The 104,484-nt window shown below is 40.8% G+C and overlaps 7 protein-coding genes across 12 annotated transcripts in view; 3 read left to right on the top strand and 4 right to left on the bottom strand.

Annotated features, from left to right (window-relative positions):
• si:dkey-175g6.2 (uncharacterized) overlaps positions 1-924 on the top strand; it is a 5,961-nt gene extending 5,037 nt beyond the window's left edge. For both annotated transcript variants that reach the window (XM_050041433.1, XM_050041435.1), the window contains exon 2: positions 1-924. This exon is cut by the window's left edge and continues 2,734 nt beyond it. The gene's annotated coding sequence lies outside the window, so the exon portion shown is untranslated.
• An 11,892-nt stretch (positions 925-12,816) lies between these two features.
• LOC126387998 (uncharacterized) lies at positions 12,817-17,039 on the top strand. 2 transcript variants are annotated; one of them, XM_050040871.1, is made up of 6 exons: positions 12,817-12,968; positions 13,139-13,265; positions 13,433-13,589; positions 13,715-13,788; positions 16,359-16,589; positions 16,718-17,039. In XM_050040871.1, exons 1-6 carry the CDS (start codon positions 12,928-12,930, stop codon positions 16,760-16,762), a joined length of 675 nt encoding a protein of 224 aa, XP_049896828.1. In that variant the 5' UTR covers positions 12,817-12,927; the 3' UTR covers positions 16,763-17,039. The 2 variants fall into 2 exon arrangements, with proteins under 2 accessions (XP_049896828.1, XP_049896827.1); XM_050040870.1 differs by having other exon boundaries at positions 13,139-13,280.
• A 5,864-nt stretch (positions 17,040-22,903) lies between these two features.
• slc25a1a (solute carrier family 25 member 1a) lies at positions 22,904-31,783 on the top strand. Its single transcript, XM_050040431.1, has 9 exons — positions 22,904-23,264; positions 23,819-23,926; positions 24,029-24,128; positions 25,499-25,637; positions 25,729-25,813; positions 25,992-26,096; positions 26,220-26,335; positions 26,408-26,481; positions 26,573-31,783. Exons 1-9 carry the CDS (start codon positions 23,018-23,020, stop codon positions 26,685-26,687), a joined length of 1,089 nt encoding a protein of 362 aa, XP_049896388.1. The 5' UTR covers positions 22,904-23,017; the 3' UTR covers positions 26,688-31,783.
• Positions 31,784-31,843: 60 nt separating this feature from the next.
• On the bottom strand, positions 31,844-38,705 carry nle1 (notchless homolog 1 (Drosophila)). The gene is made up of 13 exons (XM_050040429.1): positions 38,573-38,705; positions 37,629-37,786; positions 37,027-37,247; positions 36,778-36,857; positions 36,601-36,677; positions 36,415-36,512; positions 35,674-35,866; positions 35,414-35,549; positions 35,249-35,295; positions 34,960-35,162; positions 34,247-34,406; positions 34,093-34,163; positions 31,844-32,787 (listed from the first exon to the last, which is right to left on the bottom strand). The coding sequence occupies exons 2-13, from the start codon at positions 37,764-37,766 to the stop codon at positions 32,775-32,777; spliced, it is 1,437 nt and encodes a 478-aa protein (XP_049896386.1). The 5' UTR covers positions 37,767-37,786; positions 38,573-38,705; the 3' UTR covers positions 31,844-32,774.
• An 813-nt stretch (positions 38,706-39,518) lies between these two features.
• On the bottom strand, positions 39,519-53,862 carry inpp5kb (inositol polyphosphate-5-phosphatase Kb). Of its 4 annotated transcripts, XM_050040785.1 has the most exons (14): positions 53,731-53,862; positions 51,209-51,260; positions 46,921-47,025; positions 46,668-46,776; positions 46,194-46,310; positions 44,146-44,321; positions 43,906-44,017; positions 43,698-43,807; positions 43,576-43,602; positions 42,496-42,721; positions 42,236-42,373; positions 42,074-42,157; positions 41,883-41,987; positions 39,519-40,468 (listed from the first exon to the last, which is right to left on the bottom strand). In XM_050040785.1, exons 2-14 carry the CDS (start codon positions 51,250-51,252, stop codon positions 40,403-40,405), a joined length of 1,419 nt encoding a protein of 472 aa, XP_049896742.1. In that variant the 5' UTR covers positions 51,253-51,260; positions 53,731-53,862; the 3' UTR covers positions 39,519-40,402. The 4 variants fall into 4 exon arrangements, with proteins under 4 accessions (XP_049896742.1, XP_049896743.1, XP_049896739.1 ...); XM_050040786.1 differs by lacking the exon at positions 43,576-43,602; XM_050040782.1 differs by lacking the exons at positions 51,209-51,260; positions 53,731-53,862 and adding an exon at positions 48,021-48,735.
• Positions 53,863-56,501: 2,639 nt separating this feature from the next.
• pitpnab (phosphatidylinositol transfer protein, alpha b) lies at positions 56,502-85,701 on the bottom strand. Its single transcript, XM_050040787.1, has 12 exons — positions 85,516-85,701; positions 78,269-78,299; positions 71,069-71,214; positions 69,575-69,666; positions 67,900-67,907; positions 67,545-67,619; positions 66,911-66,994; positions 66,710-66,787; positions 65,038-65,148; positions 64,483-64,605; positions 64,214-64,296; positions 56,502-62,332 (listed from the first exon to the last, which is right to left on the bottom strand). The coding sequence occupies exons 1-11, from the start codon at positions 85,530-85,532 to the stop codon at positions 64,249-64,251; spliced, it is 813 nt and encodes a 270-aa protein (XP_049896744.1). The 5' UTR covers positions 85,533-85,701; the 3' UTR covers positions 56,502-62,332; positions 64,214-64,248.
• A 5,133-nt stretch (positions 85,702-90,834) lies between these two features.
• slc43a2b (solute carrier family 43 member 2b) lies at positions 90,835-103,482 on the bottom strand. The gene is made up of 14 exons (XM_050041055.1): positions 103,390-103,482; positions 102,198-102,490; positions 99,692-99,986; positions 99,475-99,530; positions 99,289-99,365; positions 96,834-96,926; positions 96,444-96,577; positions 95,738-95,934; positions 95,495-95,638; positions 94,582-94,714; positions 94,279-94,411; positions 92,817-92,890; positions 92,565-92,688; positions 90,835-92,470 (listed from the first exon to the last, which is right to left on the bottom strand). The coding sequence occupies exons 2-14, from the start codon at positions 102,355-102,357 to the stop codon at positions 92,309-92,311; spliced, it is 1,782 nt and encodes a 593-aa protein (XP_049897012.1). The 5' UTR covers positions 102,358-102,490; positions 103,390-103,482; the 3' UTR covers positions 90,835-92,308.
• Positions 103,483-104,484: the final 1,002 nt, after the last annotated feature.

The raw sequence follows: 104,484 nt of genomic DNA, 5'->3' as shown, positions 1-104,484 counted from the left end.
GCAGCTGCAATTTGCAAAGGTGCCAAATACACACATTTCAGTTTTTCTTTTCAAACTCAAGATTCAGATTTTTGCCTTACAAGCAGCATGGTTCTATAAGGGAAATATCATAATGCATAATATTATCATCGCAACCGATCCCAGTGTAGAAACCCTGTGGACTCCAAAAGCACAAACTTAAACACTAAACACTTCCAACCTGGTGGACGAAGGGTTTTCAATCATTTTGGGATCTAGAGGTTATTGTGTCTACATATTTATGGCCACCATAACACCATCACTGCCGCCATACAGCACTCCTCGACCTTGTAGGAGTCCTTCATGATTTCTCTCATTGTTCATCTCAAATTCACGTCTTCACCCACCTATTTATTTTTTCACACGTTGTTCTTTTGCCATTTTTCCGGGATCATCAATTATCTCTATTTTCCTTTCTTTCCAAAAAAAAAAATACTTGAAATCACACTTATCTGTTCTGCAGCCTTTTTAAACAGATTTCCACAAAGAGGCTACAAACATTTTGTTCATTTTCAGAAGAAATTCATTGAAAAGTTTCAGGCCGGGGAGTCAGGGATTGTGCTTAAACCGTTAAATGCACGTCTTTCTACTTGCATCTTAAAAAATGAACAAAAAAAAAAGAACAAAAAAAAAGATAAAAAATAAAACAGTATAGGGAATTCAAGATGGTTGTTTTCTCTGAATAAACTGTGAACATAAAAAAAAAAGAAATCTCAAAGGAGGAGGGCCACTGTGTCCACAGTGAAGCCATCTGTCTTGTAAAAGGAGAGTGTTGTTGTTGATGTCACCTTTAGCATTGTAAGATGTACAGTGTGAAATAAATATGCCCGTGCAATGTGTAAATAACAGCATGATGATTACTAGTTTTGCTATATGATAAAAAATAAAAGCAATTATTTTATTAAAGTTCAGTTTTTTAATGGCTTTTTGGCGAGTGCTATGTTGTACTTATACAGCAGCAACTATAGCAAGAACACTTGATTCATGAGTAACGAACCCAAACACACAAAACAGGAAGACAATCAGTTGGAGATCAGCGACAGCACGACTCATACATAACACAGTTGCATCAGTGTGGAGGCAAATAAAGAAAAACATATGGAGGGGGTTTAGTGTGTTTCCAGACAATCACAATGAACATGAGAAAAAAAGAGCAAAAATGTAAATGAAAAAAGGGGAGGAATAACTGAAGAACGGAAAAATTCAGAAGGAGGGAGGGAAATGGTAACTGCAGTGATTGATGAGTCACATGATTGGTGGATGAGTCATCCATCTGTACACTTACTGCGCAGGACCACACACTCACACACACACACATACATACATACACACACACACACACACTCACATGCACATTCTCTTTGAGCTGTATAGTAATTTAGCTGCTGGCATTCAAGATAAAGATTGAGTCATGTTCGCTCCTGCCTCGAGCCAGCCAATCGGCCACTGGAAAGGTGTTTGGTAGATAGGTTTTTTGCCATATCTTGTTTCCACACCTCCTCCTCACTCTAAATTCACACAGGCAATATGCCCTTCTGCTATAATTCCTTGAAGTGCTTCTGGCTGCCACTTGTTTGGCATCAAAACAAACCTGATGTATGCTGCCAGTGGTACAAACACTGACAGTGATTAGCAGGCTGTCAATATGGTCTAATCGCATGTTATCTCGCCAGCTTGCTCACCAGTTGATTAGAACGCTACCTTTCATGGTTTTATCTTGGCTTGTTGAGTGATTCTTGGACAGCATGTTATGAATGCAGGTTTTTGATTACTGCTTGTACCTTCTGTGGGACAAAGAAGGAGATATAAGCAGACAGCTGCTGACAAGAAAGTAAGTGACACTGTCTGTAACATTTATCTGTCCAGCAGTGTAATAATATAACGTGCTGTGGTTGCAGTTTTGTGAAGCAGGCATATTCAAAGTCTGGACCATGGACTATTTGTGGCCTGCGGATCACTTTCAAGTGGCTTGGAGCTTCTCTCTCAAAATGGCCCACCACAGAAGATTGGTTAATCTCATCATTCACCTGATGATGGCAGGATTATCATACAGCTTGTCGACATGCACCAAGCAGGAACTACGCTGGCAGAACTAATGTGTTTTCATAAACAGATGGTAAACAAGCAAACGAAAGGTTACAAAGCAGCAGACATTTTCTGGTTGGTAGCAGACATGGTCACAGCAAAGAAGCATGAAGTCAGCAGCGAGGGCCTTCACTTTAGGGAGTGATGGAAAGTTGAATACATTTTCACTGAAAGATGAAACAGGTGCACTTTTCTTATCTGTAGTGATTCTTATTTAAAGTGTGGTATAAGGCATATAGGGTAATATGTTTATAACATTATTTAATCTGTTGGACACCCCTGTTATTAAGAAAAGGCAAAGGATTTGTTTGACAACGCGTGTTGTTTAAACAACAAAACTACTTGGTTAGGTTTAGGAAAAGATCCTTGTTTGGGTTAAAATAAGTATGTTTGTTACATAACTTCATGTTACATAGCCAATGGGACATGAGCTAGTTATGTTACATAAGTTATAAGAGCTAAATGTTGACTTTTCGCTTCACAAGAGACATGAACAGCGGGCTCTAGGGTCAAAGTCCTGTGTTAGTTTGACCCAATCACCACCCCATACCCACACTTTGTGGGTCTTTATTGGATGTCACCTGACTTCCTCCTTTGCTATTATCATAATTACTACAGCCACTAGAGGTCGCTGCCTAATAATAAATGTAAATATGGGTTGTAGTAATTGTTACAATTGTGTCAGGCCCCAAGAAAATGCACCGGGCTTTGAGGGCATTTTTGTGCAGTGACCAAACCGTTGAGTTACAACCTATGGGTCTGTTACGTCAGATGCTATTTGGTTTTGAGCGTCACAACCCCCACAAAATGACTAATTTCACTATGGGAATTTAATCCATTTGGTCTGATAACATTTTGATAAGAGTCGCATTATTAAATCTTTTTATCCCCATTCAAGTTAGTGGAGGGCTAAACTAGCTGCTCGGCTTGCAAGTCGGTAGTGCGCTTGTTCTGCGAGCACAACAATGCGCAAAATCTATGAAATTTTATACCCAGGAAGTCGAACTTTTTTGGCTTCAACCACCTCCAACCTTGTACCCAGCTCTCTCATGGCTTGTACAAACAGCCTATGTGGTCATATATTGAGAGAAAACAGTCTTGATGATCAATACCCCTCTCATGTCTGTCAGCAGGCAAGCTTAGCAAAATCACAGAATGATGAATAATAATAAATTCCTCAGCATCTAATTTCCCCTCATTTATTTCTCTTTAAGGGGATCGCCACACATTTTACATCACAGTCTGTTTGCAGGTGTTGGGGAGTACATCTGAATTGTGAAAAGTTATATAAAGCATTTTGTGGCTCCAGAGGGAGCTGTGCAGAGTCTGGTAAATTGCCTCATGCAGCTTGAGTCAGTGTTGATTGGGGCCAAGGACTAAATATCTAAAAGGTGGATATATATCTGGCTGTTTAGCTGCTAAATGCCCACCAGCTAGCTGCTAACTTTGTCTGTCTGCCGTCAGTTGCTGAACAGGTAGTGTGCAGTGGGTTGAAAACAGCAAAATCCTAACCAAAATCATCTATCTTAATTGAATTCAATTAAAAAGAGCATATATATGAAGAGACATTCTGTGCTGTAAGGCAAGTCATCAGACATTTCAATAAAGTTTTCTCAGTAATCGTTCTATATGTTACACGAATGTCTCAAAAGTGATGGGTTAATGGTAATGTGGGACGTTTAATGACAGGTACAGCCCTTAGCCTGCATTACAGTAATGACTCATACATGACACAGACACACCTGCATAAAATCTGTGTGATATAACACATAATGTAACAGTTATTTCTGTTGTTCTCCCTCGCACAGTCTCCTTGAGGATGTGGCTGAGCAGGTCCGCTGTGATAATGCACAAAGTCCACGCAGAGGATGCTCACACACTGTTGCTCATGAAAAGGAGCCTTTCATAAAGTCCTCCGTCACACCTTGTTGCCAAGCCGTGGACAAAAAAGAGCATTGTTGAGAAGCTGCTGTTTACATTCCCACATTCATATTCTTGCAACATACTACACAATCAAGATTTTAAAATTTCCCAGTGGGACACAATGGGATAATTGTGTGTCAAGCTTTAGATCACATTACGTCCTTATAGTAATCATTTATATTTTGCCTGGTGGGTGCGCTATAATTAAAATGCAATTTGAATTTTTCAAAAGGCTCCAACTCTCACAGGCACAAGATTTGGTATACATCCAGCTCCTGGCACAAAAGAGTCTGACAGCAAAGCAATTCATCAGTAATGGCCCCAAGAAGCCCGTGCATTTACAGAAGCAGAAACACCAGGAAAAATGTCAGCCATTAGTAGTGTGAATATTGAATTAATACAGCTATAAGACCTTCAAAATCTGATTAAATAATGATCATGAATGTCTACAGCAGTGGGACTGTGGCTCAACCTTTAACTTTAAATGTCAGTGTGGTATTATCTAAACACAATTTACGATGCATATCTATGCATACAAAGTATAGAGTTACACTACGTCTACAGCACACTAGAAGTGCAGCTCTGGTTCTGTAAGAGTTGGTGCAATAGGGTGGTACAGGCATGGTGATTTTTTTTTGTGCAGGCCAATGCAAAAGTTAACACAGCCAAAAAAACAGAGGGAATTTTCCATTAGATTTTGGATTATTGCAGAAAATAAGCTCCGTGGCAGACAAGCGTTTATGATACTTTCACGTTTTGTTCAGCAAGATTATCTTCACAAATTAACACAATTTTATGATTTTGGAAGCACAAATACAATCATCAGAAGTAACAAGCAAATGTAAGGCTGTAAAAGAACTACACCGCAGTTGCATGACTTAATGTCTCCACCACAACAAGACTGTAAAGCTGTGTTTGGCATGACGACATTCCTTTTTTAAGACACGTAAAAGCTTCAAAATTCACAAGTGGGGTATTTACTGACATGTTTTATGTTGTAGAGCAAAACTTGAGAACTTGTGTCAACCTCAGATCTTATTTCGGGCATCTAACCAAGAACTCATTCAAAAGCCATAAACTGTATACAAAGATGGACTCGATCGTCTCCAGGTGACTGCAGTACAGGTCATATAAACCCCGCCCCCTCCATGTTAGCAGATGAGACATGAGACAAATTAAAAACTCAAAGTACCAAATAGATTTTTCCCAAAGATGGTTTCTGTCATTTTAGGTTATTTTTATAACACTGCTGTACGCTCAAGTGTTCGTTATTCTGATAGGTTTGGTTTTATTAGTTATTTGATACTATAAAAAGGGGATTTGACATCATGATTGACAGGTATGTGTGCCAATCTGTGCGCTCGAGATGGGTGTTTGGGTGGGAGCTCAACAACATGGACTTGCTACTGTGCAGACTCTGGCTCAAAATGACGTCACCAGCAAAAGATTGCAGCGGCTGTATCTGGGATATTTCTGCTTCATTTTTGTACATTAAGTGCAGATGTGTCATCCATCTTCTTTATATATAGCCTATGTCAAAAACCCATTGAGTGTAAGACCAGGGAAGCAGGGATGCTTTTATTGTGTTTTTATGTTCACTAAATGGTGTATTTCTATGCCGTTTTGATGCTGTCTTTTCTTTGCTGATTGTGTCTGTGCGTGTCGGCTCTGTGTTGGGTTGTGTAGCATAATTATGCTGTTATTTTGGGCAGGACTTTTTTAAAAGAAAGTGATTTTAAGATTACTCGGGTTAGACTAAGATTAAAGTTTGAAAAAACAGACAGTTGACAGTGTATATGCTGTGTATGGCCATCACACTTTTCTTGGTTAGTTTTAACATCATGGTTCTTCTTTTTTGTTTTAATCCATTTCTGCTGATTGTGATATGACTTTGGAGTTAAAGACCACCAAGGCATGCCAGAATGCCTTTTCTGATGCAGTGAACTCTAGTACTATATATCTGACAAATCATTACTCAGCAATGTTGTCGCTATTGGCGATGAACTTTAAAAGAATATTTCACCTGCAAAGTTACCATTTGAATATTAGTGACTCACCGCATATTACCTTGAATTTGTGAAGAAACCTGTGTTTTTTTCCACAGTGAATAGTGAACGGTCCACAGTGAATAGTGAACGGTCAATATTTTTCAGGAATTTAAGTCATTGGGAACCACGGCTTACAACAACAAAACTATCAAAACATCCGTTTACAAACTGTCATACAACTCATGCAGCATAATCCCAGTCTAACTGCCGTGCTATATCAGTTTCAACACACTGAAAAAAAGTTGTGTTTTTTTTCTATCTTCACCTGAATATTTTCTTGAAAAACAATGCTGCAGATGACTAGAACTGGGAGGTATTAGCAGAAAACCACAGCAGACAGAAATTTCTATTTGGGAGCTTACTGTAAATAAAAATGCTTCCAGATATTGATGAGAGATTTTTTCCCCCCTTAAGACAACAGAGGAGCCATTTGTTAACAGTTATGTATATTTATAACAGTCTATGGTGCCTGTAAGCAGTTCAAAAGTGTCAGAGACTACAAGACCCATAAGGCTTTGAGCCAAGTGTTGGCTCTTTGATTGGCTAGAGCCCCTGAAATGTGAGTGATGTACATCCCTTCAACACAGGCCCTCGCTGGCTATCAAGGCCATAGCAACAGCATTGGAAGCTCCTATTGGCTCAGGTGAGGTGTCAATAAAAAGTCCAGGAGTTTGCCTACATTTTGATATCCATGCGATCAGTTTGTTTACATGCAGAATGGTAGAAATTATGGATAACGTGGAGAAATATGATCATAGGCAGTGTTTGAGAACTGTAGGAGGACGGTTTCTTTCAGGATAATATTGAATTGTTGATTAAAATGTGCTCGACAGTTTGTTTTTTGTCTGACAGAGGCATTTTTTTAACCTGCTGTGATGGTTGTATCTTGAAATTGTTAATCAATTCAACCAGTAAATTGAGCTGCATAGCTTTTGAACGATAGGTCGCATTTGTAAACCAATAAAACAACAGCAAATACAGCAGTTGTTTACATATCATTATCATCAAATAAAACCTTACGAGGGATTTCTTGATCATTTAAACAGCAGGGTTAATTCATTTGATTGATTGATTTATACGTGAAATGTAAAGTGGCATTGTCTCTGGTACAATAAGGTATTTATTTTAATAATTTTTATACATACTGTACTTGTTTTTTTACACAGCTCTATGTAGTTTTTACCTGTTGGAGGGCTGCGGAGCCATGCCCAAAGAAATACAAATAGACCAGCCACATGAAGTTAGCTTTGAGCAGGGTGGCACAGGAGCTCAGCAGCAAGCATGCAGGCCGGGAGTGGAACTGCCGATTTGGTCCATGTGAACGATGAATCACTCGCAAGTTGCGAGGCAGCCAGGGCACAGGGAGGGACTGCCTACCGCTTGACGAATCACTCGGTGAACGAATCACTCGGTAAACCACGTAACCCCGATCCCTGAGTGATTCAAATCATTTCCTGTCAGTGATACACTTTCATAGGGACCGTTTTCTCCAAGCTAATGGCTGATGTAGCCAGGAGTCAAACCACATGAACACAATCACACACCTTCCCACTGTTATAACAGACTTAGCTTCCAGACAAACAAACTTAAAATATTAGGCTGGCCAGTAATGAGACTCACCAGTGTCTGTCTCACCAGACGCAGCAGCAGCTCAGCCGTTTATCAGTTCAGTGAGTCGTACTATGCAGTACACAGTCAGGGCTCCTCCTGCCAAGCACTGAACGATTCGGTGAACGAATCTTTTGAACAAATCTTTCTATTGAACTGATTCTAGTGATTCAGTAACATCTAAAGAACTGCTTTGCCCATCACTAGCAGAGATCTAACATTTTAGTGCCAGTATCACAAAATTACTCAAAATGCTATCTAACCTAGAAATACAGAGGACCACACTTTAAAGCACATGCAGCAGATTTTATGCCATGCATCTGTACTGTGATTTTAGGTTGTTCAGCAAAAAGTTAATGGCGCATAAATAACTATACATGATTTCATGAAAGGCGCTCCAACAGTCGAGATGCTTTAACTTACCCATATAATGCGGCTCCTGACCTCAAACTGCTTTTCAGATCAAATATGAACCACATCACTGTGGCTCTCTCCCCGTTATGTTTGTTAAATTTGTTGTCTGTTAAACTACTATTGTTGAGCATGATCTTTGCCACATAATATGCCTCATCATCCTTGCTTTCACCAGCCATTAGGACAACAGAGGCAGAGCAGCGAAGGCCTCTCCCTTGAAAATGCATCCTTTGTTTATGATCTCTGCAACCCTTGTCTTTTTGCTCCCTCCTTTCATCTCTTCCTCCCCATCCTTTATCCCGCTCCCTACACTCATTCCCATCTTCTAGCTTTTTTCCTTCAATTATCCATGTCCCCTGCCCCCCCCCCACACCCCGCCACCCCCAGTCCTCCTTAATGCTCCCTAACACCCAATCTTCCTCTCCTTTTCTTCTTTACCCTCTCTTCATTTCTTGTTTTGTATGCAAGCCCCAAGGGAGAGAAATGAATGAAAAGCACTCTCTCTGCACCACTGTCACAAAAGACTGGTGAGTCATCGCCACTTATGTTCCTGTCTCCCTCCTCCCACAAAAAAACACACATATACAGGAAAAACACTCAAATTACTCCTTACCTGCCATGCACTTACAGGAAGACACATACAGATTGCGCTCGCACACCAACACACACACACACACGCACACACGATTATTTCACAACTCTTCAACACGACCCTGAAATTACAGCCAAGGTCACAAAATTTAGTTGACAGTTGTGGCTGAAAATGGCAGTCAATCATGTGTGCTGCCTATCATGTCTTGCATGTGGAGTTTGTATGGTGGAAACTCATGTCAGTGAAGAAGTTAACATGTACGAATGGAGACCTGAATAGAGAGCCCCTCATGCAGGAGACACTCCTGGACTGTAGGAGACAAAATGAAATAGCCAGTAGACAAAATGGACAGAAGAGAAAAAAGACAGAAATTCCCTGTGGCAGTGATGTGGCTTTGGTCTTGTTTGTCCACTGACAGTTTATGAGCCACAAAGCAAATGCTCTGCCTCCATCTGCTGGAAGAATGAGTCACTTACAATGCTGTCATGTTGCTGTCGATAGCACAAGATGGCAGTCGTGGAAGAACACAATGGGCCTCATCACATACTCAGAAAGGTTTGGTGCATTTGGAGTTGACCTCTCTTATTTTTTTTTCTCTTAACAGAAAATTGAGAAAAAAAATATAAGAAAAAATTCAAAAGAAAAATTCAAATCTGCTCTTACCCAGCTGTATTGAATGGTGAAACGTGCAAAGACTCTGGCACATGCACAAGAATTGGAGAGGTGCCACGAAAAAAGGCTGTAAGATTAAGAAACAGTGCAATGTGAAATGGACACACTGTTAGATAAACTTAAACAAAGTGAACATGATTTTAACATGAGTGTCAGCACTGGTGTTACAGGAAAATCAAACCCAGCGATGACAAAACATTTGTGATGGTGTAAATGCCGTGTCAGCAGCAGTGATGGAGAAAGTATTCAGACCCTTTACTTAAGTTAAATTACTAATACCACACTGTGTCACTTGGCAATTATGAATCTGTGCGAACAAAGATTACATGTGGAGTTCCTCAAGGGTCCATTCTTGGGCCTCTTCTGTTCAACATCTATATGCTCCCTCTTGCTCAGATTATGGAATATCATAACATCTCCTACCATACTTATGCAGATGACACACAACTTTACATAACAGTGTCACCAGATGACTACAGTCCCCTATATCTACTAAATAAGTGCACTGACGAAATCAATACGTGGATGTGCCAGTATTTTCTACAACTAAACACAGAAAAAACTGAGATAGTTGTTTTTGGCTCCAAAGAACAAAGATCAATAGTCAGTGCTCACCTTGACGCCATGACACTAAAACCTAAAAATCAAGCCAGAAGTCTTGGTGTAGTTCTGGACTCAGACCTAAATTTCAATAGTCACATTAAGACAATTACTAAATCAGCCTACTACCACCTTAAAAACAGCAAGAATAAAAAAATTTCTTTCTAAACAAGATACAGAAAAACTTGTTCATGCTTTCATTTTCAGCAGGCTGGACTATTGTAACGGTGTCTTTACAGGCCTGAGTAAAAAATCAATCAGACAACGGCAGCTCATCCAGAACGCTGCTGCCAGAGTCCTCACCAACACCAAGAGAGTGGAGCACATCACACCAGTGCTTAAATCACTGCACTGGCTTCCTGTGTGTCAAAGGATAGACTTTAAAATCTTGTTACTTGTCTATAAAGCACTAAATGGTCTCGGGCCTAAATACATCTCTGATATACTTGTACGTTATGAAGCAGCCAGACCCCTCAGATCATCTGGAACAGGTTTACTCAGTGTTCCCAGGATCAAAACCAAACAAGGTGAAGCAGCCTTTAGTTTCTATGCTCCCCGCCTGTGGAACAAACTTCCAGAATATCTGAGGTCGGCTGAAACTGTCAACTCATTTAAATCAGGGCTTAAAACATTACTATTTACTGCAGCTTACCAGTGAACTAGATATGTAACTTATTGTTAGGATAATCAGTAGCTATTGCTTTTATATTTGTCTGCTGTTGCTTTTGCTTTATGTTTGCTTTTTAAATGCATTTTCTGCACTGTTTTTCTTGCTTTTAGCTTTTGTTTTTAATGATCTATTGTTCCTTTAATGTTTTATCTTAACGTATTTCTCTTGTAAAGCACATTGAATTGCCTTGTGTATGAATGGTGCTATATAAATAAAATTGCCTTGCCTTGCCTTGCCATTGAAAATGTTACTAAAGTAAAAGTAAGTACAATAAGGGAGTATTTAAGTATTACAAGCAAAAGTAGTACCCGTACAGAAAATTCAAATAAATTTCCATCCATCCATTTTCATCCACTTATCTGGGGACGGGTCACTGGGGCAGCAGGCTGAGAAAAGTACTCCAGACGTCCCTCTCCCAGCAACGCTTTCCAGCTCTTCCTTGGGATCGTGAGGTATTCCCAGGCCAGATGAGATATACAATCCCTCCAGCGTGTTCTGGGTCATATCACTTAGATGTGCCTGGAACACCTCTAACGGGAGGCACCAAGGAGGCATCCTGATCAGATGCCTGAACCACCTCAACTGACCCCTTTCGACAAGAAGGAGCAGCTTCCTCTGGATGACTGAGCTCCTCACCCTGTCTCTAAGGCTGAGCCCAGCAACCCTCCAAAGAAAATTCATTTTGGCCACTTGTATACACCATCTCATTCTTTCGGTCACAACCCAAAGCTCATGACTATAGGTGAGGGTTGGGACAGAGATGAGCTGGTAAATTGAAAGCTTTGCCTTCTGGCTCAGCTCCCTTTTCAACACAACAGTGTGGCGCTACACCCACATCACAGTTGATGCTGCGCCACACCGCCTAGCCATCTCATGCTCCATTATACCCTCATTCGTAAACAAGACCCCGAGATACCTCAACTCCTTTACTTGGGGTAGTCGCTGTCTCCCAACCAGGAGAGGGCAATCCCGCTGTTTTCTGGCAGAGAACCATGGCCTCAGTCTTGGAGGTGCTGACTCTCATCTGAGCTGCTTCACACTCGGCTGCAAACCCAGTGTATGCTAGAGGTGATGAAGCCAATAGAACCACATCATCTGCAAATGCAGAGATACAATTCCGAGGTCCCCAAACTGGATCCCTTCCTCCCCTGGCTGCGCATTGAGATCCTGTCCATGAGTATCGCAAACAGGCTCAGTGACAAGGGACAACCATGGCAGAGTCCAACACCCACTGTAAACATGTTTTAAATAAATTTTAAAAATCAAAATGATTAAACTAATTATAAGGAAAAGCAGCAAATCCTCATATTTGAGAAACTGAAACTATTAAATGTATTTTCATGAAAAAATAGTTGCCAATTAATTTTCTAATCAATCGACATCGCTGCATTTAGATATTTTTTTGTCATGTTTTTTTTTTTTTTAAACCAGTCTGCAACAACTAGGCTGCAACTATCATCTTTGTTATCATAAACTGATGATATTTTCTCATTGAATCAACTAATTTTTGGCCTATAAAATTCATGAAATGTCCATCACATTATATTAAGGATATACTACCCAGGATTTTCCTAAAAAACAACTTATACTGAGGTAATCCTTCTCAATCATCACCTATGACCCAATAGAATAGCAACCAGGTGCTGGACCATATGCAGCAGGCATCCAAGAGACACAGGACTGGGAAAAAACCAAGAAGAAGCAAATATATTGAAGCGAATCTCCAAACGAGAACGAATCTGGGATTGACATTTTGCTTAGAAAATGAAAAAAACAAATAATCAATTATCAATTCTTTAGCTCTAAACCAGCCAACAATGAGAAAACATACAATGCACATAACACAGGAAACAGAAAATGTATAGAGAGACAGAGATCAGATGGTCATTTATTGACTTGTCCTGAATTTCAAGTAACATTTTGAGTGACAAAATAAATATATTTGTATTAGGGGTGCTTGTTCTTGTAAGACACTTACTAGGTTTTGAATTCGCAGAATTTGTATTCAGTGTTATTCTTAGCAGCCTTGCTTATGTCAAAACAGAGTCCACCACAGAGACATTAGAGCCCTCACCTGATTACTCTTTACAGAAACCTTCTTGTGAGCCATTCAGACACATCAAATATTGAAAGCCTGGAGTTTCCGTTTCACACACCGAGAGGGAGGGGAGACGGCAGAGAGGCAGACAGAGGGTAGGACACACAGGGGCAGAGGAAGAAAGGGAAAAGTCAAAGAACGGTGGGATTAAGAGGAAATAAAACATCAGGCACCCTGGGAGGGAGACACATGAGCAGGGATGGAGGAAGAGAAGGAGGAACAGGGAGAGAGCACCCAAAGGTAAGGCAAGGAGAGTGTGAATGTTTATGCCTAATCAGGTGCTCGCCTTGAGTGTAACAGTAGAGGCTGCACGGGTGTAATCAGCTGAAGATTGATGGACTGATAACCTTCTAGTCAGGCAGTTAGGAGGGCATGTTTTCTTATTCTGCTCCTTCTCTCTTAAACTTCAGTGGGACGACGTCTACCCAGGCTGACACAGTGACTCAGAGCTGCAGTGAGGAGTGCGGCGAGGCCCAAAACCTCCAGCAGCCAGAGGAGGGCGATGACCAGGCTGACAGTGGAGCCTGTGATGGAGAGGTAGAGCCCAGTCAGGTCAGATGTGACAGGAAAAATAAAACTATTACTATTCATAATATGTACTGTAAAAGCTCATCCAGCATAGTTAACTCAACAAATAGAAAACTGTAATGTAAAACTTTTGCACAACATTTTGGTGTGTCCCTTGGTTGGTGTGATTGGAGAAGGTCGGGGAGGATCCATGTATCAGTGACACAGAGACATTACCACAGGAGTCTCTGACAACCACAAACACACAGGACGATGCCGACTGCCTCCCATTGTCCCCCCTGCCAACAGAGGAAGAGAGTCATCAAATGTCATCTCATCCCTCCAACACACAGAGTAAGTCACACACACACATACATGATGGATATATGGGACCTTAAGTTGTGTCTGTAACCAGTACATGCTCAGGTGAGGCCATTCACTAAAAAGCTGTGTCACCATTTATGTTTGTGTCCTCACAGATCGGCCGTCTGAACCCTGCTGGTATTGCCTGAGGTCTCTTGACTCGGAGTATCGTCCTGAAACTCCTCAACAGGTTCAAACATTTTCTGACTAAACACACAGGAAAGTGGAAAAAGTTGTTCCTCTAAATAGCTATGTAAACTAATTTTCTTAATTTTGCAAACACAAGTCGACAACCTCTTAAACTCCTACTTGAAATTCAAAGCTGTAGCCATGAAGTCAACACTGGAGGGGAAACCCCAAGAAAAACCCCCTCAAATTCTGAAAACCTGTTTCCCTTTGTATTATTTATCATAAGCAAGTACATAATATGCTATACTAATGTGCAATAAATTAAAGCAACAACTGTCTACAATTACACATGCAGCACAACATAAATTAGCGACACATTAATCTAACTTCTGATGGGCAATCTGACAAATATAATAAGACATTAAAAATATTTAAACACTCCTGTGAGCACCATATTTGGTCACTGGCTGAATCTGTGGCTAATTAACTGCAGATAACTTAACTATAGCAGTTAACATTAATGATGGTAGATTGGCACTCGTATATCAGCTCATTTTCTCCAAAAACCATTTGTTTCCACTCCATGCTACAGACACTTTTTAACAATATATTATTATCACTATTACTTTTTTGACAAATAACATACACAACATACAGCAACACACAGCACGGTACACATACATATCTGGGGGTCACATAGTCATGGCTAAGCCTCCCACCAATTTAGACTTGTTGGCATGTTAACTGATTCCTCCAAAGCAAGGACCATAACATACACACATATACAATACATAAACAAACCCACTCCACAAATGTAATACATGACAAGCATACACATACACACAAATGTGCATTAAAAAGGAGTTCGTACAGAAGTGGGTGAGCAGGCAAACGCAAATAACAAAGTAATGTTGTATAGAGTAAAGTTAATAGTTATAATGATTGCAATAGTAATAAAGGGAAATATTCATATAAACATAATACATAATTCTTCATCAGCATATTAATGTGGTCCTGAATAGGCCGAAACTGATCCACTGGGCACAGGGCCAGCACTTATAATCAGCCCCGTTTCACCAAAAAATATTTGTTGACACTTGTTAACAAAGGGTTATTTATTTCCATAATTACAGACCCAACACAAAATTACATTTTGATGTTAACATTATTAAGTGAAGTGTTTTTAGAACCTGTAGGGATGAAAATGTTTATTCATGATTATGATTATGTAATGATTATTTAGGATGGCGATGAGTAGTTACCTGTTGTAGCATGGCAAATTCTTTTTTATCAATATATTGGCGGAGACATTTTGAGCATATTTGAATATCAGAGGGTAAGCGTCTCTTGCCCACTATATATTATAGTTACTCTTTTCCACTCTCTTGATGCAATCAAAAATAACATTAGTGCAAAGAAATGTTGCCATTTTAAGGAAATATAGAACAAAAAGCATCCTGATCTCACAAGGAATTAATATAGTCCTTTCTGAAATTAACCTTGGGCTTTTTAATCTGTTACCTAATGAGATCAGAGGAAATAGTGTGGTTAAAAACAAAAACTTTCAGTCATACAAATTCATAGTAACAAAAGAGTGTATGTGTGTATCAACTGCAGTTAAAATGCTTCAAAGGGACCATACTTTTACACAGCAAAGGCTCAGTGAGAAGAAGACAAGTGTACCAGACAGAGTTTGTATGAAATAAATTATTCATATTTCAGACATGCAATACCATGTGTGGCTGAAATATATCATGCACACGTTCATACATTTATTAATATTTTTCAGAGGTCATTTTTCCATTACGAGGGCTTAGAGCCAAATGGGTAGGTGCCATGTTGGGCCAATATGAGGATGAAAGCTCTCAGAGAGATTTTGTCAGTGCCAAAAAGAAACAACTGAGACCCATAGGTTGTGATTACAGGAAACCTGAAAGGTGTGACAACAAAAGTTGGGTTTTGATCTGTGCCAAGAAGATGTAAGCTCACCATAGTAAAGGAGTTTAATAAAATTCGCTGCATTTGACTGTAAAGATGAATATAAAAATGTACATTGCAAAGACTAATTAAAGTCCATCAGGCTCAAACTAGAGATCAGTGAGAGAGTGAGAAGGGGGTTATTGACTGAGTTCAGTATAAGTGGGTGGTGTGTGAGAGGGAAATCATCTCTTGGAGTTCAAAAGTCTGATGGCTTGAGGGATGAAGCTGTTGCAAAACCTGGCTGTTCTGCTCCTGATGCTGCGGTACCTCTTTACAGAGGCCAGCAGGGAGAACAGTCCATGGTGGGGGTGTGTGGCGTCCTTGGTGATGTTGAGTTCACGTGTCAGGCAGCGTTTGTGTTCAGTGTCCTGGATGGAGGGAAAAAAGGCTAAAGGAGAGGGACTGGGCCTCTTGTAAAAATGCAAGTTCCTACTTTCTTTTAGGATGGTTGATAGTGACCGAGGCTTATCAATTCACCCGATGGCTCAGGTGTGATAAGGCAACTTTGACAGTGAGAGACCCAACACTGCAGCAACTTGCGGCTTTGCCAAGTTTATTTTCTGTTGCCTTTTTTTCTTAGTTGTACAACACAAACCAGTGTTTGTCCCTGAGGTCCAGATCCCTACAATCTGCTGCTATGCTGTGTTGCAGGAAGACTCTGATCCTGTGTCACCAGCGCCCTCTAGCGGTCAGAAAGTGAGCTACCAGACAGACCCTCGGCCTCACTTTGGTGTAGCTTGGTCCTCCCGCTCCACGTGTCGCCCCCTGTGGGGCAGTGAGGGGCCCTGCCGGGGGCAAAGGAACCATGAAGCGCCTGATCAGACACACACCTGCCCTCACTGCCATCTGGGGCTGCCCCCTGACACACTGCGCTGGCACGAGGTTGGCATAAACACAGACACAGACATAAATAGAGACACGTAAGCTCACAGTCTCCACAAAACATACCACAGTCTTTTGTCACTCTGTTTACCCCAGAGCCTCTGACTGTTTTGTTTCTCTCTGCACAGGCCAAGTGTCTACTGTTTGAAGGGCTGAGGAGCTTAAAGAAATAAAAGGAGTCATCATCAAACAAAAATGTTGCTTGTACTTAAAAATGTTGCCGTCTCCTCTCTGTATTAGTGCTCTCAGGAAATACTTTGCACCTAAAAGTCATGTGCAATATCTCTTTTCTGCTCGTAAACAACTGTCTGTTTACACCTAAGCTTAGCCATGTCCATCCCTTATTTCATTTTGACTTTTTTGTCATTTCTGTGATATGTTCAATGATGTGTCAGTACAAATAACATGCATGTGTATAAAATCAGACTGTCTTTTTATATATGAAATTAAATACTCTTTCTCTCTATTGCAACTGGAGCCTCTCTTTGCAGAAACAGAGAATAAAAAGAGGAACATTTTCAAAGGAAAAGGACAATATTGGCAAAAAAACAAGTCCTCAAAAACAGTTATCAGTGATTCCACATATTTACTTTAAAGGTCCAGTGTGTAGGATCTTGGGGGATATATTGGCCCTTTATATCTACATGGGGAGCAGGTCTTCCTCACTGCTAGTCGCCACTAAATTCCCCTAAATCCTACACGCTGGACCTTAAAGCTAATGCCATCAGAAATGTGACTGATGTGACTAATGGCTTTGTTAATAGATAAGTCATTTGCGAATGCTTTGTAGATTATTTATAGAACACATTTAGGGTTGCCAGGCCGAGATAAAACCCTCTGGCAGGTGTTCGTCATTCTTGAAATCCAATACATAACTATCTGTGGCAGTGGGGAAAAAAGAAACAAAAATGGAGGAGGCACTTGTGCCATTGCAAAATAGAAAAGACAGCACTCTGTAGGAGAGCTTTGATGGAGAAGACAGTTTAAGAGGAGTTGGGTGAAGATCTCAGTGATGCAGGTCGTGCCTGTAGCTCAGTGAGCAGTTGGGGGTCACTTCTTGATGTGTGCTTGCGCCACGTGTTTGGATTTCTTCCTAAGTGATCGTAGGAGTGCAGACCTGGTTTGCCACCACTAGCACAATGTCATGCGTTCTCCCTCTCTCTGGTGCTCCCACTATTACACTTCAGTGGTCGGCTGTCTAGATTCAGGCAGTCTGAATACTACTCTGATTTTGCCAATGTCCGCTGTTTGGGGGTCCAGCTGAAGAAGGTGGAGGTGTGTGTCTTTTTCAAGTAGGTCCTTGGGACCCCGGTGACTGGAGCAAAGAATCGGCGAACTATTTTCTGAGCTTACCAGATAAAGGAGAGTGTTTCCATGGAGGTCCACTGTGTATGATTTAGTAGTGTCTAGCGGTGAGGTTGCAGAACTGAAATCTCTCCTTTGTGCCAAGAGTGTAGGAGAACTACAGTGGCCGACACATAAACACAAATGGCCTTATCTAGAGCCAGTGTTTGGATTGTCCATCTTAGGCGACTGCAGGACAACCTGGTGGACAACGTGGAAGTGAATTGGCTCTGAATGTAGATATAAATGACTCATACTAAGGAAATGAAAACAGAATTATTATTTTCAGGTGATTATACAAGAATGAAAACATAGTTATGAATATTATATACTATTACTGCCAATAGATGCCCCTAAATTCTACATACTGGACCTTTAAGGCCCATCTAAAACAAATCTAGGATTATACAATTCAGTACCCCAATTAATCCCCCATTAGACTTCAGCTGACATCTCCCCAAACTGAACATTTCACTGACACAGGTGCATCACCAAAATGCCAGTGATAAAGAAAGAAGTAAGATCTCATCAGCTGAGCACACTTAAAAAATGTGATCCAATTCTGATTCCTGATCCTTTAATGGTCAAGGTCTGGAGCTGCTTTCCACCTACATTCTCAGAAAAGGTGGTCCTACCCTCTCTTCTTCGGACTTGAAAGGGTTCTTTACTTGTGATGTACAAGTCCATCTTTACTCCAGCATGCTCCTCATTCTCACCATCTGCTAGGCCTAACCAGCCTGAGCCAGCGTTATTCCTGCACTCCAGCACAGACAGCAAGGATGGCGAGATGTCAACCCCCCTGCAAACATTTTCACTGCACTGCACTTTGAATGAGCCCCATGAACAGGTAAGCAAAAAATAAATAGATTAGTGTTATTTGCTGAATTGCCAGGTGGGACTCAGCCATTAGTCCAGTGGACTTTCCCCAAAGAAAACTCCTTAACTGCTTACACAGGTGGCTGAAGTGTGATGGCACTGAAGGCTATCATTGAAAAATCATAGATGTCATCTCTGGGGAGCTGAGTGTAAGGACACATGCCAGTGAAGTGTTCCTCTTGGCAAGATAATAGTGTAGGTGCTGTGAGGTCTGTGTAAGAGTCCTGGATGTGAGCACATGCTTACAGAGCAAAAAGTGAAGAAAAAATAAGGTGCCACTGGTGAAAATGAAACCCCCTCAGGTTTCCTTTGTTCATTTCTGTCTCTGCTTCATCTTCTCTGTCAAGGTGGTGTGTGGTGTCTCATGGACAACTTGTTGATCAGTTGACCAAATCATCAACACTGAGAGGCTCACATTGAAACTGCTGCCTGAGATTTCCCTGACAGAAAACACCATGACAGCTTTCTACTACCCCCACGAAAACTGGAGCGCCAAGCCTCTCCTGTCACATGCTGCTTCGGTATAGACAAAGTGTTGAGGTGAGCAGGCATCATAGAGCGATGAGACACGATGAGAGATGGTGTTAAAAGGAATGTTTAACCAGAGACACATTATGCGACATACAGTTTATTATTTTAGGAGGTTCTGGTGTGATTTGCTGACATATGGAAAGTAAAAAGTTAAAAGTAGTTCTCAGTAAATGAGGCGATGGGGGGAGAACCCAAACGCAGACAATCAAGGCAGACAGAGATCATTTATACAGTCCAATAATTTCCTGTCAAAGTGAATGTATAGGCTCACAGGCAGGTACAGCTAAAGGGTCAGAGTAGAGGTCAGGTTCAGGTTCCAGTGGGTCAAAAGGCAACAAGCAACGTTGACTATCTGGCAATGAAGGGGCAAAAAGAGCAGGGCTGATGATTTAAAGTGGAAACAGGCGAGCAGGTGGGCAGGGAAGGTCAGGTGACTGGGGCTGCTTCATTAGTTGTTCAACATGCTCCTGTTGACTCACCCTCGGTCCTTGGGGTGAATCCTTGCCGCCATCATTAGTGCCGTTTCATTTGTCTGAACAACTGAGTTGACATTGGTGAGATCGACCCTTGGAGTGCTGAGAGAGCAACGATGGTCATTTCAGAGGTTGTTACACCAAAATACCTTCATGGTCAAGTGGCAGTACTGTACATGAAACTCCAGTTGCTTACCACTAAAGAAGCAGAGGATGAATAAATTGAAAAAGTCGTGTCACCAATTCAGTATCTGGCCAAAGTTCACCTCTTCTGCTCCTGAGTTATGACGTTGAATAATGGCTAGAAAAGCGTTTTTGCAGAACATTATGATGTCACTGTGAAGTTGTCCTTTTACCAAAAACATAAACCCTTGAGCCATGACTATCTTTATTCTAAACATTCTCTGTAAATGCACAGAAAATTGCTGCGTTGCAAGATGTCATAAACTTGTAGCAGTAATAGTAATAATATCATGATTCACATCACGAACAAAAATGTCTAAATCAGAAAGTGATGAAGCTGATTACCAAGTGCTGACATATTCGATAATCCACAGAAGATGCCTTCACCGCTTTGAAATTAGCCTCCAGGTATTTCTGATGATTTGTAATGAGCAGTACAGCCCTCAGCCTACACTTGGTATTCGAGCATGAGGGAAGGTGCGTTCCATTTAAATTCCCCAGTCCTCCCCTCAATACCGAGGGCTGAGGCAAAGTGAATGAGATAGAGTGCTACTACTAATGAAACGCAGCATGGGATGAGTGGAAAAGTCTGGGGGCATCTGGTGGACAGGTGGAGAATGGCAATGAAGGGGTTTGCGCAAGTGGGAGATGTGGGATGTCAGTGTAGTGTCTGTAACATTTATCTTAACTGTCTGCTGTAACTGACCCTGGACCTGAGCAACTGTCTGCAACCAGTCACTGAATGAGGAGCTGCTGGAGCTGAATAAGGTGTGTGAGCATCTGGAGAAGGATATACTGCCTGAACCTGCACACACACTGAGATATATGGGCCTATACTGTGACGGCCTCCCTCTGTATCTCTAGTTCTGTCCAGTTGTTTGTCTTCCAGGAGAGCCAAGAGGTCTGTCACCGCTCTTTGGCCAGACCTGGAGAGAGAGACACCTAAGGATACAAATTGGCTGCCAGCCTAGGAGTCTTCCCCTTCTTGCTGAGCTGTCAAGACGCCTTCCACATGGCCTTCTCTGTTGCTTAGTTTGTTTTTGTTACTTTGCTTTACTCCAACCATCAATACGTCACTCATTCACACACGATTTACACTACTGACGCTGAGTTTTTATGCTTAGTCTAATAAACACCTTTTGTCACCTTCCATTAGTGTGTGGAGTCTCTCCTTTGTTGCAAATCCTGAGGCTGGCGAGCAGAAGACCAGCTGGAGGAAGTACTGTCTTCCTACCAGCTTCTCCCTACTGAACTGGATTTGTTCGCTAAAGTCTGATCACACATGTTCGTGTGCTTGTAGACAATTTGTCGCCGAAAATACAATAAAAAGAATGAAGCATGAAATTCATCATTTTTTACAACCAATTAACCAAAAGAAGAACAATTGGTCGTTGTAGTTTGGAGTTTTGACACTGACTGGCTCTCTCTCAGTGTGTCTATGTTTTCCTCAGAGGGGTGGGGGTTGTGGGTGGAAACACTGACCTAGTTTCATTGTGAAGGGTGATCGGGGGAGGCAGTGTGTGTGTGCTCTGGCATGTCCAGAGCACTATTTAAGGGAACAAGGATTAGAGGGCAGCAGCAATAAACTCTTAATTTGTGTGGGTCGTGATACATGAGACTATTGCATGGTTTTAATCTTATTCATTTGATATCTTCTAATTATTATTGTTATTACATTACATGGCTCTCAGAGTTTAAGTATTAGTGTAAATCTCTGTATAATGATGCCACAGTGTCTTTCTATTATTACATACTTGTACACACGATACATACCTCTGCATACTTCAATTTTTGATGTGAATATAATGTATGATCCAATGCACTGTATCCTTAACTTGCACTTCTAATGTGCCGTGTATTATTAGGCATTATATTAAGCATATATTTGGCATATATGACCCTAGGTTTAGTCTCTTTACAAAGATTTTTGTATATTGTTATATAATTTATAAATGATTGTATTTTGTATTTATTGTTTGATTCATTTAGGTGTGAGGGGGACATATTAAGGTCCAGCAGTGACTGTGTTGAAACAAGGAACCAATCAGGCCATCTAATTCTATGGGATGAATGCGCTGTGCAATTGGTACAAAGGTGAGAAAACCTACTGACTGCGAAACAAAATCTGATGTCCCTGTTTTTTGCCCAGTCTTCCTTTTTCCATCCAATGCATTGATGCATTCTCCTCCTATTTCCTTCCATTCTCCATGTACCCAACTTTTGGATTTGGCCTTTAAGGTGACGACCCCAGATGAGACACGCACCCAACTGGATGTGCCGAATGTGCATATTAAGGCAGTACAGGAGGAAGTGCACATTAATAATCCTCCAGGACTGTAACATGCTCATGTTTAACCCAAACAATGTGTAATGTGACTGCAGTTGGTTCAGATCCAGGTCGGAACACGTTCTCACCACAAACGAACCGCACCAGAGTTCATTTGTAATCAGATGGAGACCACCTCTTCAAGAAGGTCCCAGTCTGGTTGTTTTGGTGTGAACCCAAGTGCAATTGCTGTGTTCACACCTGCTCAAACAAATGTCACTCCGGGGTGAATAAACTTGAGCTCAACTGAACCTAACCAAACAAGGCAGGTATGAAAGCATCCTAATTTATGGTGGAGCGAGGGTCATGCATTTTCTGCCAGTCATTCAGGAAAGCTCATGGAAAAATATTGAAGCAAAAAAAATCAAAGTCACACCCCTCCTGTGATAAGTAACACTCCCTAAATGATGTAATGTTGTGGATTACCAAAGCACTTCACAGCGAGGGTCAGACTAGACATTACCCGAGCAGCATCCTCCACGTTATTGGTGGCCAAAAGTCATGCATGATCACGTGACTGACTAATGACATTAGGCAGCATGGTGAGCCAATGGCCTGCCCCATCACCTGACCGCTATTTGAATATTGATGCTCCCCCTGCCGCCACCCTCCAGTGTTGTTGTTGTCTGACATTGTCCGAGTCGTGGGACCGTCGCTACGGTAGGAGATTTCCATAACCGGACTAGACGATCGAAATGTCTTCGTTGCTCAAGCCTTTTTCAGTGTGTGAAGGACCGTGCGAGAGCTGCGGTGTGAGGAGAGGATGCCCGAGCTCAGCTCCTCATCGGCAGCCTTCATCGCAGCGTCTGGCAGCCGCAGCTGCCGCGGCGGGGCTGGGCTCTCTGCCGACCCACCAGCGGTCGTACGCGGCGAGGAGAAACCTGGCGGCTGCTGCAATCGGAGGGAGGAAAATCACCCATCCTGGAAAGGCCATCCTTGCAGGTTGATTTTGCAGATATTCATCCAGCCCCGCAGATTTCCCCCCTCATAGTCGCCTATTGCTCTCTGCACAGCACAGTCTAATCTCAATCTGTCGCCCATTAAGGCTATCCATGCAGAACTGGGTCAAAACGCACTTGGCCAGCAGTGATGCTACAGCATTTGCATGATGTAGTAGTATGGTGTCTTTTCTGCATTTATTCTTTACTGCATTCACATTTTATTCCTTTTAATGAATCTAAAACCATCTATAAATATCCTATAAGGTTGATGCTGTAATGATTAGAGGCAGATATACATTCAGTAGACCTCAGCTTTTCTTACAGCTCGGAGGAGGCACTGCTGTGTAATCACACCACATTAGCATTTAATTAAAACACAGATATATGCCTGACATGATCAAGCATCAGCACCACTCTGAATTTAATCTATCGCAGGTTTTTAAAGTGGTATAGAAATGATGGCCAGCTCCTCCTGCTCGCAGAACATTCAGGAACAATTCTGCACAATGAGTCAACAAATCCTCACAGCCATGTTTCTCTGCTTCCTATACCCAGGTGGCATTGCAGGAGGAATAGAGATCTGTATCACATTCCCCACAGAGTATGTCAAGACCCAGCTGCAGCTAGATGAGAGAGCCAACCCGCCGCGATACAGAGGGATTGGTAGGTCACTGGGACATGTATGACTGCTGCCTGGCTGCACGATGGTGTGCTAGTCTTCTGCTGGGTTACTCACTCCTGGATGCTCTGTGTGTGTGTGTCCAGGTGACTGTGTGAAGTTGACTGTGCAGGATCACGGGCTCAGAGGGTTGTATCGCGGTCTCAGCTCCCTGCTTTATGGATCAATACCCAAGTCTGCAGTGAGGTAAAGATGCACAGTAGCTTTTAATGTACAGATTTTTTGCACTTCTTATTTTACTAAAGAGAACGGAGCTGCAGTTTGCTTCATGCATCCTTTTGGTTTATGCATCACAGATCAGTAGGGTTGTAAACTTGAAATTAATTTAACATCTGAGTGACATCAAAGCAGTGACACAGCATTTCTTGGTACTGAAGTTAAAGGCAGCCAAAATGTTGTATTTTCTTAAATTACTGACTAATTGTCAGAGGTGTGGACTGGAGTGACATGTCTTCAAACCGAGTCAGACTCGAATCACAAATCTGAGACTTTAGACCAACAAAATCATTAAAGAATTGCACCTCAGCTTGAACTTAAACACCAGTGACTTGGGAATTAACTTGGACGTGAGCCTTTTGACTTGAAAATACTTCCCCCCGACATTTCGCCTCTCGTCCAAGAGGCTTCTTTAGTTCAGGTCGCAACCCTTTCAGAGTCGTTGAGGTCACATGTGTGTCGTTGACCCACCCGGCAACTATGTGTCGTTTGGGTTTGATGAGTCCAGGTGTGAATGAGTGTTAAGTCATCTGGGGAGGGATCCCAAGGCTGCATTCCTCAACGACTCTGTAAGGGTTCACAACAACACAGAGTTCAAAGTCTGCAGCTCCACTCTAGTCTGTTAGAACTAAAGAAGCCTCTTGGATGAGAGGTGAAATGTCCTCAAGAAACTCAAGCAAACCCAGTTGCCTATGTTATAGCTCTTAAAATTATCATGACCTGGATGGCTGAGAATCTAATCTTCACTGACAAAGGATGAGTCCTAACGACGTCTAACAAACTACACATTTTAAAAACAATTATGAGTTTTGTAAATTTAATATATTATTACTTACTTGTTGAAATGGTATTACATTTGGTAAAGAGAGCATTATGACTAGCTTAGGGCGCCAAACTTCACTTGGGACATGAATGCAAAGACTAGAGACTTGCAAAACAATGACTTGGTCCCACCTCTTTTAAATGTTTGGTCTGGGCATCACAATTTCCAAGATCTCATTAAATTATATTTTGTTTTGTCCAACCAACTGTCCAAAATGTAAAGAATGTACTAAACTTTGATTTCAAAACAAGAGAGAGAAGGTAATTCTCAAGTTTAAGAATATGGAACCATCAAATGCTTACAAAATCCAATCAAAAGTCAGTCAACTACCCAATTAATCGACTATGTTACTGCTACTTACAAACTTAGTAGAGTTGGCTCACTGACCATTAAGAAAATTCTAATTTGGTCAATGAACAAACTATTGATAACAGTGGAATCCATCACACAACTGTTCGTCTGTTGATGTTTATTTTGACCTTTGTTCTTGAATGCATCACCTTCCTATTTTTCACAGGTTTGGCACGTTTGAGATGCTCAGCAACCCAATGCGAGATGCCACAGGTCGCTTAGACAACACGCGAAGCCTCTTGTGTGGTTTAGGAGCAGGTATAACGGAGGCAGTCATCGTCGTCTGCCCCATGGAGACGCTCAAGGTCGGTGGAGCTGGATTTCTTTGACTACAGGAAGCTTTTGTCAGCAATGATCTGCATAAACTGACATGGTGGTTCTTCCCATGTCCTCCAGGTGAAGTTGATCCATGATCAGTGTTCCCTCAGACCTCGCTACAGGGGCTTCTTCCATGGAGTCAGTGAGATAATCAGAGAACAGGGTAAGAGAGCAGGGTGGGTCAACATGACACAAACAGTTTGGAGTATGTGCAACATCTTTTGTTGAGTTGTCACTTTGGCCCTGCTCCTTTTTATTGGCTACCGGTAATGATAACTGAGTCTGTAACTATCAATATGGATGGTTTGACCTCTATAAAGAAACATGTGTGACTCATTTAGGTGTGAGGGGGACGTATCAAGGTCTGACAGCGACTGTGCTGAAACAAGGAACCAATCAGGCCATCCGATTCTATGTGATGAATGCGCTGCGCAATTGGTACAAAGGTGAGAAAGCTTACTGGCTGCAAAACAAAATATGATGTCCCTGTTTTCCATCCAATGCATTGTACATTCTCCTCCTATTTCCTTTATTCTCCGTGTAACCAACTTTTGGATTTGGCCTCTAAGGCGATGACCCCAGGCGAGACATGCACCCAATTGTCACAGCAATGTTTGGAGCGACGGCGGGAGCAGCAAGTGTTTTTGGAAATACACCTCTGGATGTGGTGAAGACCAGGATGCAGGTAGGAAACACCCTGTGACCATTTTATTACTGTCATCAAGTTTGCCCTTTTTAACACACACTGTTTCTGCAGGGTTTGGAGGCCCACCGCTACAAAAACACAGTGGACTGCGCCTTCCAGATCTTGAAGCAGGAAGGACCACAGGCGTGAGTAACCCTGATCCAGATAAATGCTGTGAACTGTTTAGTTTTCACTACTGTAGACAAACCATCTGACCTCATCTCATCTTATCCCCAGGTTCTACAAAGGAACAGTTCCTCGGCTTGGCCGCGTATGCCTGGATGTTGCCATAGTCTTTGTCATCTATGAGGAGGTGTACAAACTACTCAACAACGTGTGGAAGACTCAGTAGACCGGCTGGACGGTTACAGAGATTCAGACAGAAGCACAGATCAGTGCCTCATGCTACGCACAACTGAACACCTCTATCCTAGTTCATACTTGCTCTCAGCATTTACCCTGAGCAGATGACACTTCATCATGACAAGTTTGCAACCTTTTACATAAAATAAACGCAGGATGTATTCCAAAAAACAATGATTAACAAAAAGGACGGAGAGTGGCTGATAGCACAAACAGCTCAGTTTTGCATTTCTCCTTAAGGCCCATTTATGCTCCCTTTACGTCCGAAAATGTATATGTCCGTTTCAAACGATGTTACCATCACTGCCCACGTACTTCCATGTGTCCTTTACGTTGGCATGGATGTTAACCAATATATCCACCAGGGGGCAGCCCAGAGTCAAAAGTTTGACAACAACAAACTCAAAAACAAACATGGCGACTGTGGAGGAGATATTGATAATGTACCTCTTGCATAAAAGACAAAGCCTCTAGTACTGCCGATGAGAGAAATTGACGACAAGCATCATTTCCAGTACTTCAGGATGGCAGCAACACTGCCCCCACGGTTTCCGGTGGTACTGCTCCGTTCGGCCCGTATCCGTGAGCTTTATGGAAACGTGCAGAAATACGGACATATTGAACGCGGAGCATGGACAGAAGGCTCTGTCCATATCCGGATCCGTATTTAACGTTGAGCATAAATGGGCCTTTATTCTCTCCAGTGGTCAAACTTAGAATTTTATTTTGAAGAACAAGACAAGGCAAAGTCAAATGAAGTAATGAAATGACCAAATGTGTGGACTTGCTTTCTTGAGTCTTATTTAACATGTAGAGAGTGTACGTAGAAAAGAAACACACATTATTATTAACCAAAGTTTCTTGTTAGAGGGCCGAGGAAAAGAAAACAAAAGTTAGGTTTAAAAAAGGGATATTACGTAATCTTTTAGCTTTCCATGACTGTTGTTACGGTACATGTTGTGGAGTGAACACTTTGTACTGAAACCATAAACGTGTCTTTTGATTCACTGAGAACTTACTATACTGAGCGAAGAACAGAGCAGCTACTGGACACAAACCAGCTCTCTGCAGTACTTTCAGATGTCTGTGCAGTACTTCAACACATCTCTGTGTTGTGATTGCTTATCTGACTGTGCTTGTGGTGTCATCACACTAGAACATTTGCAGTATTTCCTCGCTGTACCTTGGTGATGAACTTTAGATACTGTTCATTGTGCATTTCATGGCCCGCTGCTGGCAACTGCTGAGTATGGCTGCATGGATCTCGATGTGGCATCTGTCCTGTTATGCGCTGACAGTGGCTCGCAGGCTTGTCAAGGCTACGCAAAGTGGTCTGGAGTCAGTACCTTGCTTGCAAATTTCCTTCAGAGTGTTACGAACTGACACAAGTAGTCGTTAAGCACACGCAACAGGAGACAAATCCATATGTAGCACAATCTTCACATGCAGTCTTAAGATAAGGTGTGAGTTACTGATAGAAGTTAGTGAGCTCATTGTTACATTTTCAACATCAGACAGGTAACTAAGGTGTTCAGAAGGTGGCTGAGTTCTCTGATGCTGCATGTGAAGGCTTTATTTGGGAATATCTGACCAGTAATGTGTTTGAACAGACCCACAATCAGGCTGTTTCCAAACAGGTGCATAAAGAAGCCCATTTCCACCTGTGTGATGACAACAAAAAGATCCTGTAAGTCATTATAATGACTATTTTTTTAAAAAAAAATAATGAATAAGTGTCATTATCCCAAGGATATTAAGTCAGTGTTTTGAGAAATTTTATTACGTTGAGGTACTAAGTCAAATTTTTAAGATAGTTTCATTATTTTCAGATGCAAACTTATTATTTTGAGAAAGTTTTTCTTTTTTTCGTTACTAAGTTATTATTTTAAGAACATTCCTTAATATTTTTGACGTACTAACTCATAATTTCGAGAACGTTTTTTATTATTTCGAGACACTAAGTCATTATTTCCAGATACTGAGTCATCATTTCGTGAGACTAACACATTATTTTGTGAAGGGTTTTAATTATTTTTAGATACTAACTCATTATTTCCTGATACTGAGTCATTATTTTGAGATATTAACTCATTATTTCCAGATACTGAGTCATTGTTTCCAGATAGTAACTCATTATTTCCAGATACTTAGTCATTGTTTTGAGATATTAACTAATTATTCCAGATACTGAGTTATTATTTTGAGATACTAACTCATTATTTCTAGATACTGAGTCATTATTTTTGAGATACTAACTCATTATTTCTAGATAATGAGTCATTATTTTGAGATACTAACTCACTATTTCCAGATACTGAGTCATTATTTTGAGATATTAACTCATTAGTTCTAGATACTGAGTCACTATTTTGAGATACTAACTCATTATTTCCAGATACTGAGTCATTATTTCGAGATACTAACTCATTATTTCCAGATACTTAATCATTGTTCCCAGATAGTAACTCATTATTTCCAGATACTTAATCATTGTTCCCAGATAGTAACTCATTATTTCCAGATCCTGAGTCATTATTTTGAGATACCAACTCATTATTTCTAGATACTGAATCATTATTTTGAGATACTAACTCACTATTTCCAGATACTGAGTCATTATTTCGAGATACTAACTCATTATTTCCAGATACTTAGTCATTGTTCCCAGATAGTAACTCATTATTTCCAGATACTTAGTCATTGTTCCCAGATACTAACTCACTATTTCCAGATGCTGAGTCATTATTTTGAGATAGTAACTTACTATTTCCAGATACTGAGTAATTTTTTCGAATATTTACTCATTATTTCCAGATACTGAGTCAATATTTCGAGATATTAATTCATTATTTTCAGATACTGAGTTATTTTTTTGAGATACTAAGTAATTTTTTTTATGTTTCTTAGAATTTTTAGACACTGACTCATTATTTTGAGAGTTTTTGTTATTTCAAGATACTAACTCATTATTTCCAGATACGGAGTCATTGTTTCCAGATACTAACTCATTATTTCTAGATACTGAGTCATTATTTTGAGATATTAACTCATTATTTCTAGAGTCATTATTTTTAGATACTAACTCACTATTTCCAGATACTGCATCATTATTTTGAGATACTAACTCATTATTTCCAGATACTGAGTCATTATTTTGAGATAGTAACTTACTATTTCCAGATACGGAGTCAATATTTCGAGATATTAATTCATTATTTTCAGATACTGAGTTATTTTTGTAGATACTAAGTCTTTTTTTTTTATGTTTCTTAGAATTTTTAGATACTAACTCATTATTTTTGAAAGAGTTTTAGTTATTTCAAGATACTAACTCATTATTTCCAGATACTGAGTCATTATTTTGAGATACTCATCATTTCCAGATACTGAGTCAATATTTCGAGATATTAATTCATTATTTCCAGATACTGAGTCAGCATTTCAGGATACTAACTCATTTTTTTCAGTATCATTAATTTCAGATACAAAGTCATTATCTTGATTTTGTTTCTTTTTTGTGAGACTTCCATTATAATGACTTTCAATTTTTTTATTTGTTTTCATCACACTGGCAGAAATGGGTTGCTATCGACGCTTGTCTGCAGCCTGAAACATGAAAGTGAATTCACTTCTACTTTAGATGACAACATGTCCCGACTATGTAAGCCATACGACTTCAGTGCGCTTGAGCCATCAGTGGTTTTCTTGGGCTGATTGATTCACTATCCTCTAGTCTCATATGTCACTTTAATATTCTTTGTTTACCTCAAAGCTAACCTGCTTCACAAGCCTTTTGTATGCTAACTAATGAAACGGTTCATTAGCCGTCTTTGAATGCACTCATTATCTAATATAATGTTTACAGCGACAAGAGGGCAGTAGACATGTCAGAGGCTCTATAACATAAGGGACTAGTATTGAAGCAAGGCTTGGTTTTGATTGACCGTGTTGCGCCATGCAAGCCTTGCACAGAAGCCTTTTACTCCTCTTTGCCAAACTACTTTAGTAGAATCCCGATGTAATATCCCTGATAGGAGCAAATCTTTATTACATGTTAAACAAAGAGCAACAGAATATTGTTTAATCTTTATGTCTCTACTGCTTTCTTTTCATTAACTAAAGCACATCTTTAATGCATAGAATCTTTGTGGTTATGCTTTGCTGCTTTTCATAAACAGGACAACAGCACGTGTACATCATCGTACAGCATATCAGATTTGATCTGTCACCTTTCACAAGATCCTGTCGGGCAGAGTGAAGGATCTATGTGAAACATGTTGGGATGACATCAGAAAAAAATACTGTTATAAAACATCAGTGCTCCGAGAATGATTTACATGATCAGATGTGGAAACCTCAGAAGAAACATATTTAGACATGACATTGTTTCAGTGGTTTCAATAAACTTGTGATTGATAAACCTGATCTGTGTGTCTCTGGAGATGTGTGTTAAGACATCAGACATTAAAAACACCCTGTAATTTCTTCTAAGAGATGTATGTGTAAATTATAGATGAACAAATGCTTTTATTTATTTTCTTATAGGCCAAAGTAGGACCGAGCAATACACTCACTGGCCTCTTTATCAGGTACACCTGTTCAACTGCTCGCTAACGCAAATAGCTAATCAGCCAATCACGTTGCAGCAACTCCATGCATTTAGGCATGTAGACATGATTGAGACAACCTGCCTAAGTTCAAACCGAGCATCAGAATGGGGGAGAAAGGTGATTTAAGTGACTTTGAACGGGGCATAGTTGTTGGTGCCAGACGGGCTGGTCTGTCACCAACTGCTGATCTACTGGGATTTCCACACAAAACCATCTCTAGGGTTTACAGAGGATGGTCCGAAAAAAAGGAAATATCCAGTGAGCGGCAGTTCTCTGGGTGAAAATGCCTTGTTGATGCCAGAGGTCAGAGGAGAATGGCCAGACTGGTTCAAGATGATAGAAAGGCAACAGTAACTCAAATAACCAGAAGACCATCTCTGAAGCAACAACACGTCCAACCTTGAAGCAGATGAGCTACAGCAGCAGAAGACCACACCGGGTACCACTCCTGTCAGCTAACAACAGGAAACTGAGGCTACAATTCACACAGGCTTGAAAAACAGGATTGGAAAAACGTTGCCTGGTCTGATGAGTCAAATAATGTAGACACAATTTCCTTTGTTATGTCACAAAGTAAAAGTTGTGATGTAAATATTTATTCATATCAAATATTCACAAAGCTGCATAAATACAGAGAATAAAACAGGTTACTTTAACTGGAATGGTGAACCTGGTTTTTCCTCAATGGGATGGAGGATCAGAGAGCTCAGAGCTGGTGACACTTGGCTTCACCACAGCGCCAGAAAAAAATCAGTAGGCTGTGGCTTTGCTGACTGCAGGACAGAGGAGATTAAAGGCTGAAGTTGCAGGGTGAGGGCGGTCGGCATTAACATCACAGAGGAAGGTATTAAACACTCCCACCTGTTGCCTTACTGGTCCACCTGTCACCTGCAGTATATAGTTCATCTTGTAAAGTTAAATCCTTTTATTTAACTCAGTGTGTGCCTCTCATTTCATCTGTTCTGAATATGTGTACAGAAATTTAAGTGATGTATTCATTTTTAAATACAAACATTTCTGCATATGGACGTGGCACTATATTAAGGCAGTCTTTACATACCAGGGGCCCTGGTGTGTACAAAACAATATACAGATGAATGGAAACCCTTTCAATTTGAGATGCTATTACTGACATACATTTCACAGTGTAGCTTCCACTTGCAATGGTGTCAATGGATTGATGTTCTGATGCTTATAAACTCTCCCACTTTACATTCCCACTCAGCTAAACACTTTCACAGTGTTACATCGTTAACATTCCCACATGGGTTCCATACCTGGAGAGTGCATTTGCATCTGACTGGGTTAGAGCTCCTTGACACAATGCCATTGTTGACAAGACAGTGTAAAGAAGCCAAATGGGGGATTAGGTACAGCCAGGCCACCAATGCTCCAGCTGTCAGGCTTCTTGATAGTAGAAGACGTGACATCCTCTGCCAAAGTTAGGAAGGGGAACGGAGGCGTGGCTATCTTCTCCATCTGGAAACACACCACGAAGCCAAAAGGTTACGCATTAGGCAACACTGGTATTCAACTTCAAAAGGGTAACTCCAGTATTTTCAACCTGGACCCTGACCTGCTTTTGTGTTTAAGTGACTAATGGGAAAAACAGTTTTTAAAACTGGTCCAGTATTGAGCGAGAGGGCTGCAGCCGCAAAACAGTATGCAATGTGCTTACTTTGCCACTGACAGGCTCAAACTGTCTGACAACATTATTATAATGGCCGTTTCAACATTTCAAAGTTCCTGCGCCACTTAGTCTGCAAGGTGTCTCAGTCTTGACTCGTGCTCCTGTTCCTTTTGTGAAGATCCATAGTTCTCACACAAGGACTGGAAAAAGTTGAACGAGGTTTATTGAGAATACAAAAAGGCCAGCCAGTTCTTTCCAAAATTAGATCTCGCACAATTCACTACCGACTTGATGTCCTATTTCTATATATTCTCACTTTTCTATAGGCTATAGTAATAATACAGAAACTGTTGTGCAAACTTAAATAATAGCAGAACCTATATGATATGCCATACCAACACAGACATTTTTTTACCAAAGATTAATATGTGCATAAGTGGCTCTTACAATTATGGAAAGGATCCCTACAGAGACAGACCTTTTGTTAAAGAGTTAGATCCTTTTTGTTTAACCAGAAACTGCCCCAAAATTGCTGTTTCCAAAGCCACCAGACTCAATTGAAATACAAAGTGATTTTTATCATTGTAAAACTCACTTAGTTGTAAGTCCATAGAAACAAAATAAAACTCACAAAAGCTGTCTTGATTCGTCTTTTATACAGTTTCAACAATGACCAACTCTAGTTTGGTTAAATAAACCCTTAATTCACCCAATTAGATGTGGAAATATGCTGACTCTATACATGCTAAATCTAATGTCTATTCAAATGCAGTCTGGTAGGTTTGGCAATACCAATTTCAGGGCTGTTTCTGGTAAAAGAAAAAAAGAAAAGGGATCTTGCTTTTCAACAAAAAGGTCTATCTCTGTAGGGATGTCAGACACTTACAATAATAATCTGCGCCTGTCAGTGGCAAAAACAAGCACCTTTAGTGAACGTAATTTGATGGTGTCCTGAATGGTTGCGTTTCAGCCTGTTTAATGGCTGTTAGCTGCAGCAGTCTTGCTCAATACAGGACCAATTGCAAAACCTGTTGCTCCTGTTAGTGACTGAGACACAAAAACGAGGGGAAATATGATCCAGGTTGAAAAATACCAAAGTTACCCTTTAACTAACTGACAAAAAGATGAGCATGGCTTCTTGGCATCTCACTCACATTCTGAGACATTTGTCTTTCCCGCCACTGGCTACTCTTTGTCCATCGGGACTCCAGTCCACTGCAAAAACCTGCACACACCAAAAACAAGGCATAAGAAAAAACATACAAACCATACAAAACTGTCAGGGAGCATCACTTTCTCCTCCCTCACCTCATCAGCGTGGCCAGGCAGGTCCATGTTCAGCTTCCCGGTCTTTATGTCCCAGACTTTAAGTGTGCTGTCGCTGCTTCCACTGACCAGCAGCCTGCTGTCCGCTGACCACGCCACTTGATACACAGATCCCACATGGCCACGCAGGGACATTAAGTACCTTTGGGGAAAGCAGACACACAGGCAGAGATATAATTACACAGTGACACACAGTGTAATCACATTACATTTGTCTGTAATGTAGTAACTTAATGTATTACTGGTGATAAATGTAGTAATCACTAAATAAAGATAATTTAAAAAATATATAAATAAAAAATTTCTCTCCAAACCCAGAGGGCTAGTCTCTTATATTACATGATTTATGCCTATTGATAAATTATTTTGTGGCAATGAATATTTGCACTAGGCCTTGTTAGGAAGGTCAACCTCTTTTATATATTATATATATTAATATGGTTTTCCACCACTGCAGAGCCATTTTGATTCTCCTGAGCCTTGTTTGTGGTTGATAAGGGGGCATATGTAAGGGTTAACAATATATTGTTAACTTGCAATCAGTTACATGACAGTGCATGTCAGGTGATGTTGTGGAATAACGCCGATGACCCCAACACTGGTGACACACATACATAAATCTTAGGCTTACAGCTCCATCGCCTGGACAATAGGAGTATGACACATGGATCATTCATGATAAGAGATTTTCTTACTTTCCAGTGCGTCCGTCCCAGATTTTAATGGACTTGTCGAATGAGGCGGAGGCAAGAAGCCTGGTGTCTGGAGAGAAGAGCACTTCGTTGACCAGAGCGCTGTGGCCAGTCATCCTGGCTAGAGGCTTCTTGTCTTCTGCAGGGTTCCACAGGAACAGGGTGAAATCATCGGAGCCAGACACCAAGCGCTCTGGAGCTGAGCCCTGCAGCGTGACAAAAGGAGTGAGGGCACTGATACGAGGGACATACAGACTTGAACACATCAGAGCAGACAACAAACAGTGCTTACCCTAACTTTATTATATCTCTGCAAAGCTTTCTCCTTCAGCTCTTCCACTGGGGGGAAGAAAAAAGCTTGTTACATGAAACATCTTCACCAGAAAGCCTCTTCTTCAGAGAGTAGCAAATGCTCCCACTCACACTGTACCCCAAAAGAAAGTAACATGATCCTTACATGGTCCAGAGAGGTCCTGGGGATTGATAGTGGCAGTTGCAGGTTCAAAAGCTCCAGTGCGCAGGACGTAGTCTGTGCTGAGAGCCAGGGTGTTCACCCAGTGGGCGTGACCCTGCAGAGTCCTGCACTGGACACCCTTTATCCACAAAGAGAAGTAAATACACATTAAGTCTTGCTCTTACACACAGATGTCTCTTCCCTCTCATTCATCTCCTTCTGTCCATGCCAGCAACATTTAAAGAAGTGTCACACACACTTACATCTTTGGCCCTCCAGACTTTGACCGTTCTGTCCTGTGAGGAAGTGTAAAGAAGTCCATCTCCACCCCACTTCACACAGGTGACTGACTGAGTGTGTCCTGTCAGGATCTTCTCACAGCGTCCCAACACAGTGTCCCAGATGCGTATTGAGCCGTCCTTAGAGCTACTGGCTAAGTTCCGACACTCTGGGTTACTGAAAGGGAGAGGAAGAGGTGGATCAGAACAGGCACGTGCTACAGCAGGGCTAGGGGGTGCTATAGCCAGGTCACAATCTCTTTTTCTGGAAAAAACAAAACATATTCCTGTCCATAGTCTAAGACAATATCCACTACAGCACAGGTGAAACATTCACATTTTTAAAAGTTAAATCATGAATAATTAGTTAGCACACAAAAGCTACAACTTATCAGTGTGCCAGTGCAGGTTCTTTGTTTACTGTAACTCCGGTTTATCGCCTGTTGCGAGGTGTTATAACATTATACAATGATTATATATAACATTAACAATGACTCCTTTCTACTGGAGTGTCACAGTAAGTCATGACAGTGAGCCTGCATGCACAAGACCAGGACCCTGAAATTCAAGCCATTTTCTTGAAAATGGCCTAGAATTGTTGTAATTTTACAATTTCATGAGTAAAATATATATTAGTGCAGAAGCTGCAACTGAATGGGATTTCAGGTCAGCAGTAAAAAAGGCAGAAATGTATAGAAATGCAAAAGTGATGAATCGGGTGCTCACAGATGGAGAGGTTCCCAGCTGAGCCAAGTGATCCATTTGGTGTGTCCGGTCAAAGTCTTTCCCATCTGTGAACCTGTCACTGGATCCCACAGACAGATCTACAGAAAGAGCACCACAAAAATAAATACATTATGCTCATAGGATACATCTTAAAACTATCACATTGTATGTGTGTTAGACGTTCACCTGGCTGTTCTTGCACCCTGAAGCCAGCTTCTTGCCATCTGGTGACCAGGCGATGCTCAGTACCCAATGTGTGTGTCCTTCAATAAAGCAGAATACAGTTCAGTTGTGTCTATGACCATTAATCAAACATTTATATCATAATGCATAGGACGCTGCCTTGGAGAAGGGATCTTATACCTCTGGCAGTATGATGGGGCGTTTCAGTCATCAAGTCCCAAAAGCGCACTGTGGTGTCACCTGAACCGCTGGCCAGATATCTGAAACAAACAAGGACAACTGATTAACAGCATGTTTAAGTCTTCAGAACATAATTTTTAGTTTCATCCCTCCTCTAGATGTTGTTATATTAAGAGCCCTGTTGGATAAATGAGAGTACACAAAAGCATGACAAGCAGCAGCTGTTCATTCTGCATCGGAGTTACTCACTTGCCGGTGGGGCTGAAAGCAGTTGAGATGACAGCTTCTGTGTGCCCCTGTAGTGTGCTGGTACAGCGGGCCACGGCTCGAACCCTGAACACAGCCTGAGGCTGGTACACCACTGGCAGAACTTGCTCTGTTTCGACGCCAAGAGCCTGCACACACGACCCCAGACTGGACACCACCTCAGCCTCTCCACGCACAAAAAATGCCAGTGGCACCGGCTCCTCCTACAGTGAGTAACAGCACAGAAACAAGACGTTCACTGGATTTCAAATTTCAGCTTTATATAACTTATATAACTAAGTGACGGGTCAAAATAGAAATCAGTGATTGGCCTGTGAGGTCTTTGAGTGATGATGGTGTTTGTGGGATATTCAAGTGTTTGCAAATTCAGTAATAATGAAATCTGTATTTGGTTTCTATTTTGGTATTACAGTGGGTGATATTGCCATTGTAACATACACTGTATATACACAGTAATACATCTGGCACTGAATGCTAAACCCCACTCTCTGAGACACATAGCTAAATATATATAAGTGAAATGTTTTCATGTGCAGATTAATCACAATTTCCTACATCCATGTTATTTAATGGCAGCTGGTTACCTTCTGAAGCAGTGCATTGCAGACCAGCTGTAGTTTGTCTGGGGTGATGTCTAGAGGCACATCAAAAGGTGAACCCAGAACCTCCCCTTCTTCATCCTGGAACTGGATCAGCAGCCGCTCCACGTCCCCACTCGTCATCCTCAGATTTGGATCTAAACCTAGAAACAGTTAGGGTTAGGGTAACTTACTAACCCAGTAAGTTGTCTTTACATTTCTGGAAGTGGAATCAAACTTGTTATACTTATATAAGTGCACACTGTAAATAAATAAACGCCTACAGGCAACTGTCAATAATGTTTAGTTTCGTTTTAGTGTTTGGAGACCTCTGAATGACAGTTCCCAGCTGTAAAATGTAAAACTTACTTTTGCTTAAAGAGCAAATCCAGTCCTTCATAAGACAGTAAAGATGGATACATTATGTCTGGCATGTTGGGGCTCAGGGATTATTTAGAGCCCAGACCATGACGTTGTATCTGCATGAAAGTGGATTTTGCAGAATTAAGCAGTTCTTCCTTTTGAGTGAAAATAGTTCACTTTGAGGTGTTGTCAATTCTCGTTTTGTCATGAAGGCAACATTATAGCAGCTAACGTTAGCTGAACTACCTGACAGGATATCCATTACGTTAACTCAATAATATTATCATGGAAAACAAAACTAGGAGTAACACACTGTAGGGCCATGGTTAGTATTGTTATTCTATAGATCTGGGCCCATATTACCACCTGAAATCAACTGTTTAGCGGTTTATTTTTAGCTAGCCAATGTCAACCGTAGCTATCAACGAGTAAAGCTAGCTCAGCTAGCCTGCTGTTAGCTAACAGTCTGGACACCTAATTCCTCTAAGCAGCGATCACAGGTCAGTAAGATATTTGTCACTTGCTCTCACAGCTGTGTCTACTTTCATATGACGTTAAATCGGCAAGTACATGTATTTTAACATTACCTTTAGCGAGGTAGCGATGTGTTCAAACTCCCCACGTGTATAACACCGAAGAGCCTTTAAAGAGAAGATCCTCCAAGAAGCCGGTGTTGTCATGCCAATGAACGGACTCGCGCAAGGAATTGTGGGAAAGTAATGTGCGGAAGATCCGTCGTCAGTTGTTGCCTTTGCTGGTTTGCCGTACTGCTTTACTCATCTTCACTCTTATTATGTTTCTGTAAGTCTTCTGCTGACGTCAACCCTCCGATAATAATAATAATAATAATAATAATAATAATAATAATGATAATAATAATAATAATAATAATGATAATAATAATAATAACACTTCTTTTTGGATTAATAGAATAAAGGATATACTGTATGTCAAATCAATTCATTAAAAATTAATTAAATAATACTGTATAGTAAATGTAAAAAACAATTATATAGATAGATAATTTTACATTAAGCTTCCTTTGACTTTTACACATTTTTATATTCTATAACACATGCACACCTTCATCACTATCAAAGTAGGACCATTACATCATGCCTTTCTATCACTTAAAATATGAAACTGACATATTTTGGCTACCCCTTAAAAGTATTAGCTTTTCCAAGTGAAACAGCATAGATGCCGATCCATGACTTGTTGTGGTGTGTTGGCTCCAACTCACAAGTACCCACACGACCCTGATCTGTATCTTAAATATTTTGAATATAATCTACCCCTGGAATGAGTGTAGACATACAAGCTGAAAGAGAAATTGAACAAAGCCTTTCTTAAATTAGAGGCTAGTAACCACGTCCCAAAGTCACTGTGGTGTTTATTGTAGGATATGTCATAGTGTGATATTGTAGTATACTAGTACTTGCTAGAAATTTGACTCTGTGTGGTGTTGCTGCAAAATAAAACGTTAAGCTATCTGTTACAGACCTGTAATCAGTCAATCAAAAAGACACAGTTTCATTGTAACACTTTTTATTCTTTGACAACATTCATCTTTTTTGCATTGGAATAGAAAAGGCAGCCTGTATGTTACTATTATGAGAAAGTACATTTAAGAAGTTTAGAGAAATAATTAATTGAAAATATAATTTTGTCATGATTCTGTCCACTGCTTTAGAGTCTGTCATAATACACATTAGACTTAAATGATCTCAGATACTTTACACATATTTGTTATAAAGCAATATATGACTCAAAACACCTCACTGTAGAAGTTCACATCACCAGCTAACATTATATGTTCTTAGAGGAACTCATGCGTACATTAGATTTTTAAATCTTTCTCCCATCTTCATCATTTCAGCCTCAGATACTTGGGTCCAGTAATCCAGAATTGACTTCATCAACATAGAATTTTCTATACAACAGTTTGATTGGCAGATCTTTCTTACACTTGCTGTACAACCCTCTGAACTGGAACTCATGTAGACCCAACCAAAACACAAACATGTATTTTCAAATACAATTTGACCGAGGGCTGTGTTGACCTGCAGTGTATGACCAAACAAAACTTAACTCACTCTTTCTTTTTTGTTTTTTTTTGCTCTAACAGGCAAAATAGGCCTGTGGACAAGCTGGAAGGCGTCTCATTACAGCGATAAACCTTTTGTGTAGAGAAACTGTTCCACCAAGAGTGAATCTGTTTGCAAAGCTGAAAACAACAAACTGAAGTTTCCAGTCCATGTGATAGTGCAGTGTGGTTGCCATTAGTTAATGAGTAAATTATCTGATCCAGCAGATGATGGAGTCGATCTTATGGGGCATTTGACAGACTGAATCAATTCAGTGTAAATTTCCGGGGGAGAGGAATAAGATGTGGCACTGCGGTGAATTTGTTCTTATTAGTTGAGTCCATTGATGTTCTCAGGAACAAGACCTTCCATGACAGCACGCTTTGACTCCAGGATCTGCAAGACCAAAGTAAAGATGAGATTATTAAACTGAGCAGCCCAATGCCACACACATTTACTACTGAAAATATACCTGCAGTGGCCACCTAAGTTTACATCTGTACAATCCATTGCAATGCTATGGAAGCCCATTTCTACCGGTGTAATAAAAAAAGGAAAGATCCTGTAAGTCATTATATTGAGAAATTTTCTCAACATTATGACTCAGTATCCCAAAATAACGACTTAGTGAAGACAAAGTGAATAATGACTTAGTGTCTCAAAATATTGAATTAGCATCTAAAAAAAAACCACTTAGTATCCCAAAATAATGACTTAATGTCTCAAAATAATGACTTAGTATCTAAAAAAAAAACACTTAGTATCCCAAAATAATGACTTAGTATCTCAAAATAATGACTGAGTATTTCAAAATAATGACTTAGTATCCCCAAATAATGACTTAGTATCCCAAAATAATTACTTAGTATCTCAAAATAATTACTTAGTATCCCAAAATAATGACGTAGTATCCCAAAATAATGACTGAGTATTTCAAAATAATGACTTAGTATCCCCAAATAATGACTTAGTATCCCAAAAATAATGACTTAGTATCTCAAAATAATGACTTAGTATTTCAAAATAATGACTTAGTATCCCCAAATAATGACTTAGTATCTCAATATAATGACTGAGTATTTCAAAATAATGACTTAGTATCCCCAAATAATGACTTAGTATCTCAAAATAATGACTGAGTATTTCAAAATAATGACTTAGTATCCTCAAATAATGACTTAGTATCCCAAAATAATGACTTAGTATCTCAAAAAAATGACTTAGCATCTCAAAAATAATGATTAAGTATCCCATAATAATGACAAAGTATCTTAAAATAACGACTAAGTATCTTAAAATGACTTAGTATCCCAAAATAATGACTTAGTATCTTAAAATAGGATTTTTGTTTTCAAAATAATGTGTTTATATTCCAAAGTCCTGAAAAACTTTCTTAAAATAATGACTTAATATATCAAAATAATGGGAAAAGATACTATGTCATTACTTTAAGAATGTTCAGTTATATAGTCAGAAATGTGCCTTACTTTTGGAGGTGTTGCAAAAAATTTTGACCTCCCACATGCACAAAACAGTTGGGATGAGAATTTACTTCTCTAGTTGTTGGTGTTTTTTTTTTAGTAACAATTACTCACAGAAATGTTGTACTTTGTTTGGCATCACAGATTTCAGTGCCAGTCAATCCTTTTTTTTTTTTAATTTATGGCAATACAAACAGTAGTGGATGATCATAAGCATAGACTGAGGTGTCATTGGGCAGAGATGATACAAAAATCTTCTGAGTAAACAAATCATGATAGAAGGTATTTACATACAATAAAGAATAAAGTTGTGATAGTGGTACGCTCACCTGGAAGCTAGCACTGAGTCCGATGATGCTTTGCATGTTTGTACTGAAGTAGCCCAAAACATATTGTCCGCCCAGCAGAGGGATCTCGTCCTTATCCACAGATATCTGCAACCCAAACACACACACACATCAAGCAAACAGTAACATAGTATTCAGCCAATCATGATATAAACATCCCACTCGCACTTTACCTGTATCACTTCATTTATCTCTGGCAACTCGTCCTCTCTGACCCAAACAAAGGTTTCATAATCAGACGCACTCTTGAATCCCACCTGCAGGAGAACAACCCCAAGAGTTTAAAAGTTTCTTGTATAACAATGTTTGTTTTTCCTCCTTGTCTGTCGCAGTACCTTGTACAGGCCGATCCAGTCCCATGTGGAGGACATGAAGTCCTCTTGGACGGTGTAGTTAAGAAGTGCGTCATGGTCGGCGCTCCATACACCCAGAGGAGATACATGCACCAGTGGTGTGTCAAAGCACTTCCTCAGCTGTGGGAAAGACAGGAAGAAAGAGAAGGAGCTACGTAATGCAGAAAAAATATGCATCAGCAGAAGTAGATTTATATGTACTGATGAACAGTCCTAGAACTTTACAGTGACCCTGTTCTCACCTCCAGACTGAAGGTTGCAATCACAGGCTTGTGGTCACTGACTCCGTAGCTCATGTCACTGGTGTACTTGTCCTGAGTGACCAGGAGTGGGTACTCATTGAGCCCATCATCAGTAGAAGTTGATGCCTTCTCATCATCATCATCATCATCATCCTCTGATGGCGGGGCTTTGGGTTTGATGCGCCAGAGAATCCGGTCGGTCCAGGCAGGTTTCCTCTTCTTGCCACTGAGCAAAGCAAAGACAAGCATTGATCACACAGTTTCCTATTTGGGAACGAGTTGAATTCTCTGTTTCTAAACGCTTACCAGATATGTCACATTCCCTTTTGTGTCAGCCTGACTAACGATGCTCATAATAATCATACAGACATGTTAGAGACAATGCTGTTGAAGAACACATCCCCAACTGACATGGGATTACAGCTTATGTATATGCACATAAAGCCATGTATACATTATGCCAGAACAAAGAGGGGAGTGCTGGGTGCAGGAGGAGGTTATCTCAGCTGTAATGAATTTGCAGAGCATGTCTGAAATTCATCAAGGTTATTATGTTTACTAAACCTCTTTGTGTCTTGTCATTTATATCAGTGTCTCCAGTGATTTTGTGATTGTCTTAAACCTTCATGGAGCCTATTCTGTAATATGGGGCCCACTCTTATTCGTCTTATATCTATGGAGACACCCACCTTGGCGGGTCTAGCTCCCTGTACCAGGCCCCCAGCCACACAGAGAGCAGCCCCCAGGTGAGGGAGGTGAGGAGGAAGAAGAGGGTGGTGCTGCAGCGCTGCAGGGGCCTGGGTCTGTACATGGTTAGGGGCAGTGCCAAAGTGCTCTTTCTGAGAGAGACACATACATGGTGCTAGTGTCAGGGATGGGTATGACTCACAAGAGGAGCTGCTCCCAGTGTTATTTACACATTACTGCTGTGGGTTCCTGTTTGGTGTCTCAGGGGTTACATGTGTCGTGTCAGCTTAAGATGTGGTGGCAAAAGCTTCGGGGGAAAGGACAGATGGTGCAGTGGCTAAGAAATAAGGGAATGTGGGGCATGCAACACAAAAAACTTAGAGAGCATCTTACTTAAAACCCAACCATGTCTTCGGGGTGCTGTACAAAATTCAAACGGAAACAAGAGCACAGATGAAGCTGAAGAAATGTGTTGCGTATTTGTGTGTGATATATTTGTTTGTGGCACATGTTACCTGGTATCATAGGTGTCAGAGTTACGGTCGAACTTGTAGGTGGGCTTAAAATTTAACGGCCCTTCCTCAAATTCCTGCAGGAAAGGCTCCTTCTTCTTCATCATAGTGAGCTGCAGGGACATTAAATAAATTAGTGAGTGTGTGATACTGTGTGTGTGTGTGTGTGTGTGTGTGTGTGTGTGCATGTGGGCATATTCTGGTATATTACCTGGTCCTTGCCCCACAGTAAATTAAGGCGTCCGCTGTTGATGGACGAGCGCAGGAAGTGCAAGCCATGGTCTGCAATACGGAAGTTCAGGTCACCAAACCAGAACACCACCCTGTGTGAGAGGGACGGAGCATTATTTTATCTGCTATACAATTATCCTCAGTGCTGTGTGTGTGTGTGTGTGTGTGTGTGTGTGTGTGTGTGTGTGTGTGCACCTCTCTGTACAGTAGGTGTACTGACTTGTGATCCCGGACTTGTGGGGTGTCAATGATGTCAAAGTCTTGTGTCTCCAGGATGTACTCAATCTCATCAACGCGTTGCAGGGCGTAGTTCACGTGGGCTGCTAGGTGGCAGTTCAGGAAGCAAACCATGTGGCCGTAAAAGGAAAAACGCACGGAGACTCCTCCTTTATTTCCCTGAGATAACAGAGGGAGGAATACGTCATATTTTTATCTTTTAGAAATAATGAATGCAGACTATACATAACAAAAATACATTCATTTTACTGCAGTATTTATTAGAAAATGAAATATACTGTGGTTAAAACTCTTCCACTGTGGGAGTAATGTCTTTCAGGGGCTGAATTTTAAAGCTAGAGCGAAGATGCTGGTATCATATAAAAATAAAAGATCTAAGGAATCCATTGTACTAACCACGTCATAGCTTTTTGGGAAGGGATTTAAATAATGCTTCAAAGTTAGGCAAAATTTTAGCGAGGGCAAAACTGGCATGGCCATTTTCACAGGGGTCCTTTGACCTCTCACCTCAAGATATCTGAGTGAAAATGGGTTTTATGGGTACCCACAAGTCTCCTCTTTACAGACATGCCCACTTAATTACCTATTGTGACCTCTCGTGTAATCACAGCCTCATGAAACTTTGCAGCCACAAACAAGAGAGCCACAGCATTCAGAAAATGTATGGAAAAGGTAAACTGACAATAAGGGAGTTTCTCAGCAGTTTCCAGAAGAGAAATGCTCACCATCCAGTCGTTGAAAAATGCAATCCTTAGAGAAATGTTTAATCTCTATGATGTTCCTCAAGGTTTTGGTTTCTGAATGTAGTATTTTGGGGGGATTTTTGACCATTTCTATCAATTATTGAGTGATTACAAATGCTTAAATTAAGCACCAAATCTGTCTAACAAATAGTATCAACTCCAAAATTGCTGCAACAACTTTGAAACATACTGTGCATTCCAAAACCCATACTACCGTACCATATGCCAGAAAAAGATTTAGTATGTCCCAATACATAGTATGTCAGATGCAATATGCCAAAAATACCAGGATGTTCAACTACATCCGGTCCGACTTTGCAGTCTGCAAGCCAGCATGTTTCTCTTGCTATTCTGACCCAGAATCCTCTGCACAGCATATGATACGTCACATTGACTGAGCCACAAACAGATGACAGCTTGACGGCTGATTGACAGCTGTCAGAAGTGGCAATGACAGATGACAGCACACTCAAGTAACTGATGACCAGTCGAATGGTAATAATAGGAATATTGATTATTTACAAAATAATCATAAATATTGCAAACAGCAAAAGGACATAGCTATGAAAATGACAATGACAGAGAACTGCAGATGTAAATTCACTGTCACAAATATAAAATGTTAGATTCTACAATCTGTGTAAAAGTTAAACCACATACATCACAAAGTAACAGCAGCAGAGCTCTTTGGGTTGATCTTATCTCTGGTGAGCTCTGTAAGTGGCATTTGTTTAATGTCCAAGGTAACGGATATATAAGCAACAGGGTCAAAGTTCAGGGTGTAATATTACGAGACAGGAGTATGTCCAGATTGTGTGCACGCTGCATGCAACAGTACATACTTTTTAAAAGCAGCTGCAAAGTAAAAAGTATGTGATTTGGCATCATTCAGCACGTGAATGGCCGTCATATACTTTCATCATAATGTTTTACTCCCTTATACACTAATCAGTAAAATGTGAGTAGGTGCCTGACAAAAACACCCCTTTGTTTTACTTTGGATTAAAAAAAGTTTGGCCTTTATCCAGTCAGATGGTATTTTTCCTTGAACTCGGATGAGATTATTTGTCTTGCAAGTGTTTGCCCCGGTGTACCGCACCAGTGTTTGTGTTCTTTGCTCGTCAAAGCTGCGGCACATTCCACTAAACAAACACAAAAGGCCTTTCATAATGTGTTTAAACTCCACAGCATCTGATGCCAACAGGATTCCTGGTGTGCAGAGTTTAACCGTCCGTGTTGTTGTCTGTAAGGTTCAGGGCTGACCAGCACTCCCATTGTGATGACCTACCCAGTAGCCAAAGATGCCAGTACGAGTGTAGGTGGTTTGGATGTTTCTGATGTAGGGGAGATGGATTTGTTTGGCAAAAACCAGCAGCAGCAAACCCTGCATCCTGATTGATTTGACCTAGACAGAGATGGAGGTAGATTTTATTAATCATTTTAAAATGTAATTTTTCAGTATTTTTAGAATACTTTCCTTTATTTCTACTTTAAAATCTCTTAAAACTTGAGTTTATGTATACATGTAAACATAAAGCTAGAAAATGATATTCCATTTAAGATAAAATCAAATGAAACAAAAGCTACACGTCTCAAACTGTAAGTTACACAATGTCAAAAAGAAATAAAGTATTTAAGGATTTTTATGCGGCCCCTTAACTTTTCGGAGACATACAGTAACCTTTAAGGCACTGTTTTTCCTTTACACACACACGGAAATTCACAGCACTCAAACGTGTAACCGCCCTCTATCCTATCCCACCTTAACAAAGCCTCTGGGTGCCAGTGTGTCCATAAAGACGTGGCTCCAGGAGTCCTCCGCTAACAGGTCAGAGATGAACCTTATAGGGGTGGCATTCACCTCCTGCAAGCTTACACACACCAGCACAAACAATTTTTTAAAAAAAAACTTGTTGTTGTTTTTAATCTTTTTTTTCTTTTCTTGCCAAAGCAGTAGAAGAGACACTTTTATCCATCACTCCCATTAATAGCAGAGTTATATTGTTATTTCTCACCCAATCACATAGAGGTCTGTGGGGGGCTGGACGTCTAGCTGCAGCAAAGAGGTGACGTCCTCGGGAGGCTCAGCTGTGGCCACATTCCAGGTCACCATGTGCAGCCTGTCAGTATTTGATGATGACAATAATTGACTGAGGTGATGGGAGAAGAGAAAATACTGACAAATATATGTTGCAATACTACATTTTCCTTGTTGTAAGTAGAGTACTGAAGAAATGAGTTCTCAAAAAGCTGAAATGAGTTAGCATGTTAGCACACATGGTTCTCGTCTTAACGTTAATGGGTTTTTTAATGGGTTTTGTTTAGATGGCTGAAATAAGGTCTTTGGTTTTCACAAAGTTTTCTTCTGCGACCTAAAACAAGTCAGTAAGTACCCCACTCGTGAATACTGAAGCTTTTACACACCTTAAAAAATGCAGTTGCCAACAAGTGGCTAAAACTGGAATGTCATCACGCCGAACATGGCTTAACAGCCTCGTTGTGGTGGCGAGGTTTAAGTCATGCAACCATAGTGTAGTTTGTTTATAGCCTAACGTGAGCTTTTTACCTCTGGTGATTGCATTTACGCTTCAAAAATCACAAAGTGGTGTTCAGTTGTGATATCTTGCTGAACAAAATGTGAAAATCCAATGGAAAAACCCAATTGTTTTTTTGTTGAGGGAACTAGGGCGATGCTAACTTCTGTGCTGGCAAAAGACATCATCCCTGGAGCACTCTAAACACTAGTGTAATTGATAGAGTTATTGACTTCCATTATTGGTGGTGTGCAAATTTAATACTACAAATACTTATACTGGAAAACAAACCGTTTCGTTCCTAGCCAGTATTAAGTTCTGCTTTATTTTTTACTTAATTTCTATGTCCATGTTTTCTACTGTCATTCCAATTTCATTTCATTCCCTGTTTGTTCGTGCCCTTGGACAATGGAAAGCTAAAGTAAAAATAGCCAAAATAAAGAGGAACATTAATAATAACATAACATTAATATCATATTTACTTTTGAGTGTTTACATTTCTTTAATCTTAAATTAGAAACCAATAAATTCAAACACTTCCTGCTTCCGTATCTGCAAAACTTGTACATGTACATGTCAACCTGAATGCGTCTGTGGGAATGAAACGCTCGCAGAGATGAAACGCTTCTTCCAGCGAGCGGGACACTTCCTCACTGGCTTCATCGTCAGAGCTCATGTCCTCTATGCAGGTCATCAGCTGAGACAAACGTTGGCGAAGAAGCACCTTGGTCCTCGAGCCCTGAGACGCTGAGCTGCTCATGCTGTCTGAACGCACACGTGGACTGTCTATAAAGGGGTCCATCTTTGGTACCTGGTGTTGGCTTTGTTACCTGTATGTCTGAAAGGTCAGGAAGGTTATTTATTCAAATAGAAAATGAAGGCGCTGTCCTTCTGGGGCAAACAACAGAAATCCAGTGGAGAAAATTCCCTCGGCTTGTTTTCTCTCAGACTTCTTTAGTTGGTTTGGTTGCATCCATTTGATGTGGCCAACTCTGCTCAGGCCACTGGAAGTAACGTGAACAGATTCCTTGTTAGTCAAATCTCTCTTCAGGCAGCTTGTGATTTAGCTCCTCCAAACTGGCCAGGATGAAAAGCTCGAAAGCCCAGGGTGACGTTTGTCTGGACTGGTGCAGCCCTCTCTCTGGTAGAGTCCCGTGTGATCAAGCAGCGATGGAGCAACGACTGACAAAGCAGTGGGGTCGACTCAGGAATGTGGGCAAGAGTGAGTCAGATTTGGACGTTAATCGCAGGCAGGAGACGGGCATGTGAACATGCGTGTGTGTGTGTGTTTGTAAGTGTGTGTAGTCACAAAGAATAGCACAGGAGGACTGGAGGCTGACCCTCCATCGTTGTGAGTAGTGTTGCAAGACTTGAATAACCCTCAGATCCCTAAGAGGTTTACTGCCAGCGCTCTCTCTATCAGCTGAGTCCACTCAACAATGCATGTAACCCTGCAATTACAGTCACGCATTAACGAGAGGACGACAGCACACAATGGCATTAGCTTCTTTTGGCCTCAATCCAATCTCTCCTCATATAGGTGAAAGGTTATCTTTGTAAACCCAGAGAGAAGCGGGGGGTTAAATGCCATTTTGTAAGCACTGACACTGCTGGGGTTTTTTCCCCCTAAGAACAAAAGCTTAAATAATTCTAACTAACAAGTGTTTCAGAACAGTTAATGGTGGACAAATTGTATAATAGATTTGGATTCATGAAGCAATCAGCAATTCCAAAGTATTTCCGGTAATCCTTAAATGGTTTAAAGATTTCCACACCCTGAATGCAGTGAGGTATTTTTAACTTTGGACAAAGAGTTTAGTTTCAGAATTAAGTAGCCAGTATTGGCAAATGTGTCTGTAAGAAAATGACTAGGATCAGACACAGTACTGTTTGACTGTTTTGCACACTGGCTTCATTAATTCAGAGAACTGAACTTTTTATAAGCTATGATTGTTCCCAGTTTGTGTTTGGCAGCCTTTTTTTGGAATAAAATTCCTAATATATTCTCTTCCCCTGAAAAATCGTCATACCTACACAGAGGGCACCCTTTGCAGTTTCTATGAGAATCACTCTTTCACATCTCTATAGCCTGTTTCACACTGCCTTTTCAAGGCAGAATTTCACACCGTCATGCAGTCTCGCTGTTCTTTATGAAAGGTACTATTGCGAAAATAGAGGGACAGAGTTGTCTTGCCTTTAAGCTGGCATCGGATGTAGTAACAGTGCTGAAACAATGTCTGTATAAGCGGGACAGCCGGTAGGACGAGATCATCGGTGGCACAGGTGTAACATTTTAAAAATGTCTTCAAATTGGGAAAACAATGGCGTCTGGCAGCTCCCCACTAAAGGGTGCCTTTGGCGTCAGTTTTGCACACCAATGGGTGTGACAAAGCAGCTCACTCTGAAATCGGCAAAATCTGACGCTAGGGCAGTGACCTCTGGCGTCAGACACCAACGAAAACAGCTGTTCTTGAACTTCAGCATGTTATACGGCCAGTTGCAGTTATAGTTTACTGGCAACCGGCGGCGTCAGGGGGAAACGCGGCAAGACAAGAACCAAAGTTAAGGTGGTGAAAAGTGGGATTGGTGGGAGGTGCGGTGAATGGGTCCAACAAACCGTGAGAGAGGTGTTCGCAACCTGTAAGATTCTAAAGCCAAACCCTGTTCTTTCTTCCTAACCACGTGTTTTTGTTGCCTAAACCCAACCATGTGGATTTGTTGTTGGAGGAAATAAAACTTCTGTTTGCGGTGTTGTACTGACGTAGTGCATTTATTTAGAAAGAAACAGCATGTAAACTATAAATTGAAAAAAGACAATGCATGTAACAGGCAGAACTTGACACAGTGTCAATACGTCAACCAAACGTCAATATGTGACAAGGTTGGAGTGAGAATGTGTTGGACAAAGCGTCGGTATTTGATGACCTACAAATAAAAATGGGCTCAGAAAACAGTCTTTAATTGATGGATCTTTGACTCTGTCACTATGGACGGATAGAATAGAATATTATATGGTAAAATGTTATAAAGGTATTGTGTTGATTGTTGTCATGTGGGTAAATTATTTGAAAAGAAATGGACATTTGTTATATTGCATTATTTTGGGGATTACAAAATTGAATCTAATTTTGGATAGGTGTGTATCCTTCACTTTATATGATTAAACAACTGTATAATCTATAACTACTCATATAACTTTTCTGATTGAGTCACTGGTATGGTGGCAGCATTCAAATAATAACTTATGGCAAACAGTCAACAGCGTTTTAATTTTTTGGAGTGCTGTGGGGGATAACAGCAGACAAAACAACCAGAAGAGATTGGCCCTTACAAAATAAAAAATGCTAATCTTGGGTGCCCCAGTTCTCCCTGCCACTTTGTGTAACAGTGTCACATGCAGAGACTTAGGGCACATTCTTTAGCAAGCAGGAGTGTTAAGTGGATAACCTGGGGGGTTCACCAGTCCAGTGAGAAATGATGAATGGGAGGCTATTTAAGTTTTATCACAGACCTCTGGAGAAAGACTCTGAACCTGCAGCCCCAAAGCTACTTATGAAGGTTAGGCAATTCAGATACTGCGCAGGAGGGTTATACACCTTTTTCTGGACTCTCTTGGTTTCTACATACACTCATTTGAGACTGAAGTCTGTGTTTTCTCTCACAATGACTTCCATCACCATGTTCTCCCTCTTGTTCTTTCTCACTCTTTACCCTTGCAATACCATGACAGGACAAACGAGAAGAGGTACGTATGGGATTCTGATCTTACCTGCACTTGTCTTTCCCACCACTTCGAAATCTTCCAGTGCTCATTTCCTCCCCTGTAGGAACACACAAACACATGTACGCCTGAGCAAAGTGTAAACAACGAGGAAACACACATGCCAAGATAAAATACTTGCTTCTATGGCAGCCAGTTTAGCATGAGCACATACCAGGGTCCAATAAAACAGACCTGACAGAGATGCCTGAAAGTCATTTCTGAAATGGCTTTGTAATCATGTCAAATCACGGTTAGCTTCATCCACATTAAAGTGGCAGTGCCCCATAGGTCACATGTAAAAACAGAAACACCTTACCTAGGAGCCATTTTGTAAAACTTGATCAAAGGATTCTGATGCATCAAAAAGACTGGATTTTTATACCGTTAAGATGAATATCTGTCAGTGGGATTATCTGATTAATTTAATATTCATCGGACTAATCTATAAAAACAGATATCAATATGTGTGTAAAATCAGTAGGCAACGTTCAAGAATTTGGTAATTGAAGCGTTCTTTTTTCTGTTTGTTGTCCAAGTAGTAATGATCAATCACATTTGAGCTGCAAATAAACAGTTCGTGTGAAGAGACGAAATGCAGTGTCTGAACCCATCAGCTATTGTCTGAACCCATCAGCTATTGTCTAATGACAATTTAGCTTTTTATTGGCCTTTTAAAATTGATCTGCCTTCATTTGTCTGTTTATAGATTTTAGTCAAAATGACCATCGCAAGGCATACAAAGTCTTGGCCCAGATGTCCACTGGCTACCCTGGAACCCCTGAAATATTGGCCAGTGGGTTCCCACAATTAATTCATGAGCCTAGCATTAAAATCCAAAGCAGAAAAGCAATATTTTGAGACCCTTAGGCCTTTAAAGTTTTACAATTACTGACGAATTATCAGGAAACTGCAGTATTTATTATTGTGACGAGTCTGTAATGCCGTTGTTTTTGTCATTTGTGTGAGGACATCATGTTTTACATAAAGCTGCATTAGCGTTAATATATTTTTTGTCCACTTGGGGGCAGCACAACAAGATGAAAACACATTGACATGACATGAACTCACCTTTCGGCTAACATGTTAGCAAACTAGTTGGCTAATTGCACATGCAGCAGACACTGGTACATTAGCATTCATTTGGAGTTTCTGGTCACCTAACAAATGTCCAACATTGAATCACTTTTTAGCTTGAGGGAAATATGTTTAGCTCCTGAATGCTCTGCTATGTCCACTAGCCGTTTGCTTTTGATTGGTGCTGGGCAGGTAGCGTAGAGATGGGATTTGGAGCTTGTTTGCTGATGAAAATGAGGTTAATGAGAGCAGTGAGGAGGAACCAAAACAATAAAGATGTGAGCTATGAAACCAAACTGATGATCTGAAACTTGCTAAAACGCTCCGAAGAACTGAGAGCAACTACAAGATGTCTCAGGGTTCATAATTATGATTCCTATCACTCCTTTCATATTACCGTACATACAGTAATTTCATACAATGTTAATATAAAAGTATGAATTAGTGTGTAGCTTTAAAGGGATGGTTTCCCCCACAATCAACAATACATATTTTTCCTCTTAGCTGTAGTGCTATTTATCAGTCTAGATTGTTTTGGTGTGGGTTGTCAAGTGTTGGAGATATCAGCCATAGAGATGTCTGCCTTCTCTCGAATACAATGGAACTAGATGGCACTCGGCTTGTGGTGCTCAAAGGGCCAAATAAATTACATTTAAAAAGCTCAAAGGCAATGTCTCTTTCCAGATATCATGATCTGGTTAGTCAAGATAATCCACAGACCTTGTTGTGAGCAGTTTCATGTAGGAACTAGTTTCTCTCTACCAAACTACACCCGCCAATTGCATTGCCACGCAGAAGGAAGCGTGCATCTACTGCTAGCTCATGTAGCACCACTGAGTTAGTGGATGTTACAGATCAGCCAAGGAGGACACCATTAATGTTTACATCGCACGAGCCTGTCGTCCATGAGTGGATGTGCATTAATGCTAAATTGTCTTAATACTGATATTCTTAACCCGAGAATAAATGATTTACAGAGACATTGACGTTATGAGGATTAAAATGTGGTCTCCATAAGGTCAGTCTGTGTGAATCCTTGTGAACAGGTCTTTGTACACAATATTAATAAAACACACAGTCACACACAGACTAATTGAGACATACCACACAGGCATCTGAGAGTGGAAGGATTTCAGAGGAATATAACAGAATTGACTCTTACAGTGTCCCTATACTAGATTTTTCCTAAACCAATTTCACAAACAAGTGTTCCAAGATTTCCAAAATAATTCAAGGGTTCAACCATTATAGACTACACTTGTACCTATGTCTGTGACCTTTGAGACCCTAAGTTATCAACTTCGACAAGGGCAAGAAAATCCATGTGTCTCTATGAAAGTGTCCTTTGTGTCAGGAAAATTAACAATATCACGAGTGCTCCTTGAATAATTGTTTCTTCTGTCTTGAGTACCTGCTGAGAACACAAAAACAACATCATCCATTCAGTCCAATACCTTTTTCCGTGTGTCTTTCCTGTGGTGTTCGGAAAAAGCTGCAGACCCCGTGCGCACAGACGACGAAGTCCTCCGAAGGGGATTCAAGAGACTGGACCTGCTTCCCTACAGTGAGTCCCGTTGTTTGACTGTTTGTTCTCTTTTTGGTACCCTCACTTTGTTCTCAGCCGTTCCCCTTCTGGGTGCAAGCTGCCTCACAAAACCTGCTCTGGACTTAAAGCGTAACATCGGATCAAGCTATTATCCCAGGTTGGTTAACAAGCCGGTGAGAAAGTATTATCTTATTTATGAATGGACATGTCTGTTTATTGAATGTCACCATGACGCAAGGTATTTGTTGCACCAAAGCCTTCTTTGTATGTTCATAAATAATCCTTCACTTTCTTAACAATATGGAATGTGTAGGGTGCTCTCTACTTTACTGTGTGCTGTTTCAGCTCTATTGATCGTTAAGTGACATGTAGCAGTTGAAAGCATGTATTGTCTCAGGTCTGAATTTAAAATATTTCAGTATTAAACGTCAAGGATTTTGTCAGATTTTTCTAAACTCAAAAAGGCTGTCAAGAGCACATTGCCAATTTTCTATTTTTTGTGTGTGCAGCATTTTGTCAGTCCACTGGACAGTCAGGCTCCCTGTTTGCCCCTGTTTCTAGTCTTAATGCAGAGCTAAGCTAAATGGCTGCTGGCTCTAGACTCATATTTAATGTACAGACATGAGTGCAGTATCACTCCTCTCATCTACCTCTCGGCAAGAACACACAAGCATGTCTTAGAATGTTGAAAAAAAAAATCAAATCACAGTTTAAAAGCAAAATTTACTTGTCTTGTTGAGTCCTGTAAGATTAGAAAGTGCTAGAGATTGGAAATGTTTAACTTTTTAAAGAGAACATGAGCTAAATAAGCTACCTAAAGGTTTGAGGTTTGAAAAGATGTCCTCTCAGACACCCACACACTGTGTAGCGTCTCATCAACATCTCACAAAATGTGTTGCGTCTCTCTGTCCTCGCCCCTCCTCTGCCTCATAATCAGGATTTAAAGTAATCTTTGCCATCCAAACCTGATTAATTTTACCCTGCTGACAGTGTTTGTGTGTGTGCACTGCTGTGTCTTTTTTCATACTTACACTGGGGGTGCCAAAGACAATTATTCAGATTCTACATATAGCAGCTTCCATTAACCTTTGTTCAATTCAGCAAATTATTATTTCGAAACGTCTTTTTATTACCTCCCTCAAGGCAGTCATGTTCTCAGTTTGGATTGTTTGTTTGGCATGGGCCAAGGCACAACATTAAATTTTGGAGTGGATCCGAATCACAAATTGTTTTTCACTTTTGTTAACCATGTGAGATCAGGCATTTGGCCTTAGTGGAGGTCTGCACTGTCCGACTGCCCTTCTAGTTTGGATCTTTCAATCAATGGACAAATTTATTCATTTAATGTACATATATTTTTTAATACATCTTTGTATTCCTTCCAGTCACTTAATTGATTTATTTAAATGTGTTTATATGTCATGAGTAAAACCTTTTTAGAGCTCTCTTTTTACTATCCAATGAATTGCTGTCAAAGCGTCACTCTCTTCTTCAGACCACTCACAGTGCACAGTCACCAAGCAGTAACCACTGAAAAATGAAGCCAAGAACTGCAGTTCCTCTGATGACCACTCGAGGCTGGATTCAAGAACGAGTCAATCCCCATAGACCCCCATGTCAAAATGCCCAACTTTACAGCAGAAATAAACACTTTTACAGCCTGCTAAAAACAATGGTTTTGGTTTCTACAGCTTATTTCAACGTTTATGACATCTGTCTGGGGGTGAATTTTTATATTACTCACCTGCTTACATAGTGTCCTCGGCTTCTCAGTCGCCCCGCATCCACCATCCATTCTCATCCAAATATGGTCACTTCTGGCTCCAAAAATTCAAGATGGCGACAACCAAGATGCCGAACTCAAAGCTTCAGAAAGGGAGTCCACAAACCAGTGGGTGACGTCACGGTAGCTACATCCATTATGTTTTACAGTCTATTGTCAAGACCTCTTGCATTATTGTTTTTTTTTCCCCCACCAAATTAGTGGACTTCTCAGTCTCCACTCAGTTGCTAAATCTGAGTTGCTTAGTTGTATCTCAGTTGCTAAATTGGTTAACTAAAGCCACCTGTTGGGACATATTGCCAGAGATGTGGAACTGCTTACTCCTAAATCCACCAATAAGTTGTTTTATTGTTGACTTTTTCTAAACAAATATTTTTAAGCTTCTCAAAGATATCCTGGAAAAGGGAAGATGACCAATTTCCAGGTTTCCCATGAGGGTAGGAAACTAATCACATAGCTTTTGTTAATTAAAGATCCTGTACTGAAACCTGGATCATTTCTCTTTTTACCTGCCACAGAGAGGATTATTGGGTGGCACGGTAGTGCAATAGTTAGCATTTTCGCCTCACAGCAAGAAGATTCCTGGCTCAAACCCGGGATGGGACGGAGTTTGCATGTTTTTTCTGGGTGCTCCGGCTTACTCCCACAGTCCAAAGACATGCAGGTTATTTGGTGACTCTAAATTGTAAATGTGAGTGTGAATGGTTGTCTGTCTCTATGTGTAAGCCCTGTGATAGTCTGCCGACCTGTCCAGGGTGTACCCCGCCTCTCGCCCAATGTCACCTGAGATAGGCTCCAGCCCCCTGCGACCCCCAACAGGATGAGTAGTTACAGAAATTGAATGAATGAATGTTACAGTAGAGTAAAACAAAGAAACACTCACGTGAAAACATATGTACAGTTGCTTTGCTTCTTTTTATTCATTTCTTTACGTCTCCAATGTACAGTAGTGTTATTGGAAGATAAGATGACAAAAAGGCACAAATTCACAATAAAAGAAAGAAAAACAGGAGACAAGTTAACAGGAGTGAGAGATAGAGAGAGAGTCAGAGAGAGAAAGAGAGAGAAGAGAGTTTTAAAAACAGTTTGGGATTGTGGAATCATTTGGTTTCATATTCTGATTATAAATCGAGGAATCTAACAACAGATATCTATGAGATTGTCTCTGTTAAACCATGTTCTCTCACAGGTTTGTATGGTGTCTTCAGGCTCAGTTTCTGCTTTCAAACAACCACATCGAATTGTCTTTTTTTTCTGTGAAGCTATAACTCCAACCCTCCAGCACCCAGTGCACCTAAATGCAGGATAATTTCCCCTCGATTCCCCATCGCAAACCATGAAAGGGGGAAAATCTTACTTGCACCGAGGCTCCACTTACTGTAGGGCTGACACCATCAGCTAATTATGTGGATCAATGAACTGACCCAAGCTGCCGTTTATATGTTCCTTTTCAGTGAGAGAAGCGAGTGTAGTTTAGAGACTGACAACAGAGGTACAACAACACTCAGAACAAAAATATATATCTATACACTGTCCTGCCAATTAGACGTGGTCCCTGTGAGGGAAGACCGTGAGAAGGAGAGGAAATAGTGAACAGGGTTTTTGCTTCTTTTTTTTTTTCCCTCCAACTACAAATCACACGGCAAATCTTCACTGCTTTGCTGGAGCATCCTAAAATCTGCTGCAACATCATCTATAACATTATGTGAGAATGCATTTTTTTTTTATGTCTACAGCTGACAGTGTTCCTCAAAATGTCTTATCAGCACTAAAGTTCAGCAACTATAACTCTACATTTCTTCACGATAATACCTCTGTGAGAGCAACTTGGTCACTGTGGTCTGTGTGATGCTGAATATTTAGCGATGGAATAAGAGGACTGGGTGTCAGGAAGGTGTGTTGTAGGCCTGGCAGGACAGTCTGATCTATATATATGTGTTCATCTACATTAATTTATTTATTATTTACAAGGTCAATACATACAGTACATCCACAAATCTCCATGATTCAGTTGGTAGCCCCACCACAGACAGTGAGTGAGATGCTCGATGGACACAGAGAGAGGTGGAGAGAGGTGGAAGGGTTGGACATCCAGGACCAGCGCTTTCTTTAAATAGGAGGCAACAGAAAATGTCTTATAAAATTAACCTGACATATAGATATACAGGGACATGAAGATGAGGCAATCCTAAACTATTATGCTTGAATGGTTGCCAATAATGCCCTGAGCAGGTTTTAATGGCCCTTTTTACGCCTTTAGTTTCCTTATGGCCAATAAAAGAAATTTGGATTTATTGGCTAATGTGCTTGGGCTTAAGACAGATCGCATAAATGTATAATGATCGTACAATGACGTTACTTCAATATTATCCTGTAAAATGATGCATAAAGTAATTTAAATTCTCCATTTCTGTGTGTAACAGAAACACAAAGGTCTGAACAAACTGAACTGATGAACATAGTTTATGTTCCTGCTAGAAATCACCTGAAAGACTTTTAGGAATTAGTTTCATCATCACTCAAATAGCCCTGGAAGACTTGTGTCAGTGCTGCTCTCAAAACAAAATTCACCCCAGTTCTATGAGCAACTTTAACAAGTATATATCAATATAACGGCTATTTATTTAAAGGTGCAGGTGTGTAATGCTTGGCCACATGCTCCAAACTAATGGGGGCAGCATTTCACCTCCAAGACAACTAATAACAAACAGCAGGGCAAGACTATGGATAATTTGACCAAACTGCTGAAACTCTGAGAACCAGTGAAAATAACACTGCAGTCTTTTAATCTCCACATGTGGCAGTTTTAGCAAGATCTTAGTCACAATTAAAACCATAAATTGACGCCATTTGGAATGTTTTCAGTTCAGTTTGTGTGTGTCATTAGTTGCACTGTCTGTGTTTCATGTATCTCTCGGCTTTATGACTTTCTTTGCCCAAAAACATCAGATTGTGGACTTTGGATTCAAACAAACAACAAATGGTTAGCACAGACTTGTAGCAATACCTAGATACCAGATGCCAAGATGGCATCTATTCATTCCAATTCCAGTTGTTCAACGGGCACATACGCCACAAAAAAAAAAAACGTTTTAAGCTTCTGGGTTTACTTCCATGGTATGCTAGCCTGGAAATCCAGACCCAAATCTAGAAAGATTTAGGGTCTGGCCATGAGTAATGAAAATGGCCCAACTCGAGGAGCGGCACCAAGCATGCATTTTAAAATATCACTGCACGCAATTGGATAACACTGGGACCAATCAGAACAATACACGGGGTGACATATACGCTTAGCTACCAGCGGAGCTAACTGGTAGATTAGACTCTTGCCGTATCCGGTTGGCAAAACAGCAAAAACGTCCTTCTTGCAAAGGAAAGATTCGAGCGCTGTCTTCTGTTCCTCTTTTAGAGAAAAAGCCAAGTCTAACTCGTTCATTGTAGCGGCCAAAGCCTTTTCAAACAACTGGTGTTCATCCGTAGCCATCTTGCAATGTTTACTGACTGATTCCGGACTTCGTCGTCGCAGCGCTGTCGTCATCTGTTTAGCTCGCCTCTGGCCCGCCTATATCAGATACACCGATGTGACTGGTGCAACTCGGTTTCATGGGCATGGGTAATGAGCATCATTACTGATTGCCAGAGTGACTCGCTGAGCAAATTCAAATTGTGCTCTCGCGAGAACTCTGGATTTCCAGGGTAATGGTATGCAGCAATGTCACAGATTTTTAAATCACTTTTCTTGGCCTCGAGAACATTTTAAAAATATAAAACCTCCATGAATAAAATAACATAATAGAAAGAGTCATGATCAACCTTGTTTGCAGTTCGTGGTGTCCTGTCAACAGTATTACAGACATCCTTTTCATAATGGCAGCCTACGAGGTAAAAGTTTTTTGGGCCGCAGGGGATTTTTCTGCCGTAATACCGCGAGCTGCCACTGGAAAATGTTGACTGCAAGGTTGAGCAGCATTTCTGGGTGCCTGACAATAAGCCTGCAAGCTAGTTTAGCCTAGCTATCTTAGCTTGGCTGTATACTGCCTGAATCAGCCGACCTAACCACACCAGTGTTGCAGACCTTGGTTTGTTTGTCTGTCTGTCTGCCCATCATGGAAGATGAAATTGACGGAGAGATCAGGAGAGATCACAGGTAAAACAACAAAAACTAATAACGAACTTGATCTCTTTGTCCTCTCATGTTGGACTGATGACAGACTGGACTCTGCAGTGACTCACTGTCGGCTCTCGAGGTGCAAACTGGTTAGCATGCTCATTTCAGTAGATATCTCTGCAATACAACACATAGATGTCCTTGACAAAAAGTCAGAACTCCTACTTCTTTACATTCTGTTGATGATGTTAGTTCAACTTTTGAATGTTTTATAACAAGAATTCTGGCCGTATCTTACACACTGCACCTTTGACTACTGCCTTAACTCAAAAGTTTAGCTGTCTTTGTAGCTAGAGTTGCTACACACCAGATACATCAATAAAATGTGTTAAGATAACAAAATAAAATCTAAAAACAAAATAAAAAGTCCTTTAGCGGAAGTGATATTCAAACTGTTAAACATTTAATCTAATTCTGTGTGTGAATGATTATGCTTTTGTAATTATATAAACTGTGTACACAACATAAATAAATCCTCTTCAGTTTATTGATTGCCCAATTTGAGATTTGAAAACCATCCAGTTTAACGTTAATTACTATGAACTCAATCGTGCAAAAGGTTTGCTTATAGCATCTTAAATGCAGAAAATGTATGTACCTAAAACTGATCAAACCCTTGTACTTTAAGTGCCTTGACAGGAAGGAAAATTATAATTATCTACTTGTCCTGATGGCAGTTTTTTGGCCGTGACACTCTTTTTTATGATCCAAATGTAGCCTATTACTGTAATTTCAAGCGACCTAAATCATCATTGTGATTTTGGTCTTCTGACATTATCTGTTGCTTGCTCTTTAAAGTGTCGACACTGTTATCGGATGAGGAGGGAAAGTAAACAGAAGATGGAAACGAGGATAATCCAAGTAACTGAGGACAAAGGAGGCCAAACAGACGTCAACAAGAGGAAGAAGGTAAGTGCTTGCTGTTATCGCTCCTCTAGCTCCATTACTTCCTCCCGTCTTTATCCAGCCAACATCAGATCTCTTCAAAGACACGCTACTGTACATCACTCATGTACACTCATGCATATACCGAGAAAACCACACTATTACACATGACAGGCTTCAGAATCCAGCAGGAGAGAAATCCGCCTCATCCAAAGACAAACACAATAAAACCAGCATTTAATAAATAAATAATCAACAACGGAACAATCCTTGACTTTCAGCTCGGGCTCTGCTTTGCTAAAACTGTTTTCAGGATATAGGAACAAACAGATTAGATTTGCGATGATAAAAAGGAGAGACCAACGTGTCATGGTAGTTATTGCTATCGCTGGATAAGACCATTTATCCACTGGAGGTGACAGAATGGGTGACAGGGCAAGAACTGATGCAGATCACATGAAGTTTTACTTTCAAAGACCTATTTATCTATCGACAGCGAGCGGGAGGAGCTGTGTATCCATGATGGCTGCTAATGTTAAAAACACTGACATGGTAACAAGATTGCAGCCAAAAGGATGTTAGGTCTGTAGAAAGAAAGACTCATTTATGGCTGATCTTGTGTGCATTCCCCTTTGCAGAGTGATACGTCTTACATCTATCCTTATCTGTGTCTGTATGTGTGCGTATGCATTACTGTATGTTTCAATTACTGCACTTTCAAGCGGCCTGTTTGAACAGCCTGATAAAACTGAAGAGTTAAAAATCATCAGGAGAGAGAAAAATGAAAAACATTGCTGGAAACCTTGAGACCTTACCACGCTACGGAAACACACACACACACACACACACACACACACACACACACACACACACACTCACAAAGCAGCAGAAAAGCCAATGTATGCCTCAACATATTAAGGGAGATTCTGGAAAGAAATCCTAGGTATATTGGAGTACAGCAGAAACAACGTAACACTCTCAGCACAATCCCAACCTCGCAGCTGCGGTTTGTAGATTCGCAGATTGATTTTGAACAACAAAAGGAAACACTGCAGAAAGCATGACACAAATGGAGAAGAGGAGGTATTATGACAAATAAAAGAAACAATCACAGGATCAAAACTCAACACTGAGCAGATACAGCTTGGTCTGGAAAAAATAAACATCCACAGACAAACTTACAGACAAAATCCTTTTTAAAAACCCTGTTTATATATATTTATATATATTTATATTTATATATATATATATTTCAATACAATTATTCAGCTCCCCGATATACGGTATACTGTATATACACCATTGGGATATCTTAAATAGAAATAAATCCTAAATTGCAGAGACACTATTCTCTGTAGTTTAGAACGGTTTAGAGACTGAGAGAGAGGACTGACTGACAAGATCTATAGTGTTGCTACTGGAGGCCTCAGAGCAGTTAATGAGATGGGGACACTGGATGGAGAAACAAATAAGAGATGGATGGGACTCAAGGGAGGCGGGATGTGGTGGAGGAGATCAGCTTAAAACTGGGAGTTTACTGGGTCCAGGTCCCTGAAAACCAGATTGTACCAGGGGAGAGGGGCAGGGGGGAGGGTGTTTGGACCGGCCGGTCAAGTGTTGAGTCGGTTGGAGTAGGAGGAGGATGTGAATCCGCTGGTGTCTGGGTAGTCTGGTCTGAAAGAGATAGAAAGAGTGAGAGCATTAACAAGAGGAACTTTCTACTGTCTGATGTGACCAAATAATCCATCAGTCAAAAAGGCCAAAAAACCCAATGCAGCTATTTACACCCTCGTGTATATTAAACCTGGTCTCACACCGAAGTCGTCTAAATCAGTGACAGACACAGACAAAAAAAGCCATCCTTTAAAGTTGGCATGTTATGCAGCCAGTAGCAGTTAGCCCTTAACGAAAGTAAACGCGGTGAAAGTCCGAGCAGGGCAAGCATGAGGGGTGGCGAATGGGTCCAACAAACACCAACTTTCATCTTGTCAATTTGCGCATTTATTTTGAGGAAGACAGTATATAAATGGTACATTTCCTGTGAAAATGGAAGTGTATTTTGAAAGAAGACAATGCATGTAACAAACATTACTTGACACGGCGTCCCAGAACATCAACAACCATCATACATCATACCTGGATGTGAAAGGTCCATGACCAAATGTCGATAGGTGATGAGGTCGGAGTGAGAATGTGTTGGTATATTCCTAGGTGTCCTAACGTCGTTAACTCAAACAGGTCTATTAAGCTATTCTGCTGACGTTTGTGCACAGTGTGCATTCAGCAGCTTTATACATCCTGAAAACTGAGACAGTCTAAAAATAATAAGCCAACATTGACTCACACAAGACTCAAACTGCAGTGTCCTGTGTGAAAGTCCTGTGCTTGACCCACCACATCCTGCTCCCCTTGTAGTTTTGCTCTTTACAGTATGTCACCTGACATTCTGGCAGTGCATTTGTGAGTTTTTTCTTATAATTTTACCACTTTTGTCTAAAAAAAAATCCGAGATTGGAAAGTACTAGTCCTAACCATGACCTCTTTTGAAATTTACTTTAAGAAAGGTATTGTGCATGCTTTTAACTGGTTATTAATATTGCGTGTGCGTGCATGAGTATGAGACAAATAATCTATCAGTACGTCTGACTTAACAAAATCTTGTCTGCCTCTCTCAGCACTGTTTCCTGAAGTATGGAAAATGTCACATTCTCATGTTTCTTGTCTTGCGTTTCCTATTTTATTTTGAAACTCACGTCTTGTCTCGTTTCAGGTCTCTTCACTTCCTGCTCCCCTGTGTTTCCCGCCTGTTTGATTACCTGCACCTGTCCTAATGTGTCACACCTGTGTCTCGTTGTCTCCCCTATTTAGTCTCTGTGTTTCCCTTTGTTTGTGCCAGTTCATCTTGTACTTTGAGTCAGCGTTCCAGCTGTTTCTTTGTTAGTTTGTTTACCTTGTGATATTGACCCACTTTTTGGATTTCTGGATTTTGTCTAAGCCTGTCCTTTTTGGATACCTTTGCTTGAGTGACTGACATCTGTGTACGGAACCTAGCTTGAAATTAAAGGACCTTGTTTTGAACTGTAGTCTGTCCCCGAGTCTGCATTTGAGTCTCTTTTGGTTCAGTGTGATAGAAAATAGTTGAAAATGAGAAGCAAGTAAACCTCTCTGTCTCCCACATAGGACATGGGTTAAAATGTGTACTTTGAAAGGCTTAAAACTAACTTACACTTGTGATTTTAATATAACAAAGGCTAAGACTCTCATAAATAAAAACCATCATCCTCATGAAGAACACAAACTATATGTCTTTGTAAATTTAAACACTTATCTCCCTCAATGCTACAAACTTTCTTCAGTTCACATTTTTGAAAAGACATAAGATGTGTTCTTTTGTGCATTACATCACGAGAAAGCCCGGCATGTGCTCCTCACAGTACATCAGGACTCAAATAAACAGCATGCATGGTGCATGGTTTGTCTGTCTATGGTGGTGCATAGACAAACAAATACTAAGGCAGAATGAAATGTCCCACAAAACAGTTGAACTCCTCTCACCTGATGAGCAGCAGCATTCACGGTCCAACACAACCTCAGTCCTCTAGAGCCACCATCCCTTTAACTGGGTCCTTCACTCTCATCTGATGCACACAAGAAAAACAAATCACGCGCAGAAATGTTGCAGCTGAGTTATAATTCACATTCCCAATCAAACATGAGAGTGTGCATGTCCTCAGAGTTTGTCCTGTTTCAAGACTCTTAGATTATGGCTGAATTACTTAGTCTTACTAATATGTTTACTGACATACAAATACATGTTTGCTCACCTCATCTAGCTCCCTACGTGTCTCCTCCTCCATGCGACGAATGTCTTCCATGTTCAATTCAATCCATTTGTCGATCCAGCAGAACAGCTGACGGTGGAAATTAGTGAACAAACGCTTCTCTTGCTGTGAAACAACATATAAGGAGACAGTCATGTTGTAGTTGAGGAAAGAAAGCAGATTTTTTTCCAAATTATAAAATCAAGTTGTTTGACTCTAAAAGATGTTGCTTTACCCTGTTTATCCACTAGAGGCTGGTGCAGCCCATATGTACAGAGTCATAGTGGGTGGTACTTTTCCACTATAACCTAAAGCTAACAAGATGTGAGACACTGTGTGTGCTGTTTGCATGCACAGGATATGAGACACTATGGCCCAATGGCCCTTAACATACACAACCAAGGACTGTCCAGAAAGGGGAATAACACAAACACTGCGTTCATATCATGTTAAACAGCTTGTCAACAATCCCTCCTCGGCAGCTGACACCGACCTCTGGCTACCTGGATGCCATATTGATCATAAAGTGACAAACCACAGTCTGAAGTGTAAACAAACCTTTTGAATGAAGTTCTCCACTTTATTTTGCAGGCCCCACCACTTGAATTTGACAGTGACCAGTTTGTAGGCACACATGTGTGGGCAGTCTGTCTTCTTATGAAGTTCTTTCTGCGAGTGCACAAACATAAATACAGGGATGTTTGAGTTGTTAACAAAGATTTCTGGGTTGTAAAATATGCTGCACAAAGGTTCAAGATTTTCTATTTATTTTTAGTTTTTAATCTGTTACACTCAGGGCCATAGCCACAGTTTTACAGATAATTAGGTACTGAGTCAGCCCCTAAAACTTTACAATTATTTGGTTTTTCATATTTTTTAAATTAGTGTTTCAATGTTTTAATTCTAATGTTAGTAAATTTAGTAGCACCAAAAAATACAGAATACAGAAAAAACTAACAGCAGTTGCTCATCTACAGCAAATCTGAAACATACTCTGGTTGGCTGCAAGACAACCCTGACGCAAGGTCATTATACCAATCAGGTGCTAAAGTATCTAGCAGCTACCTTGGAGACCAGACAGACATCCATCAATGCCCCACCTCCTCCATCATTCCATCCGGCAATTACAAGAGGGTTTGTCTGCGAGGGTGAGCTCACTGTGCCCTGGGATGATGCTGTGGAGGAGGCCTATGAGCGCAAGAGCCTTAAGTACACCGAGCTGGCAGCTGACGTCAAGCCCAACGTCAGGCCATCAAAACTCTTTGGCGCAGGTGAACAAGCAAGCCGGTGGCTATGGATCAAGAGGAGGGACACTACTACGCTACTCAGCTGGTCCTAAAACACTACGAACAACAGCAAGGCTCAAGGGAGTTAAAGCAGAGAGGAGTGCACCCGGGACACCAGGTGAGCCCTTTGGAGGTGTTGTGGGCCTATCATCTGGTGATGGTTCTGCCTTCCCTATGCCCCTTCTTACTTTTCTATCTACCAGTGCTCTTTCCTACTTCTCTATCCACCTAACCTTAACCCTTTGGCACCCGCTTGGAAATCCCCAGACAGCAGTATTACTCCCACTCATGGCCTCAAGCATGTCCATCAAGGGATTGTAACATCTAGTCCTATAATTGAACTCTTTCCAGAAATCATGAACCCCATTTCTCAAGATAATCCACAGACCTTGTTATGAGCAGTTTCATGTAGGAACTATTTTCTTTCAACCCAACTACACCTGTCAACTGTATCACTGTGCAGAAGGAAAGGGACATTGCTGCTGAGTGTCATCTAGTTCCATTATACCGAAGAGAAGGCAGACATCTCTACATTTAATATCTTCAAAACACAGCTACTCACACTTTCACGATCATAAATAGCACCACAGGTAAGAGGAAAAATATGTATATTTGATTTTAGGGTGAACTGTCCCTTTAAAGTCTTTCAAAGCTTTCTACACACAAAAACAATAAATCCTTTTTGTATTTATCTATTTATTTATTTGTTTTCTTGCATAAAATAGCCAAATTGAAATATTTTGATCACAATGTTTGTCCTGTACCAAGTATTTCAGCACAAACTAAACATCATAGTTGCTAAGCAACAAGTGTCAATGGGAGTGTTTTTTTGTTTTTTTTTTGCACATTAATAATTAACAATAATGTGGCTGGAATTCTGTGTTTAGTTCAGTGGCTTCGAATGTGTCTAAATCTACTGAGAAATTAACAGCAAGACGCTGTACCTTCCAGTCTGGTCCTAGAGGGCCCCGTCCTGTCTTCACTGACTTGTACTTGCAAGGGTCCTCCTCTGGCTTGTAGTCCTGGAGAGAGGCAAGAGAAAATAACAGAATGAACATCATGGATAAGGATACGATTAAAAAAAAAAGCAAACGATGTGGTCTCTGTAATCAACTCAGTGTGGATCTTGAGGAAAACATTCTCACCTTCGGCTCAACTTGGGTTCTGTCAGCAATATCGATATAGACTACATCCACCTTCTTCCAGGTTTCTGGATCCAAACCGTGTACCTGAAACAGAAGCACAGAGCACAGCTGGATACAGGCACAAGTCTCTGCAGGCAGCTCACATACAACAGAGGCGAGAACACGGTGCTCAGGGGGAACATTATTTTGAAAGCCCATATGATGCAAGTAAAAATAATACATGGGCGACACATTTCTCTGGTAATTAGCAGAGCTCTTTTTTTGCACTTTTGCATGCTCACAGTTCATGATCATATTCATTTATATATAGAGGCACTATCTCAAAGTAATTATAGGGGATGGGATTGTTCTTGTGCTGCACACGAATTCATAGAGCAATTTTAATTAGAGGACAAGTAGAAGTGGGGAATCTTACTAAACAGCTTGCAGTAGGAAATGCATAATAAACAAAAAACATCCATACAAGATTCAAGATTCATTTTATGATATCAAATCAAGCATTAGTGGTGTAAAATGAGCACTTCTTTGCCATGTGCACTGTTTAAAGTCATCCCAAAATGTACATTAAAATGTCCTCATGCTGCTCAAACACATGCATGCACCTGCTCAGCTCATTTCAGTCTTTGCTAATTACATTTTCGAGGTGTCCCATGTCAGGTTTGTGCCATGTCTCGATCTTGATCAGGAAGTTTTCTTTCATATACTCGTTCTGCAGAGAAAACAGAAATAATACTGAGTGAAGAGGGAATCTACAGAATAAAATTTAAGCAAGTATAATTGACACAGGTGGGTCTCCTGCTCTCATACACACACACCAACACAAACACATAAACACAGTAACAGTGTTTGACTGTCGCTGCTGCTACTGCTGCTGCTGTGTTGCTGAAATAGATCAAATTTCTTTCTCAACTTTCAGGTTAATGTGCTCCTTCTATGGGCATCACAGTTTCATACATGAAGTCTGTGAGCGTAAAAGAAAAAATACTTACAGTGATTACTGCAGAGCCAGATGAAAGACAGCACAGGAGCAAACATGGAGAAAGAAAAAAAAATGCAGTTAAGGAACATATGAGAAAATATAATAGCATTTACAGTGTTGGACAATATACAGAGGTCAAGGGGAATCGTTCAGCAATATCTGTAAGTGAATAGTGTGTGTGTTCAGGTTGTGCCTTCGACTGTTCCGTGTGTTTCTATGAAAGATGGCTGTCGAGCAGCTGCTAGTGCATGTGTGATCTCAGCCTGAAAGGCTCGAGTGATTGCTCGGCTCTTCTCACTGGACATGCGGTTAATAATTCAACTACTCCTTCAAAGTGACAGAGATAGAGAGAGAGAGAGAGGTGCTCAAAGAAGGACAATCCCTTTGACAGATCAGCATCTATGTGTCCTCTGAGTCATTTGAGTAAACTGTATTCACACAAGTGCATTGAAATTGTTTTCTGTGGGACAGATCTCAAACACCAAATATATCAATACGGGCATGGTTGCAGCATCCAAAATTATTTTTGAAGCATTGTAAAATAGCTAATGCTCCATATTAAAAAAATGAGTGCCTGCAGTCGTACAGATAGATCCTATGAGTTGACGCTCAATAGACTAAAAGGTAGTTTGGAAGATGGGACTTCTTCCAGGGACCTCTGTTTGACTTTTATATTGATGGAGTGCCTGTTAAGATCTAAACCATGGCCAAAATGTCCTGACTGTGACATATTTTCATTTCACTGTGGACTGAATCTCTCCCCTCTGTATGGGCTACTTATTTTCGTTCATTAAAATTGTGTGTCATTTCCTACACCATATTTTGATACACTGTCTACCCCTGTAACCATAAAATGATATGATGGTTACAACCCTTTCCTTAAATTAAAAAAACAAAACAATAACTACTTAAAGGCCAACAATATCGATGACACTATTTTTGGTGTACCACTAAAGCCTTAGTATGAAAATAGTATGTAGGGTCACTACGGAAACGTATTGCATTCACTTGACAAATAAAAAAAATCTGTTTTATTCAGTAATTTTTTCTGTTTTTCGGAGTAATTTTTTTATTTTTCTGTTTTTCGGTGTATTTTTTTCTGTTTTTCTGAGTATTTTTTTCTGAGTTAAGAGAGCAATAGAACAACAGACGCTTTCATTCCTTTCTTGAGAGCTCGATAAAAGACAAGAGTATCTCCCAGTGTCTCAAACCCAAAACAAAGTAAAACTGGATTAAACTAAACAAGTTGGTCATGTTTGCTTCCATTATATCAAGCTCTCAAGAAAGGAATGAAAGCGTCTGTTGTTCTATTGCTCTCTTAACTCAGAAAAAAATACTCAGAAAAACAGAAAAAAATTACCCTGAAAAACAGGAAAAAAAATTACCACGAAAAACAGAAGAAAAAAATACCATGAAAAACAGAAAAATAAAAAATTTACTCCGAAAAACAGAAAAAATTACTCAATAAAACAGATTTGTCAAGTGAATGCAATATGCTTCCGTAGCGTCACATAGCCTATATGTCACTGACTATAATTGCTTTTCCTCAGCCCTTTCATAGATGACGCTGCCTGCATTTTTGTATGAGGTTTATGTGTATGTGCAGAATGTGTGTTTGAGTACAGTATGTGTGTGTGTTTGTGTGTGTGTGTGTGTGTGTGTGTGTGTGTGTGTGTGCGTGCTACCTGTGCGACAGTATGGGTATGCGTTCCAGGCTTTCTCGTGGATGTTGAGAGCTGAAGCTGGAGCCAACATTCTGACGAATGACGGCACTTTACTGCAGGACACAGGAGTGAAGACAGAACAGACGTAGATAAGTCTAATGGTATTTTAACAATTGTATTTTTTTTTTTACTTATTTAACAATATTTCAATATTACAGACACAAAGCAAAGTTAAACTACAGTTACAGCCTCACGATTGTATGCCTCTGCGTACCACTCAAGTTGCACTTACAGTTTCCATCCATGTCTGTGAAAACATGGATGCTTCACACACTTCCCCCTCCCTGGCAGCACAGAAGATCTACACAATCAGTAAAGTTTCAAGGTGGACACCCAAGATTAGTGTCACCAGTTACGTATCTTAACAAATGTGTCCCCTTCTGTAAATGAGTTATGATGCTGACTAATGGCCAGAAAAGTGTTTTTGCACAACAATATGATGTCACATTGAAGCTGCCCCTTGACCTTTTGGATATAAAATGTTATCACTTCATCATTTTATTCTATAAGAGTTATGGCCAAAAACAGGTTTCATGAGGTCATGGTGACCTTGACCTTTGACCTTCAACTACCAAATTGTAATCAGTTCATTCTTGAGTCCAAGTGGACGTTGGTGCTGAATTTGAGAAAACTGCAATGGACAAGGTCACAGTGACCTTTACCTTTGACCATTAAATTCTTATCGGTTCATCCTTTGCTCAAAATGGATGTTTGTGCCAAATTTGAAAAAAATCTCTCAAGGTGTTCTTGATATATTGCATTTATGAGATTGTGACAGATGAGGTCAGAGTGACCTTGGCCTTTGACCTTTGACCACCAAAATCTGATCAGATCATTGTAAGACTTTTGACAACTGTAGATATTTGTGCCAAATTTGAAGAAATTCCTTCCATGTGTTCTTGAGATATTGCGTTCATGAAAATGGGACATCAAAAATCAAGATTAGACTTTGGTGTACACTGTGTGATTAAATGGTGATTAGCTGAGCTTATGTTAGCTTAGGTTAGCTTAGCTTAGTTAAACCTAAAAACTGGAAGCAAGGGGAAACAGCTAACATGCTAAACTAAAATGGTAAACATGGTAAACTTTAGGCCTATACCTGCTTAGCATCAGCATGCAAGCAGTTATTGTGAGTTTATTAGCATGTTAACGTTAGCATTTAGCACAAAGCACCATGTCTGATTTAAACTTTAATTTAAACAGAGCCAGGGTAACTGTTGGTAAATAAGCAAATAAACCTACTTCTTAAAATATCTAACTTTTACTTCAAAAGTAGGTTTTTGGCTTACTAGACGGTTTGGAGTGAACCAAGAAGAAGACTTTAAAGTGATGGGAAAACAGACTGAAGCAGAGAAATGTATAAATGGACGGGAGCCAAGAGATGTGACCTCAAGGGAAAGATAAATGAAGTAGTCTTCCCAAGTGAACTTTTGAACCTGTCGGACAACCACTTACCTCTGCAAATGGTAAATTTTGTGTGTGTACTGTCCCTTCTCTCCCTCTTTCTCGTAGGGCTCATTTTTTAGCACCTCCACTCCTTCTCCTCCACCCGTCTCATTCTTACTGGCCTCGGCCACAGAGTACAGCTGGCCGACCTGGTACTGAAAAAAACAGAGAAGAAAAAAATCAGTTAGACTGAGGGAGAAAGAGTGTTTAAAGGAAGAAATAAGGAACTGTGTCCCAACATGTATTATCCTCTAGATGAATGAGCTTTCACAGTCACGTCTTTTTTCATGTTTATTTCATCAGCTCATCTATTTCGGTCTTAAATAGTGGATTACTTTTTCTTCTGATCCTTTTCCTAAACTCAACCTTCTCCTTTCCGCGTCCCTGAATCCTCATAATCTCTCCCGTACACTCTTGTTCTTGACCTGTCAACTTTTTTTGTTGCACCCGGCTTGTTTCCTCTCTGTACACTTCCTCCTTCTTTCATCCCTCTCTTCCTCTCATTCCCCATCTTCCTGGTCCCGCGTGTGCATGCAAGTTTAAAAACAGGACAATGGCTCCTTTCATTTCTTAATCACCTCTAATCCGCAATGTAACCTCTGCACAAAGCTGAACCAGAGCGCAGACACACGTACAACATCACAGAGATGGAAGAAGTTGATGTGTTACTCATTTTCACAGGAGAGAGATTACAATTATTCTTTCTATTCTATCAACTTAAATATATTAATGTAGTATCAAACCATGAGAATAATATAGGTTACCTTCTTACACACATAAAACAATGCAACGACGTCCCCAGACAAACCCACAGTCTAGGAACCAGAGTGGATTTGACACTGAAATGTCTGCATTAGTTAAAAGCTCATTAGTCATGTTGAAGAAATACACACAGTGTGATGAGCCTGTCACAACAGATTTTTTTGTAAAGTTTCTTGATTGCGCACAAGTCACAACTAAGTTTGACAGAACGTCTCTCTATGGAGTTAAATGGTGAGTGAATGCACTCCTGCCGATTACTAAAATATGGAAACAATAACTGAAAAATCAGAAATAATAAATCAGTTAATGTATAAAATAGGGCCCGACTGATTTATCGGCCGGCCGATTATAGCCATTAGAGAATAATCGGCAATCAGCCAAAAGTTGGCCAATTGACGCCAATCTTAACACTTGTATATTTTCATCACTAATAAAATGCGAACAGTAACTTTTACCCATAAAATATAAATTCACTCTTACAATAAGAACTCTGGTACTGTGAACATACATGTGAATGTCTTAATTCATATAGACTTTGCATGATTATTTTATTTCCCAGAGGTTTACTGCCTTTTTGCACATGATGATTTATTTTGTGTTCAAATTGTTCATATGCTGCTTGTTCCACACATTTTCTGATAATAAAAGTATTTGAAAATAGTAAAATGTAAAATCTTCAATTTATATCTTTGTAACGAGTGTTTGAACTACATTTAAGCCATCAAAAGCAGGTATTTCAGGGGTTTTTAAATTGAAAAACGTAAAAATTTAATCAGCCGATATATCGATTATCAGATTTTTTAATTTCATAATATCGGAATCGGCATCTGCCCCAAAAAATCCATATCGGTCGGGCCCTAGTATAAAAATTAGCAGGGACAATAAATGAAAGAGACAAAATGAAAAATAACAAAAATGTATATAAAAAAAATTAAACTAGTTAAAGTTCTGGTACTTTAACTTTTACTTAAGTAAAAGTTTAAATAAACTACAATAGAAACAATTTCTAAAAAAGTCTTGTGACTGTAATTACTTGTGGACTGTTGTCGCTACTGTCTATGAGGACATTAGTTTATCCACCCCACTTTTACTGAAAAAACAACTACATAGGTCGTCTGTGCAAGAAGCTTATTACGAACCATACTTAAATTAATGTAAAGGCGGTATCCTCTTGTGACTATAGTAATTATTACAGAGGAGGAATTGAGGTGATGCAGTATAAAAAGCGACAGTGTGTGTAATGTTGTATAAAGAAAAAGGCCCTATAGGGTGGGGGGGAGGTTTGGTGAAAGGGTCAATAAGCACAAGACTTTTACCTATGAGACCAGTGTTCATAGCAGAGTACATTAGTATGTGTAGCATACTATGCTAGTGACGTATGTGACGTATGACATTCGTCACTTTACATTAGTAACAACAGTACCTATTTAAAGTCAAACCTTGATGTTTTTTCTAAACTTAACCACCTTGCCTAAACCTTTTTTCTAGCATAACTGTGACTGTTTCATTATGTGTTTAAAACAGCAACCCTTAGGACCGTAATGTAGGTCATTTCGAAAGGTGGTCATGCATGTTGTCATGGAAGTCAGTGGAAGTTAGGGTTGCAACATTATACCGGTTTAAAGTTATACTGTGATATTAAAATTGATGGTAATCATATTGTGTGCATTTGCTTATCTGCGATATTGAAAAAAAATGCAACTGGACAGAAAATCTCAACTTCATTTTAGGTAATTTCAAGAGGGGGATTTTTTACATATACTTCCTTTATCAAAACTGTTTCATGATTTAAACATAGTAGTAAAATGTTTGTTTAACCAAAATTAACCCTTCTGATTTAATTCATTCAAGGGTCATTCTGACATGTAATAATAATTCTATAATACTGTGATAACGTGAAACCGCAATATTTTCTGAGGCGGTTATTGTACTGTGAAAATCTCATAACATTGACACCCTAGTGGAAATGTTTTGGTGTGCTGAAATGTTTTCTATCAAACACCATTGAAGCAACAATAACTCTATAGTTTGCAGGTGCAGGCACTTGATTAAGCCTACAGCGGAGGTCTTCACCTTGAAAAACTAGAATACATAAAATCATCTCCTTTATGTACTGAACATATGCAACATAATTTCAGGTTCAGATTTTGCAATTACAGCTGCCAAAACATCTTCAACAGATCTACTTTAATATTATTCAGTGTTAAGTTGCTTTTCCTCCATAAGGAACATACATATCAGTTAATTTGACTGTCTGAGGGAAATTTGAAAGCTCTAGGAGCAGATTTCCCTGAAATTTGTGAGACCAGTAACTGGCCGTAGGCATGCACAGAACTGATTAGACTTTGGTAGTAATTCTAGATAACTCATATGTCATTATAGCCATAACTACGGAATTAAGAGTGATAGTGAATTGAGGCCAAATCCTAGATATATATGCAGTGGGACTGGATGGTTACACTTTGATCAATACCCACATCCAATATTTAATGGCAAGTACTCGCTGTGTTCAGAATAACAGTGTCAGATGTAAGTCCTGTATCAACTGCATCAATTGTTTTAGCTACCTTACAGCCCGGTTTCAAAGAAATACATGGAGTGGACACCATATTATGTGGTGGTGGGCATGAAATGTGTTAAATCATGTGCTGGCACATAAAAACAATGCCAATGTAAAGTCAATGAGGATGTTTTGTCATGGTGGACACAAAACTTCAGTATAAAGAGCAAGAAAGTCCACGTAGGGCTGGTAGGAGAGGTGGTGGATGGGTCAAACAAACAACTGGACTTTCAACCAGGAGACAGCTGTTTGTGTCCCGTGTGAGACCAAAGTCAATGTACTGACATGACTTCACAGATTTATTGTAACTACACAAAGAACTCTGCTGACATACGTTACATAACTATGCAAAGTACTTCAGTTCACATCATTTACTTACTCAGTACTTAGTAGTTTTTTTTAACCGAGTTTTTTTTTTTTGTTGTTGACCAAACTGTGACCATAGTTTCACAATTAAACAACAACCGTTCATAACAAACTTTGCATTGGCATTGTTTTCATGTTGCCAGAGAGTAATTTTAACATATTTCGCACCTGTTAAGAGGTTGTGTCCATTTCACATGTTCCTGTGAGACTGTTGTACTGTAGGACTTTTGGATGTCAGGGGACTGACCACAGAAAATCATCATTGAACAGAAAAGTCACTATTCAGAGATTGCTCCTTGTAATTGTTATCTTTTGACCTTTTGTGTGTGTTTAAAAGGTCACTCCTCCACGCCAACAGCAATGAAAGACAAAAAGACAAAGACCCAGAGGTGCAGAACTGGTTTAAATGACCTTCACATAATGTGAACAAAAAAGTTATAATTGTGACCATGATGGTCTATAGATTGCATTACTCGCCAAACCTGGAGAGTAATGGAGAGACTGTTCCCTCAAGTGAGCTGCAGACACCGCAACTGCCGACTAAATAAATGGGATGCAGGAACAGCAAAGCCTCCTGGGTAACAGTGTTGGACAAATATAATTCAACCTTGCCCTTGTGAGGTGAGTCCATGTTGGGTTATACCAGAACTTTCTTCTTTCACAAAAAGAAAACACAGATAAAGCTTTGGTTTCAAATCACCTCCCGGGAGGAAGTTAACAGACAGGAAATTCAATTCAGTTGACTCTCCAGGGGCTTCAACAGCTGGAACAGCCTCAGTCAACATGTACTCCCCAAAATAAAACCTTTGTTCAAAGAGATTAATCCATTGTCATCTCCAGGGAGGATACAACTGTTGTGTTTTTTGAAAGTAATCAAATTTAATCAGTGAAACAATTGAAAAGGAAGGAAATCAAATTGCTGATGGATTGAATCACGACACCCCAAGTGTGGTTTGGTGGCACATTACTGAAAACTTCAGAGAGATGGGAAGTAGAGAGGGAGACAGATAATAGAAAAGATGAAGCTCTGGAGGGATGTGATTCAAGGGCAGAAGGGGCACACGTGGTTCAAGAGACAGGGGACGTTACTCAACTGTATTCAGGCTTTTTTGCTCATATTTTAGGCCCAATGCCATTTCTGTTTTCACCCCTTCCTTTCATTTTTGAGTGCTCCTTTGCCTCTAAGAACAGATTTGTTCCAAGAGGCCAGACTGCAAGAGTTAGGTCTACAAGGGGTAAGGGTTAAATCTTATCCTGCGAAATGGGCCAGCCCTTCAAGACCGTGACACGTCATCGGTAGTCATCGATGCCAGCAGATGCAACAAGTGTTGTCGGACATTGCAAACATGCCATCGTCTTCTTTGGTGATTTCTCTTATGTAGGCTATAGGCAACCTTCAGCGGTTGACAGGACACTTGCGTATTGTTCAAAACTTCAGTTTTATGCTACCAATCTATTAAACAAGGTATCAAATAAAGGAATAAAAAATAATTAAAAAAAAAAAACACTGCTTAATTACCAGGCCCCCAGGATAAACGCCAGGCTCTGAAGCCAGTTTTCGTAGTGGCTAAACAGTGGTACTGCTATTTCCGGGGTCTGTCAGGTGATGCCCTACGGCCCCAAAATACTTTTTCACATTGACTAACATTGGGAGAGAGACGCAAAATCAGGATTTGATCCACTCAGTCAGATAAAATTTCGGAGGTCTAGAAGAGCTGCAAGATTCAATCAAGATTCAGTAAGACCTTTGGCCGCTTTCAGTAGCACAGTGCTTCAACAGTGGAAAGAGCCGAACATCCCCGGATCATCCATGTAATTTTCTACACAGCAGTTGTGCTACAGTATTTTTGCGTCATGTCTCATAAGAAAGAACGGGACCCTACTGCCAGTGCTGTATCCAGTTCTCCATACACAACAATGTTCATTATCAGGCCACTAGTGGTGCTCTGTAGGCTAACGTTAGTGACCCCTGCTCCTTTCCTACCATTCTGCAATGATATCACAGAATCTGTAACAAGTGCACCAACTTCGCTGCTGGACTTTAAATTTCAGGTGTCATATGCCATCAAAAGGGGGATGAATGCGACATGCAAATATGTCAGAATGTGAAACTGTCATGCACAAATCAGCAATAGCAATGTAATGTTAGCCAGCTAGCTAGTTAGCTTCTGAGTCATCAGCAAACTAGCGACTTCTATTGTCATACTTGTTATAAAGAAAAGGGAAATAATACATTAAAACAATATTACATTAAGATAATGGTTATCATAATTTTAAAATCTGTATTAACAAAGAAAATACATTTGTGGGTTTCTTTTGTTGATGGTCCAGCCATCTTGACAATGATTTCTCGCTCAAACGCTTGGTTTGGAGTGTTCTTTTGATGGGCCAACACTCCACAAGAGTTGGGAAACCCTACTCCTACACATGATCATGCAAAACAATGGAGGGGTAAGGGCTGAGTGGTTGGGTAAAGGGGTATATTGGGATTGGGCTTAAGTCTCTTTTACTGTGTTTTCCACTGTGACATAGCATGCTGACTGTCACACAGTTTCTAGGCCTCTGGCTCTAGAGGAAACCCTCATTATGTCGAGATATGATTAAGATAAAGGCTACAAACACAAGCAACGTGTGTAGATCCAAAGCCTCTATGAGCCAAAGGAAATGCAAGCGGAAGCAATCATGGCCATGTGGTTTTGAGCTGGAATAAAAATGAATACACAAAAGTATAAGCACACATCTGAGAAGTCACTAGATATTCCTCAGATCAGCTTCTTGAGATCCTGTGGCTGATGTTGCATTGATGTGACACAACAGGCAGTTGTTGCAGTTACTGTGTCTCTGAGCACTCACTGCTGCTTTACACTCATACTTAAAGCTGTTTGCTGTGTGTGAGAGCAGATTGAGTGCTTGTTGGCTACAGCAGTCAATATTTATTCATCAGTAATAAACAGCACAAGTCAAACGTCAAAAAGTAGATTGCACTCATGTTAGTGCATAAATATGAGGCAGACAGCGAGGTGGTTGGGTGGGAGTGCAGAGGAAGTCATGGCAGTAGTTTCAGGTGACTCATTTACGATGCTCATCTGAACAGAGGAGCAAACTGCTATGGAAATGAGGATAGGAGGGGACGGAGGGACACAGAGAAAAGAGGACGAGGACAGTGAAAGACTGTGCTGACTGTGTCGCTTCAAAGCTCTATCTGATTGAAAGGCTCTTTACAACACGATGATGAGTTTTGCTCACAAGGTGATCCCTGCTGCACTTTTTTGAAATGCATGAAGTGGACATGTGATATATCACTTTTGAAAATATAAAAGGTTTTATGTGTGTATTAGAACATAAATGTAAACACATATTAAAGTCCAAAGGCCACTCCAAAAAGGGCAGCTTTACTAATGGCAGGCAGTTCACTTTGAACCAAAGTGAACCAAAGAATGAGATAACAAAAGCTGAGCCTTGAGCCATTTTAGCTAACACACACACACACATACACTGAAATGTACCGAAATGAAACTTACCTCTTCCACAGAGATAGGAAGAATCACTCGACTGTAAGAGAAGGGGAAAAAAGTAAAGTTGCTTAAAAATTAATAAAGTAACAATCAAATACAGTAATTCAACTTTAACCAAATACAGTAATACAGTAAAGAAAACTTGATATTAAGATACAAAAAGGTTGTTTTTTTTGAAGCAGTGTGTAAGATTTAGGGGATTTAGTAGCATCTAGCAGTGAGGACTGCAGCTGAAACTTCTGCCAGTTAGGATTCCTTCAGTGTTCATTGCTCAGGAGGTTTTCAGGAGCCGAATTATCCATAGAGGTCTCAAAACATTTCCAAAACATACAAACCAGATGATTTAAACCGGTAAAAACACTGAATTAAGCAGTTTCATGTTGCAAATCAATGTTTCTGAGACCCTGTTCGGGATGTCGGAGATAGACTCCATGCCCAAGTATCCATAGAGGTCTCTTTCTCTCCAAAACAAATGGACCCGGTGATTTAAACCGGCATTAACACTGAAAAAATCTGATTCATGTTAGAAATCTGTTTTTCAGATGCTACTCATTGCGGAGGGGCTGCTAACTACTGTTACCGGTGGCCTTGTGGGTAAGCTGTGAGGATGTGACGTGTACTTCAGTGTGTGTATAGAGGGAAGCAGCTCTCTCTCGGGGTGTCATGGTGAAGACGGCAGGAGGCAAAGAGTGATGATAGTTAGCAGAATTAAGTGTCTAGATAAGCTCAGGGTTACTGTTTGACCTCATGAGAAGGCCATGTTTGTTGTTTTGCGGTGAAGACTGCAATAAAGCCATTGTTGGGAACAATGTTGGCATCCTAACGCCTCGCCATCCTTCCCTCTGCAGAGAGGTCCGGACCACTAGAAGGTAGTTACCAGCTAAAAATGAGCCAAGCTAAATTAATGTTAATAAGCAAGCGTGTTCCCAACTACGGTTTGGAGTCAATAAGTTGTCACTGACAGAGGTAACATTACGGTGGCCAATGCAAAAATGCAAATGGCCCTATCTAGAGCCAGTGTTTGGTTTGTCCGTTCTGGGCTACTATAGAAACATGCAACATGCCGATCTCTCCATAAATGACAACCTGCTCCCTGAGTAGATATAACAGCTTATTCTAAGGTAACAAAAACACAAAGATTATTATTTTCAGGTGACAATGGGCCAATGTATGCCCCTAAATCCTACACTCTGGACCTTTAAGATTTTGAACCAGCTCAGACTCAAGATGTCCGTTTTTGTTGTGAACAATCTGAAGATGTGATGTTTAATTCTGTAATACTGTCTTTTCATACTGATTAATTCGATCCCATAACACCTTAACTATTCAAATTTCTTAGATGTAGTATGACGAGTTCCTTTGGTTTCACTGTACATTCCCACGTGGACAAAAAAAAATCCCTAAAAACTGTACTACTGAATTCATTATTGACATTATAATATGACATTCATCCTGCTTTAATTTGGTAATAATGGACTTTCTCTGTGAACTGGATTAGCCTGGAGAAATCCTGTGAGTGACACGCTGACAACATGAACTGACATCTTTAACTGTTCAGCTCGATGAAGATCTGGACACCAATTATCTGTCTAACATGCGTCTGTCCCATGATGAGCTGAGCTGGAGTAAGCCCACAGGGATTTGTCATAAGGAGTATATAAGCTACATGAACATTACATGTCAATCGGACAGCTGTGGTTCTGACAAGTTACTTCTTTTTAGAGGTATTTTACCTGTTACAGAGCAAAGAGTAGACTGCCTTTGATGTTTCTGAAAAGTAAATGACAAGGCCACTTCTGTATTCTTCAGCATGACACATCTTTTATCAGCAATAATTATTTGATAATAAAATCTAACGTGGATTCCAAACTGAACAAAAAAACAGGCCATCAAATATGAAATTCACGTATTTCACTTTGACGCTGTAACACTGAGTCATCATCAGGAGAGAATAAATGATCTATTCTTTGCTATTCTGAGGAGAAGATGAGAATATGCTTCACTGAAGCAGGAAAACAGCCAGACAGAATACAAAAACTGAGCTGTGAAGCCTGAATTTTAGGCTGAGCAGTTCTTCTAAGGTTTCCACCAGAGGTTATACTTTATATGAGGAGAAAACACTGATTTTTAATAGGTTGTCATTATTATTATTATCATTATTATTATTATTATTATAATATCATAGAAACAAGACAAAGTGTGGATAAGGTACAGGATTATCACTTTTCTTTTACATCTCTGTATGAAGGGAGTCATACAAATAAGGATTACTTTTTCAAACTATTAATTATAGCAACATCTGACTTATTTGTTATCATACAGAAAACGTCATAACTTAATAAAAGTTACTGTTATCTACAAAGGCTGCTCTGTCAAGATCAAACGAACGAGCTGTTTGCTCTCCGACCGCTCGTCGTCCTCATCATTCTGGTGTTATCAGTGTTTGTTGGTATTTCTGCTGAAGCCCAGCTCTGTGCTTATTATGTTCTGTACGTTTCATGGCATTTTTCAGATTTTATAATCTTTAATTGAAATTGTTGGAAATGTTTTATAGTAACAAAAAAAATGCCTGAATGTTTTTGCAGGTCAGGTGAACACCGGCACCGCCTAGTGGGTAGAAACTGGCTACGTATGAGGCCCACAGTGTTTGTACTGGACTTAAAACAGTGTAAAGTGAGGGCGTTCTCACACCTATAGTTCCTTTGCTCTGGTTCAAATCGGGGACCAATTTGTGACAGTGTTGCATATTGTCTCGAGTTTGGTTTGTGCTCACAAGTGTGCTCACCCTTTTTCCCCCTTAAGGGCGGTGGCCTTGTGGGTAACCTGTGAGGGTGTGACGTGTACTTCAGTATGTATGGTATGAACCAGCGGCAAAGAGTGATGATTGTCAGCAGAATTAAGTGTCTAGATAAGCCCAGGGCTACTGTTAGACCTCATGAGAAGACTGTGTTTATCATTTTGTGGTGAAGACTGCAGTAAAGCTATTTTTATGAATGGCACCCGAATACCTCGCCATCCTTCCCTCTGCAGAGTGGTACCCGCTAATAACAGGTCACGCTAATTTAATGTTAACAAGCCAGCGTGTTCCCAACTACGGTTCAGAGCCGGTAAGCTGTCACTGAGAGAGAGGTAACACAAGGCAGCATTTACAAGTGGACCAAAATTTGTGATGCGTGAAGTTCTCTCTGATTGGTCACAAGTTCCATGCGAAACAATCAAGGAACCCATCGGCTATCGTCCGACGACAATAACGCCTCTCGGGGGAGCTTTAATATTAGTGGCTGATACAGTGTCTCCAGTTGATATCTTACCCAGAATTCCTCTTCCGTGCACTGGTCATATAGTCATATCTACAATAGCCGATATGTTACATTACATTTCGGTCAGCACCTTCTGCCTTTCGACATGGACTGTCACCTGCTATTCAAATATGATTGATCAAAACTACTCGGACTGCAAACAGACAACCAACGAGAACAGTTCTGTTACCAAAATCTTGTCCCGTCACCTACAGATTACAGGTGAGAAAACTTTTTGCGGTCTGCGTGGTGCAGATGGCGCACATGGGGGGGCAGCTGTGGCGCAGAGGTAGAGCAGGTCGTAAACTAGGCGGAAGATTGGTGGTTTTTATCGCCGGCTCCCCCAGTCCGCAAGTCCAAGTATCCTTGGGCAAGATACTGAACTCCAAATTGCTCCCAAATGGCTGTTCCATCGGTTTGTAAGTGCATGTGAATGGTTACTGAGTAGCAGGTGGCACCATGTACGGTATCCTCAGCCACCAGTGTGTGAATGTGTGTGTGAATGGGTGAATGTGCAGTCCCTGTAGCATTTACTTGGTTCCTGTGAATGTCTGATCATTCATACTGATTGCAGTCAAAACGGTCAGGTTATCAAATTTTCAAACTTATTTAGCCAATCAAAGAACCACCGTGAAATTTGAATCGACTTTTACACACTTCCAGGTCTTGTTATTAGCCAATAATTGCAACACCATCTGTGCAACCTGGTCTGCGCTGTTACGTAATCTTGGAGGTGTGCAGATCGTGCAAACCACGCCAAGTTCAAGAACCACGAAACAGCAGTTAAGCATAAAATTATTCGTAAACAACAAACATTTTATAGTTAGTATTTTCCTGCTGTTTGGTGCTTTGCCATTTTTTGTTTGGTGTCAAACATCTTTCAGTTTCACCACTATGTTTACAATAGAGTGTTGGGAAATGGAGCTGGCTTACAAATGGCCACATAAGTCCCACACCGCTAACAAAATGATGACATCGGTGCCAGCAGTCCTTCAGAATGAGCACAGAGCAAATTTGTCTTTGTGGGTGGCAGCAGGCCCAGTGACACTAAAATGAAAGATAAAGGTATACATACAACTAGGAGTGTGTGTATCGCATGTTGCATTACAGAAACAATGCAAATAGGAAAGATAAGTGAAAAGTGACTCTTATCAATTTTCAGTGCAGTGAACACAAGGAAACAAACTCTACTGTTATTAAACTCTCTTTAATGTATATGTATGATGTAAGGAAGCAAAATTTAATAGCCATTGCCTGCAGTATTTTACTAAGAAATCTAACTAACACATTTTCCATTACGATGGGATGATTAGTGTTTTACTTTATAAGTAATTGATCTCAACAAAGTAGGTTAATGTGTTGAATGCCTGTAACTCCTATGTGTAATGTAATCAAATATGTAACCTACTTTAATGCAACAACCCCCCTCCTGCAGCTTTGCATAAACTACAAAGGGAATAAAGTAAAAATATTAATATCTTGGTACAGTGTACAAAAACAGTTTCACAAATCTGTATTTATGATAAAAAGCATAGCTGGTAACAAGTATTAATGTGGCCATAGTACACTTTACAGATCCACCCACACACATAAGCATGTGAGGAAAGACTCATTTTGGTACACACGTGCACACACACACTATTTCTGGGCTCTTTTATATCACCCAGATGCACGCAGCATCTTGAACACACTGCACTCTGACATGCGTGCATTTCGTAGCGCTTAATGCACATGTACAGTATGCAGCTTTGTTGATTGTTTTGTAACTGTATGATGTATGCCCAAATTCAGATAATCCTGCATCCCACTCGCAGCTGAATGTAATCTGGGTCTGAGTCCTGGCCAGACATTGGATGGGAGGCCAGATGCTGCAAGGAGGGCAGACACACTGAAAAACTATCTGTATGTCAAACGACAGTGTTAAAAGATGGTTGAACTTAAGTATAGATCACTCAGAAATAAGTGTTTTGTGTATCTTAATTTGAGGTAAATGTAAAAAAGAGCCAAATTTAAATACTTAGTGGAATAGAGGCTTGAGTAAAACAAGGAATAAAGTCACCTCAGTGCTCTGTCTCTCCCTCTCTGTGCAAATCTCCTTGGTCTAAAGGTCTTAACAGGAAGATCAGGTGTCTCTCTGTTGCTTCAGGAAACAAACACCCCTCTTCTCTTCTGCATTGTTCGTCTTCTCTGTCCTCACATCTTGTCCCCTCTCTAGTCTGTCTCTACTCTCTCACTGCTTCTTCTTCATCACACCATACTGTACATTTCACAGTGGCTCTTGTGTCCCTGTGCACCTGCCAAAGCACATTGAAGTAAAGAAAAAGTGGACCAGGAGTGATTTAGGTCAGTGGTTCAGGTGAGCAGCACAGGTTAAAAAAACAGCCTGCCTGTACTACATGGATCAATTCACTGTCTCTTGACCCCCGTGATGGCATCTTGGTGTATATGTGTGTGTGTAGGCACGAGCCTCTTCCTGTGCCCGTGTGTTGACAGCGTGTATAAGTGCATTCAGCATTTAATCGTGACCGATTTAATTAATTTCCAGGCAGACTGCTGAGACCCAGACTCTCCCTAATCACTTCAGATCTTTAGCCATGCCATCACTCTCATCCTGGGCTTTTTTTTAATGCTGGGCCATTAATTGATTGAATACATGTGGTGAGAAATAAAGACAATAATAAATGATTACTGTATGCCCATTTAAGCCAGACTCTGGTGAATATGGATTTTTTTTCAAGATCAGGGTGTTATTTTTAAGCTGAAGCTGCCAATAGCTGAAAATGTGTGCAGTTTACAGAAGCATAGCTCTGACCTTGTCATAGAATTACAATGAAATGGGGATCTTAAAAATACATGCACATATTTTGACAGAAAAGAGGGTGCAAATCCATCACCTATATACCTACTATACTCTAACACAAAAACGTGGAGGTATTCAGACTTTTTACAGGTGGGTCACATGATCCTTGAGGCAAAATGAGTCTGGTGTGCAGCTGACACCAGTTAAGGATCCATCATCCTATCTGAAGTCGACATCCACGACTAATACCAGATTTTCTGAAGGCCAATATCATCCCAATTCATCTGCAATCTGTCGGCCTTACCCTTATTCTAACCACCAGCTGATTCTGAGCAGGCCTCAGTCAGTTATCTTTACAGCACACTGAGGCCTGTGCTGAAGTAACGTGTTAAAATCCCCCAGATCTTTCCGTTTGCACGCACGATCCCACTTGATGTGCCATCCCGTCCCTTCGGCCCAGCTGTCAAATTCTCAGAAATGTCTGACTGGTGCGTCAAAACCTCGCCATTTGCCATTTTTTTGCCAAAGCTTTTGCAACCACCTCCCCTGTACCTGCCCACTCCCACTCCCACCCCACCCAGGTTCCCCATACACCTCGCCATCTCCATTCCTCCAGAGGTAAATGCCGGAATGCTCCATCAGTCGTTTCACCTTCACCGCGCATCAATAACATGGCCACAGCGGCTTTACAGGGATGGACGCTGGCACGGCACCGCACGCCACGGCGCGGCTTACACCAGCCATTTCTCCCTCAGCACCACCGCTCCTCTACAGCATCCGTCATTTTTGCACCAGAGCAGAGGACATTTATTTATCCGCCACAGCGAAAGCCTATCATATCACTTCAGGGCTCGTGATGCAAAATGTGAAGGGCACAGCCATGCCTGCGCCGGCTGCTGATGCAACTACAGCCGCCAGCTTTATTATCTCTCGGTTTATTCGGTGGATGCTTTGGGCTGATGGTGGTGTCGTATGCATGAAAAATGATGACGGACACGCAGTCAAGCAGATACGGGATGTCGACATCACCCTGGCCGCACTCTTGTAATTCTACTCTCGGGCGACTGGCCACAATGTCAGCGCTACGAAACCAGACGGATAAACGCGCACACATCCTCCGCTCCTCACACACACTCACACACACGGATACTTACAATTCCTTTATGAGCATTTTCTTGTTGGCGGTGCAGTATATATCCAAGAGGGGAGTAGCTTAATACAGGTCCAGAAACAGGGTCGATCCCTCCCTCCGTTCGTCTCTTCTTTCTCCGCTTGCTTCTCTCCCACCTCTCCCCCTCTATGTCATCCTACCTCCACAGTCGCTTATTTTCTTCAGATTCACTTCCTGATCGGGGCCGCGGCGCGGCGTTGCTGTTGCGCGCAGAGCACCGAGGCCTGTGCAGAGCACACAACACACAGAAGAAGGATGGTTCACCTGGGGGTGGTTTGTGGTCGCTGTGGTGGTTCCATACAGCCTAGACACAATGACTGAGTGGGACTAATTGAGACAACCAGTTAAATTACATATCTGTAAAACTGGATGTCTCAATTTATTTTTTGATTCCAAAAGCATATTAAAAAAGCATTAAAAAAGCATATTAACTGATCACAGTCTGTGATCAGTTAATATGCTTTTTTTTAATATTTTATTTTCAAATTTTCAATTTAACAAAACATACAGAACACACACAAACATGACTCCAGATCTCCTCCCTGACCCCCCAACACACAAACCAAAAGAGGACCCAACTCAAAAGGAGTAGGTTGGAATCAAAAATTAAATTGATAATACAAATAAATACATACTAAATTTTAAAACTGAATAAATAAATACAACATAAAGTAAGATGCTATGCAAATAACCCTAATGGTGTATCTGGTATCTTTTTTATAATCTGATAGAGGTGTTGGTAAAGTATCAATATGTCAAGTAGAGCTGCCAAATCTTCAGAGAGGTGTTGTATTCATTTCTTCATTCATTCTTCTCAAGTGGAATGCAGCTGTTCACCTCCAAAAGCCACTTGTCTATGGGAAGATGGGAATCAGACTTCCACGCCACCACTATGCAGTTCTTGGTATTGACAATGCATGTGTATTTGTTAAGCTAACTGTACAAACCATCATTTAATAAAGCTGAAATTAAATTTTGTTTAAATTAGAATACGGTATATTATATATCCAAACTTTTGTAAGACAGAGAAGGACCATGCTGACATAAAATATGATTTATTTTAGATATTTTATTTATATTTCTCGCACTTATCTTTCTTCTATAGTACTCTATTAGGAACTGGTTTACTTTACATCTTGTATATTTTGCTTTTTTAATGATATTTAATACCCTGGGGTTTTTTTTAGTGAACATTGATTGTTGTTACTGTATTTTGTGTTACTGTAATTGAAGCATTGTGGCACAAACATTTCTTTTGGGTTAAATAAAGTTCAGTTGAATTGAATTCAATAATCTTTTTCAGGAGTGGCCATGGCAGCAGCACCAGAACACACAACACAGGTTACAAACCATATAAAATGTATTATTAATAATTAGATTGAGTAAGGGGAGGTTAATCAGTAATCATAATAATAAATAAATAAAATAAAATTAATAAATAAAAAGATAAAATTAAAAACAACAACACAACATCAGACAAACTATAAAAAATTTCAAAAAATCCACAGCTCAGATAAAATAACATCGCATCTCTGAGATTCTCTGAACCATTTCTCTTCAGAGTGTGCTACACCCTCTGCGTCATCACAGTCACGGTGACGTAGAAGCGTGGTTATTCACCATCAGAGTATATATGGGCATGACACGGGGACCACCACCGCTGGCACAGACGCACGGTGCGTCAGCTCTCTAAGCCCTTCACACAAAGTCCCCGCATCTAATGTGATTATCTGCCTCCAGAAATTCCAAAACCCGCTCATGTCCACTAGATATCTGCCACTGATTACTTTATTTTACATCACAAACACATTTCTGGGTGTTTGTCCAATCACGACCATGTGCGTTAGAAGATGAAACCATGGAGGCAGGCTTACATCCATCCTCATACATTCACAGAGGAATTGCAGGCTGACCTGTTATTCTCCCAGTGACCCCTCGAGGTCCCCCGACCACGCTTTGATCCACCACCCACGGCTCTATAAGATTGTGTTGGCGCGTGACGCGATGACAAGGCATCACAGGTCCCTAATCCAGCCCCACGTCCCGGAGATGGCGGGATGTGAGTGCGTGTGTGTGAGTCTAAAATTATGTAACAGCGCACTGCTGCTGTATTTATAGCGCATCTGTATCCGTCTGCCAACATCCGCTTATCATTCCTCTGTCTTCTCATCTGTAGGACCCCATCTAACTCCTGCCTCCTGTCTATCTATCTATCTATCTATCTATCTATCTATCTATCTATTGCATATGTCAACAGGAAGTGTTCCTTTATTTGTCTCATTGATTGGGGATAAATTGAAAGTGTATGCAGTGGCTGATCTTCCTAATGGGGCCACAGGCAGCCCCCCACACCCCCATCCTCCAAACAAAAAAAGCAAAACCCATCTGGGGTGCAAAATGTGCTGGGTCTGGTCAAGTAGCTCAGTGGAACATGATGTGACTGGTCCACTACTTGCTTTACAGTGACTGCATAAGCCAGTGGTCTCATGTTGCCTCTTTGAACTGTGTACCTGAACACACCGCAGGGGTCTGCCAGCCAACAAACAGTTGCCTCCCCAGCAGCAGCAGCAGCAGCTCCAGGAGCCACTGTGCCTGATGTGATGTGACGTTCTCAGATCTATTCTCAGGTGACGGAGGAGGCCGAGGTGTCAAGTGATAACCATCTGCCGGAGCGTAGTATCAGATGGTAGAGCAGAGTGCTGACAGACCTGGTGGAAAACCAAACGTGTAGTGAGAGTGTGTCGGGAACATCTGGTGATAAACTGCTCAGAATCAGTCTTAATCTCGCATCTGAACAAGCTCCCATGGAGACATGGAGTCAGGCAGAGACACCTTGCTCTAAAACACTGGTGTTAAAGCAGATTAGCATTTCACATGTGGGTACTCTCAGGATAAATATAACATATGTTATGTATGAAAACTGTGGAGTTATACTGAGCTGCGTGTGTTGAAATCAGTCTCAGTGTTTAGATTTTTGTAGGCTGGTTTAAATGTTTGGGAAATTAGGTTCTGTACTTTGTCAGCTTGTTTCAAATCCTGGTGCTTGTGTATCAAAACTTCACTAAACCATGACTAATTCTGCTGCAATTAGGCCTAAAATTTGGACAAGAATGTACCCTTGATTTTTCACTGAGTGTGATGGCACTCAAAAACATGCTGCTATTACTGACATCTGCTGGTTGGATGCATAACAACCTAAAACTCCATCAGTTGCAGATTTGTTTCATATTTATTTTACACCTTTTCAGAATTTTGTGACACCTGTGGCATGAATGTCAAATACAGGCACAGATTGTAAAACACAAATCACTAAAACTCAGTTTTGTCCTCTCAAACCTGAATTTCAAATCACAGTTACAGCCTAACAAGAGATTGTTAAAGCCCAAACTTTTCTGAATGGGGGCCAGATTAGATGATGTGGAAAAACCTGAGGGCCACCAGCTGCTTCTTGCATCATATGAGTTATTTAAAACATACAAACAAACAAACAAACAAACAAACAAAAATCACCTACAAATGAGACAAATGCAACTTTTTTGTAATCTTGTAGTGAAAACGTATTCAATTTCCACTGCTCCTGAAAGCAGCGGCCGTCCCTGCTGACTTTATGCTTCTTTTCTGTGGTCATGCCTGGTAGTGATGGGCAAAGCAGTTCTTTAGATGTTACTGAATCACAAGAATCAGTTCATTAAAAAGATTTGTTCAAGAGATTTGTTCAGTGCTTGGCAGGAGGAGCCCTGACTGTGTACTGCGTAGTTGCTTGGCAGGAGGAGCCCTGACTGTGTACTGCGTAGTCTGACTCACTGAACTGATACGCGGTTGAGCTGCTGCTGCATCTGCCCTGCACTGGTGAGTCTCATTACTGGCCAGCCTAACGTTTTAAGTTTGTTTATCTGGAAACTAATTCTGTTAAAACAATGGGGAGGTGTGTGATTGTGTTCATGTGGCTTGACTCCTGGCTAGAAGAAATTATTTGAATCAATCAGGGATAGGGGTTACATCGTTCACCGAGTGATTCGTTCACCAAGTGATTCGTTCACCGAGTGATTTGTCACGAGGTAGGCAGTCCCTCCCTGCACCCTGGCTGCCTTGCGACTAGCGAGTGATTCATCGTTCGCACGGACCTAATCGGCAGTTCCACTCCCGGCCTGCACACTCGCTGCTGAGCTCAACTAAACTCAGAAATAAATGAATCAATTCCGGAAGTGATTCAGTTCAGTACGTTCACTCGACAGATTCGTTCTTTTGAATGATTTGTTCGCAAACGACACAACACTAATGTATATAGCAGGAAATGTCTGTTGCTACGTAACTGTTAGTTTCAAGTGGGTATATCTGCAGCTGGAATAGCTACATGACTCACCGACCATACCTACACGTCAGTCCATCAGATCCCCTCGCTCTTTGGCCCGGAAGCGGGAGTCCCAAAGAAACTGCTAAGTTAGCAATTAGCTATTTATGAAGTAGGCTATTACGTTAAAAGAGAGGCAGTAAAGGTTAGGATAAGGGTAATGGGAAGGCTACATCTAGTTACTCATACTAATGAGTTAGCAATTAGCTAACGTTAGCTATGAAGTATTACATTAAAGGAGAAGTGGTTAAGGTTTTGGTAAGGGTAATGGGAAGGGTTACATTTTATTACTTCTAAAGTGAATCACATCTTTATGTATTATGAATGAAAAAGAGGATTATTGCTACATTTGGTCTCAATTATTCACCACTGCGTGGCATTGAAGCAGGGTTCAGATAACCGTTGCATTAGTGGGTTTGTCCTGTAGTGGTTTGTAGGGACTTGTTCGTTTGCTTGTTTACCATCGTTCTGCTTGCGTAGTTCCTACTTGGTGCATGTCTGTGAACTGCATTGTAGTGCTGACATCCTGAGGTGAACAAAAAAAAATACAAAGTGAATATGCTTGATAAACCATTTTTGTGTGGCGGGCCACATTTAGTACATTTTGAGAGACAAGCTGCGGGCCATTAAAATCATTCTGTGGGCCACACTTTGGACAGCCAGTTGCAGCCTTATGCAAGACACTACCTAATTTTTATCAGTGGACTCACAACTAAGCATTTTGAAAAAGAGGTAGTAGAGACACAATAAAATCATGCAGCCATAGCAATGTCCTTGCATAAGCTACTGCTGGGTTGAGATCTGTTCTGTTATAATGTCCTCACACTCAGACTGTGAGTGTTGAATAGCCACAGGTAAGAATTACACAGATACAGTTACACAGACACACATAATGTGGTCTGATGAGCACTGAAAAACAAACAAAAAAACAAGCATGAACGAGAGCGACCATTTACAGAGATCAACTCATTTTTATTACACAGATCCTTCCATATTTAAACAGAGAACACCTGCACAGCAAAACACCTCTGCATTACCTTCCACAGCAGAAGATAGAGCTCTATGGGAACAACAAAGTATGTGGTCAGACACATGAGTCGTTGCCAGCACAGTATGCTTCAATGTATTCTGGAAAAGTGAGTTTAAAATGAAATAAATACATCTATGAAGGAAGGAGGAGCTCAAAATGAAAGCAAGAGAAAGCAGGAGCAAAGTGCTTCAGTAAGCTGATGTGTGCTGAATTTAAAGGGGTTTACAGGGTATAAAGTGCTGGACAGTATGTACACAGACTGAATGAAATACTGACTTTAAGATAAGGCATCTGTATAATGACTTTGTGGATACACTTAATGGAGACTGTGATGTTTAAATGGTGTTACCATGTAATGCAAAGTTGAGACTATTTTCACTCGTGTGTAAAAAGTTCAACAGAACATGCTACTCAATGAAAAATCTTAAACCTTTACAGAAAGGTATATTTAAAAGGCACCCCTGGTAAAGTAGCTTATAAAAAAAAATGGAAGAAAGCAGAAAATAAAATAAATACTCTAACGTACATGAACATTTTGCTTTTAGCAAAACACACTGCTGTTTCAGCCCTTAAAAACACTGAAATTCATCCAGTATATTTTACGCTACAGCATTTTCATACTATAATAAGATGTTAGCCAGGTAAAAAAAGAAAAGTATAAAAGAAAACAGCCCCATAATTAACCATAATAAGTCTACCTTCTACTCGCCCAAGAAACATTAGCGATATGGCTCCTCTCTCCCTGCTGTCGCTCATTAATGCCATTTAGTCCAGTCTTACGCCATCTATCAAACGTACGAATAGCACCACGTCATGGGAATTACAATCAGGAGGATTTAAAGTCAACATATTAAACAAAAAAAAAGACTTGTAAAAATAATGGAATCACTCTAACAATGGTGAGGTTGCTTCTGAGGGTGAGCTAAACAAACTCTCCGTTTGTTTTTCTGCTCATATGTGGAATATTAAAGCAGTCTTATGTGGAACAGAGCTGCACTACTGTGCCGCTCAGAGAGGAGGGAATAAAAAGAGAGGTCAGAGGATTTGGGGGAATGCAGAGGGCTCCTGCCGCTCTTTCCTTTCACAGTCTTTCCTCTTGTTTTTCCTTTTTCCCTCCATGCTTCACTTTCCTCCTCGGCGACTGTCCGACTGACTCGTTTCTGTGACAGCCGCAGCATCACTTTACCTCGGTGGGATTTTGGAAAATGGATATGGCAGTCTGTTTGTGTGCGCACTCAATGGAGTACTCAATATTACTGTAGGTTTAAATGTGATATTCTAAATAAGTAAGATTTCAGTTGTCCTTTTTACATGCATGTGAATGCATGCGTTACTGGATTGCAAATTTTTCTCAGGAAAAAAAAATTCTCTCCAATTCTCTGCATTTCCTTTTCTCTAGACATAGGCCTCAGGGATGTCAGAGCCGTTGATTTTGATGTAGATCTTAGCGTCATCCTCCCGCTCCTGTTGCTGTCTGTTGAGCGTCCGTCGGTAGCAGATCAGGTAAAGAGGCAGCAAGAAGCCCAGCATACTGAGAGCAAAGAGTCCAATATTGACCTGAGGGAAAACACAAGAATTAGCCATGCCTGAAGGTTTAATTTGTGAGAGTTTTCGAGCGTGTCTTGATGTCTGTTTGTGTGTGCGTTCATACCCAGAATGGGTCTCCCTCCAGGGGCCCCATCATAGCCAGGAACAAGGGTTGCTGCAGTAGAGCAAACACAGCACTGACCAGAGACTGCATGCCTGTTAGACTGCCAAACTGGGAGGAGGGATACCTGCAGAGACAGGAGAGGTAAATTTAGGTTCTCAGCTTGAAGCTGCATACACATGCAGAGGGCAAAGGTGACAATGATGATGTGTTTGCGTTTTTTGTGTGTGTGCGAAGAGGCACATTGAGACTTACACGGCAGCATAGAGGCCACCAACAGCGGAGTGAATGAATCCTCTCACCACAGTGTGTAAGACGAATGACACAATCTGAGGGAAGATGAAAGAAGAAGAAATTAGTATCCATAATCATTTCGTCCATTTCATCAGTTGGCTTATGAATAGTTAAACATTTTGGGAAATTTGGCTTTCTTGCCAAGAGTTAGACGAGAATATAGACACCACTTTCACGACTTTCTGTTAAATATGAAGATAGGGCCAGGAGCCAGTCAGCTGAGCTTAGTGTAAAGAGAAGGGGGGGGAACAGCCAGCCGGGGTCTGTCAAAATGTAAATCCACTTACTGGCATCTAAAACTCTTTCATTAACACATTGCATCTCGTTTGTTTAATCTGAATCCAGTCTATACTGAGCAAAGATGGCTGGTATAGGGAAACAGAACTAGGCTAGCTGTTTCCCAGTCTTCTGTTACATTAAAGGGTAACTACTGCATTTTTCAACCTGGAGCCTATTTGTCCATGCTTTTGTGTCTAAGTGACTGATGGCAACAACATTTATTTAAACTGGTCCAGTATTGAGCGAGGGTGCTGTAGCCAGCAGCCGCCAAACAGGCTGCAAAGTAACCACTTGGGGCATTTTTGCACTGTTTTTTTCCCACTGACAGGCTCAAATTGTTATTCTGAGAGTCTGACAATGTTATGGAAAGGATCCCAACAGAGATAGACCTTTTTGCTATTGAATAAGATTGTTTTTGGTTAACAGAAACAGCCCCAAAATCACTATCATCAACGCCACCAGACTCTATTTAAATAAACAGTAATTTTAGCATGTAAAGAGCCAACCTATTTTTACTTCTTACTGGGTACATTAAGGGTTTATTTCAACCAAGCTAGAGCTGGTAGTTATTGGAACAGTTGAAAAACTAAACCAAGACAGTTTTTGTGAGTTTTATTTTGTTTATGTCAGCTTTGAATAAAGTGTGTTTTAAAAGGCAAAATTTATGTTTATTTAAATGGAGACTGGTGGGTTTGGCGATGGCGACTTCAGGGCAGTTTCTGGTTAGCCAAAAAGGATCTTACTCTTTAACTAAAAGGTGTACCTCTGCAGGGATCCTTTCTGTAATGTTGTCAGACACTTAAAACAACAATCTGAGCCTGTCAGTGGCAAAAACAAACATGGTGTGCAGTGGTTTGCAACACTTCAGCCTGTTTCGCAGCTGCTGACTGCAGCCCTCTTGCACAATACTGGACCAATTTCAAAAATTGTTGTTCCCATTAGTCACTGAGACACAAAAACAAGGGAAAAGAGGTTCCATGTTAAACAATTCCAATGTTACATTTATTGTGTGTAGCATTCATAGTGAAAAACAAGATTAAAATAAAAAAATAAACTGACTAAAACACGATAAATGTACAAATACTGTAAAAAAAAAAGATTTGCAAAACAGTCATCTGTCGAAGGCCTGTGTGTATCCACTCACCTGCAGGGGGAGATTGGGCACTAGGCAGGTGATTCCAAATCCCACTAAAAGGATGTTTGTGAGGACGAATGCTCGCAAGGCATTGGTCACCTTTTGGATCTTTTTGTCTCTGCGCTTTTTCTTTATCTCCCCTCTAGTGGTCAAGAAGACAGAGCGATCAGACTAATAAGCACTGATATCACAACTCTGTTTTACAATAAAGGTTCATATCTTATTCATCACACTGGCAAACAAACATTGCAGTGATGTCTGGACCTATAAATGGAAGGAAGTTCAGGCGGTCTAAGGGATAAGTTGACTCACTTGCCGCAGGGCTCCTTTTCCTCCTCTCCATCATCACATTCCTTCAGCCTCCAGTCCATGATCTGACCAATCACAGGAGTGGTCATCAGGCAAAGCAGCTGCAGAATGCCGAAAATGGAGGAGTACAGACTCACTGAGAGAGGGGACAGAATGAGGACAAAAGGTTGAAAAACAAATGCAATGAATGTTAGAAAATGAGGACAAAAATAAGAAAGGGGAAGCTTTTTAAGGGAGGGATAAAAATATGACAGGGATGGAGGGTTCTGGACCTTTTTCTACCTGGTCTATGACTATGACAGTACAGTTAAATATTAGTTTTAGGCTGTAGAGCCATACTGAGTCAAACAACAGTGGATACGGAGAAAGCAGCTGCTCAAAAGTTAATTTGAAGCCGTTATTAGGGGATATGAGGCCAGAGGAGAAATGATAAATGAAAAATTAGTCATGTGAAACTACTTGGCTTATGATGAACGCTCTTTGCTGGTGCTGAGGGGCAAAGTTAGTTAATAAGTACAACGAGTGGTTTCAGATTAAATCTAAATGACAGCTAAAGGACTGGGTTATTGACAAGGACAACAGGCAAGGTCAAATGAAATAACAACACTAGCTATGACAAAGGCTAGAGAGTAGTGGTGGTGGATTAAGTGCTACATTGTGATGACAAACCTGGGATGGAACGTTAACAGTCTAATACTTCAGTAATCTACTGATACAACTATAAGCTTTCTGTCTTACCGACTTCCATTCTCTCAACTGAAAATTAAATTAAAACCAAGTAAGTCCGGCTGCTTAAGTCATGAATCAGTTATGTCATAAGATACAACAAGAAACAACTTCATTCTATGTAAAGAACAAAAAAGTTTTTGTCCACACACACACTCAGAAACTCGAAACAAAAAGTGGAGCCACAGACCTGTGTTGAGGTCTCCGTCAGTAAGCGACTCCAGCACGCTGTTCATGGCCCCCATGTAGAACAAGAGACGGAGCTGAGTAATGGACATGGTCACCAGACTGAGCATGAAGATCGGGGTGGTGAGGGTTTTCAAGAATGACTGGGCTGCAGAGGGATGAACAGGAACAAGACAGAGGTAAACAGCATGCAAACAGAGTGAGAGGCACAGTAAGAGGAGGTCAAAGCCGGGGGCTGAACTCTTACAGTCTTCATCTGACTTGCTCTTCATTTCCAGGTCCATGGTTGAGAGGCAGAGCATGTGTCCATCCTTAGTGGTCAGCTCCTTCTGCTTCAGGCTGTTGCCCACGCTGAGGCGCTGGCCCACTGTGGTCACTTGGCGGTAGAACTGCTTCCCTGTGATTTTATGGTCAAAGCCCAACCAGCTGAACTTAATCTTCACACTAGGAAAGCAGAGGAGGAGAGAGGGATGGAAAAAGAATGGGAGTAGAGGGCAGTGTGTGGAGGAGGTCAAGGAGGATAAAAAAGTGAAAGAAAATGAGTACATTTTTTAAAAAAGTAACAGGAAATGAACTGAAAACATGCATGTCCAGTCTGGTGGAAAAGTTTTCCGCTGAACAAGCAAGTCATTTTAATTAACAAGGATTTACCACAGTGATGAGTACAGATGAGAGTGTGATCGTCAGCATATAGACTTTGACCTGGCAGCATTACACTGCACATTTTTGCTCATATTGCATAATTATTTCTAAAAACAGTGTCAATGCTGTGATTACTTCATATACTTGGAACATACAAGAGACTTTTATTACTTTATTACTCCACTAGTTTTGTTTGTAAAACCCTAAGACACTGTCTGTAATGCAATGCATACTGTGACATCTGGAATAACACCATATATGGGATTTATACTGTCAGTTGTATCTGTGCACTACTGTGTGTGTCTACTTACGTGTAGTCCATGTCCTCTGGTCCTGGGAATGGCTCCAGGGGCCAGTTGAAGAAGCAGTTCAGGAAGACCAGTCCAGCACAGGCGGCCCACACCACAAGGATGGTGATGAAAGATATGCCGAGGTCATAGATCACCTGTGCACATCAGAACATGACCAATAAATACAAAAAACAGAGAGGGCGACAAACACCTGACATCAGAATCCCATGGAAGGTGCGGATACTTCTGTCAAGGCTGCACAAGTCTCTAAATGTGTTTGCTGAGGGTAGAAGATAAATGTGATTGCACAGTGCATTCAAGAGTTAGGAAGGAATAGCAGTATGGAGTGAGAACAAAACAACAATATTTATAGAGGTGTGGATGTGTGCAGGGTGATTCAGTGTTTGCTACCTTGACACCTGGGAAGGTGACAGCAGAGGAGGCATAGGAGCCGATCATCAGGGCGATGAAGGTGGAGCGGAGGTCTCCAAACATGTTAGGGAGCTAGAGGAAAAGAGAGAGAGGAAAAAAGACATCACAACCTGTCCTCATTTAACTCTAGAATTGTGCAAACTTGCAAGCAAATTATGATTATATTCTATTGTGTATGTAAATATAAACTATCTACTGCCAAGATCATGGTGAGCTCAGCTGCAGTGTAGCCGCTCTAAGCTTGAAGCCGGGGACAGATTGGGGACACGGTGAGGATGGTGCCTACTGACACCGGGGTCGGAGTGGACAGTGGGGAACCAATTAGCAAGCAGACATCAGAGAAAATAAAACACAACAAAGTGACATGGAACACCAGTAAAAGACACAAACGCGGCGCTGCCGAGAGGGGGTGACTGAGGTGAGGTGACATTTTCTCTGTCTTTTTCATGTTTTACTCCCGTTTGAGGACAGAGAAAAGAGGGCTGAGAGAGAAAACAAGAGACAGTGGGTGGCAAAACATCCAAATACAAAGGCATTCACAAGCTGTTCTGTTTTCAAGAGACTGAACAACAACAAGCACATCCAATTACATAAGCTTAGGGAAGCTGAGGAAGAGGTATGTGTTTGTGTGTGTACTAAATTGTGACAGTATGCATATTGCAGCACCCAGTATTTCCCAGCAATGTCACTGGGAGTACTTGGAAAACTGTTTCAATAGTTTTCTTTTAATGTTGCAGATACGTTAGCAGCTGCTGGGTAAACTTGAAGGGGAAAGGTGACCTAACAACTGACATTGGCAGGAAGCCAATGGTGGCCGCTGAGGGCAGCTGAGTATTACCCAACACCCCTCAGCTGAGAATGAATGCCTGTAGGTCTGAGGTGCAGCCATGATCAAGGAGTCAAGGAGCAGTCTAATCATTAACCCAACACTAAGGCCTTCAAGTATATCGGGTTGTGAAGGAGATGGAGTGAAAGGTGGTATAAGGGGGGAATGTGGTTTTATGCAGACTCTGTGGGGCCTCCGTCACCAAAGAACAAACAAAGTCCTAAATTATGTTTTTACTACATCACTGACATTCAGGCCAGTGGCAGCAACTAATGAGAGATTTAGGTAGATGTGACAAATAGCACATAGCAGATGTATATCACAGTTACAGCCCGTGGTGGTATAGAAAAGGGGCATTTACTGGGAGATTTAGTGGAATAGAGCCCCTCTAGTGAACAGCATCACCATGGTACAGCCCAGGACTCCGGGGTGAGTCACCGTGAGGCTGAACCGATGACAAGAGGAGGGAACAGGAGGATGCAGGGCGAGAATGCAAAGGAATGGTGAAGGGTTGACCCTGCGAATCCTAAAGAGGATCAGTTGTTTTTCTGTTGAGTGTCTCTGGTTTTGTGTCTCAATCTTAAAGGGCAACCACTGATTTTACACATCAAAGTCCATTTACAGATCCTGGGGAGTACTACTCTGTATGTTCCTTTTCCAAAGGAAGCTGCACAAAATCTTTGCTTACCAGCGATGGTTGAGCCTGAAGACTACAAGTGTGAAGATGAAAAAATCTGGGGATGTCGAGTGGGAAAGAAGCGAGCTGACCAGATCTCTGTAGCCCGCTCCTTGATCTCTGTATAAAGCTAGTGGTTCCAGGCTACATTCGCAGCTACTAGTATAACACACCTGAATATCCGACTCAACTGTTGAGGGTCAAGTTTGCATTCTGGGTAACGTAGGCACAACAAGGAAGAAGAATGATTGGCATAAAAGAGATGAAACATCTGGTCCTGCTGCACTGATTTTGATACTTTACGACTTTTAAACTCTCCTCTATGAGCCCGATAATGTTACAGGGGCGCAAGTACAGAATTGGCCATTTATCGATGGAAGACCGATGATGTTTCGGATTATTCTTTCATTTCTTTTCATTTGCTATACAATGTGAAACTGCTAGTTAGAGCTGTAGCTCTACATAGTTCCATTTAGCGAGGGATGCTGCATTGCTAGTTGTGCTTGAGTGAGTTTGCAAATATTAATTTAGCGTGCGTTTGTGTAAAGAGAGGAAGACAAGCAGCTCAAACGCCCAACAGTTGCTATGATGTTCTTGCTGAGGCACAATTATAGATGCAGCGGAAAGTTATAATGAACCAGTTACTGGAGTTATTCCCTCTCTCCCCAATAAACCCCTCCACCCCTCCTGCTAGGAACACAGAGTGCCGTGTAAGAAGCCAAAAAAAACCAAAAACTAGAATGCTATGAGGGAGGGAGGATGGGAGGGAGAGCAGGCGAGGAGCCAGCAAATTATTATAACAGAGCAGTAACAGCGAGACAAAAGACCTATGACGATATAAAATATACATCTGGACAAACATTATGCAGCAGGTGCAAAGGCTCTGCAGCAGGAGGATCACAAAGCACACACTGTGGTGTGCACACACTTACTGTAAGTGAGGTGAAGGTCATGCACATGCCCCCAAAGCCATTAAAAGTCAGGGCGATGAAGATAAGGACGGAGAGTTCTGCAAATGACACACATGTTTGCTCATGACTGATGAGGTCAACAACCAAAGTAATGTATTTTGTTTCGGAGCAAAAAGGTACACATGAGTACTCTTCAGGCGGACTTACCATTTGGATTGTAGGCTCCATAGGCGATGAGTAGACAGGACAATCCAAAACACGTGCTGAAAATAAATTATGACAATTCAAGTTGCAGCCTCTCTCTACCATTTAAGTACTTCTTAAATGATTCTACATATTCCACAAACAATGGTAGTGATTAGAATTTTCTTTATATAAGTAATGTCATTGTTAGTCTGGATAATTTCTTCTCTACTGGGCTTACCTGCCCAACAGTCGTAGCTTGCGAGGCCCGTATTTATCCATGACGATCCCCAGTGGCAGTGTGATGGCGGACAGCAGGAAGGAGCCCACTGTGAACGCCAGGTTCAGCATCTCGTCCTGTTCTTTACAAATCAGCCAGCCGTTCATCCTCAAGGGCCCATCCACAGGGACCAGAGGCCTCATCTCCACTCCGTCGCCCAGACCGACCACGCCACCCACACTGTCATAGTAGTCAGCATAGTCGTCAGGCGTCTGCGTTGCCAGGGGTTTGGACAGATTGTAGCTGGAACTGTTGCCTGGAGAACGTGATGAAAGTAGGTAGAAGATGAGGTGTGAGATACAGTTTGGAGTCTGATGAATAGAAGTTGAGACAGGGCTGTAATGAAAGGGGAAAACTACAAGTCTTATTACTGATACACACACAAAAACATCCATATAAGCTGAGTGGTGTGAATAATCACATGGCTGTGTCAGGCTGCGCGCTCCTCTAGATGGTTTGATGTATAGGGAGCTGTGGCTTTTTGGCACATAGATGGAATTTGAAGGTGGCAGTTCTGCTTATTCACAGCATCCTGATACATCAGCACATAGTGGCCACATGTGCACTGAGCACGTGCAGAGTTAGAACTAGACACCTGTGTATAACATCATATCAGGGGCGGGAGAAGAATCAAAGACTGGATTTTATTAGTACATTGAGATGCAAGGGCTAAAAAGTGATACGCTGGCAGTGGCAATCATCTTGCATGGAGATAAAGGTACAAAAGTCCAGGAGAAGTCCATGTGACTGAGAGAAGGAAGCAGAACTTATTGTTCATGTATGGGGTGATGTTTTTTGGATTACACTCCCTTTCACCTCTATGATATCAGCCTACGTCTTTGTAGTCACGTGAGGCAAGTATGTGTGTGGCATCCCTGTGTGAAACACCATGACGTGCTTCATAATAAAGTGTTAAAGTCTACTTCAGGAAACTAGATCAGACAAGTATATGTCTGCACGTGCAATACTTGAAACTGTGGCACGAGTTGCAAGAAAATCTGATGCTGCAAAATGAACAGCTTGCGAAGGCTGGTTGGTTTCCCATCCATGGTGACTCATGACCCTTATGCACAATAGCCTAATCTGTGCTTTATCATCATTATCTTTTTTTATCAACCATTTTGTTTTTACTGCCAACCTCACCCACCAGTGATCTGATTTCTACTGTTCATCACTTCTCTATCAGTGTTCTCCTCCCTCCCTGTCCTTTATCAGTGGACTTTAAACTTCCATATTACCAGTCATAAAATCTGTCCCCTCTATCACTTCACATGCCTGAAAAGAGCTGAGCTGGTCCTGCTGTCCTCTCCCTGTTACATCATGAGAACAAGATAAGATGGCAGGAAGCCACCCACAGTCATGGGTGCTCAATTGTTCCTTGAGTGGTGGGTCTGCTTTTGTGCCGACACATCACAGCTGAAACATTTACAGTATGCTATAAACGTGACTGGAATTGACCTTGAGTGTGTGAATGTTCGTGGTTGAATGTCAGGCTACTGGTGATGCTGATTCTGAACACACTTAAAGAACAAACAAGAGAAAGTTGCATCAGTTGCAAATGAAGATTAAGAGGAAGACAGTTGGAAAAACATCCTCCTACAAATCAGATAACTCGATAAAGTAAACTCCCCAGAAGATAAGGTGGCTACCAATGAGAGAGACAAAACTGAATCCAGCCATTAGTGCAGTGTATGTGGGATTAGCAGGGCTCACCACAGTCAGGACATGGGGCACGACACAGTGTCACCCAAGGTCCAAAGGATAACGTGACTAGGGCCACTGTGTGCATCAATTCCACCTTTGTACTTAAAAACACAAAGCACCTGCCTGACTTTTCTAAAAGCGAGGGATGAGGAGGGTAAAGGGACAGCTGATCCAGTCAATCATTGGTTTATCAGTTCCCTCTCAATCCGTCTGCTAGCGCCGTGTCTTCAATTTAGCTGGAGCCACTGAAAGTTAAAGCTCTCTAAGGGGCAAGTGGAACAAGAAAGATACTGAAAGTCAAAGTTTATGAGACACTAGACCCCTTTTACTCTTTGACTTTGGACCACTTTGCCAACCTACAGCCCTGCTCACTCTTTAATTTAACCGATCAGGTTTAATCTCCTGAGTCCCTAGAATACAGCCCATGCTCCCCTCAGAGAAAACACTTACTCTTCCTAAAGAATGGAAGAGGCAAAAAAGCAGCCGTGTTAGGTTACATGTCCTGAATTACACCTTCCTCCTTTCCTTTACCTTAACTCGTGATGACACTGACTGACTGTCAAGGGCACCTCTAACAGTTTCATGAAGAAAGACAGGACACATCTGAGCTCTGCACTATGACCTTAGAGAGGCAAGATTTTTTGCTTTCCCTAATGTGCAATTGCTTCACCATCAGGGCAAACTAAGGCAAAGTTGAGGGAAGTCTACAGATAAATAATGTGAAAGTTCTTCTCAGGACAGACACACAACAGTTGTGACTCACCTTCCTCGTTGCACATGTAAGAGTAGAAGCCTTCTGACTTGAGCATGATGAGGAGCGATCCCCATCCCAGCAGCACGGCAGAGAAGAGCAGATTCTCAATGATGGCAGTCACTGCCATCCACCAGCGCCTGGCGAACGCTGTGGCCAGGGTTGGAGCCATGGTTGAGGGAAGTTACAGGCACAGAGGGATGAAGAAGCACAGGAGAAGAACGCAGAGAGTAGACAGAGAGAGACCACCAGAGAGGAAAGGAAAGCACAGAGAGCCTCTCTGACTGACGCTCAGGGTGAAGGATCTGTGAAGAGAAAGACACAAGTGGAAAGGGGAGGTTTTATAGTTGGCCTATCACTGTGGTTACTAAAGGTCAGGAAGGTTCAGCTTTTATTAGATCACAAGATAAAAGCACTTAACTTTGAACCTGACTGGCAGATAACTGATTGTACTGCGAAAGTGAATATTAACCTTTATAATCATGATCTGTTCGCGTCATAACTTTTTGATTAATTTAAAGTCTCCCTACGCATCAGACTGAGTAGAGGTAATGGCAGTTGCTGTAAAGAACTAACTAATGGCGAATTATTAACTCTCGTGCCAGTACAAAGATCATTACGTCACTCTGCTGCTGGGACAAAGATCTTACATCACATCATAGGGCCCTATTAATGATAATTAGAAGGAGAAGCATCCATGATGGCATCACAGAGTTTCTCCTGTTTGATGGAAAAAAGGCAAACTGGTCCAAACTGGACTCTGGGAGGAAAATGGGTCTGTCTCGCTGCTCCCTCACCCTGTGGCCCCTCTCTTTTTAACACAACCCCTAAAATGTCCTCTCAGGCTCATCCAACCGCAACCTTCCTCTGCAATTACTGTGGTGCATCCAAAACATAAAGGGGCTGCCAGACAAACAATTCACAAATCAGCTCACACAGCCAACCTCTCTCTCTCTCTCACACACACACACACACACTACTGCACATGCACCCACACACAATCTGCTCCACCAGTAAGATAACTGCAGAGCTGGCTCTATGTCTCATGGAAAATTAATAAAAGGCAACAAAATATAATCAGGGATGGCTGTTTCTGTATATCTGTTCTCTCCTGTAACTCAATTACACTTTTTGCCTGCAATAAAATACAACGCAAAGTTATACAGGTAAATATCTTGTGGAGGCAAATGGCAAACTTTCTTACCTTCCCAAGCTCTAAGCAGCAACATCCAGCTTAAAGCAACCTGATGAGCTCTGGTTGGCTTTAAATGAGCAGTTATCTGTGAAAAGCCACGTTTATATACCCAGTCAGTCTCCACGTGGCGCCCCCTATTGACCACTGGCTGACTGATGTCTGCACCAATCAGCACCCAACAACATTGTATACAGGCTTTTACATTTCCATTATAATATGATCTTGTATGGCAGTCAGTGTGATACAGGTATTTTGTAATATATATTTCTTGGAATGACTCACTAGTTTGATTTTATCACAGTTGTTGTGCAGTGGGAGGTCTGAAAGCGCCTTAACTGGCTGCGTGGAAAGGATTAATCAAACCAAACAAAGTCTGGCTGAAAAACATGATGGACTTGTGCAGATAAGGATGCGTGATGGCTATCAACAGTTGTCTGGATCAATAACGAGTATTGATAGATTGCAGGAGGCAGACTGGAGCGGTGACTCCCCTGTTCCAATTGTTGCGTAAAGTGTTTACTGATGTTTACTGTGTTGTGTGCGGTGTTTACCTGGATATGTTTTGCTGAGGCTGACGTGTGAACACACACACTGAGGGAAGAAGTTATCACAGTGCTTCTGTAAATGATTGAAGTGGGTAATATCTAACGATATTATCATTTTAATGTGCTGCTTTCTCAGCATCTTGCACAGCCCTTAATGCTGCGTTGACGTGATGCCAAAGTCGCATGATCAGTATTGTGCCTGCTGACTGGTATTTGGTTTTGTGGATGTAGCTGAAATAATGCAACAGGACTCTTGTCTGATTATTTTATTTTATTTTATTTTATTTTATTTTATTTTATTTTATTTTATTATTTTGTTTTGTTTTGTTTTAATTTAATTTAATTTAATTTAATTTAATTTAATTTAATTTAATTTTATTTTATTTTATTTTGGCCTTTTTCTCTTTTTTTTTTAGCTCTGGAAGTAAGTTTACATTAAATAATTCGGGGGTTACATCATCATTTAAAATTAAATCCTGTTTTCCAGATTGCCCACTTGAAGATGCTGAAACAATGCGATCAATATGCAAATGAGTCTGTGAATGGCCAACAGTGACCC

This window comes from Epinephelus moara, chromosome 3 (genome assembly GCF_006386435.1).
Source record: "Epinephelus moara isolate mb chromosome 3, YSFRI_EMoa_1.0, whole genome shotgun sequence".
Lineage (NCBI taxonomy): Eukaryota > Metazoa > Chordata > Actinopteri > Perciformes > Serranidae > Epinephelus > Epinephelus moara.
The sequence above is the reverse complement of the archived record's forward strand: the minus strand, read 5'-3'. Positions and strand labels throughout refer to the sequence as shown.

Bases quoted from the DNA above. Each gene is read 5' to 3' on its own strand.
- slc25a1a (XM_050040431.1), top strand. From the start codon at position 23,018: ATGTCTTCGTTGCTCAAGCCTTTTTCAGTGTGTGAAGGACCGTGCGAG. The intron at 23,927-24,028 runs GTAGGTCACTGG...GTGTGTGTCCAG, and splicing joins GCCGCGATACAGAGGGATTG to GTGACTGTGTGAAGTTGACT. The intron at 25,814-25,991 runs GTAAGAGAGCAG...TGACTCATTTAG, and splicing joins TGAGATAATCAGAGAACAGG to GTGTGAGGGGGACGTATCAA.
- slc43a2b (XM_050041055.1), bottom strand. From the start codon at position 102,357: ATGGCTCCAACCCTGGCCACAGCGTTCGCCAGGCGCTGGTGGATGGCA. The intron at 96,927-99,288 runs GTAAGTGTGTGC...CTTTTCCTCTAG, and splicing joins TGACCTTCACCTCACTTACA to CTCCCTAACATGTTTGGAGA. The intron at 94,412-94,581 runs GTGAGTCAACTT...CTTGACCACTAG, and splicing joins GAAAAGGAGCCCTGCGGCAA to AGGGGAGATAAAGAAAAAGC.
- nle1 (XM_050040429.1), bottom strand. From the start codon at position 37,766: ATGACGAGTGGGGACGTGGAGCGGCTGCTGATCCAGTTCCAGGATGAA. The intron at 35,867-36,414 runs GTGAGCACCCGA...TCTCCCTTTCAG, and splicing joins AGCTGGGAACCTCTCCATCT to TAACCCAGAGTGTCGGAACT. The intron at 34,407-34,959 runs GTAAGAAAATCT...CTTTCCCCAAAG, and splicing joins TGGGACGGACGCACTGGAAA to GTACTTAATGTCCCTGCGTG.
- LOC126387998 (XM_050040870.1), top strand. From the start codon at position 12,928: ATGGAGGAAGAGAAGGAGGAACAGGGAGAGAGCACCCAAAG. The intron at 13,590-13,714 runs GTAAGTCACACA...GTGTCCTCACAG, and splicing joins TCATCCCTCCAACACACAGA to ATCGGCCGTCTGAACCCTGC. The intron at 13,789-16,358 runs GTTCAAACATTT...GCTGTGTTGCAG, and splicing joins GTCCTGAAACTCCTCAACAG to GAAGACTCTGATCCTGTGTC.
- pitpnab (XM_050040787.1), bottom strand. The intron at 66,788-66,910 runs GTGAGAATGTTT...GCCTCTCTCCAG, and splicing joins GAACCCAAGTTGAGCCGAAG to GACTACAAGCCAGAGGAGGA. The intron at 65,149-66,709 runs GTACAGCGTCTT...GTGCACTCGCAG, and splicing joins CTCTAGGACCAGACTGGAAG to AAAGAACTTCATAAGAAGAC.
- inpp5kb (XM_050040782.1), bottom strand. From the start codon at position 48,241: ATGGACCCCTTTATAGACAGTCCACGTGTGCGTTCAGACAGCATGAGC. The intron at 44,018-44,145 runs GTCAGTACACCT...CCTCTCACACAG, and splicing joins CCACAAGTCCGGGATCACAA to GGTGGTGTTCTGGTTTGGTG. The intron at 43,808-43,905 runs GTAATATACCAG...ATGTCCCTGCAG, and splicing joins TACTGTGGGGCAAGGACCAG to CTCACTATGATGAAGAAGAA.